General features: G+C 51.0%; 1 protein-coding gene across 1 annotated transcript; it reads left to right on the top strand.

Moving 5' to 3' along the window:
• The first annotated feature begins 23,172 nt into the window (after nt 1-23,172).
• Nucleotides 23,173-123,618, top strand: LOC135876083 (bifunctional epoxide hydrolase 2-like). The gene is made up of 19 exons (XM_065401243.1): nt 23,173-23,273; nt 46,593-46,677; nt 47,217-47,376; nt 48,159-48,349; nt 48,631-48,753; nt 54,653-54,727; nt 55,278-55,373; nt 58,806-58,884; nt 62,189-62,223; nt 62,973-62,999; nt 91,111-91,196; nt 92,876-92,987; nt 102,870-102,944; nt 105,183-105,228; nt 112,626-112,728; nt 113,147-113,216; nt 115,605-115,685; nt 116,204-116,262; nt 123,534-123,618. Exons 1-19 carry the CDS (start codon nt 23,173-23,175, stop codon nt 123,616-123,618), a joined length of 1,689 nt encoding a protein of 562 aa, XP_065257315.1.
• The last annotated feature ends 19,004 nt before the right edge of the window (nt 123,619-142,622 follow it).

Genomic DNA, 142,622 nt, shown 5'->3' with positions numbered 1-142,622 from the left:
GGGGAAGTTGCTCTGGGCGACAGTATTTATTTCTGTGTTGCAGCAAAAAGTACCATTCACGCAGAGATCTCGCCGTCGTCTCCACGCTCGAGGGCAATGGAATAGAAAGAGGTGCTGGGACTGCGCAAGAGAACTGTCACTCTGGATGATGGCTCTTGTTTCGGTGTGCAGGGAAAGTCGCTTGGACAGGAACCCCTGGGAAGTGCCCAAGGTTCTGATGGGGAGATCTAGCTAAGCTGCCTGCCTTCTTCCCACGAGCTCAGATGAATTGAACGGTTCCACTTTTCAAAGCAATGGGCTGGACCCTGGTCTGGATTACACTGGTGTAAATCTGGAGTAACCCCACTGATTTCCAGGGGGTTAGTCTGATTTTGCACCAGTGTAGCCGAGCTCAGACTACGACCCCGGGAGAATGTCTGGGAGGGTCCTGGAAGAGGGGAGTCAGGGTTTATTTATTTTTTTGTGCGGGGAACAAGGCAATTTCCTTCAAAATGGTTAAGATCAGGGCTGGTGGAAAGTTGTATTTCCATTTGGTGGGAAATTCCCACGTTTTGACATTCCCTTCACCCTGGATCAGAAGGGGAAGTTGAAATTTCTCAAGAAATGAAATTGCTAAAGAATTTCAAAACTATCTTTAGCAAGCCATTTCCATGAGGTCGACGTGCTTCATTTGAACATATAATATCCTGGTCCAAATGATAACGTGGCAACAAAGCACTTCCGCCTCAGCAAGATGAAATGTCGCGATCGTTTTTCATCCAAAATGGAGATGAAATGGATACGTTTCCACAAAATGGTTCGATTTTGTGGAGTTAGCTTTTTCCCGATGGAAAATGTTCCGTCAGAGTTTTTCAACCAGTTCCAGTTAATGTTTTAAGCGCAGCATTTCCCATGGATGGGCATTATAGGCTCAGAGAAGTGGCTTCGGTGTGTCACAGAGGCACATGTACCTGGATTCCATTCACATCACAGGAAATAGAAATGGAAGAAGTCTATTAATCAAGTCCAGTTCAGTTCCCCTGACAAGAGAATTGTTCCTTACAGCGTATTCCCCAGGATTCTGTGCAATCTGGCTTTCCATGTTGCAAACTTCCACCCTTTGGTTTGTGGGATTATTGATTCCACAGCCTAATGTCTGTCTTTGAGGGAGTTTTCCTGATATTCAGCCTCTACTTTCCTTTGCTTAATTGCATCCCAAATCATTGGAGCTGTCCTGATTTATACTAGCTGGGGGCAGAAACCGTAGAAATGTCAGGCTGGAAGGGACCTTGAGGAGTCCTCTAGTGCAGCCCCCTGCGCTGAGGCAGGGCCAAGTAAACCCAGCCCAGCCCTGACAGCTGTCTGTCCAACCTGGTCTTAAAACCTTCCAATGATGAAGATTCCACAATGTCCCTTGGAAGCCTGTTCCAGAGCTTAGCTACCCTTAGAGTTAGAAAGTGTTTCCTAATATCTAACGTAAATCTCCCTTGCTGCAGGTTAAGCCCATTGATTATCATCCTACTTTCAGTGGCTGTGGAGAACTAGTGATCTTTATATTCTAACAGAGCTTAACGTAGTTGAAGACTGTTATCAGATCCCCCCTCAGGCTTCTTTTCTCAAGACTAAACAGGCCCAGTTTTTTCCCTATAGATCAGGTTTTCTAAACCGTTGATCATCTTTGTTGCTCTCCTCTGGCGTCTCCCCAGTTTGTCCATCTTTCATATAGTGCGGTGCCCAGACCCGGACACTGTATTTCCACCGAGGCCTCACCAGGGCTGAGCAGAGTGTGACAATGACATCCCTCGTCTTACATACAACACTCCTGTTAATACACCCCACAAGGAGCTTAGCCTTTTTCGCAACTGCATCACATCGTTGACTCTTATTCAATTTGTGACCCACTATAACCCCCAGCCCCTTTGCAGCAGTATGACCCGCTAACTAGTTACTCCTTGTATTGTAATTGTGCATTTGACTTTTCCTTCCTAAGTGCAAAATAGTTCACTTATCTTCATTGAATTTCACCTTGTTGAATGCAGACCAATTCTCCAATTGGATCTGGCCCATTTGATGGAGGCGGAGCTGAGGATCAGACATGTGGATGGAAGACCTAACACATAGAAGCTTGGATAGCTCCTTGTTCTCTGTTCTCAAATTTGCAAGACAGTCCCAGGACGTTCTGCCTGAGGGATGGCTGATAACGACTGCAGGATCTGGTCCTTTGGAAACTGATTAAACTGCGGGCACCATGTTCTTTTACAGGCTAGATCCTGCGCCCATTGGCTTGATTTGATTCTGCATTACAGGGGTCACAAGTGTGGTCTGAAATCAGGGGTGAAGGTAACACAAAGGACTTACCAGAATGGGGCCGGCTCCGGCCCCCGGAAATGGTGGGGCCTCGGGAGGAAGGGGCGGGGCTCGGGGTCAGCGTCCCCCAGCCAGCCCGCCCATCCACGCTGCCTGGCCTGCGCCGCCCGGGGCTCCAGCGGCAGTTTAAAGGGCCTGTGTCTCCGGCCCCTAGCTACCCCCCTGCCTGCACTCAGCCCATGGCTACCTCTCCTCCCTGCATCCTGAGCTACCCCAGCCTGCACAGCCCCTAGCTACCCCCTGCCTGCACCCTGAGCTACCCCCCTGCCTGCACACAGCCCCTAGCTACCCCCTCCCTGCATCCTGAGCTATCCCTCTGCCTGTACACAGCCCATAGCTACCCCCCTCCCTGCACCCTGAGCTACCCCCTGCCCTCACACAGCCCCTAGCTACCCCCTCCCTGCACCCTGAGCGGTTTTCAAACTTCTTGACCTGAGTCCCCCCTTTGAGTTTTATTTTTGGTTGCGTCCCCCCACAGCCCAGACAGGCCGGGTGGCCTCCTGTGTGAGTCAGGGGGTGGAGGTGACGCTCCCTCCCTGGACCCTGCTGTGCGGAGCTGGCTCGACCCCTGACAGCTCTTGCCCCCCGCCATAGAAGTAAAAATGTCTGTGCTCAAGGGTCCCTCCACGGCCCAGAGCCCCAAGTTCCCCCCACTCCACCCCTGCTGGGCCCTGGCGTTTTTATAGCAAGTTGAGGGGGGGTCTCCGCAAGACAAAGGTTGAGACCCCCCCCACCCCCGCCTTAAACAATGTGATTTGACATCTCTCATCCTAGTGGGCGGCTCTCTCGAACAGGCGTGGTGTGCGATGCCTTATGTGCCGTGGCGAGCTCGTCTGTTGCTCCCCCGGCCGCCCGCGCCGTCTCATCTCTGACGGCAATTACAGCGCGATCCAGGCTAGCGCCGTTCCCTGCTTTGTATCTGACAATGACCTACGGTCTTGGCACTGGAGCCGAGCGCGTGAGACTGTTAATAACCCCGCAGCGGAGGAAAGCGTTAGGAGCGGAGAGGCCAGACAATCAATAACCCGGACAATGGGCTCTTTCAAGACCGGATTAAAAATAACTTGAGGCAGATATGAGTGGGGAGGCCGAAGGAAGGAAAGCACAGCTTGTGCCAGGGCTTTGAAATGGGGCACTCGCGTTTAAAGGGGCACAGTGGCTTCAAATTTGGCCCCGCCGTTCCGTTTAGTAATAAAAAAAGTATACAAAACCTGCGCCGCTGCTCAGCGGCCTGGCCAGCATTGCCTCATTGCATCCCTGTGCTCCTCTGTCTGCATCCACATGTTCTCTCTCCCATTATACTTAGAGTGTCAACTCTTTGAGGCTGTGTTTATACAGCGCCTAGCGCCATGGAGTCCCGGGCTGTAATTGCAGCCCTTAGGTGCTGCTGCAGTACAAATAATGACAATAATATCCTCAGGAATGTTTCTCCGGATTCCCCTGGATTATGTGTGTTCAATTCTCTCCCCTACTCTGAAAGCAAATTAAGTAGGGTCTGATGCACCAGTGCGTGACTCCAGTTTCACACTGGTATAAACCCACTGAAGCCACTGCTGTGAGGGGAGGCTGTGTATCCTGGTGGACAGAGTGCTGGACGGGGGACTGAGGAGACCTGGTTCTATCCCTAGCTCTGACCTGCTGGGTGACCTGATGCAAATTGCCTCACCGCTGTGTGCCTCGGTTTCCCCATCTGCAAATGGGGGAAGGGCGGGTAATGATGCTGACCTCCTTTGTAAAGCGCTTTGAGATCTACAAAAGCTGGGTCTTGTTACGGAACCAGAGTAAAACAGGAGTGATGCAGTGGTGCATCAGCCTACGGTTATCCGGTCTAGATCATTTATTTCAGATTAAGTTCAAGAGCAAGGAAAGAACAAACCAAAGCTCCGGCTTGGTGGCTCCCTTGGCGAAATGAACTTGTTGGTTCTGTGTCCTCAGCAGAGAGGCTACGGGCTCCATGGGAACGATCCTCTACCCCTCTTCCCTGAGGTGGTCGGCTGAGGGGGCAGCTTCTGCTACTGCCTGTGCCAGACCTCGTTTAGCTTCCAGCACTGACGAGCTCCTTTCGCCTGCGCTACGCTCACGTGAAACACTGGCTCTTCCTTACAGCTGTAAGAAACTCCGGTGTGCTAGGAATAGCTGGACCTTCCCTTCACAGCTTTGACAGGGCAGGGGTCGCCCGCCGGGCCATCCAATTGAAAACCAATTTTTGAAACTGATTCATTCAATGGTGCCCTGCAGTCTGCCTGAGTTCAGCCCCCAGGCGCCAGGGGGCAGAATAGGCTCATGTGATTCATCCCAGTTTGGACCGAGTAGCCATATACGATTTTTTCTCGTGAGACGGAACTTGAAATTCAATGTGCTAGAGAGAAAGGGGGTCATATAGGTGAAATTTAAAGAGAGGCAAGCCACCGTCTGGGGCCTCCTAGACTGCCTCTTCACTCAGAGGGGTTTGTTCCCCCTCCCCCCCTTCGGTTATTAGTGGAATGGAGTAAATCAAACCAGCTGTAAGAAATGGGCTATTGACAGGGTGAAGTTCAGCATGTGCAGAAAGACTGAAATGGGATGTAAGTGGTGCAGGCACCTTGTGTGATGGGCCAGCCGGAGGGGGCGTCCTTAAACCCTGAACATCTCATCTCTGAATAAACGAACAACCGGCGTTTCTCTAGCCCCTTTCGCCCGGAAAGTCCCAAGGCATTTTACAAACTGCCTGGACCTGATGACAGCTTGAGGTCCCTACATTTCTATGATTCTTTACCCGCCGCTGCTGGATCCAATGTAAACTGCAGGGGGCGCTTTATGCACCCTGGGATTCTCCATGGTCACAAGTGCTCAGGATCTTGGCTCTATTGTTAACCTGCACGCTCAAGGTGTAACCTCCCATCCTTTCCAGGTTCCCTGGGCTCTGGGTGAATCTCCTTCCTTAGAGGTTTTTAAGGTCAGGCTAGACAAAGCCCTGGCTGGGATGATTTAGTTGGGATTGGTCCTGCTTTGAGCAGGGGGTTGGACTAGATACCTCCTGAGCAGGGCCGGCTCCAGGCACCAGCTGACCAATCACGTGCTTGGGGCGGCACCTTGGGGCGGGGCGGCACTCGGGTTTTTATTTATTTATGTTTTGGTTGTCGGGGCAGCACTGGAGCGGTTTTTTTTTTGTTTCCGCGGCGCTGGGGGGGCGGAGCTTCGGGCAGCGTGGCGCTGGGGGGGTGGGGCTTCGGGCGGCGGGGCTTCGGGTGGCGCAGTGCTGGTGGGGTGGGGGCTGGCGCAGCACGGCACTCGGAGGGGGCGGGGGCTTCGGGCGGCGCGGCACTTGGAGGGGGGGGCAGGGGCTTCGGGCGGCGCGGTGCTCAGAGGGGGGGCGGGGGCTTCGGGCGGGGCGGCGCCGCGCTTGGAGGGGGCGGGGCTTTGGGCAGCGCTTGGAGTGGGCGGCGCTTCGGGCGGTGCTGGGGGGCGGGGTCTTGCACGGCGCTTCGGGGGCAGGGCTTCGGGCGGCGTGGTGCTCGGGGGGGCGGGGATTTCAGTGGCGCGGCGTGGCGCAGCGCTGGGGTGGGGGTGTTCGGCGGCGTGGCGCTGTGGGGGGGGGGGTACGGTGGGGCGGCGCTCTTCTTTTTTGCCTGGGGCGGCAAAAAAGTTTGAGCTGGCCCTGCTCCTGAGGTCCCATCCAACCCTGATATTCTATGATTCTATGAAAGGCACCTACCCTTACCAGTTCCTAGGGCTCATGGCCACCCACACCCAGTTCCTAGGGCTCAGGGTGTAACCTGGTTAATTTAATTACCCACCCTTACCCAGTTCCTAGATTTGCGGGGCCTTTTACCAGTGAAAGAGCCTTACACAGTAATATCCTTAACCTCGATTTATTAACAATCACCAACACAGAATGCGCACGCTACGCATACAATGCTCACCACTCCCCATAAGGCAGACAAACTTTTCCTGGTGGCCAGTCAGGATCGGCTCGTCTGGGGACTCCAGCTTCTGCACAGTCTGGTTGGCAGGGTGTTGAGCTCTGGCAACTCCGATCTTGGTCTGTGTCCTGGAGTTAGGGCTGCAGGAATCTGGGCTGATAATAAGCAGCCGACAAGCTGGGAGTGGGCTGCAGGAATCCAACTTGCTCCTCTTCCACCAAAGCTCTTCGGTCTGAGCCGTGCAGAGTGTAGGTCAGGGTTGGACTGGGTGGGTGTGGAATTTGGGTTTGAATGGGATGCCACGGCGGGAGGATTTATTGAGAGAGCTGGGAAGGGAAGGCATAGCTGATCTGTGCAAGGTGAACATAAGAACGGCCATACTGGGTCAGACCAAAGGTCCATCTAGCCCAGTATCCTGTCTTCCATCAGTGGTCAATGCCAGGTGCTTCAGAGGGAATGAACAGAACAGGTAATCATCAAGTGATCCATCCCCTGTCACCCATTCCCAGCTTCTGGCAAACAGAGGCTAGGGACACCATCCCTGCCCCTCCTGTCTAATAGCCATTGATGGACCTATCCTCCATGAACTTATCTAGTTCTTTTTTGAACCCTGTTATGGTCTTGGCCTTCACAACATTCTCTGGCAAAGGGTTCCACAGGTTGACTGTGCGTTGTGTGAAGAAATACTTCCTTTTGTTTGTTTTAAACCTGCTGCCTATTAATTTCATTGGGTGACCCCTAGTTCTTGTGTTATGAGAAGGAGTAAATAACACTTCCTCATTCCCTTTCTCCACACCAGTCATGATTTTATAGACGTCTATCATATCCCCCCTTAGTTGTCTCTTTTTCAAGCTTGAAGGAACCTGATGGTTTAACATCCAAGGGATAAGAGGCTCAGCTTAATTTTTAAAGTGAATTTCATGCTGGTGAAAGTTGCCAGACGGAGAGCCCTGGAGACTGAATCCAGTGAATAGGTGCAAGCTGGCAGTGGCCATGCAAGCTTCTCCTATTGTTGCCCCATCCAAAGTGTCTGAGCTGGATGTCCCACCACTCGGGGTGAGTGGGGAGTTCAATCTCCTTATGGTCCTTTGCTTCTCTGCTGGAGGCGTCATGAAGGTGTTGTTAGCAATACAGACCCTGGTCTGCTAGCTACTGGACTGAGTCCCACCAAACTCATTTCACCTAGTGACCACCTGCTCCATCTGCCGTCAGCAGCAGCTCCGAGGGAGTGACGAACAGGCTTGGTTATAAGTGTTATGGAGCAGAGAAAAGAAATGCTCCAAGCACCCGGAATTCCAGGGGTTTAACTTAACTCCACAATAAGAACCAACTCAGAGCTCCTCAGGACATGCAAACTAAATCCCACGTGAAACTTCCCATAGAAGTTTGGGTTGAGATGTTCGAACTTGGCTGCCTTTGGCAGGGCACCGGGGAAGTCCTATGGCCTGTGTGATACAGAGGGGCAGACGATCACAATGGTCCCTTCCGGCCTTGGAATCTATGAATCCATATTAATTTAGGCACCTAAATAAATGGCTAGATATTCAGAGCTGATGAGCAGCTGCAGCTCCCATTGTGGGAAGTTAACACCTCTGAAATCAAGTCACTTCATTAGGAGCCTAAACTAACATGGATTGTGATGCCCAACCCAAGTAGGAATATTTTGTCCTTAGTTAAGCTTCTTCTATCCCCTTGGTTTCAGCCACTGGTTCTGATCAGGACCAGGTGCCAAAATCTGAGAAGGGTCATCTTCTCGGAGCCTGATCCAATCCCCATTAAAGTCAATGGAAGAACATAGGAACGTAAGAACAGCCATACTGGATCAGACCAAAGGTCCATCTAGCCCAGTATTCTGTTTTCCAACAGTGGCCAATGCCAGGTGCCCCAGAGGGAATTAACAGAACAGGAAATCATCAAGTGATCCATCCCCTGTCGTCCACTCCCAGCTTCTGGCAAACAAAGGCTACGGACACCATCCCTGCCCATCCTGGCTAATAGCCATTGATGGACCTATCCTCCATGAACTTATCTAGTTCTTTTTTTACCCCTTGTAGTGAGGCGGTGTGGTTCCCCGCCGCCCTGGAGAGAGACAAGCCCCTCCGGACACCAGAGTGGGCGGAGCTAGGGAGCTCTGAGCCTGCCCCCCAGAGGGTCCGATGGTGCCCCAGAAGTATAAAGGCTCGACCTCAGAGCTCACTGGGAAATCAGCCACTGGAGAGGCCAGATGCCTCTGCCCTAGACTGCGACTGGGAAGCACCAGTGACCAGCGGTCCATGCAAGGACTGGCCCGACCTGCCTCGCGCCTGCTACCCAGAGGAGCTGCCGGCCTGCCCTGCACTTGCTACCCGAAGGACCCCCAGCGCGCAACCCAGAGGCCCCACTTCGAGCTACGCCGGGACCGTCTTTACCGGATCGACCGCGACTCCCGCACGAAGGAACCATGAACTCAGCTGCTGGTACCGCAGTGTCACCGACGAGCCGTGATGAAGCTCGCACACGACATCCCTGCTGCTGGGCATCTGGGCCATGAAAAGACCCTCGCCCGGATTTTGACGTGGTTCTTGTGGCCCGGTGTTCACCAGGAGGTGAGGAACTATTGTAACTCCTGCCCGGAGTGCCAGTTAGCCACTCCCCCACGAGTACCTAGGGCCCCTCTAGTGCCCATGCCCATAGTAGAGACGCCATTTGAGCGAGTGGCCATGGACCTGGTGGGCCCGCTCCCAAAAAGTGCTTCAGGGTTCCAGTATGTCTTGGTCATCGTTCACTACGCCACCCGTTTCCCAGAGGCCGTCCCATTGCAGAGCACCACTGCCTGGACCATCGCCGGGGAACTGCTCGGGTGGGCCTGCCCCGGGAAATCCTAACGGACCAAGGCACCAATTTCACCTCCTGGTTGTTGCCGCAGGTATGCGAGCTCCTAGGGGTTAAACAATTACGCACCTCCGTCTACCACCCGCAGATGGATGGGCTGGTGGAACGATTCAATCGGACCCTAAAGGAGATGCTGTGGAAGTTCCCCCCGGAGGAGCTATGCCAGTGGGACCAGCTGCTCCCTCCCTTGCTGCTAGCCATCCGTGAGGTACCCCAGTCATCGACAAAGTTCTCCCCGTTTGAGCTGCTATATGGACGCCGTCCACGGGGCCTGTTGGACTTAATGCGGGAAACATGGGAGCAGTCCCCCTCTCCAACCCAGGGCCTCCTGAAGTATGTCCTCCAGCTGCAGGAGTACCTCGCTCAGGCTGGAGCCCTGGCTCGCAAAAACTTAAAGGCCGCACAGGACACACAGGAACAAACTTATAACCAGGAAGCGCAGGTGCGTGCCTTTGAACCAGGGGATCGGGTCCTGCTCCTCCTGCCATCGAGCGAGTCGAAGCTACTGGCCCGTTGGCAGGGACCCTATGAGTGGCTCGGAAGGTCGGGCCCGTCACATACGAGATCCACCAGCCTGACCGGCGCAAGAAGACCCAACGGTACCACATGAATTTGTTGAAACCGTGGCGAGAGCGGGAGGGCCTGCTGATTAACTTTTACCCGCTAGAGCCAGAGTTGGGTTCCTGCGCGCCCCTGACCGAGGACCCTGCCATCCCCCTGCTCGGTGACAACCTCACGGAGGAACAGCGCAAGCAGGCCCAATATCTCCTACAGGCTTTCCGGAGAACCTTTACGGCCCTACCCGGTTATACGACCCTGGTCCATCACTCCATCCAGACCGAGCCGGGGAAGGTAATCCGGGAGACAACCAGGCAGCTGCTGTACCGAATGCGACAGGAGCTGGAGGAAGAAGTGCAGGCCATGCTGGCCTTAGGAGTCATCGAGCCGTCACAGAGCGAGTGGCGCAGTCCGGTGGTATTGGTGCCCAAGCTCAACGGCACCCGGCACTTTTGTATAGACTTCTGGGGGGTTAAAGCCATCTCACGGTTCGATGCTTATCCTATGCTTAGGGGAGGCCCGGTTCATTACCACCCTCGACCTCAGTAAAGGTTACTGGCAGATCCCGCTCGAACACACTTCTAAAGAAAAGACGGCGTTCGCCACCCCAACGGGGCTCTACCAGTTTACACGGATGCCTTTCGGCCTCCATGGGGCCCCGGCGACGTTCCAGCAACTAATGGATTGCCTTTTGCGGCCCCATCAAGACTATGCGGTGGCTTATTTGGATGATGTCATGATATATAGCCGCCACTGGGAGGACCACCTGGAACGCGTAGTGGCAGTCCTGAGATCCCTGCGACAGGCAGGACTGACAGCTAACCTGAAAAAGTGTCACGTCGGATGACAGGAGGCCACATACCTAGGATACACCATAGGGGGAGGACGAGTTAAACCCCTCATGGGGAAAGTTCAAGCCCTGGCAGCCTGTCCGCCACCCACTGCGAAACGCCAAGTACGACAGTTCCTGGGGCTCGCCAGATACCATCGGCGGTTCATCCCCCGGTTTGCTTCCATTGCAGCCCCCTTAACAAGACTTTTGACGAAGGACAGCCCCCGGTGGGAGCTGTGGTCCCAAGACTGTGAAGACGCCTTCTGGGCACTCCAGACGTGTCTCTGCCAGGAGCCGGTCCTATACAGCCCGGACTTCGACTGTATAGGAGTTCATCCTCCACACGGATGCCTCGGAGGTGGGGCTCGGGGCCGTCCTGTCCCAAGAAGTTGATGGAGACAATCACCCGGTCCTATTTCCCCACAAGAAGAACTACGCCATAATCGAGAAGGAAGCACTCGCCGTGAAGTGGGCCTGTGACACCCTACAGTACTACCTCCTCGGGGCTCCGTTTACACTAGTCACGGACCATGCCCCCCTCCAATGGTTAACGAGAATGAAAAATAACAACAATCGATTACTGCAGTGGTATCTGGCCTGACAGCCCTACGCTTTCACTATCCGGCATAGGGCTGGTAAGGACCATGCGAATGCAGACTTCCTGTCCCACCTAGGAGGGATGGAAGAGCCTGGCCCCGATGAGTGGGAGCCAGACTTGAGGGTGTGTGTGTGTGTAGTGAGGCGGTGTGGCTCCCCGCCGCCCCGGAGAGGGACGAGCCCATCCGGAGGCCGGGGTGGGCGGAGCTAGGGAGCTCTGAGCCCGCCCCTCAGAGGGTCAGGCAGCAACCCAGAAGTATAAAAGCTCGCCCTCAGAGCTCACTAGGGGGCCAGCTGCCGGGGAGGCCAGCCGCCTCCAGCCTAGCCTGCGACTGGGAAACCCCCGCGGCCCAAGGTGCCCGCCAGGACTGGCCCGACTTGCCCCGCGCCCGCTACCCCGAGGAGCTGCCGGGCCTGCCCCGCGCCCGCTACCCCGAGGAGCTGCCGGGCCTGCCCCGCGCCCGCTACCCCGAGGAGCTGCCGGGCCTGCCCCGCGCCCGCTACCCGGAGGAGCTGCCGGGCCTGCCCCGCGCCCGCTACCCGGAGGAGCTGCCGGGCCTGCCCCGCGCCCGCTACCCGGAGGAGCTGCCGGGCCTGCCCTGCGCTCGGTACCCCGAGGAACCCATGGTGCTGGACCCCCCGGAGGACACCACCCCGACCCAGGTACCACACGAGGGGGAGTCCAGAAGTAGCCCGGGGCAGCCGACCCTAGTCTGGCTGCAGCACTGCCAGAACCCATGTCAGTGTGTTGCGGCCAGGACTGACGCAGCAGCAGGTCTTCTGCCGCTGCTAGGGCCCCGGGCTGGGACGCAGTGGAGTGGGAGAGCCTGCGTCCGTCCCCCCCACCCCACTCGCGGGTGGCCGTCTTCCCCTCTCCCAGGCTGTTTAGAGGCTTGGGTCTACCGGCACTGCTCAGCCCTGCCGGAGGGCCTGAGCCCCTGACTCCTTATTGCCCTGCCCTGACCCAGGGCCTGGGCTCACTGCGCTTTGAACTGTTACTGCTCAGCCCTGCCTGAGGGCCTGAGCTCCTGACTCCTTATTGCCCTGCCCTGACCCAGGGCCTGGGCTCACTGCGCTTTGAACTGTTACTGTTCAGCCCTGCCTGAGGGCCTGAGCTCCTGACTCCTTATTGCCCTGCCCTGACCCAGGGCCTGGGCTCACTGCGCTTTGAACTGTTACTGTTCAGCCCTGCCTGAGGGCCTGAGCTCCTGACTCCTTATTGCCCTGCCCTGACCCAGGGCCTGGGCTCACTGCGCTTTGAACTGTTACTGCTCAGCCCTGCCTGAGGGCCTGAGCTCCTGACTCCTTATTGCCCTGCCCTGACCCAGGGCCTGGGCTCACTGCGCTTTGAACTGTTACTGCTCAGCCCTGCCTGAGGGCCTGAGCTCCTGACTCCTTATTGCCCTGCCCTGACCCAGGGCCTGGGCTCACTGCGCTTTGAACTGTTACTGTTCAGCCCTGCCTGAGGGCCTGAGCTCCTGACTCCTTATTGCCCTGCCCTGACCCAGGGCCTGGGCTCACTGCGCTTTGAACTGTTACTGTTCAGCCCTGCCTGAGGGCCTGAGCTCCTCACTTATTATTGCCCTGCCCTGCCCTAGATTGGTGAGGCATGATTTCCCTTTACAAAAACCATGTTGACTATTCCCCAGCAAATTATGTTCATCTATGTGTCTGACAATTTTGTTCTTTACTATAGTTTCAAACAGTTTGCCCAGTACTGAAGTCAGGCTTACCGGCCTATAATTGCCGGGATCACCTCTGGAGCCCTTTTTAAAAATTGGCATCATGTTAGCTATCCTCCAGTCATGTGGTACAGAAGCTGATTTAAATGATAAGTCACATACCACAGTTAGTAGTTCTGCAATTTCACATTTGAGTTCCTTCAGAACTCTTGGGTGAATACCATCTGGTCCTGGTGACTTATTACTTTTTAGTTTATCAATTTGTTCCCAAACCACATCTAATGACACCTCAATCTGGGACAGTTCCTCAGATCTGTCACCTAAAAAGAATGGCTCAGGTTTGGGAATCTCCCTCACATCCTCAGCCGTGAAGACCAATGCAACGAATTCATTTAGTTTCTCTGCAATGGCCGTATCATCCTTGAGTGCTCCTTTAGCATCTTGATCGTTCAGCAGCCCCACTGGTTGTTTAGCAGGCTTCCTGCTTCTGATGTACTTTTAATTTTTTTTTTGCTATTACTTTCTGAGTCTTTGGCCAGCTGTTCTTCAAATTCCTTTTTGGCCTTCCAATTCAAAAACATCTCCCTCAGGATAACACTGAATGTGTACAAAGCAGTTGTTATCACCATCACAACATATAGCAGTGAGACATGGCAACTTACCAAGAAAGATACGCAAAAGCTGGATGCATTTCATCACAAATGTCCAAGAAGAATATTGGGGATAACATATAGAGATATGAAGACGAAAGAAGAAGTCAGAAAAATGACTGGACAAGGCACCCGCTCACAAATAATCTACAAAAGAAGACCTCAGTGGCTGGGACGTGCTGAGAATGGAAGAAGAATGCTTACCAAATACCACCCTCGAATGGCAGCCAGAAAACGCAAGAAGAAAGAGAGGAAGACCTTGAATAGCATGGAAACGAACGGTTCTGAATGACATCAAGCATCTCAACATGAAATGGGATGATTTGGAGAGAAGGGCAGTTGACAGGCAAGGATGGTAATTATATTTTTACACTTCACTTGCCAGAGTTTATGCTCCTTTCTATTTTCCTCACTAGGATTTAACTTCCACTTTTTAAAGGATGCTTTTTTGCCTCTCACTGCTTCTTTTCCTTTGTTGTTTAGCCACGGTGGCTCTTTTTTGGTTCTCATACTATGTTTTTCAATTTGGGGGATACATTTAAGTTGAGCCTCTATTATGGTGTCTTTAAAAAGTTTCCACACAGTTTACAGGGATTTCACTTTTGGCGCTGTACCCTTTAATTTCTGTTTAACTAACCTCCTCATTTTTGTGTCGTTCCCCTTTCTGAAATTAAATGCTACAGTGTTGGGCCACTGTGGTGTTTTCCCCACCACAGGGATGTAAAATTTAATTATATTATGGTCATTGTTACCAAGTGGTCTAGCTATATTCACCTCTTGGACCAGATCCTGTGCTCCACTCAGGACTAAATCAAAAATTGCCTCTCCTCTGGCGGGTTCCAGGACTAGCTGCTCCAAGAAGCTGTCATTTAAGGTGTCAAGAAACTTTATCTCTGTATCCCGTCCTGAGGAGACATGTACCCAGTCAATATGGGGATAGATGAAATCCCCCATTATTACTGAGGTTTTTTTAATAGCCTCTCTCATCTCCCTGGACATTTCACAGTCACTATCAGCATCCTGGTCAGGTGGTCGGGTAATGTATCCCCATATGATTTTTCTGGCTGTTGGTTCCGCCCCATAGTACGTTCAAGTCTGGCTAGAAATACAAAGCACCATAACTCTCTTGAGACTTGGAGTCCAGCTTTGCAGACTCTAGAGACCTAGGGGAGGTGGGGACAGATATCTGAATCAACAGTCCGGCCTGTATCGGGCGGGGTTGCAAGTTCTTTGGATAGGATTAAAATTCAAAATGATCTGGACAAACTGGAGAAATGGTCTGAAGTAAATAGGATGAAATTCAATAAGGACAAATGCAAAGTACTCCACTTAGGAAGGAACAATCAGTTGCACACATAGAAAATGGGAAATGACTGCCTAGGAAAGAGTATTGCAGAAAGAGGTCTGGGGCTCATAGTGGATCACAAGCTAAAGATCGGTCAACATGTAATGCTGTTGCAAAAAAAGGAAACATCATTCTGGGATGTATTATCAGGAGTATTGTAAGCAAGACACGAGAAGTAATTCTTCCGCTCTACTCCGCGCTGGAGTATTGTGTCCAGTTCTGGGTGCCACATTTCAGGAAAGATGTGGAGAAATTGGAAAAAGTCCAGAGAAGAGCAACAAAAATGATTAAAGGTCTAGAAAACATGAGCCATGAGGGACGATTAAAAAAATTGGCTTTGTTTAGTCTGGAAAAAAGAAGACCGAGAGGGGACATGATAACAGTTTTCAAGTACATGAAAGGTGGTTACAAGGAGGAGGGAGAAAATTTTTTCTTGTTAACCTCTGATAGTACAAGAAGCAACGGGCTTACAGATATCTAAAAGGGTGTCATAAGGAGGAGGGAGAAAACTTGTTCACCTTAGCCTCTAAGGATAGAACAAGAAGCAATGGGCTCAAACTGCAGCAAGGGAGGTTTAGGTTGGACATTAGGAAAAAGTTCCTAACTGTCAGGGTGGTTAAACACTGGAATAAATTACCTAGGGAGGTTGTGGAATCTCCATCTCTGGAGATATTTAAGAGTAAGGTTAGATAAATGTCTATCAGGGATGGTCTAGACAGTATTTGGTCCCGCCATGAGGGCAGGGGACTGGACTCGATGACCTCTCGAGGTCCCTTCCAGTCCTAGAATCTATGAATCTACATTGCAGCAAGGGACATTTAGGTTGGCCATTAGGAAATACTTAAGCACTGGAATAAATGGTTAAGCACTGGAATAAATTGCCTAGGGAGGCTGTGGAGTCTCCATCATTGGAGATTTTTTAAGAGCAGGTTGGACAAACACCTGTCAGGGATGGTCTAGATAATACTTAGTTCTGGCTCAGTGCAGGGGCCTGGACTAGATGACCTCTTGAGATCCCTCCCAGTCCTACGATTCTATGATGTCACTTTCTAAAAAATGTGCTCTCACGCATCCAGAAGTTCTGGGCTCACTGCAGGAAGCACAGGCTGAAATTCTACAGCCTGCGTTCCGCAGGAGGTCTTACAATCTATGAACGTAGAGATACGTATGGGGCGGCGCAGGCTGGTGGGCTGTTTCAGCAGCCCAGGAAGGGAAGCAAACTCCACACCTGAGTCTTTTTAATGCCCTGGCCTTGGCCCAGTTTATTGTTTGATTTAATTATATTATGGTCATTATTACCAAGTGGTCCGGCTATATTCAGCTCTTGGACTAGATCCTGTGCTCCATTTAGGACTTAATCAAGAATTGCCTCTCCTCTGGTGGGTTCCAGGACCAGCTGCTCCAAGAAGCAGTCATTTAAGGTGTCATCAATAAGACATCAATAACATAAAATAAAGCAACTCGACATACAAATGCTGCTTACGTTCCCCGGAGGCTTTCCCCCAATCTCCAGCAGCCAGGAGAAAACAGGACATACCCTCCCCATCTGCCCCCTAGGTCCAGCCCCCTCTTCCATATATACCTTGCCCAGCCACGTGATAGACACAGCTCCCCTAACCCTTTCCAGGGTGCTGCTTCTCCTTGTCACATGAAGTTGCCCCTGAAATAGTCAGGCTGCCTTATATCCATGTCACAAGCCTAGAACTGCCTCCAACTAACGGCATGCTACCTCCACCTTCTCCTTCAGAGAAGACCCACCTGTTCCATGGGGCATTTGGACGTCAGTGTGTTCACATCACCTGTAAAAAGAACAGGAGTACTTGTGGCACCTTAGAGACTAACAAATTTATTAGAGCATAAGCTTTCGTGGGCTACAACCCACTTCTTCGGATGCATCTGAAGAAGTGGGTTGTAGCCCACGAAAGCTTATGCTCTAAATTTGTTAGTCTCTAAGGTGCCACAAGTACTCCTGTTCTTTTTGCGGATACAGACTAACATGGCTGCTACTCTGAAACACATCACCTGTGTTTATTTAGTCAGATATTGCACCTGCTGTGGCTTTTGATTCATCGGACATGCCCCCATTAGCTGGCTGGCAGAGAGCGAGCGCGTGGATAGGGACGGTGCCGTATGACAGTCAACCTGCTTACGTGGATTTGGAGTGTCCCTTACTCAGGTTCTCCAAATCCTCCCTTGTTCCTGCCAGATGTAACTCACCGCTTCGGAACAGGCCAGCTCCTAGAGGAAGCCCTTTTTGCATCCGTGCTCGCTTACATCCTGTTCTCCAAAGGTATTTAATTAGGTACTTCACTCCCATTGATTTTGGGAGTTAGGCACCTAAATACCTTTGTGAATCTGGGCCTTAGCCCCTCACAGCCTTCTCCAGCCTTAGATCTCTCTGTTGCGAATAGAGTCAGGGTTCCTGATGCCAAGCTGCAAGCGCTATGCCCTGGCAATCCTGCCTCTCTGTGTTGAGCAACGAATACCCGGGCTTCTGAACTGATGGAGGGTGGCGGGGAGTCAGCTTGTGAATGCATTTGCTCCTCTAATAATGAGACCTGAGGTTTCTGCCCACCTGGACCCCAATGGAAGGAAGAGGGGATGGCAGTCAAATCCACTCCTCTGATTCTCCCTCCTCCCCACCCTCAAGAAGAAGCCAAGCAGATCAAAGATTTCCGACTCACCATGGCAAGGGCCTCTGCGTCTGAGCTCACTCGCTGTTATCCTCCAGTGGATCCAAACACAGCCTTTCTCCCCAGGTCAGTTGCTCCAGAACCAAGATAGAAGGGAGACTGGACATAGCTCAACGAGCCCCCCTCCCCCCCTTCTGGTTTCCTTTCCATGCCATGCAGCCAAAGCACTCCCCCACCCCTGGGCTCACGCTGGGGGTTTTCCTGTCACTCGCCCTGGCCTTGGCATTGGAAAGGGGGTCAGTGAGTGTGTGCTGGAAGGCAGCACGTCAGTGTGAATAGCATCAGACTGAACGGGGGCTTTCTCCCCAGCACTGGCGCGTGCTTTAGATTTACTTCACATCTGAGGAACGCTAATACCTGACCCACAAAGCCTTCATTCGAAGGGAAAGAGGAAGCTGCAGATCCCTGGGAAGATATGGAGGGACAAATCGGTCTCTCTTCCACCAGTGTGAGTGAACCCGGCTTTTGAACAGGGAAGAGGAGCTGGTGATCTTCCCTGAATGGTCCTGACCTGCTGTCCAGCTCGGTGGATGTAAATAGCATTGTGCGTCAAAATGGCCCAGGCAGGGGAATAGCCGGGGGGAGCAAGACTTGGAAAAGCAGTATCCAGGATAGACTGGGCCACCATGCACCATGTCTTGTTTCTTCACGTCCGGACCGCTACTGGGGAGCTGCACGCAAGCTACAATTGCTCTAAAAGGCAGCTGCCCATCGCCACGGAAATGAAAACACGTCACCCCAGTGCTCTCTACACACTCCAATGGCTCAGCAGGTATAGACTAAATGGACACAAATCAGACGTCAAGAATTATAACATTCAAAAACCAGTCGGCGAACACTTCAACCTCCCTGGTCACTCAATTACAGACGTCAAAGTTGCAATACTCCAACAAAAAACCCTCAAAAACAGACTCCAACGAGAGACTGCTGAATTGGAATTTATTTGCAGACTGGACACCATTAAATTAGGCTTGAATAAAAACTGGGAGTGGATGGGTCATTACACAAAGTAAAAACTATTTCCCCATGCTAATTTCCCCCCCTACTCTTACTCACACCTTCTTGTCAACTGTTGGAAATGGGCCATCCAGATTATCACTACAAACATTTTTTTTTCTCCTGCTGATAATCGCCCACCTTAGGCTAGGTCTACACTACAGCGGGGGGTCGACCTAAGATACGCAACTTCAGCTACGTGAATAGCGTAGCTGAAGTGGCGTATTTTAGGTCAACTTACCTGGCTGTGAGGACGGCGGCAAGTCGACCACTGCCGCGCCGCCGTCGACTCCGCTACCGCCTCTTGCCGCGGTGGATTTCTGGAGTCGACGGCAGAGCCATCAGGGATCGATTTTATCGCGTCTTCACTAGACGCGATAAGTCGATCCCCGATAGACCGATTGCTACCCGCCGATCCGGCGAGTAGTGAAGACGTGCCCTTAATTGATTACTCTAGTTAGAGTTGGTAGGGCAACACCCATTTTTTCATGTTCTCTGAGTATATATATCTTCCTACGGTATATTTGCTGCTGCATGCATCCGATGAAGTGGGTTTTAGCCCATGAAAGCTTATGCCCAAATACATTTGTTAGTCTCTAAGGTGCCACAAGGACTCCTCGTTCTTTCAGCAGGTATTAGCTCCAATTCACTACGGGCTAGATCCTCAGCTGGTGTAAATCAGCCTGGCTGCATTGATTTCAATTGATGTCAATTTACTCCAGCTGGGAATCTGGCCCCTAGGTGCAGAGCCCCCTTAGTCTAAGATCAACCGTATTGTTGGAGGGCAGTATCCTGGGCTGCCTCGATCTAACAGGTCCTCTCCTTTGCTAACTCCCCCGATGCACAATAATAAATGGAGCTAGCTGGAAGTTTTCTAATGGAAGGTTTTTCCAAGGGAAGCCAGCCTGGTTTCCTTCTAGCTCATCTGCCTTGCCACCTACTGCAGAGCCTGAAGTCGGGGCTCCCAGGATTTCTGGCCCACCTGGCAGGCGGCCAGCAATTTGGGCAGCTCGGGGAGCCTTGTCAATTTCATTTAGAAGAGGTCACAAGGGCATGTCATTTCGATTTTTTGAAGTGAACATTTCACACCCACCCGCCCACTCCCCAGTTCTCCCGTTGGATGGGAAGTTTCACAATTGTGCGCTTTCTTGCCCATGAGTTTCATGTTTACTTTCTGAATTTCCCAAGGCACAGGAATTCCAGATTCCAGCCAGTACTAATAACAGGACTTAGCGCTGACTCAGGGTGTTTCTTCCACAAACCTCGAAGCCCTTCACAAAGGCAGGGGAACAACATAATCCCCGCTTTACAGCCAAAGAAGATGAAGCAAAGGGAGAGGGTGGGACTTGCACAAGAGAAGCAGGGCAGAGACGGGAATAGAGCCCAGGTCTCCTGGCTGCCCTGTTCATTGATCGTTAAGAGTCCAGTAGGAACAGCTGCTCGGCATGGAGTGCAGTGTGGAACTAGGGTTGTGTATTGTGCTGTTGCTCTTTAGATGCAGGTCGAAAGAGGTATTCTGGGGGGGGGGGTCTCTGTCCCTGTGGATGGGGGGCTGTGTGGGGACCCGGGTGTCCTAAGGGGAGTCACTGCCCCTGTGGTTGGGGCTCTGTGCTGTTTTATCTGGTGTCCTGGGGTGGCGTTGTGGCCCTGTGGATGGATGGGTGCTGTGTGTGGGGACCCTGGTGTCCTGGGGGGAGTCCCTGTCTTTATGGATTGGGGAGTGCTGTGTGGGGATCCCGGTGTCTGGGGGTGGGGGGGTAGCTGCTGCCCTTGTGGATGGAGAGGGCTGTGTAGAGGGGATCTCAGTGTCTTGGGGGGCTCATTGACTTGTGAATAGAGGAGTCCTGTGTGTGAGGGATCCCAGTGTCCTGGGTGATGACTGTGGCCCTGTGGAGGGGGGGGCAGTGTGGGGGACCCTGGTGTCCTGGAGAAGTCACTACCCATGTGGATGGGAGGGGGGGTCACCTCATGGGGCTCCCTGGTGGGGAGGGGCTATCATATCCTGCATCCCCGTGGGACTCATTCTTATCTCCCCCGGGACAGTGTGTGGCCCCGCCCCCAGGCCGGCACAGCCCGACGGAGGGGCAACTAGCCGCCTGTAACCTGAACAATTATTACACTTATAAGATTATGTATTGGCGTGCAACAGGCACTGTCAGCTAACAGCTTCTTTTCCTAGGGGGCTACTTAACTGAGAACATGGGATTTGCTGAAACAAACAGAGAAACATTATTTACTACAGACCCAACTAACTTTGGGGGAGGGAGAGCTCAGTGGTTTGAGCATTGGCCTCCTAAACTCAGGGTTATGAGTTCAATCCTTAAGAGGGCCATTTAGGGATCTGGGGCAAAAATCTGTCTGGGGACTGGTCTTGCTTTGAGCCAAGGGTTGGATTAGATGATTTTTCTGAGGTCCCTTCCAACCCTGATATTCTAACTGAAATCCTAGGAAAGGATCTAGTTGGCAGCCAGTTTCAAGCGGAGTGCCCCAAGGGTCGGTCCTGGGGCTGGTTTTGTTTAATATCTTTATTAATGATCTGGAGGATGGTGTGGACTGCACTCTCAGCAAGTTTGCAGATGACACTAAACTGGGAGGCGTGGTAGATACACTAGAGGGTAGGGATCGGATACAGAGGGACCTAGACAAATTAGAGGATTGGGCCAAAAAAAACCTGATGAGGTTCAACAAGGACAAGTGCAGAGTCCTGCACTTAGGACGGGAGAATCCCATGCACTGCTACAGACTAGAGACCGAATGGCTAGGTAGCAGTTCTGCAGAAAAGGACCTAGGGGTCACAGTGGACGAGAAGCTGGATATGAATCAACAGTGTGCTCTTGTTGCCAAGAAGGCTAACGGCATTTTGGGCTGTATAAGTAGGGGCATTGCCAGCAGATCGAGGAACGTGATCGTTCCCCTTTATTCGACATTGGTGAGGCCTCATCTGGAGTACTGTGTCCAGTTTTGGGCCCCACACTACAAGAAGGATGTGGAAAAATTGGAAAGAGTTCAGCGGAGGGCAACAAAAATGATTAGGGGGTCTGGAGCACATGACTTATGAGGAGAGGCTGAGGGAACTGGGATTATTTAGTCTCCAGAAGAGAAGAATGAGGGGGAATTTGATAGCTGCTTTCAACTACCTGAGGGGGGGTTCCAAAGAGGATGGAGCTCGACTGTTCTCAGTGGTGGCAGATGACAGAACAAGGAGCAATGGTTTCAAGTTGCAGTGGGGAGGTCTAGGTTGGATATTAGGAAACACTATTTCACTAGGAGGGTGGTGAAGCACTGGAATGCGTTACCTAGGGAGGTGGTGGAGTCTCCTTCCTTGGAGGTTTTTAAGGCCCGGCTTGACAAAGCCCTGGCTGGGATGATTTAGTTGGGAATTGGTCCTGCTTTGAGCAGGGGGTTGGACTAGATGACCTCCTGAGGTCCCTTCCAACCCTGATATTCTATGATTCTATGATCAATACACTTAGACAAGTGCAGTAAAGTAGATCCCTGCATTGTTCATACAAGTTGTGGAGACCATTGGAAACAACAATAGAAGGGGAAAGTAAGTGGAGCCCATCAGAAGAAAGGTCCTGATTCAGTTTAAACTGGCTCAAGGACCTGACAAACCCAGGAACTGGGCATGGTATTTTATACCCTTCCTTATGGCAATAGTATGGCTATACAACAGATCTGATCGTTTACCTTGATTATAATGAGGTCAATAGCTGCCTCTATCCATATGTGGCCTTGAGAGTGTCCATAATTAAGCATTAATATTCACGATTTACATTATTTTTTAATAATTCCTATGCATAAATGGGGTCCAGCTGCTTAGGGGCTGCATAGCAACCAAACTGCCAAAGCTCCCACAGTTCCCTTCTTGCAGAACTCTGAGGTACACTGGACCTGTGTGGTTATCAAACCACTCCCACAAGGCCTTGGGGTATCTGATGAGGCTTCTCTTCTTAGGCCGAATTAATGGGCAGCAGGTTTAAAACAAACAAAAGGAAGTATTTCTTCACACAACGCACAGGCAACCTGTGGAACTCCTTGCCAGGGGATGTTGTGAAGGCCAAAACTATAATGGGGTGAAAAAAAGAAGTAGATATGTCCATCGAGGATAGGTTCATCGAGGGCTATTAGCCAAGATGGTCAAGGATGCAGCTCCATGCTCTGGGTGTCCCCATGCTCTGGGACTGGACAACAGGGGATGGATCACTTGGCCATTGCACATTCTGTTCATTCTCTCTGGGGCAGCTGGCATTGGTCACTGCCGGAAGACAGGCTATTGGGCTAGATGGACCTTTGTTCTGACCCAGTACGGCCGGTCTTATGTTCTGCCTGCGCTGGCCTGGGCAGCTTAACCCCAGCCCTTCCCACCAACAGGCCTTTCAGCCCAGCAAGCCCCATCGCCCCTTACACGCCTCTGCCCCGTGTGCGCCCCCATGCACGTGCCCTGCTAAGGAGCCCCGCCCCCTGCCAGGGCTTATACTGCTGTGATGTCACTGCACCGAACCACCCACGGGGCAGGGTCTCAGCTCCTGAGACCAGGGCGCCTAAAACGAGCTCTAGAACCCAGAGGAGCCTGGCTCTCGAGGTGGGGCTGGAGTGCCAGAAGGGGCGTGGCCCGGCGGCGCTGATGGGCGTGGCCCGGCGCTCTATACCCCCCCATAGAGGGGCCGCGGCTCCCCAGAGCGGCTCAGGTGGCGGTCATGGCGAGGCGGCTGGTGCTGTTCGACCTGGGCGGGGTGCTCTTCACCCCCAGCCCGCTGGGCGCCTTCGGCCGCTACGAGGCGTCGCTGCACCTGCCCAGGTAGGCGCTAGTCCCCGCCCGCCCGAGCCTGCTTCTCGGGTTGCCGGGGGAGTGAAGCCCATAGGAATGATGGGTTAATTTTGTGTGTCTCGGGGTCGCCCGTACTGCGTTTTCAGAGCCCCAGCCTTTGCTCCACCTGCACGGCTCAGGGGCGGAGTGTGGTTGGGGGGTGCAGGGCGCCGGGGAGGGGGGTGCAGGGCACTGTGGCGGCGGGTACGTGCAGGGCATGGGGGGGTGCAGGGCAGCTTGTATGATGGGGGGGGTTGAAGGGTATGTGGAGGGATTCAAGGTCCCCTTGTATCTAGGGTGGGGGGTGATGGGCATTTGGGGGGAAGGTTCAGAGCATCATGGGGTAGCAGGGTTGTGCATTTGGGATGGTCCAGGGCAACTTTGTACCCTAGGGTGAGGGATAGAGGCCACCTTGGGGTGCGGGGGTTTGCAGGTGTGTGAGGGGAGGTTCAGGGCACCTGTGTACAGTGTTTTCCCCAGGAATTGAAATTAGGTGGTGTGTTTGAATTTATGGGCGGGGGGGGAGGCCGATGAGGGGTGAGACTGTGAGGGTGAAGGTGGGCTCTATGGCACCATAGTAAAAACTGAAAACTGTTTCATGATTGAAATCACACAAATTAAAGTGGGCTACTCAAGCCTTCTATGAAGCACTACATCTACATCCTTCTTGGTTTCTTGTTATAATTTTGCACAACTCTGTTAATGAACTTCTTGAATGCAACGTGTTCATCTTTGGTGGCTTCTCATGTGTCCAGTACTTCCATTCCTTCAATTGATATGCTCATTAGTTCATTCACATGATCAGGAAGAAGGCGACTTCTTTCAGAACACAAAATTCTATTCAATGATGAAAAAGAACGCTCAACTGTAGCTGTTGTGACTGGGAGTAGCAAGAGATGAATTCCTACTTCTTTCATCCCAGGACATATAGCATAAAGATTGGGTCGAGCCACTAGTGATGATAAAAAAGAAGTTGAAGTAAAATCTTCATTCATTCGTCGTATGATATTCCACTCTGTGTTCAAATTTTCTATTCTGTTCTGAGCATATGGCAGCCCCATTGCTGGTAGTGCCTCACTTCATTCAACTGTTAGTGTTTTATAGGACAGGGATCTGTAAAAGCTACGTAGAGGTTGAGTAGAATCTAGAAGTCTCTGTTGTAGATTTTTAAGAATCAAGTCTGTGTACTTTTTCAATTGTCTTAACAAATACTTCTTGTCCCCTTCACTTAAGGATTCAATATAAATGCCTTCATTAGTCTTTTTTTTTTAAATGGAGATATCCTATCTCCTAGAACTGGAAGGGACCTTGAAAGGTCATCGAGTCCAGCCCCCTGCCTTCACTAACAGGACCAAGTACTGATTTTGCCCCAGATCCCTAAGTGGCCCCTTCAAGGACTGAACTCACAACCCTGGGTTTAGCAGGCCAATGCGCAAACCACTGAGCTATCCCTCTCCCCTTCTGTCAACTTCTGGACTGAAGTCTTTGCTTCTTCCAGTACTTTTTCAATGGATATCTCTCTGATTGTCCAGCAAAACAAGTTTCAGAGTAGCAGCCGTGTTAGTCTGTATCCGCAAAAATAACAGGAGTACTTGTGGCACCTTAGAGACTAACAAATTTATTAGAGCATAAGCTTTCGTGGGCTATGCATCCGAAGAAGTGGGTTGTAGCCCACGAAAGCTTATGCTCTAATAAATTTGTTAGTCTCTAAGGTGCCACAAGTACTCCAGCAAAACAAGCTACTTTGATCTTTGGATCAAAGATCTACTAGTGTTGTAGCAGATACCTGGATGGCATTGTTTAATGACCCAAGTGGTTTCAACAGTAGACTTAGGCCTGGTCTACACTACGACTTTAATTCGGATTTAGCTGCCTTAATTCGAATTAATGCTTGACCCGTCCACACAACGAAGCCAGTTAATTCGAATTAAAGGGCCCTTTAATTCGATTTCTGTACTCCTCCTCGACGAGAGGAGTAGCGTCAAAATCGGTATTATTAATCCGAATTAAGGTTAGTGTGGCCGCAATTCGATGTTATTGGCCTCCAGGAGCTATCCCACAGTGCACCATTGTGACCGCTCTGGCCAGCAATCTGAACTCGCATGCACTGGCCAGGTGGACAGGAAAAGCCCTGGGAACATTTGAATTTCATTTCCTGTTTGCACAGCGTGGAGAGCACAGGTGACCACAGAGAGCTCATCAGCACAGGTAACCATGCAGGCTGATAATCGAAAAAGAGCACCAGCATGGACCGTACAGGAGGTACTGGATTTGATCTCTATATGGGGAGAGGATTCAGTGCTAGCAGAACTGCGTTCGAAAAGACGAAATGCCAAAACTTATGAAAAAATTTCCAAGGGCATGATGGAGAGAGGCCACAATAGGGACACAGATCAGTGCCGCGTGAAAGTCAAGGAGCTCAGACAAGCCTATCAAAAAGCAAAGGAGGCAAACGGTCGCTCCGGGTCAGAGCCGCGGACATGCCGCTTCTACGCTGAGCTAAATGCATTTCTAGGGGGGGCCGCCACCACTACCCCACCTCTGACTGTGGATTCCGAGCTGGGGATAATCTCATCAGGTACACCTGATGATTCCGTGGAAGGGGAAGAGGAGGAGGAGGAGGATGAGCTGGCAGAGAGCACCCAGCTCTCCGTTCTCCCCAACAGCCAGGATCTGTTTCTCACCCTGACTGAAGTACCCTCCCAAGCCTCCCAAGCCAGCACCCAAGACCATGACCCCATGGAAGGGACCTCAGGTGAGTTTACCTTTTAAAATATAAAACATGGTTTAAAAGCAAGCATTTTTAATGATTAATTTGCCCTGAGCACTTGGGATGCATTCGCAGCCAGTACAGCTACTGGAAAAGTCTGTTAACATGTCTGGGGATGGAGCGGAAATCCTCCAGGGACATCTCCATGAAGCTCTCCTGGAGGTACTCCAAAAGCCTTGCCACGAGGTTTCTGGGCAGTGCAGCCTTATTCCGTCCTCCATGGTAGGACACTTGACCACGCCATGCTAGTAGCAAGTAATCTGGTATCATTGCCTGACAGAGCCTGGCAGCGTATGGTCCCGGTGTTTGCTGGCATTCAAGCAACATCCGTTCTTTATCTTGCTGTGTAATCCTCAGGAGAGTGATATCGCTTAGGGTAACCTGGTTGAAATAAGGGAATTTAATTAAGGGGACAGAGGTGGCCGTTCCTACTGGGCTGTTTGCCTGTGGCTGAAAAGAAATCCTTCCCTGCATTTAGCCAAGTGCAAAGGGGGGCGGGGGAGGATTGGCCCAGAGCTTTTCGCGTTTTGCTAGCAGGGATCTTCCCTGATACCAGCCACGCGGTGGGGGGAGGGAGAAAGCACTCATCCCAGAGAATTCATGGCGGGTGGGGGGGGGGGTGTTAGTTTGGTTCCTGCAGGGATCTTCCCTGATACCAGCCACGCGGTGGGGGGAGGGAGAAAGCACTCATCCCAGAGAATTCATGGCGGGTGGGGGTGGGGGGGTTGTTAGTTTGGTTCCTGCAGGGATCTTCCCTGATACCAGCCACGCGGTGGGGGGAGGGAGAAAGCACTCATCCCAGAGAATTCATGGCGGGTGGTGGGGGGGTGTTGTTAGTTTGGTTCCTGCAGGGATCTTCCCTGATACCAGCCACGCGGTGGGGGGAGGGAGAAAGCACTCATCCCAGAGAATTCATGGCGGGGGGGGGGGGGGGGTTGTTAGTTTGGTTCCTGCAGGGATGTTCCCTGATACCAGCCACGCGGTGGGGGGAGGGAGAAAGCACTCATCCCAGAGAATTGGATGGGGGGGGGGGTGTGTTAACCTTCAGCAGCAGAAAACAAGCTAACAGGAAAACTGCAGCACAACGGGCTTTGCTTGGTATGTGGGAAAGCAGGGCGCAGAAGCCTAAAGACAGTGGCTTACCATGGCAGCATGCAAGGTGAATTCTGTTGCCCGGACCTGCGTCTGTGATCTCTAGCAGCAAAGCCACAGGCACTCAATATTAAGAGGCAAAATGCGACCTTGCACAGAAATCACATGTGCTATGTAATGTGAATAGTATACACCGTGAAAGAGTATAAGCATTGTTCTGAAAAATGTATCTTTTAAAAAAATTCTCTCCTTTTTTCACTCCCTCCAGCAGGTGCAAATGTTTCAAGCCTCCCTCCTCCTTGCCGAAGGCTATCCCAGATAAGGCGTCGTAAAAAAAAGACGAGAGAAGAGATGTTTTCCGAAATCATGCAATCCACCAGGAATGAAAGAGCTCATCTGAATGAGTGGAAGGAGACGGTTTGCAAGTATAGGAAAGAAGCCAGTGACCGTGAGGACATGAGGGACCAACGTGAGGACATGAGGGACCAACGTGAGGACAGAAGGGACCAACGTGAGGAGAGGAGAGACGCTCGAGATGAGAGGTGGCGGCAGGAAGATCAGAGGAGTCGGGAAGCAACGCTGGGGCTGCTGCGTGAGCAAACAGACATGCTCCGGCGTCTGGTGGAGCTTCAGGAACGGCTGCTGGAGAACAGAGTGCCGCTACAGCCCCTGTATAACCCCCCTACCTCCTCACCATGTTCCATAGCCTCCACACCCAGACGTGTAAGAACACGGGGGGGAGGCTCCGTACACCCTCCCATTCCACCCCAGTGGACAGCCCAAGCAAAAGGCTGCCATTTTTTTAACCTTTTTTTACTGGGCTTTTCCTTCCCGCAGATCCTCCTCCCAAACCCCACTCAGGTTCTGTGCCGCTACAGCCCCTGTATAACCCCCCTACCTCCTCACCATGTTCCATAGCCTCCTCACCCAGACGTTTAAGAACACGGGGGGGGGGGGGGGGAGGCTCCGTACACCCTCCCATTCCACCCCAGTGGACAGCCCAAGCAAAAGGCTGCCATTTTCTTAACCTTTTTTTACTGGGCTTTTCCTTCCCGCTGATCCTCCTCCCAAACCCCACTCAGGTTCTCTCCCTCTTTTTATAATCAATTAATAAAGAATAAATGATTTTTAAACAATGGTGACTTTATTTCCTTTGAAAGCAAGCTGGGGGAAGGGGGAGGGTGGGTTCCTTACAGAGAATGAGTCAATAAAGGGGGCGGGTTTTCAGGAAGGATAAACAAACATAAATTTCACACTGTAGCCTGGCCAGTCATGAAACTGGTTTTCAAAGCTTCCCTAATGCGCAGCGCTTCATCATGTGCTCTTCTAATTGCCCTGGTGTCTGGCTGCGAGTAATCAGCAGCCAGGCGATTTGCCTCAGCCTCCCACCCTGCCATAAAGGTCTCCCCCTTGCTCTCACAGAGATTGTGAAGCACACAGCAAGCAGTAATAACAATGGGGATATTGGTTTGGCTGAGGTCTGAGCGAGTCAATAAGGATCGCCAGCGACCTTTTAAACAGCCAAATGCACATTCTACCACCATTCTGCACTTGCTCAGCCTGTAGTTGAACAACTCCTGACTCCTGTCCAGGCTGCCTGTGTATGGCTTCATGAGCCATGGCATTAAGGGGTAGGCTGGGTCCCCAAGAATAACAATTGGCATTTCAACATCCCCCACGGTTATTTTCTGGTCCGGAAAGTAAGTCCCTTGCTGCAGCCGTTTAAACAGATTGGTGTTCCTGAAGACGCGAGCGTCATGAACCCTTCCCGGCCAGCCCACATGGATGTTGGTGAAACGTCCCTTGTGATCCACAAGTGCTTGCAGCACCATTGAGAAGTACCCCTTGCGGTTTATGTACTGGGTACCCTGGTGCTCCGGTGCCAAGATAGGAATATGGGTTCCATCTATTGCCCCACCACAGTTAGGGAATCCCATTGCAGCAAAGCCATCCACTATGACCTGCACATTTCCCAGAGTCACTACCTTTCGTAGCAGCACCTCCGTGATTGCTTTGGCTACTTGCATCACAGCAGCCCCCACAGTAGATTTGCCCACTCCAAATTGATTCCCGACTGACCGGTAGCTGTCTGGCGTTGCAAGCTTCCACAGGGCTATCGCCACTCGCTTCTCAACTGTGAGGGCTGCTCTCATCTTGGTATTCTGGCGCTTCAGGGCAGGGGAAAGCAAGTCACAAAGTTCCATGAAAGTGCCCTTACGCATGCGAAAGTTTCTCAGCCACTGGGAATCGTCCCACACCTGCAACACTATGCGGTCCCACCAGTCTGTGCTTGTTTCCCGGGCCCAGAATCGGCGTTCCAAGCCTATAACCTGGCCCATTAACATCATAATCTCCAAAGCACCGGGGCCCGCGGTCTCAGAGAATTCTGTGTCCGTGTCCATGTCCTCATCACGCTGGTCGCTGCGCTGCAATCGCCGCCTCCTCCTCCTCGCCTCTTTTTTCTGGTCCTGTGTAAGCATAAACTCCACGAGAAAGCGCGAGGTGTTTATAATGTTCAAGACTGCGTTCTGGAGCACAACGGGATCCATGCTTGATGCAGAATGGAGTCTGCAGAGTTCACTCAGGAAAAAAGGCGCGAAATGGTTGTCTGCCGTTGCTTTCAGGGAGGGAGGGGGAGGCTGTACCCAGAACTACCTGCGACAATGTTTTTTGCCCCATCATGCACTGGGGTCTCAACCCAGAATTCCAAGGGGGATGGAGACTGCGGGAACTATGGGATAGCTATGGAAAAGCTACCCACAATGCAACGCTCTGGAAATCGATGCTACTATGGTAGCTTGGACGCACACCACCGAATTAATGGTGCCTAGTGTGGCCGAATACATTCGAATTTATAAAATCGGTTTCCTAAATTCGAATTATATAAATTCGGATTAATCCTGTAGTGTAGACATACCCTTTCAAGAGAGAGAATGGTAATAGTCTTCTCTAAACATAGTAGCAAAAGTAATCCACCAGCCTCACTACTTAGATCCATCCCATCTTGGTAGATACTTTCCAAAGTCAGTAATAATGGCTGGAGTAATTTTAAGACAACAGCCAAGGATCGCTCATGAGAAAGCCAGAGGATTTTCCCAGGTTGGACTAATTTGAACTTCAGTCCCAGTGTATCTTTTATATTTTCCAAGATATTCAGTCTTTTTGGACTCTTGCTGAAAAAAGAATATAATGAAGACATAACATTTATAGCTTTTCAAATGTCTTTTGAAGAGTCTGCAGTTTGTACTAACGCTAGTTGGAGTAGATGGCCTCTGCAGTGTGTATAGGAGAGATTAGGGTTACTCTTTTTTCTGAGCAAAGTTTGTACTCCACCATGTCTTCCAGAGACGTTTGCAGCGCCATCAAATGCACAAGCAGCCATCTGTTTGGGGTCCAGTTGATAAGCATTTAACTCTTCTAAGATGTGGGTTGTCACAGATGCAGCCGATGTGTCTTCTATAACTTGAACACCGAGAAATGCATCTACTAGCCTACCACTGACATCAAGATAATGTACACAATGACTTAATACTTGATGCCCATTTGCATCGGTGCATTCATCAGCCATGTATGCAAATTTGTTGAATGGGGTGAGAGAGTTCTTCACTTTTTCAATTGTTAAGTCTTTCACTGTTGCACTGCATGCTTCTAGCCAGTCAGTTGAGTTTCTTGCAGAAAGATAGTGAGCATTTGCTGGTCTTGTTCAGAACTTCAGGATGAACAAGTGACAATGCACTTAACATTGGCCTCCAGTTTGCAGTGTGTGGTATCTCTTGCTTAAATAGAAAGTATGATGCTACAGCCATGTTTGTTTGGGGGAGAGGGATAGCTCAGTGATTTGAGCATTGGCTTGCTAAACCCAGGGTTGTGAGCTCAATTCTTGAGGGGGCCACTTAGGGATCTAGGGCAAAATCAGTACTTGGTCCTGCTAGTGAAGGCAGGGGGCTGTACTTGATGACCTTTCAAGGTCCCTTCTAGTTCTAGGCGATAGGATACCTCCATTTATTTATAAGGGTGTAGTGTCTCCAGCATTCTTAACAGCCTCATTAACACTCACCGGTGTTGTCCTTGGTCAGTGGAGACTCAGAGTTCAGAGGTGCTTTCACATGAGTTCACCTCCCAGGTGGGGGGCAAGAAGGCACCTTGCTCGTTCCTCCAGCTGCTCACTGTTTGGTCTGGCCACTGTTGTTCGTTGTGCCACTGTTCACTCCACCGCTTTGTTGCCAATGGCCCTGCGCCGTCACCTTCTGCTGTCCCTGCCACTGTGACCTCTGCGAGTTGGTCTCTTGAGGTTCCACCCAGCTCTCAGTGATTTCAGCTGAGCTCTCAGTGGGTGAACCTCTCTGCTAGTGCAGACTGGGCCGTCTCTTCCACAGAAACACTGTCCCCACAGCAGGTCTAAGTGCTTAGACCTGATTATCAGTGATTTCAGCTGTAGTGGTCACTTAAGAAAACAAAAGACTATCTATGGAGCCTAATCAGCTCTGTCTTTAAACAGTGGAGAGGGACAGGTCCCCACCCTTTCTCCTGATGCCCTCAATCAGCACAGGCTAAGTACAGTTCTACTGCCCTTTACTCATACAATACGAATAACAACACTTTATTCCCCCCATCCCCCCCTGGCATTCAAGTGATTGTAATCCAACCCCAGCAAAATCTATCACTTGGGCAACACAGCTCTGTTTGCTGGATACCTAGGTAGATTAGGTGTGACTGTAAATACAATCTGGTCCTGAAGCCTTTCCCCCCAGCCCCCAGCTCATCACTAGCTGTCAGTGAGAGCTCATTTAGACTTTGCTTACAAATCATAATTTGAAATTATTAGGTTGGCCAACATCACCGAAATGAATGCACTGACATTGCCATCAAAACAAGACTAGCTTCCTTATACAGCTTTATGTACATACTTTTCAAATCTATTATACTTTTTCAGATACACGTATTTTATCATACACTTTATATGCTTTTAAAGTACATCGCTACCTCAATATAACGCCACCCGATATAACACGAATTTGGATATAACGCGGTAAAGCAGTGCTCCGGGGGGGGCGGGGCTGCGCACTCCAGTGGATGAAAGCAAGTTCAATATAACACGGTTTCACCTATAACGCAGTAAGATATTTTGGCTCCCGAGGACAGCGTTATATCGAGGTAGAGGTGTATGTATTAATGTTTCAATTTCAATTCAAATGTCCAAACAATCGCTAAATTGGCAACACTGCATGTAGCTAGTTCACAAAACTGGGGGGGGGGGGGTGTTGGGGAAATCCCTGCCTGTGTACTTTGGGGTGCAGGAGATTGCAGGGTGTGTGTGGGGAGGTTCAGGGCACCTGTGTACTGTGGGGTGTGGGGGGTTGCAGGGCGTCTGGGGGGAGGTTCAGGGCACCTGTGTACTGTGGGGTGCGGGGGGTTGTAGGGCGTGTGGGGGGAGGTTCAGGGAACCCGTGTACCGTGGGGTGCGCGGGGTTGCAGGGTGTATATGGGGAGGTTCAGGGAACCAGTGTATTTTGGGGTGTGGGGGGAGGGTTCAGGGCACCTGTGTACTTTGGGGTGCAGGGGGTTGCAGGGCGTGTGGGGGGAGGTTCAGGGCACCTGTGTACTGTGGGGTGCGGGGGGTTGTAGGGTGTGTGGGGGGAGGTTCAGGGAACCCGTGTATTTTGGGGTGTGGGGGGGTTCAGGGCACCTGTGTACTTTGGGGTGTGGGGGGTTGCAGGGCGTGTGGGGAGGTTCAGGGCACCTGTGTACTTTGGGGCGTGGGGGGTTGAAGGGCGTGTGGGGGGAGGTTCAGGGCACCTGTGTATTTTGGGGTATGGGGGGTTGCAGGGAATATGGGGGGAGGTTCAGGGCACCTGTGTACCCTCGGGTGCGGGGGGTTGCAGGGCGTGTGGGGGGAGGTTCAGAATGACCTTGACAAATTGGAGCGTTGGTCTGAAGTCAACAAGATGAAATTCAGTAGAGACAAGAACTACGCTTAGGAAGTGTCGTCAGATGCTACTGGTATGGTGCTCTGCTCTGTTCAATGATAACAGTTGGCTGGGTGCGTGTTCCCTCCGTGTGCTGCTCCGGCTCTGCAGATCGCTGACACAGCAAACCCCGAGAGAACTCCCAATGACCACAGACTCCGATAAGGGACGAAGGCCCCCGGCCAGGTTGATTGTCAAACGAAGCACAGTAATAGTTCCCCACAGACTCTACAGGCCATACTACAAATATGTGCCCCCTGACAATGGACCGGCTCAGTCAGTGGCGGGACTCTCCACTGCCCCCTAAGCCAGACAAGGACATCCACTCAGAGGTGCATTCTTATACACAGGTACAAACAGGTTACACATCACTCCTGACGGATTGAGGTACAACCCCTCTACGCATTAGGGTGCTGCCTCTCCCCTGGTACAGGTTGGTTCGAACAAAGAAGTCTATTAATCACATTGTCCTTTTGACCCTGTCTTTTGGATGGGTCTGCCTGTTCCTTGTTATCAATATGGGATGTGTTTGTACCGGGATGTTCTGGTGCCATCCTGGCACATGTTCAACTTATTAGTGCTTATATGTGTCTACGTGCTTTAGCCGCCTTCTTCTTGCCAACTTCTCTGAGCAGGGCCTGCCCCCGGCCCACAGCATAACTTTTTTGCTTTAGGTTAGCAAGGACTTGACCATTCCTTTAGTTCAGGCCTCAGGCCTCATACCAGGCCTCTGATACAAGGGTTTATGTTTCAGGGACTCATCTTACTACAGGAAGGAAAAATCCAATGCGGAGCTACCAAATGGCGGGTAACTGGCTAGACAGGTCATACTGCTGAACAGAGTCTGGGGTTTTAGTGGGTCACAAGTTCCATGAGAATCCTAAACATGATGCAGTTGTAAAAAGGGCCAATATCATTCTGGAGGGCGTATTAACAGGAATGCCATAGGTAAGATACAGGAGGTAACGGTCCTGCTCAGTTTAGCGCGGGTGAGGCCTCAGCTGGGGTGTCCAGTTCTGGGCACCACCCTTTGGGAGAGATGTGAACACATGGGAGAGAGTCTAGAGGAGAGCAAATACCTGACCTGTGAGGAAACCTCAAAGCAACTGGGCATGTTTAGTCTGGAAGAAAAGAAAACTCGGGGGGGGGCTGATAAGCCTTCAAATATGTTAAGGGCTGTGATAAAGGGAAGAAGTGATTTTTTTTTTTTTTCTGCTGAAGGTAGGACAAGAAGGAATGGGCTTAATATGCAGCAAGGGAGATTAGGTTAGATATTGGGGGGGGGGGGGGGGGAGCTTTCTACCCCTGAGGGGAGTTAAGCTCTGGAACAGGCTTCCAAGGGAGATTGTGGAATCCCCATCATGGGAGGTTTGAGGAGGTTGGACAATCCCCTGTCAGGGATGGTCCAGGTTTACTTGGTCCTGCCTCGGCACCGGGGGCTGGACTAGATGACCTGTTGAGGTCCCTTCCAGCCTGACATTTCTGTGATCCTCTTCCTCCTGGATAGAGCAACGCAAGGTGCTTGGTGTGAGGCTCCAGATTTCCATATATCTTGTCCCAAAGGGCTTTTGTTAGGGAATCAGAATGCTTATATGTCCTGGATGGAGGAGTGCAGGGCACTTGCGGAAGATGGGAAGGGAGTGGTAACTGTTTCATGTTAGGGGCCATCTGGTGTTATATTGGGTCTCTTCCTTGGTGGGAGTCATGGTTTCTGGCTGGGGGCCAATGTGGGATCCTAGTTTGCAGGACTTCATTCCACATTCAGATTTAGTAATTTAGATTTGTGGCCTAAATCTGTAGCTTTCACGTGTCTGTCAGTGTCTGTGCTGCGAAGTGAGGCAGTTCTGAAGTTAGGGGGTTGATGTATATGTGCCTTATGCTTTTAAGAAAGCCAAATTAATTTACAATGATTGGGGGAAGTTCTAGTGCAGAAAAAGAGTGTATGGTTTGAACGAATTCATTCACCCCCATCCCCTTTTATTAGGGGGTAGCAAAGGGAGCCCTGGCTGTATTTGATAATAGACAAGAAGACTTAAACAAATAGGGGTGGGGGAAATCACACTTCAGTTTGGGAGCGATACTGTACTCAGGTTAAGGAGAAAAAGCTGGAAGAGAGGGGGAAAAAAAAACTATCATAAGGGAAACAGCTTTCCAATACAGTAACTCCTCACTTAATGTCCTCCCGCTTAATGTTGTTTTGAAGTTACGTCGCTGCTCCATTAGGGAACATGCTCGTTTAAAGTTGTGCAATGCTCCCTTATAATGTCATTTGGCTGACTTTATAAGGGAGCATTGCACAAGTCCCTCTTCTCCACCTCCTCCCCCTTCCTCCCTCCCAGCGCTTGGCCCACTGCCAAACAGCTGTTTGGTGGCGCTTAGGACTTTCTGGGAGGGAGCGAGCGAGCGGGGAAGCTGCCCCACCCACTTCCCCCCCACCCGCAGGCAGGGCCACTCGGAACTCAGGGGCTTTAGGGGCTGCAGGGCCCTGGGCTGAGGGGGCCCCGGGGCCCTGGCCTGCAGCTCTAAAGCCCCTTTTGGAATGCAGCCCTGCGAGCACGGGCCGGACGACTCAGGAGGAGCAGGGGCGGCCGCACAGCCAGCGGCTGGAGAGAAGCGGTGCTTTCCCCTTCAAAGCCGGCTGTGGGGCGAGCTGAGGCTGTGGGGGAGGGGGAACAGGAGGCTAGGGGCCGGGGGCGAGCCTCCCGGGGCAGGAGGGGCCCGCGGGCCATAGTTTGCCCACCTCTGCATTAGTAGATGTGCAGGTGAATAAGCCCCATATGGTGTGGCTGATGTGGTTGGGTCCTATGATGGTGTCGCTAGAGTAGATATGGGGGCAGAGTAGGCAACGAGGTTTGTTACAGGGATTGGTTCCTGGGTTAGTGTTTCTGTGGTGTGGTGTGTGTAGTTGCTGGTGAGTATTTGCTTCAGGTTGGGGGACTGAAGCAAAAATAATTTTCCCTCTCTTGGTATTGACACCTCCTCATCAATTATTGGGAGTGGACCACATCCACCCTGACTGGATTGGCCTTGTCATCACTGGTTCTTCACTTGTAAGGTAACTCCCTTCTCTTCTTGTGCCAATATATTTATGCCTGCATCTGTAATTTTCACTCCATGCATCTAAAGAAGTGGGGTTTTTACCCACGAAAGCTTATGCCCAAATAAATCTTAGTCTTTAAGGTGCCACCGGACTCCTCGTTGTTTTTGTGGATACAGACTAGCACGGCTACCCCTCTTATACAGAAATTTGGAGTGGTGACATCACAAACGAGGCCTTCATTTCACATAATTAGTTACTACACGGTACCTTCCATCCATGTTATAGGTTACCCTTACTGCTGGTTGTCACCATCTGGTAAACTTTGCTGAACAAGAGCGGCTAGCTTCTCCTACAAACAACTTATGTACCACATTACGTGTTTCATGACATCTGCTTGTTACCTCCCCTTGTATCTTGCTCCAGGTGCCTTGGGCAAAATATCCCTATTCATACCATCTGTAAAACCCTTTTTTCTTGCGATAGGTCAGGATGTACCTGTGTTAATCTTTTGGAGTGTGTTCACACACATCTCCAGGATCTGTTGCTTCTTAGGAGTGCCCGTGTTTTGCAACATTAGCAGTGCCCTTGCCAAGGTCGTGTATAGGACAGTAAATTTCTTAGCATCTGCTTTAAACCAATGGCTTGACTTTGCTGACTATGGTTTGGGCCTTAGGTCTTGCAGTAGGCCTAGTGGAGGGGAGGGATAACTCAGTGGTTTGAGCATTGGCTTGCTAAATCCAGGGTTGTGAGTTCAATCCTTGAGAGGGCCATTTAGGGAACTGGGGTTTAAAAAAAAAATGTCTGGGGATTTGTCCTGCTTTGAGTAGGGGGTTGGACTAGACCAGGGGTAGGCAACCTATGGTACGTGTGCCAAAGGCAGCACGTGAGCTGATTTTTATTGACACTCACACTGCCCGGGTCCTGGCCACCAGTCTGGGGGGCTCTGCATTTTAATTTAATTTTAAATGAAGCTTCTTAAACATTTTAAAAACCTTATTTACGTTACATACAACAATAGTTTAGTTATATATTATAGACTTGTAGAAAGAGACCTTCTAAAAATGTTAAAATGTATTACTGGCACGCGAAACCTTAAATTAGAGTGAATAAATGAAGACTCGGCACAGCACTTCTGAAAGGTTGCTGACCCCTGGACTAGATGATCTCCTGAGGTCCCTTCCAACCCTGATATTCTATGATTCTAGTGCTCCAGGGTGTGTGTGTCTCTCTCTCTCCCACACCTTTTATCCTAAAGCTGCCAGCTGTGTGTGTATTCATGCACAGCCGGTGAACACTTCATTCTCCGCTAAAATGTAGCCCAGCTCTTGGGATGAATTTGACAGCTGATTTACAGTGTGCAAACAATCAGCATAGAAGGAAGACTACTGGATCCAGATGCAACTGCAGGGGGATTTATGCAGTATGTAATTATATCTGGGTTGTGGTAACCAAACATCTCTTGCGGTTAAATTATCTGTCAGAAGGACAAGATAATGATCTTAACTCGGCTTTCTAAGTGAAAAGATTGATCTTCGCTGATTTGGCACCATTTCTTAAAGTAAGACTAAATTGGAAAACAGCATTGCCCTAGAAATAGTACATTTCATTTTGTTTCAAGATTGCCCGCAAGTGAATCTTTCTTCATTCAAGATAACAAAGATCTATCAGTAATGTAATTTTTTTTTTTTTGTGGTAGAGCTTTTAACATGGTACTTCAAGATTCTCTTTCCTTGGCAAAAAAAAAATCTTGCCGTGTGCATGTTAAGATGCATCCTTAAAAATAAGTGTGAGATGCCATTATGAAATAAATTAATAATGGAAGCAGGGGGCATGTTCTTTCCAGGCTTCTTTTGCCAGGTTACACACAGAACTCAAACTGTAAAAAGCACCCAGTATTTGTAGTCTGCTATTCAGCAAATGCGCCGTAAAGGCAAAAGGTGACGCATAGAAAAAGCAGATGAGAGAAGAGCTGACTGGAAATACAATCTTGTTAAATACCTGGGAGTACGTTCATCTTTGGGATTATCACCTGGGAGGAATTTTGCCCCAGCGTCCTAACGGTTAACATAGTCATGGCTGGCTTCATTATACATGTAACTATAGGCATCTTTTTCAAGGCTTGAAGGGTTAAATTCTCATTACCACTCTTCTATAGGCACCTATCTCTGAGGTATTGGAGGGCTCACAGAATTCAGCGGCGCTACCCTGGGGCCAGAATGTAGCCCTAAGGGGGTAGGATGCTGTGCTGAAGCAGCTGGGTTGGGCGTATCCATTCTCGGCGCAGTGTTTCCTCTCCTCACCTCAACAAGGCATCTGCATTTCGGGTGAGAAGAGAGCTCGTGGGGGTAGGAGCCTGCCTTGGGCCCAGCCAGGGAGAAGATGTTCATAAAACCTTTGCTCACTGTTACACTATCCAATTCAATGTGGTTTGGGGTTTCAGGAAAAGTTACTGCTAGCGACTCCCGTTGTAAAAACCACCATCAAAAATATTTTCTTCCAGATGCAGAAAAAGGGGGGGGGGAGGGCGGCAGTTAAAGCATTTGAAACATGAATTATTGAGACTTTTGTTGTAACGGTATTCCTTGTTCTCTTTCGCTGTGTCGAGTATGGTGGGGGGAACTCTGCTTGGCAATCTTTTAGATGGGATTAAAGATGCTATTAATTGTCCTCTTTTGGAGAAAAGTCTAGTTTTGATGGGCTGGAGTTGTTAGGCGTCAGAGCCGTTTGCTGTAAGACATAATGAAACCCACACAGCAGTAGCAAAGATAGAAAACGCAGCTTCTGTCTCTGGGCTGACTCTCGCTTGCAGCTTCGCTGCTGGAGAAATGCAGACCCAGCACGTGGTCCAGTCAGCCATCTAAAACCCGGCAAACGGTTCTGAGCGCTGGGCCCTTGGAGATGTTGCCTGTTGTGTCCGGTCAGTTCAGACTCAGTGCTGAGGCACAGACTGGCGTCTTGGTGGCTAAGCCAGGCTCTCATTATACAGAAGGCAAAAAGAGAGGAAAGAGGAGCAATAAGATGGGGAAGAAAAATGACTTTTTTTTTGTTTTGTTGTAGTGCGGGTGGGAGAGGGGGAAGGGGAACCATTAGAACCCAAGTCTCATATTCGAGATGTTCAGGGTTCAGCTGAATCGTCTGGAGGTGGTGATGTCATCTGGCTCCTCCTCTGTGGCCCGGCCCGGCCTGGTCTGGTCAGAATCCCTTTCAGGTCAGGACAATGAAGGCCCAGTGATGTGATGGTGGATTCTGGGGTCCCAGGAAGAGATAGGGGTGGCAGCCATGAAGATAAAGCTTGCTCCTTCCAGTCCAGTCATGTGTTGACTCCCAGATAAACACCCTCTAAGACAGGGGTCTCAAACTCAAATGACGTGGGGGCATGGGGAGCTTGGCGGGCTGCACGAAAGAACCCCACACTCACCCCTCCTGCAGCCCACACCCCAACTCCCTGCCCTGAGCCCCCTGCCGCACCCTGCACCCCAACCCCCGCCGCACCCCTCACCCCTCCTGCAGCCCACACCCCAACTCCCTGCCCTGAGCCCCCTGCCGCACCCTGCACACCTGCACCTCAACTCCCTGCCCTGAGCCCCCATCACACCCCGCACCCCTCCTGCACCCCCTGGGGGCAGGGAGGGGGAAGAGTTGGGGTGAGGACTTTGGGGAAGGGGTTGGAATGGGGGCAGGGGCGGGGCCTCATGGAAGGGGTGGAGTGGGGGCGGGGCCGGGGGCAGCAAGGGGTGGGTGTCAGTGATGCGGCCCTCGGGCCAATGCACTAGTCCTCATGCGGCCCTCGTGGTCATTTGAATTTGAGACCCCTGGTATACACCATTCAATGTTCTGTTAATACAGGGTTGATCAGATTGGTGGCAGGTGCATGGAAGAAGAATCTGTTAGCCCTGCGGTGAAGTAGAATCCATTGGCAGGAGTGTGAAACTTCAGCCCACCTACACCCTAGCAGCCTCTTTGGTTAGTACAGTTGGACATCGAAAAGCCAGTTTTCCAGTCAATATAATCACTGGTTAAAAACTGACGGATGCCAAATTAGGGGGCGGGGGGAGCTTAACTTTAACTTGTCCTCCTGCGCTGCCCCACGGTTCAGAAATCGCCACACGGGAGCTCTAAATGGAGATGGTAAGAAGATGATTTTGTTAACTTTACATTTTCGGACATGTTTTTTATATTTTTCATATTATGGTCGGACCCAGACACCCCAGGTGAGATCAGATCCCTGTTGTGCTGGGGAGCTGTACATACGCATAGTAATACAGTCCGTACCCTGACGCGCTCGCAAGCTAAGTAAATAAGACAAAGGGTGGGAGAAAAGAAGTATCCCCATTTCACAGATGAGGAACTGGCCACTGAGTGCTTGGCAGAGCCAGGATTCAATCCAGATCTCCTGAGCTCCAGTCTAGTTTCTAAGCTATGAGGACAAGCCATCTTGGTACAACAGCCCTGTCTTTCCTCTCACGGCGTGTCTATGATGAATGTCATCCACACACTCTCCTGCCCTGTCTGTTTTTCTTGCCCTACCTTCGGGGAAACGAATGAAGTTGAACGTGCTCTAACTTGGCTTCAGCCGTTACTGTGTCTTAAATCTAATCCCTGTTCTGATACCCCTGATCCTGGCAACTTGCACTCCCGAATGGCAGAACAGCATGTGGCCACAAGAGGCCCTGCCCCAGCACGTCTGCAAGAAAGGGAACTGATGCCAGATGGAGCTGACACTGTAACCTCAGAAATTTCAGAGAGCTTGGTTCTGAGTGGAGGAGACCCCTGAACACTGAGAATGTTGAGGTGCCATCACTCTAAACCTGTTGCCTCTTGGGTCAAACTTCAGGCAGGCCTAGCCCTCCTCCACTGCTGTTAACCTTTGCCCAGAAATCAAGAGCTGAATGTGCCAGGGGAGGTGTAATGACCTCCCAGTGTCTGGAGGGTGCAAGTGTAATGCTGACAGACCCTGGTCGCTGGCGGGCAGGATTGAACTGGAGGCCTCTGGAGCTTAGTGTATGAGCCTCTACCACATGAGCTAAAAGCCAACTGGCTCTTAGCTAAGGCTGTAGAGTAGACTCATTAATTTCTCTTTCTAAGTGGTCTCAGTGCTACTAGATGGGCCAGAACATCACACCCAGGAGGTGTGTGGGTTACACAAGCGCCGGGCTAAGGCTGTGCTGAGCCATGCGTCCCCACACAGGTTGTGCGTGCAGCCGCTGTCCGTGGAAACCCCTCAGCGCCAGGGCTGGAGTCTCCTAACGCTGGTGGGCAGCAGGGGGCTTGCTCCTGGCTTGGTACCTTGCACTGGGCAGCAGGGTGGATCCTGTGAACTCGCCCTTTCAAAGGGTGTTGCAGCAGCTGTGCAGCCTCCTCCCACCGGGAGGCGTTTGTTCTCCGTAGGCACAATGCGTCCGGGTGCTCTGGTGCTGCCGCTGCGTTGCAGCATTAGAGCCATTGCTATATGCTTGGCAGAATTCAATGTTAACCTTGATATCACTTCGATAACACTGATGGGTATTTTTAAGCATTTTTTTCAATTTAAATGTTCACAGTTGCAAGGAACTGAGGGCGGCTCAGACAATCGGGGAAGGGGGATCATAGAATCCTAGAATATCCGGGTTGGAAGGGTCCTCAGGAGGTCATCTAGTCCAACCCCCTGCTCAAAGCAGGACCAACCCCAACTAAATCATCCCAGCCAGGGCTTTGTCAAGCCTGACCTTAAAAAGCTCTAAGGAAGGAGATCCCACCACCTCCTTAGGTAACCTATTCCAGTGCTTCACCACCCTCCTAGTGAAATGGTTGGATATTAGGAAAAACTTAAACCTCCCTCACTGCAACTTGAGACCATTGCTCCTTGTTCCGTCATCTGCCACCACTGAGAACAGCCGAGCTCCATCCTCTTTGGAACCCCCCTTCAGGTAGTTGAAGGCTGCTATCAAATCCCCCCTCACTCTTCTCTTCTGCAGGCTAAACAATCCCAGTTCCCTCAGCCTCTCCTCATAAGTCATGTCATGTGCTCCAGCCCCCTAATCATTTTCGTTGCCCTCTGCTGGACTCTCTCCAATTTTTCCACATCCTTTCCGTAGTGGGGGGGCCCAAAACTGGAAGCAATACTCCAGATGTGGCCTCACCAGTGCCGAATAGAGGGGAATAATCACTTCCCTCGATGTGCTGGCAATGCTCCTATATGCAGCGTAATATGCCGTTAGTCTTCTTGGCAACAAGGGCACACTGCTGACTCATATCCAGCTTCTCGTCCACTGTAATCCCCAGGTCCTTTTCTGCAGATAGGGATAAGTGTGACCAGGTGTCTGGTTTTTGACCGGGCCATTAAAAGTCTGGTCAGCGGTGCTGGTTGGGGCTAAGGCAGGCTCATCCCTACCTGTCCTGGCACTGCTCTGTGCCCTGGCCAGCAGGTCTGGCTCCTAGGTGGGGGTGGGCATGGGGCTCCGCGTGCTGCCCCTGCCCCGAGCACCGGCTCCACACTCCCATTGGCTCAGAACTACACTCCCTCCCGCACCCCAACCCCCTGCCCCAGCCCAGTTAAAGTGAGTGAGGGTGGGGGAGAGCGAGCCACTGAGGGAGGGGGAATGGAGTGAGTGGGGGGGTGGGGCCTCAGGGAAGGAGTGGGGCTAGGGTGTTTGGTTTTGTGCGATTAGAAAGTTGGCAACCCTAGAGGGGGATCAGACGTTTATTTAACAAGAGTAGACAGAAATTCAAACTGTTAAAGCTTTATCATAGTTAAAACACCAAGTGTCAACATCACTAGTCAAAATATATAAAGTAAATATCCTTAAATCAAACTCCCAGGTCTCCACCAGCACTTTTTATACTACACTCAATGGAAATACTTTTCCTCGGTTTGTGCGTGTATGGTGAAATTGACACCGATTTAAAAAAAGGAATCAAATCTTTCCAAGCGTAGCCATCTTCAAGGATGTCTAAGAACTTAGTGTGGCACATGGAAGAAGAAGATGAAATGGAGCAGGGACCGGGGAAGGAAACATGTCAACAGAGCGGTGACTAGGGGAGAGTTGGAACCTACTTTGTTTGGGTTGCTGGCAACCAGAGTGGCTAATACACTAGAAAATGTGCGGGAGGGATTTAGCCTGCATTGTCAGGGAGCTGGACTGGCTGTGATCTGATTATTTAAACTGTCTTAATGTCAGCAACAAACTGGAGCGGCCCCACTTGATCTGGCCTTTGTCTTTTTAGCTCCTCCTGTCGCTTCTGATGTTTCTTTTGATGTGTCAGACTTTCCATTACCTGCTGGATCCTGGCGAGACGGGAGCCAGGTATCTGAGAAATTGTTGCTCAAACCTTTGATAGAACAAAGTCCTCCAAAATGGCTCGAGGGGCCGGAAGGATTAAGCTAATGAGGGAAGATTAAACGAACTAATGTAGTTTAAGCTGTGCATTTAGCTGCTAACGCAGATGGGATCATGGCACTTTCTTGAGGGGTTTGCAGGGCGTAATCGGGGGAGGGGAGGCATTAGGTTGGGTGGCACAAAACTATTGAGGTGGGGTAGCAGAGCCCTCTAGTTGCATGTCTGCTCTGTAGTCTGACCAGCAAGGTGTTGATGCTGGTGGGCAGCCAATGGGAGGCGAGGGCATCCAGCGTCTCACAGGATCGAGCCTTAAATAAGGGCATTTTTTTTAAAAAAGTTCCCTCTCGGTCCTTTGTTGTGGGGGCCGGGTTAGTCATTGATGTGGATGGGTGCCCTCTCTGAGGTCCTGCTGCCGGGGCGCCGCCTAGGGGAAGGCGCTTTGGAGCAGCGGCATTGCAAGCATCTTTCCTCTAGTGCAGGGGTGGGCAAACTTTTTGGCTCGAGGGCCACATCGGGGTTCTGAAGGCTGTGCCTCCCCAAACAGCCTGGCCTCCGCCCCCATCCATCCCCTGACTGCCCCCCTCAGAACCCCCAACCCATCCAACCCCCCTGCTCCTTGTCCCCTGATCGCCCCCTCCCAGGACCCCCTGCCCCTAACCACCCCCCCGGGGGACCCCACCCCCATCCAACCTCACCGCTCCCTGTCCTGACTGCCCTGCCCCCTAGCCACACCCCCGCCCCCTGGGACCCCACGCCTATCCAATCCCCCTGTCCCCTGACCGCGCCCCCCCCCGAACCTGCACCCCATTCAACTGCCCACTGCTCCCTGTCCCCTGACTGCGCCCCGGGGCCCCTGCCCCTTATCCAACCTCCCCGCCCCCTTACCATGCCGCTCCGAGCACCAGGACTGGCAGCGGTGCCGCTCAGCATGGGGCCAGCCACGCCGCCCGGCAGGAGCTCGCAGCCCCACTGCCCAGAGCGCTGGCGGCACGGCGAGCTGAGGCTGCGTGGAAGGGGGGACAGCAGGGGAGGGGCTGGGGGCTAGCCTCCCCGGCCGGGATCTGAAGGGCCGGGCAGGACGGTCCTGTGGGCCAGGTTTGCCTGCCTCTGAGCTAGAGGGTGAAAGAGCCACCCTGTGTGCTGCTGTGAGAGGTGCATAGAATTGGAGGAGAGCACATGGTCTAGAGCAGGGGTGGGCAAAATACGGCCTGTTGCTCGCATCCGACCCATCAGACCTTTTAATCCGGCCCTCGAACTTCAGCCGGAGAGCGGGGTTGGGGGCTTGGAAGCAGCGGCATGTCCCCCGGCTCCTACATGTAGGGACTGCCAGGGGGCTCCGCACACTACCTCCACCCCAAGCGCCGGCTCTGCAGCTCCCATTGGCCAGGAACCGCAGCCAATGGGAGCTGTAGGGGCGGCGCCTGCGGGCGGGGCAACACGCAGAGCCGCATGACTGGCGTCGTGCCTCCACGTAGGAGTTGGAGGGGAGACATGCTGCTGCTGCTTCCAGGACCGCTTGAGGTAAGCGGCGACTGGAGCCTGCAACCCGGAGCCTTTCATAGATTTCATAGAATATCAGGGTTGGAAGGGACCTCAGGAGGTATCTAGTCCAACCCCCTGCTCAAAGCAGGACCAATCCCCAGGCAGATTTTTACCCCAGTTCTTTAAATGGCCCCCTCAAGGATTGAACTCACAACCCTGGGTTTAGCAGGCCAATGCTCAAACCACTGAGCTCCCCACACCCCCAGCCCTGATCACCCTCCTGCTCTCCGAACCCCTTGGTCCCAGCCTGGAACACCCTCCTGCACCCCAAACCCCTCATCCCCAGTCCCACCCCAGAGTCTGCACCCCAAGCCAGAGCCCTCAACCCCCCCACATACCTCAACCCCCAATTTTGTGAGCATTCATGGTCCGCCATACAATTGCCATACCCAGATGTGGCCCTCAGGCCAAAAAGTTTGCCCACCCCTGGTCTAGAGGTTAGAGCACCAGCCTGGGCTGTGGGAGACCAGGAATTGATTCCTGGTCTGCCACAGACACCCGCTGTGTGACCTTGGCCCAGGTCACTTCATCTCTCTCCATTCCCCATCTGTACAATGGGGTGATAGCTCTTGGTGAGGTGCTGAGATACTAGGGTAATGGGGCCATAGAAGAACCTAAGATGGTCACAATGAGCAGAGTCCCGCAAATCTGCGGATATCCGCGGACCGTGTTTGCGGATCAGATGCAAATGGAAATTTTGTATCCGCACAGGGCTCTAACATTGAGGCCCCAATCCTGAAACAACTTCAATTAATACAAGATCTCAAAGCACTTTACAGAGGAGGTCACTATCATCCCAGTTAAGCAGATGGGGAAACTGAGGCACAGGGAGGTGAAGTGAATTTCCCAAGGTTGCCCAGCAGTCCCAGTCCTCTAGGCCACGCGCTGCCTCCCAATACAAATCAGTGATGGGATGAAACGAAGCAAAGGGAAAATCTGAGCTGAACATCACAAAAGCTTTCCTGACGTAAAATCTACTAGGCCACCAGTATCCTTTTAGCGGAAGTGATAGAAGCTTCAGCACTTGAACTCCAGTTCTGGACTGTACAAAGCATCGGAGAGTCTTGGGATCCACACTGCAGTGGCAAGGGATGAACCAAGCTTATTCTATGACTTAACTTGACTGGAATTGCACCAGGGATTAATTTAGCCCACTAGCTTAATAGGTCATTTTCATCTCTAATGTTTGACTTGGAGGCCTTCTGCTCTCAAGTAAGGTGACGTCTTTTCCGTAAGTGACTTTCCCTCCCATGCCACTGGTTTTTATTCTGAGGCTTGCAGGACCAATGGGTAGATGATGCGTAAGGAGAATAATATCCGGCGTTCTCGCTCAGCACTCTGCAGTGTCAACAGGAGACAAAGGAATAAACGTTTTCCCCACTCGATGAATCAAAGATCCCTGGGGAGTGAGAAGCTCTCTTGGCAGTCCCTCTTCGGAGTAGAACTGAACTGCCAAATGGGTTCCCGCCAGTGCATTGACAATGCTCGGTCCTTGCCTTGCAGGAAGTTGTAACTTGACAGCAGCATTCTGGAGCCAGTTGCTGCTTGTTTGTTCCTTACTGTAATGTATTCGTTGATTTTTAGGAACTTTTTGCAAAATGTCATCGTTGGAGCAGGCCCCGATGGTCCCTATGCCAGAGCGATGAGAGGAGAGATCACCTTATCTCAGGTAAGAGATCATCTCAGCTGAGCGCTGAGCAGATGGGCAGGGCACGACTTGTGTTGGACACAAGCTGTGCAGATGTCCTGCCAAGACAAGGTTTCTTCTTGGCTCACCTGGTGAAGCTATTGCCTTTGGGCCAAGAAGGGGCTAGGTTTGAATCTTGACAACGGTAACTTTGCGGCGTTCACACTTAGCTAGTCTGGCCTCAGGATGGGCTTAAGTCTGCTATAGCTTGGCAATTTCACCATGAGAAATAGCCTCCACCAGTGGTAGATTAATTACTTGGCTTATGTCCAATGCTATTTCATTAGATCTAAAACAAAATGTACTTGGTTCCTTTATACCTTCTGGCTAAATCCTTTCATTCCTGCTTTCTGGGGGAGAGGGGTCTTTAATACTAGCTTATTGGTAACCCTTAAACTTAGGAAATAGTTAGTGTGGAGCATGTGTATTGATGGGATTCAGAGATTTGAGTGACTTTTTCTCATTGTGTGTTGAGATGTAACTTGATCTCCTTTGGGTGATGGGAACTCTGTGTTTTTAAGCTGGTTTCGGAGCTGGAAGAGGACTGCAAGAAGTTTGCTGCCTCCTTGGGGGCTTCTCTCCCGGAGACGTTCTCCGTAGCACAGGTCTTTGAAGATATTATGACACAAGGAAAGCTCAATGCTGCTGTTCTGCAAGCTGCTGTAACTCTCAGGAACAATGGTAAGTGATGGCTACTTGCTGTTAGCATTCCTTCCCACCCAGCTATGCTACACCAGTAACCACGTTCAGGTGTGATCCTGGTCCATTCTTGTTACAATAGGGTTTCTCTTTGCCTATGTGGACTGGATTTATTGGAAACAAACAAACAAACAAAAAAATCCTCAGTTGGGATTAGGTCAAACAGACCTGAGCAACTGAACCACCGCCTTAGAAAGAGACGGCATCCAAATCCGCATGGAGTGGCTGCCTTAGAGGGACTGTTCAATCTCCCAAAATGAAGTCCTGCCAATTTCTTCAACCCAGTGATCAAAAGCAGAAACCTCTGCTGGTGGCCAGATTCCATTCTGCCTACCTACATTTCACCAACAGTCTCAATGGGACATGGGATTCTTCTTCACTTCCTGTCCCAAACTGTTGTATAACAGAAGCGGTGTGCTCTTCATCTAACAACCTACCTGACCTTAAGATGGAGCTTGGTAAATTTCTGAACAGGATTACGTGACCGGGTGGTGTTAGAAGGTCTTGATCGTGCACCCCTTGCTCAACAGGGAGTCCTCACTCGAGTGGTCCCTCCTGACTTCAGGAGTAAAGACACCTTGCATGAGTAGAGCCTTGCAAAGTTGGGCCCTTTGTTTGTAAAGATCCTCTGTGGTTAAAGTGGACATAGAGAGATGAGATGTGTAATTGCTGATAGACCGCTGGGTGGTGGAAAGGAGGATTCTCCTTAACCGCTCCCAGTCTGAATAGCCCCGCGACCCCATTTAGTCATCTGTCCGTTACAGGGTTCAGGACGTGTGTGCTCACAAATAACTGGATAGATGACGGCCCTCAGAGACACATCACGGCTCTCGCGCTCCCTCTGCTGAGGAGGCATTTTGATCTGGTGATCGAGTCTTGCCGCGTCGGTCTGAAGAAGCCGGACCCTCGAATTTACGAGTACGCGCTGGGCGCGCTGAAGGCGAAACCGCAGGAGGTGCAGGCACAACTTACTTCTAGTTACGGGACAATGGCAAAGACTGCCCAAAGCGACCCAACTAGACATACGAAAGAGGCCAGGCTTTCCGAAAGTGCTGGGCACACCTGTCGGCTGTGAACCAGGGCTTCTCAAGCTGGGCACCCAAAATCAGTAGACACTGACGCAAACTCTTGGCCCAAATCACTGGGGAATCACAGCAACGTCCCCTTCTCCCCGTTCTCCCCAACACTCTCCTCTCCCTTGACTGACCCCAGGTTCTGAATCTCTCCTGAATCCAGGTTATTTTCCTGGATGACATCGGAGCTAACTTAAAGCCAGCCCGAGAAATGGGAATAGCCACCATCCTTGTCAAGGACACCGATGCTGCCCTGAAGGAACTGCAGGACCTGTGTGGAATTCAGGTATCTAGTGGCTAAGTGCTTTCTGAATCTGTGCATTTACTGTCTCCTCCCTCTGGACAGAATACATAGTTCAGAGTTTAGATACCACAAAGCTGGGTGCTGTAGAAATATCCTAACCTATGGTAGATAGACTCCTGCTCTTGCCTAGCCTACTATCGTTTAGAGCGAAATTTCCATGGAGTGGCTCTCTTGACCCTGCACTGTACGGTGTTTTTCTGAGTGTGGTTGTGATGGTAATTTTATTCCAAGACCTGTTTTTGTTAGTGGCCTCAGAATCCCTCGCAAATTGCACCTTTAGGCTAAAATGCCGTGTGCTTGTCCTTTAAGGGTTCAGGTCAAATTCAGCCCAGGTCCAGATCACTCCTGGCTTTGCAAAACGAAACCCAGATAAGATGAGGCTAACCGACATTAAAAATGCCCTAATTTCGCCCATCTCTGTTAAAGACAGAGGGTCAAATTGTGCTGTAAGTAATGCCACTGTCAATCCAGAGTAACTCGGTTGTAGCAATGGCATTACTGACACTGCTGTCAATCCAGAGTGAGAGTAGAACTTGGTTCAGTTATGAAGTACCTGGTTGAATGTCATAAAACTGGAGCAAAGTAGTCTGGCTCTTAGAAGGGTTAATCCTGCCGCTTTAATCTGTTAGAAGAGGTAGCAAAATAGAGGAGGATGTTAAAAGATCTGGCAGATACAATTCATTTCAAAAGTCCCACACGTGGATCTGATAAGGAGGTAAAGCCCTATAATGGATTAAGAACTGTCAGGTAGGAACCAAAGTAAGACTTTAATGAGCATGGAAGGAGGTTAATAGTGTGGTGCCCTGAGGATCAGTACTAAGTGGTGGCTTCTCCTTGGCTAAGGTGCTAATGATTGTAATTCCACTCAGCCTTTCTCACCTTTTGCAGTGTTGGACTAATGTTAGCTTATTTAATCACAAGCAGATCATGTTACCACCTGCAGAGCCTGAGTGAAGCTTTCCACGCTTCCCTTGCTCATAGGTTAATACAGGGGTCGGCAACCTTTCAGAAGTGTTGTGCCGAGTCTTCATTTATTCACTCTAATTTAAGGTTTCACGTGCCAGTAATACATTTTAACATTTTTAGAAGGTCTCTTTCTATAAGGTCTATAATATATAACTAAACTATTGTTGTATGTAAAGTAAATAAGGTTTTTAAAATGTTTAAGAAGCTTCATTTAAAATTAAATTAAAGTGCAGAGCCCCCCGGACCGGTGGCCAGGACCCGGGCAGTGTGAGTGCCACTGAAAATCAGCTCGCCTACCCCTGGGTTAATACCTTGTGGTGCCTGCTGTCTGCCAAGGCTCCTTCTTCCTGACGCTTTGTAAAGTCGGCTCCTCTCCCATCTCCCTACAAGAGGGTTCCTTATAGCTTCTACCCTTTCTCTCACCCTTGGGAGAGTTGTCTGGTGTGATTAATAGTTCACCGAGCTATGTTAGCAGAGGCTGGACTTTGCTGTGCAGAAGTGCACTGTGACTTTGTCCTTTATTTTATCAGACACACAAGGTGGGTGGAGGTATATTTTATTGGGCCAACTTCTGTGGGTGAAAGAGACAAGCTTTTGAGCTCAAAAGTTTGTCTTTTTCACCTGCAGAAGTTGACCCAATAAAATATATATGACCTCACCCACCTTGTGTCTCTCAAATCCTTTAACCGACACGGCTACAGCAACACTGCACACAACGTTATTTTTAAGGCCGTTCTAGTTATGTGAACGTACTTATCACTTGTATGTGATGCTTTTCTTCCATAGATCTCAAAGCATCTGATAAGTGTTAGATGTTTGCGATTAGGTTGCTAATACCATGTTGTGGCAAAAATCCACATTGGGGGTGTAAATTCTTTGATCAAAACTTGCAGAATATTTTAAACCCCAGAAATTAGGCAGCGGGTGTGCTCTGACCACTGCTTGACCAGTGTTGTCTCATTGTTCCCTTGTGCTCCCCACTACCCGTTTGCTGCATCTGCCTGTTGTTTCGTGTCTTAAACTTGATCTCTGCCCCAGAGAGTTTACAGTATCTTTGTGTTTGTACAGCACCTAACGCAGGGGGGCGCTGATGCATGATTAGAGTTTCTAGGCACTACAATAGTACAAATAGTAGCAATTATGGTTTAAAAGATTTTTAGTCTGTCTTGTAATGTAGCGGAGAGCTGTGGAGGTGCCTGAGACGAGGTGGTAGGGGTGAGATTTTCAGCAGCATCCAAGTGACTTAGAAGTATCCCGCTGACAGTCATGGGACTTCTAAAGAAGCAATGTACCTTTGGAAAATCCCATCCCTGCTGCCTAAATATGACTCTAGGTGCCCAATGTCTTCCCATTTGGGTGCCTAGCTTTAGCCTACGCGCGTGAGTGGAAATGGATAGTTCAGAGGATTGGTGGTTGAGCACGAAGCCTTTTGCCTGTAGGTCACAAGCTCCAATCCAGGCCTAATCGGCAGCTACCACCATTGGGTAGGTGATTGGTAGCTTAGGTTACCAGAAAGAACAAACCAAGTGTTTCATTCTGTCTCCTACGTGGTAGGTGCCCATGTCATGCAAACTGCCACCAAAGTTAGTGCCTATTTGGCCCTCCTGATTGATGGTCTCCCCAAGAGACCGAGCACTGGAAGCAAGAGACCGAGCAGTATCCTTGGTGTACTAGAATGGCGTGTTTTATTGCTTGCTTTTACAGGTCTCCTCTCTCCATTCTCAGGGAATCCTCACTCTTCACAGGGGTTGGGGAGCTCTAACAGGTGTATCTTGTGTTCTCCAATGTGCATGTAACACCTAGATACATGCAATCTTCCTTCCCGGGCTTTTTCCCTTAGTGTAGGGTATTTACTTTGAAAGCCATGAATTAATTTAATCCCCTTAATCAGAGAGGACCTCCCGTCTGAGCCTGCCGGATTGCTTCTGGTGGTTATAGGTTGGGTTCTAGGAGTCAGGGCCGGATTAACTTTTTGTGGGCCCGGCGCCAAACATATTTGTGGGCCCCCATTGGGGAAATAGGGCATGTGATGGGGGGCGGTCCACAGAGCGAGGGGCCAGTTGGGGGCAATGAGACGCAGCGCAGCAGGAGTGGCCCCACTCAGCCCAGCACAAGGGCACTGTTTACAAACCCCAAACTGCTAGACGCACATTCATTGGTAATACATGCATCAATCAACACTGTATCATATGCATATGATCTATATTACACTCATGCACTCACATACACACACACAAACAGACTCCGTCTTGTTGTTGTTACCAACTAGTTACTCCCCTTAACTTCACTGGCCAGGTGAGTTAGATGGGGGAGGGGGTGGAGCCGGGCTTCTGCCGATCTGGATCAATGCTCCGATGTTGACAAGACCCAGGGTCCTCTGCAAGACACCTCACATTTATAGCAGCTTCCCTCTCATGCAAATCTATATCAGATTCAAAATCTGTGTCCGCTGGTCGTTTGTGCTGCTTCCTTCTGGGTGTTGTCCCAAGACTGTTCAAAGAGGTTGTTTCCAAAAAAAAGGTGCTTGATTCTAATTCCCCCCCCCCCCCCCGAGGCCATCAATATGTCTGCTCTTCTTTAGTGAGCCCACTTGACAAGTTTGATTGTCCTTGGGTCTGGCTTCCATCCCCTCTCCAACTAGCTGTCTGGAGGTGCTGCCTTCCACGCCTTGCTCATTCACACCTCATTCATTCAACATGCCAATTGATTAAAGGAGTGTGGGGAGGGGGAATCTTATTCTACTCCTAGCAAAAAGACATTTTTCTTCTACTTTAACTATCCTTAGGGGCTATAACATTATACCAAGGCTTAACACAAAGTTTTCTATAAGTTTTTCTACATAGGGATCTGATACAAAGTTCCTATATCAAAGGACTTGATACAAAGTTGTATGAAAATAGCTTAATACAGGGTTATATGAAGAGGCATAATACAAAGTCATATGAAAGTTATGTGAAGATGTTTAATACAGAGATTTATCTACAGGGTTCATTTGGATGGGGGTGTAGGTGGTTGGGGCTCAGTGGGGAGGGTGTGTGGGGGGGGCTCACCGGGGTGGTACAGATGCAGGGGAGGTGGGGCTTGCCAGGGTGAGGGTTTGATGGGCGTGCTTAACAGGGGAGCCCCAGCTGCTGCCGAAGGGATCCACATGCTGGGCCCCCGTTTCCCCTATCCCAGGGATTGGCAATCTTTGGCACGTGGCCCACTAGGGTAAGCCCCGTGGTGGGCCGGGCCAGTTTGTTTACTTGCCCCGTCCACAGGTTCGGCCGATTGCGGCTCCCACTGGCTGTGGTTTGCTGCTCCAGGCCAATGGGGGCTGCGAGAAGCCGCGGCCAGCACATCCCTTGTCCTGCAGCCCCCCATTTGCCTGGAGCCGCGATCGGCCGAACCTGCAGACGCGGCAGGTAAATAAACTGGCCCGGCCCACCAGGGGGCTTACCCTGGCGGGCCGCGGGCTGAAGGTTGCCGATCCCTGCCCTATCCCCTTCTCTTCCCCATCCCATGCCCCTTCCCCACCACTCCATCTCCTCTCCATCCCACCCCCTTCCTTCCCCACTACCTCTTTCTCCCTGCCCCCGCTTCCCCTATCCTCTTCTTTTCCCCATCCCATGCCCCTTCCTTCCCCACTGCCTCTGTCCCCCTGCCCTGCCTGCCCCACCACGGGCACTCACTGTTGTACAAGATGAAGGATGGCTCCCAGCACACAGAAGGGAGCTCAACCAGCACTCGGACCCAGAAGGTGGTGTCCAGCTGCAAAGTCCCGGAAGCTGAGCAGCACCTTCTTTTTTCAGCCTGGCTCTGCAGCTCTGCAGTCAGAGTAGGTTTGTTCCTTCCACCCCCCTCCCCAAGACCCCACCCCCGCCTCTTCTCTGCCTCCTCTCCCCAGGGGAGCATGCTGCGGCTGTGCTCCTCCCCCACCCTCCTGCCGGCAAACAGCTGATCGGAACAGCTGATCGGCGGCAGGGAGGGGGAGGGCGGGAAGGGAGCAAGCTGTGAGAAGAGGCAGGGGAGGGGGAGCTTGGCTGCCCTACTGCAGCAGGAGCCTCAGTGCCAGAAGCACCAAAGCTTCTGCCCCCCGCAGGAGAGAGCGGGGGGCGGAGAAGAGTGGCCCTGGTCGGGGGCCCCCCTGGAGTGTGGGCCCGGCTCCATGGCGCCAGTGGCTCCATGGTAAATCCGCTACTGCTAGGAGTGTCTGCTGCAGGCGAGGTGCTGTCCCAGCATGGCTGAAGACAGTTCTGGATCTGAAAGCTGCCTCCTGGCCCGTTTCCATTCAGACCTGCAAAGGAATAATGGCACTGGATGAGTAAGGCCTATTCCTCTTCCCTCAGCTGTGAGAGCACGGCAGTCCTGGACCCGGTCACGCAGCCCCACCAAGGGTTGTCTTAGCCAGTCCGGGTTCTCCCTTCTGCAGATGCTGCCAGTCTTGCCAAATCCCGTGGGGTTTTCATAATGTGGGCAAACAGCTAGACTTGCAGCGGTACTCAAACTGTGGGTTGGGACCCCAAAGTGGGTCGCCAGGGCTGGCCCGCTGGGGCCTGGGGCAGCAGGGCTCGGGCTTCGGTCCCCTCACTCGGGGCGGTGAGGCTCAGGCTTGGGCTTTGGCCCCCCACATGGGGTGGTGGGGCTCGAGTGGGCTCAGACTTCAGTCCTCCCTCCTGGGGTTGTGTAGTAATTGTTGTGGTCAGAAGGGGGGTGGGTGGTGCAAGGTAGTTTGAGAACTCCTGAGCTGGAGGCCTAATGAGCTACGACCATTTTGAATGAAGGAAGCTTCCCAAAGAGGGTGGGGCTGCTTTAGAAGGCTGGCTGAGCAGTAGAAAGGGGCAAATAGCCTGTGGCCGCTGTGTTGCTGGGCACCAACATTGGCAGTGGGGGGGGTCTGGTGTAGAACTGAGAACTTTCTTTATTCACCATGTAGCTTCTTGGCCATGAAGAGACTCTGCCAATTGCGTCTGACCCAGGGAACGTGACCCATGGTTATGTGCCAATCAAGGTAGGCTGTAACGAACGGTGTGTTAGGAAAGCCATCTTGATAGCTAAGTGTCCCAGTACTGTGGTGTTGAGGGCCATTAGTATCCAGTGATGGCCCTCTCCATGCATATGAAGGGTGTTAACGCCATGGAGGGAGAGAGGTGGCTATATCCATATATGAAGACTGGGAGCACACCGTGTGGTGTTTAACAGCAATGGGCTGAAATTCAAGCAAGGCAGATAGAGACTTTACACGGGGGAGATGTTTTCTGACCGTGTGAGACTGTTTACTGAGGGCCAGGCTGGAAGCCAAATCCTCTAAAACCGGACCGGAGAGAACACTGGTCTGGACTCTGCTGCAGAGTAGGCCGGGCTACGGGAAGGTGGGGAATGTTAACCTTAGCCCCTGGCTGTACTGGATGGCCGATGACCCGAGTGCCAGGCGCTGGGGCCAGCTTCCATATGCCAGCGCGCAGCAAGGGGGTGGAGCATAACTGCTGGGTGTAAAACGGAGGGGGAAGGACTGTGGGGTGGGGAATAAACTTGTGCTATTTGCCTGTTCTTCCCTCTAGCCTGGAGTCCAGCTGCATTTTGTCGAGATGGGGAATGGCCCAGTGGTGTGCCTCTGCCATGGCTTCCCTGAATCCTGGTTCTCCTGGAGGTACCAGGTAATGCCAGGCCGGGCCAATGGCTGGCAGCGGTGCTGTCTGTGCATCATCCACCTCTGTGCAGCGTGTTGTGGCCATTTGTTACACAACGGTGTGGCCTTCATGAGAAGAAAGGGGGGGGGGGGTCTCTCACTTGTGTGACTGTATGGCGAGGGGTGGAGGCCACTTCTGACTCTACCTTATTCCTGGTGTGTCTCCCATCACCCTTTTTCATCTGCAATCTAGAGCTCCTCCCTCCATCTTTGTTACCTCTTCCTTCCTTCTCTCCCAGCCCCTTCTGCTCTGCTGAAATGACTGATCGGCCGGGCCATGATGGCAGTCCCCCTCCTCCGGTCAGTTTGGAGGAGTGGGGAACTTGCCCTGGCAGACTCAGAGCAGTAACAGACTGTCCTGGCCCAGCAATGCTCCGGCAGGTGGTAGTTGCCGGGTGTTGGTGGGAGGTCCCCTGAGCGCATGGTTTGGGCTGAAGCCCCGATGAGATCTCTTGAGCGACAGTCTTGGCATGCAGCTCTAGGTGTTCAGTGACGTGCCTGCTTCCCGTGAGGGGCTGGGAGCAGCAAGCGAAGGCAAAGCGTTAGGTGCTGCGAGGCACCACCTTGTCCTCTCCGCTTGGCCCCTCGCTTCTGCCCTGCCTCCCCCCACTGCTATTCTAGCCTGGGGCCTGCACACAGCTCTGCTGGGCCACCTGTAGCAGCCCCTCGTGGCCAGCGGTCGCTTTGCAGGCACCCTGCTGCCTCTGAGCCCTCATGTTGAGCCCCTTAAACTCCACACAGTCTCTCTTGTGGCTGACAGCGCCCCACTTGGAGCTGGCTTAACCCAAGTGAGTCACACAGTCCTCGGGGGCCCAAGGCCACCATGGTAACCCAAGAGTTCAGACCTGGCCCTGGTTGATCTGCCACACAGGGAGCTCTCCCTCTGTCCCAGGCTGCTCCACCCGAAGCCGCCAGTCCCAGACTCTGGCATGGCTTCCTTCTCCTGTCAGCCACACCCTACTCCCACGTCTTCCTGCCTGGGGCCCTTCCTGCTTTGACAGGCCAGTCCCAGACCCTAACTGGCTGCAGTCTCAGGTTTCTGGCTCTGACTTCTAACCCGCCTGGTACTGGGGTCTTCCCTGCAGGAGCCTCTCTTACGTTCTGCAGCTTTCCTGAGCTTCCTCCTTCACTGCAGCCACCTGCTGCCTTTGATAGGGAACTACCCGGTCCGACCCAGCAGGGCCACTTTAGTGAGCAGGGTTGGCTAGCCCCAGGCCCTCCGGCCCAGAAGGGCCAAGCCACCCTGTTGCAGCACCTCAGTCCTGCTCTGCTGTAGCCTGGCTGGGCTCCGCACCTCTCACTGGTAGGGAAAAGAGGAAGTTAAAAATTACTTAGACAAGTTAGATGTCATCAAGTCACCAGGGTCTGACGAAATACATCTTAGAATACTCAAGGAGCTGACTGAGGAGGTATCTGAGCCATTAGCAATTATCTTTGAAAAGTTCAGGAAGATGGGAGAGATTCCAGAAGACTGGAAAAGGGCGAATATAGTGTCCATCTATAAAAAGGGAAATAAGGACAACCCGGGGAATTGCAGATCAGTCAGCTTAACTTTAGTACCCTGAAAGATAATAGAGCAAATAATTAAGCAATCAATTTGCAAACACCTAGAAGATAATAAGGTGATAAATAACAGTCACTGTGAATTTGTCAAGAATAAATATGTCAAACCAACCTAATAGTTTTCTTTGACAGGCCTTTGACAGGGGGGAAGCGGTAGATGTGGTATAACTTGACTTTAGTAAGGCTTTTGATACTATCTGGCATGACCATCTCATAAACTTGGGAAATACAGCCTAGATGGAGCTACTATAAGGTGGGTGCATAACTGGTTGGAAAACCGATCCCAGAGAGTAGTTATCAGTGGTTCACAATCAAGCTGGAAGGGCATAACGAGTGGGGTCCCACAGGAATCCGTTCCGGGTCCAGCTCTGTTCAATATCTTCATCAATGATTAGATAATGGCAGAGAGAGTACACTTATAAACTTTGCGGACGATACCAAGCTGGGAGGGGTTTCAAGTGCTTTGGAGTTTAGGAGTAAAATTCAAAATGATCTGAACAAATTGGAGAAATGGTCTGAAGTAAATAGGATGAAATTCAATAAGGACAAATGCAAAGTACTCCACTTAGGAAGGAACAATCAGCTGCACACGTACAAAATGGGAAATGACTACCTAGGAAGGAGTACTGTGGAAAGAGATCTCTGGTTCATAGTGGATCACAAGCTAAATATGAGTCAACCGTGTAACACTGTTGCAAAAAAGATCATTCTGGGATGTATTAGCAGGAGCGTTGTAAGCAAGACACGAAAAGTAATTCTTCCGCTCTACTCTGCATTGATTAGGCCTCAACTGGGGTATTGTGTCCAGTTCTGGCGCTACATTTCAGGAAAGATGTGGACAAATCGCAGAAAGTCCAGAGAAGAGCAGCAAAAATTATTAAAGGTCTAAAAAACATGACTTATGGGAGAGGATTGAAAAAATTGGGTTTGTTTAGACTGGAGAAGAGAAGACTGAAAGGAGACATAATAGTTTTCAAGTACATAAAAAGTTGTTTCAAGGAGGAGGGAGAAAAATTGTTCTCTAACCTCTCAGGATAGGACAAGAAGCAATGGGCTTAAATTGCAGCAAGGGCGGTTTAGGTTGGACATTAGGAAAAACTTCCTGTCAGGGTGATTAAGCACAGAAATAAATTTGCCTAGGGAGGTTGTGGAATCTTCATCATTGGAGGTTTTAAAGAGCAGGTTGGACAAACACCTGTCGGGAATGGTCTAGTTATTACTTAGCCCTGCGTTGAGTGTAGGGGACTGGACGCGATGAACTCTCGAGGTCCCTTCCAGTCCTACACTTCTGTGATTCTATGACCCAAAGCACGTTTTTGAACCCACAGCCAAGAAGTGATTGTGCACAAATGAACTCTGCTCCCCAGCCCTCTTTCCCTCTCGCTGATTGAATGTCTAGTGTGAAGTTCACGTCCCACCTCTAACCCCCGAGGAATCTCTGCACCGATCCAGGGTTTATTCTTTTGGTCTCTGCCTCTGGAATTTGCCTCGGCCTCAGTCTGAATGCCAATGCACCACGTAAGGCACCTTTACTCTTTAGTGGCTGACTCTCTCGTTCTGTGTGTGGTGCTAGCTGGCGTGGATTGTCTTGCCTGGTGTTTGGCTGGCTACAGTCATTTGCTAGAGCGCTGTCTGTTGTCATTCTTACGCCCCTTCCAGCGTGTGGAATTCACATGGTAGCTTCGCTTTCGTGACTGACGTGTCATAGTCGCTATAGTGCCGGATGCTAAAAGGGGACAGTTCAAATAAATGGAAGTCCACTTCCCAGCTGTGGTGAGCTACAGCAGACACAAGTCTGTTTCCCAAGGTCACATGTTTCTTTCTGTTTCTGCTCTAGATCCCTGCTTTGGCTGAGGCTGGCTTCCGGGTCCTGGCTTTGGATATGAAAGGCTACGGAGATTCCACTGCTCCCCCAGGTCAGTCGGGTTTCCCATCCTCTCCTCCTCCCTCCCTTAGAGGGGGCACGCAACGAAGGGCAGAGATAAATTGCTCAGCCTTCTTCTGCCGTGTCTGTGTGTCTGCTGGGTCCTAGCTAGGACTGTTGTGGTGGAGATGAGCCAGGAGAAATTGAGGCTGAATACTGGGTAGAATTCACTCTTGGTGAGAACTATTTAGGCTGTGGGAGTCTCCCAAGGGAAGTGGGGAAAGCCCTGATTCTTGGGAGAATGTCCCGTCCTTTGCTAAAGTTCCTGGGAATATAGGGACTGTAGGGAAGAATTGCACCCTTGCAGGGAGATGAACCGGATAGTCTGACACATCTCTTCCATTGCGCTAACGTCTAAATCTGTGGTGTGGCACAAACTGAACAGCAGCCAAAACCATCTTGACATGCGCTTGGTATCTGTATGTCTGCCGACCCCTCTCCTTGTCCTCCCCCATAACCTCCCACGGGTTCCTAGAATCTCCTGGTGTGATGTGAGCTCAGGCTGGCAATCTATTCCTTCTAGTGTTTGTCTGAGGAGTGGCTTGGATTTGAAATGCTCCTGAAGCAGGGAAAGTAAATACAAAAGGCTCCCAATGTTTACATGGTATCAAGGAGGAAACCACCTGGCGTGTCGGTTATAAAAGTGCTGCTCGCGACACTGGACTGTTTCAGGCAGTCTTATTTTAATTTCCTGTCTCTTTCCACCCCTGGCACAACCTTGATGTGAACTTGCCCACAGGATGCCGTGGGAGAATAGCTCAAGAAGAGGTGACTTGGCTGTAGATACCCAAGTTGTCTCTTTAGCTTCTAAGCTGAGCAGGGTCAGGCTTGGTTGATACTTGAATGGGAGACCTTCCAAGAAAACTCAAGGTGGTGATCCAACTGGTGGTGCTCTTCTTTGACCCATTCCATCCTTGGCCTTGGCTGCGGCTGCCAAGAAGTGGTGGCATTGGACAGGGAGAACGCCCTGGCTACCGGCAGCGAACACCCTCTTTCCTTATAAGGTGCTTTGCATGAACTACCCAACAGCTGCCGGATCTCAGTGACTTTCAGTCACTACCAGCCTGGGCTGGATTTGAACCAGCAAACTAGGAGCGAGAGGCTCTGTCACCCGTTAACGATCCCCTGAGCCATCTGGAAGCCTGGGGGATGAGGGGTCATTGCAGCCATCCATGCCTGATGACTAGCAATGACAGTGCGGCACGCACTCCTCTATCTCGAGGCAGCAGGAGCTGAGTGGTGTCGCTAGCTGGTTGAGGCGGTTCGTTATTGACACCTGCCCTACCCCGCTTGCCTGAGTCTTCCCCTGCATGGCTCTAATTCAGAGGTTGGGAGTCTGGCTGGGATCCCCAGAGTCCTCCGAACCAGCTGGTTCTAACCAGGTTTGGATCGAGGCTGTAACCACATTGTTATGCAATATCTGTGTCAAGCCAAATAGCTTTCTCTTGTACAGTGCATCTTCCTTTTCGCTTCAGGGCATTTGCGCACGACTGAGAGTGAACATCCAGGGGGGCTGGGAAGGAAAGGGCTGGGGAGTTGGGGGTACAAGGCCCTGGGAAATGCCATTGCTAATCTTGAGGGCTGATCAAAGCAGCAGCCCTCACTGCTTTGCACTCTGTTCATTTAATATCATTTCACTATGAATGTTGCTGTAGTGCCCACAATGGACCAGAGGCCAGATTGACACAGGTATTTAGGCACCTAAAGATGCAGAGAGGCACCTAACTCACTTAGGTACTTTTGTAAGTCCTGCTTGGCGCCTCTTTATAACTTCAGGCATCTAAATCTGGCCCTGGGTGCTTTCCAAACCTAGCGAAGCACAGAAGAACATCAGCCCAAGGAGTTTGCAGTCTAAAGAGACATGGGTGTGGGGGAAAAGGGATACTACATACAAGTGATCAGGAGGGTGATCGGCGTGTGCCATGTCCATTCCCTTTTCTGCAACTGCCTCCACCTAGGTACTGCCAGGGCCCGTTGTCCTCTTTAACGGCTACGCCGAGCTCATTCCCTTCCAACATGCCCCCTTTCCCAGCCCCCTCACCTCTGCTCACTGAGTTACACCCACTGCCGTGTTTATCGGCACGCTGGTAGATCTAAGGCCAGAAGGGACAATGCCGGTCCTCTAGCCTCTCCCCTACGCCAGCTGTAGACTCTCGCCGGCTGGCTGGTTCCCCCCTCAAGCCCAATCACCGGTGGTTGAACTGACGTGTTCCTTTTTAGTATGGTTGAAAATACTCATGTGCTTCCTGTTGTAAAGTGTCCCGTCACTCACAACATTATTTAAACCAGGCCAGCACATCTGAGCTGCTTGCCTAGGAACTGGTTGAGCACAGCAGGGGCATTTTTCCAGAGGGCTTTTGTGTCTGGACAGAGAGTGGCTGTGGGGGAATCAACCCCTGCTGGTGCATGGGGAGCAGCTCCTGTAAGGCCACTGCAGTTAATTTCCTTCCTGCGGTGGGTACAAAGGCCTTGGTTTTCCTAGGATCACAGTCAGCAGGGGTTGGGGGCCATAGTACACTCTTGATACATGTTGGTTTCTGCAAGGTCTGGTGCCGACATGTGACCTCTGCTCCTGTTGGTCTAGATTAGCCCTGACCCACTTGTCATTGGAGCCCCTTGACGCAAGACTTTCTAATCTTTGTTTTCATCTACCTAGTCCCTGATAGCACCGTTCATCGCTCCAGTCGCTGGGCGGCTCTGGCTGCTGGTGTCCTGGTCATATTCCAGCTTGGGAAGTGACCGTACCTGCTCTCTCCTTAAATCCCCCCGTCGTTACTCCTCACTCCTCCACAGCAGGGCTTATAGGAGGAGACTTCAGAGCTCGTTTCAGGAGGGCTTCTTGTTTTCCCTTGCAGGCAGAGACCCCTTTTTCATGATACCGCCTCCTGCCCTTGAATCTGAAATCAGATCAGCACAGCCTTCTGCTGTGCCGGGCCTTTAATCCTGAACCCCAAAGCACTTGACAACCTGCCATAGAAGGATCATTCCCCCACCCCGACCTGCTGCCACCACCGCTAAAATGCACCCACCTCTGGGGTTGAACCCGGCAGCCATACTTCATCAACGTCCCAGAGCAGACCTATGGAAAGCCTAGGGGAAATCCTATTTCTCCCCCCCATCCCCTTTAAAGATGGTGCAGTGGCTGATGCGATGAATCCTGGTGTGTACTGAACTGTTGTAGAGCTGGTGGGAGCCAGGGGGCCGCAGCCTGGTACATGGCAGATTTAGAATGTTAAAAAATTAAATGGAAGGACACTTAAGTGAGCTCAATAATTAATGTTTGTTGTTGTTTGCAGACATAGAAGAATATTCCCAGGAAGAGATATGCAAGGTAGGAGACGGTGTCCTGATTTCTGTTTGTGACCTAGGTCTGTCTGTATTATGGAACCACGGTCCGAGCTCCCTAGTTAAGGTTCTAACCCGCGTATCTCTATGGACGGTAGAAAAGGGTCCAGGATGGGGTGGGAAAACAAAGGCAGTCCCAGGGCTGCTGTTTCCAACTCAGGGGAACTGTGCTACTTGAGTGACTGAACTTAGTTCGGCAAGGAGTGCAGTATAAATCCGACTCTCTGGTTAGTGGTTTGCAGTACTGTACAGCGAAGCTTGCTCTTCGTCTGCGAGGCTGCATGCAACACCGCAGATCCCGCAAGGAAAGACTCCCTGATGCCAGGATGAGGTCTCCTTGTTGCATAATCTTCATTAGTAGTAACAGTAACACCGAGGGGCAAAGATCCTCCAGGGCCCGTCGTGCGAAGCACTGCACGGACATAGTGAGACAGTCCCTGCCCCAAAGAGTTCATGGTCTAAAAAGACAAAACGTTAGATGGGGAACTTCAGCACAATTGTGACCTCCCGTAGGCACACGGGGGCTCTGGCTGAGCTGGCAATTTGAATCCAAATCCCCTGAATCCCAGCCCGGTGCCCTGACCTTGTAGGGATGGGGAGGTGTATTGGATCTCCGGTGACTTTGGAGACCTCTTAGTGAAGGCAAACAGCCTTCAGAATCCTGTTGGCACTTAAGATAGTGGCATGTTCATGGCTAAGAAATCTGATTATCTGTTTCTTTTTCCCCCCTCACAGGAGCTTGTGGTTTTCCTGGACAAACTGGTGAGCAACCTCCTGTGATTTACGTTTTTCCTTTGTATCAGAGGGGTAGCCGTGTTAGTCTGAATCTGTAAAAAGCAACAAAGGGTCCTGTGGCACCTTTAAGACTAACAGAAGTATTGGGAGCATAAGCTTTCGTGGGTAAGAACCTCACTTCTTCAGATGCAAGTAATGGAAATCTCCAGAGGCAGGTATAAATCAGTGTGGAGATAACGAGGTTAGTTCAATCAGGGAGGGTGAGGTGCTCTGCTAGCAGTAGAGGTGTGAACACCAAGGGAGGAGAAACTGCTTCTGTAGTTGGATAGCCATTCACAGTCTTTGTTTAATCCTGATCTGATGGTGTCAAATTTGCAAATGAACTGGAGCTCAGCAGTTTCTCTTTGGAGTCTGGTCCTGAAGTTTTTTTGCTGTAAGATGGCTACCTTAACATCTGCTATTGTGTGGCCAGGGAGGTTAAAGTGTTCTCCTACAGGTTTTTGTATATTGCCATTCCTGATATCTGACTTGTGTCCATTTATCCTCTTGCGTAGTGACTGTCCAGTTTGGCCAATGTACATAGCAGAGGGGCATTGCTGGCACATGATGGCATATATAACATTGGTGGACGTGCAGGTGAATGAGCCGGTGATGTTGTAGCTGATCTGGTTAGGTCCTGTGATAGTGCTGCTGGTGTAGATATGTGGGCAGAGTTGGCATCGAGGTTTGTTGCATGGGTTGGTTCCTGAGTTAGAGTTGTTATGGTGCGGTGCGTGGTTGCTGGTGAGAATATGCTTAAGGTTGGCAGGTTGTCTGTGGGCGAGGACAGGCCTGCCTCCCAAGGTCTGTGAAAGTGAGGGGTCATTGTCCAGGATGGGTTTAAGCTGAGGGCTGTAGGTGATGGCCAGTGGAGTTCTGTTGGTTTCTTTTTTGGGCCTGTCTTGTAGCAGGAGGCTTCTGGGTACACGTCTGGCCATCACCTATATCCTTTCTTAGGATATAATGAGATAAACACACCCAAAGTGGGAGCAAAAGAAAAGGCAAGGAAAACTCAGCTGCTGTCTTCTGCTTGCAATTGACTTGCTGGAAGAACATGGGCCCAGCACGTGGCACACGGCCCAGTTAGCCATGTCAGGACCCCTGGCATCACTCGCCTGGCTCCAGAAAATGCTAGGCTGGAGTGCTCGGAGTGCCCTGACCATGTCCCCTCCACATCTTGTACAGTGCTGTACACTCTCAGGGCCAGATCTTCAACTGGAGTCAATCAGCAGAGCTTCAGGACAGCCAGTGGCGCTCTGCTCATTCACGCCAGTGGAGGATCTGTCCCCGAGTGCTCAGTAAATAGCAATGCTCTGGCACAAATCCCCTCGAGGGTTCAGGATCCATAAGTGGGATGCAGAACACTGCATAGCCATCTCCAAGAGGGCAGGACAGCATTCCCAATGCCATGCTAGGCCATTAGTCCAACCCTGAGCCAGACTGGATATGACTGTCTGTGTGACTTAGCTGTTCCCTTGAGGATTCCCATGCAGGTACTGGTCCAGCCCTCTCTCTCCATTTTGTGAGACGTGCTGCTTCTCGTGCTGTGGTCGAGTCACAGCTGCCGGCTAGCTCTCAAAAGCATTTGGCTTCCTCCAAACACATCTATTATTTCCAAAGAGCCTACGGGGAGCTGAAGGGATCTTATGCCGCAGGAGGCTGGGCCATTGCTGTAGGTGAAAGCAGTCATTTCCTTGCAGCGTGGGGAGTGCTGACTACTCAGAGGATTATAGTTTGCCCAGTTGCAGAGCTTCTCCGTCAGCTTATTTCTCTGCGGGGGAGAGCTGGCAATGCTGGCAGAGGTCACCGAGAAACCTGCTCTGCATCTTGGAAGAAGTTCTGGGTGGTTAGCTCCTGCCTTGTGGGCAAATGTGGCATTGGAAGAAACCTGCTGAGCTCTAAGCTCAGCAGATGTGAGGTCTATTTAATCTTTGATCAGGAATCTCATTAACGCTGGGGAAGAAATCGCTGACTTGGTTTCCCAAATCTGCGAGTGCAGCATTTCAGAAGACCTCTACCTTCGCTGCGGGGTGCTCTACAACCTATTTTTTCCGCTTCCACTGGAAAGCAAAAAATAAAACTTAAGGGGAAAGGACAGATCTTAAGAGCTGGCTTGAGCTTCAGGCGGCCAAGTAGCACTTTCCACCTGGTTGTGGGGGAAGACTCACTGTTGTGTGTGAAATTTCTTCCTGGCTAACTGGAAAAAGACATTAAAGGAGCGATCAAGGGGTTGGCACTAGAATAATGTAATTTTTTTTACCACCAAAGTCACTAGTTCAAAGCTTCCCCTGCTCCGCGGGAGATGAAAGTTGTCTGTTTGAAGGCCAATGGGTTGATGGTCTGTGTGTAGTCCTAGGCTGGACAAGTAGGTGCATTGCCAAAAATGTCCGTTGCAACTGATGCAAACTGGGCTTCCTTTCTCAGCACTGACCTAGGATTGAATGAGACTGAACTGCCACTCTTAGCCCTAATGGCAATATTACCGGGTCGGGATTTGGGCCTGGTATCTGGGGAGTGGGCGGTGGGGGTGGTGAGCCTGCCCTGTGAATGAAGGACTCCAAGGCTGGCAGGCTGGCATCTTCCATCAGTGAGAACTTCACCTTGTAATCAGACAGTGCCAAAAATAGTGAAGACTTCAGAACGAAGGGAATGGGCCTGGATCTTGGGGAGGAAGGTTGGCTTTGCGGTTAAGTTTTGGTTGGGACTCAGGAGCTCCTGGTTTCAATTTCCTGGTGTGACCTCGGACAGCTCACTAGGGTTCTGCCTACGTTGCAGTGGAAGGTGTGGTTGTAATGTGGGTTGGTACACTGGTGCTAGCGTTAATCGAGTAAACCCGGGTAACAATCGTGTCGATGTGGTGGCACGGTTTTCAGCATGGGCTAGCAACCAGAGTATGTACCCAGGGTCCTTGGAGGGCTTGTACTGTGCCAGCCACCTTGTCTTGAAGCCCATGCCACCACGTCTATGCTCCTATGGTTAGCCGTGGTAGCTGTAGGAGGAAGAGAGCCTTGTACCAGAGGCCTGGTCTGAGGCCTGAACTAAAGTAGTGGTCAAAGCTGTGGGGGTTTTCCTGTCGTCACGACAGCTGTTGGCTCAGAACAATCACACGCTGAATCAGAGAGTCATTCCATTATACAATGTAGGTCTTTGAGCTGCAGACCATGACTAAGTAATCAGCTAAGCAAGGGTCCCCCTCCTCAGGACGAAGCTTCAAAAGGTTGGGTCTTTGCATAACCGGAGGTGGTAATTTGCGGTCATCCCCCCTCCCCCCAGCTATTTCATAGGAACCCCACTTAACTCGGTTTGTCCGGCACATTGTTTACAATAATCCTTTGACGCTCCCAAGGTTTCCGTTGGCCACGTCTTCCCCCCCAGAGAAGTTACCTGCAACCCTCCAATAATACATACCCTTTGCATTTTTAATACAGTGGTCTTCAAAGATACTTAAACTTAATTCAATAAGATTTAACTCAGTAAGATCTGTCCAGGATATTGCAGGAAATTGCCACATCTGTCACAAAAGCCAGCACAGCTATGCCTACCTGTGCGACGATTGCTCCTTCCCTTGCAACGTAGACATAGCCTTCATCTTTCAGTGCTTCTGTTCTTCATCTGTGAAATGGGGATAATATGCCTTGCCTCACAGGGGCCGTGTTGCCAAATCTTGAGATTGGGTGTTTGTCTTAAAGCCCCAGCTTCTGGAGTCATGAGATTAGGTGAGATTCTCACCCATCATTTAATAAAGCAAGCTTTTAGCTCTCATGATATTGGAGAAAAGCTTGGAAATGTGACCTGCAAGACTTAGAAACTAAAAGGTAAATAAAAGGAAATCCAAACGTTTTAAGTCCTAAGGTTGTTTTTTGGCCTGGCTTATGATTTTGGAATACATGGGGTTGGCAACCCTGCAAGGATATAGAGGATGTGATTGTTTGAGGGGTCAATTGCTCTGGGCCTGGGGATGTATAAGTACCCACGTAGATTTTTCTGAAATAAACTGTTGCTAGAAAAAGAGGTGAAGGCCTTGTCTGCATTGGAAGGTTGTCCTAGCTTTATCTAAGGGGTGAATTTAACCGATGAAGCTAAATTTGTGGCAACTCCTGTGTGGACGCTCTTGTTTCAGTTTAAAAGTGGTTTATTTTGGTTTAGGTTAAACCAAAATAAGGGCTTGTCCACACTTGAAAGTTAATTTGGATTAAGGTAGAGTGTGAATTGGGCCTGGTCTACACTACGAGTTTAGGTCGACTTTAGCAGCATTAAATCGAATTAAGCCTGGACACGTTCACACGACGAAGCCCTTTCTTTCGACTTAAAGGGCCCTTTAAACCGGTTTCTTTACTCCACCTCCGACGAGGGGATTAGCGATAAAATCATCCTTAGGGGGTCGGAATTGGGGTAGTGTGGACGGAATTCGACGTTATTGGCCTCCGGGAGCTATCCCACAGTGCTTCATTGTGACCGCTCTGGACAGCACTCTCAACTCAGATGCACTGACCAGGTAGACAGGAAAAGCCCCGGGAACATTTGAATTTCATTTCCTGTTTGCTCAGCGTGGAGAGCACAGGTGACCACGCAGAGCTCATCAGCACAGGTAACCGTGATGGAGTCCTAGGATCGCAAAAGAGCTCCATCATGGACCGAACGGGAGGTACGGGATCTGCTCGCCATATGGGGAGATGAATCAGTGCTAGCTGAACTCCGAAGCAGTAAACGAAATGGCAAAATATTAGAAAAAGTCTCCAAGGCCATGAAGGACAGAGGCCATACCAGGGACGCACAGCAGTGCCGCGTGAAAATTAAGGAGCTAAGGCAAGCCTACCACAAAGCCAGAGAAGCAAACGGAAGGTCCGGGGCAGAGCTGCAAACATGCCGTTTCTACGCAGAGCTGCATGCCATTCTAGGGGGTGCAGCCACCACTGCCCCAACCGTGTGCTATGAGTCCCTCACTGGAGAAACACACACCCCGAACCCGCTTCCCTATGAGGAAGATGAGGATGGAGATAATGTAGATAGCTCACAGCAGCAAGGAAGCGGAGAAACTGGTTTCCCCAACAGCCAGGATATGTTTATCACCCTGGACCTGGAACCAGTAACCCCCGAACTCACCCAAGGCGTGCTCCCAGACCCTGAGGGCACACGGGACCTCTGGTGAGTGTACCTTTGTAAATATTACACATGGTTTAAAAGCAAGCGTGTTTAATGATTAATGATTAATTTGCCCTGGCAATCGCGGCCAGTACAGCTACTGGAAAAGTCTGTTAACGTGTATGGGGATGGAGCGGAAATCCTCCAGGGACATCTCCAGAAAACTCTTCTTCATGTACTCCCAAAGCCTTTGCAAAAGGTTTCTGGGGAGGGCTGCCTTATCCCGTCCGCCATGGTAGGACACTTTACCACGCCAGGCCAGTAGCACATAGTCTGGAATCATTGCATAACAAAGCATGGCAGCGTATGGTCCCGGTGTTTGCTGGCATGCAGACAACATCCATTCCTTATCGCTCTTTGTTATCCTCAGGAGAGTGATATCATTCACGGTCACCTGGTTGAAATGGGGCGATTTTATTAAGGGGACATTCAGAGGTGCACCTTCCTGCTCTGCTGAACAGAAATATTCCCCGCTGTTAGCCACGCGGTGGGGGGGGGAGGGGTGAAGTGATCATCCCAGAGAATTGGGTGGGGGGGGGGGGGGCGGGAGTTAGTTGGGTTTGTGCTACATGTTAACCCGGAAACCGCAGCCCCTCCTTTTACATTGCAAACCCATTTTAAATGGCCAACCCAACGGGTGCTTGGTATGGGAAATGATAGCGCTACTGTTTGAAACCATTCCCACATGTTAAGAAGGTTAAAAAAGCCAAAAGATTGTGTCTTACCATGGCTGCCTGCAAGCTGAAATCTGTTGCCTGGCACTGCGTGAGTGATCTCTCGCACCAAACCGGCAGGCCCTCAATATAAGAGGAAAAATGCGACCTTGTAACGAAAGCACATGTGCTGTGTAATGTGAACAGCAAAATTTAACGTGAAAGAGTGTACCCATTGTTCTCTAAAATGTGTCTTTTTTAACCACCTCTCCCTTCTCCTCCACCAGCTGCAAATGTTTCTCCTTCACAGAGGCTAGTGAAGATTAGAAGGAGAAAACGGAGGACGCGGGATGATATGTTCACGGAGCTCCAGATGTCCTCCCACGCTGAGAGAGCACAGCAGAATGCGTGGAGGCAGTCAATGTCAGACTACAGAAAAGCACAGTATGAACGAAAGGAGAGGTGGCGGGCTGAATCGCGGGATGAACAGAGCAAGTGGCGGGCTGAAGATGATAGGTGGCGTCAGCTTGCAGACAGAAGGCAAGAGTCGATGCTCCGGCTGCTGGAGCATCAAACTGATATGCTCCAACGTATGGTTGAGCTGCAGGAAAGGTAGCAGGAGCAGAGACCGCTGCTACAGCCCCTGTGTAACCAACAGCCCTTCTCCCCAAGTTCCATAGCCTCCTCACCCAGACGCCCAAGAACACGGTGGGGGGGCCTCCAGCCACCCTGTCACTCCACCCCAGATGATTGCCCGAGCATCAGAAGGCTGGCCTTCAATAAGAGTTAAAGTTTTAAACTGCAGTGTGTCCTTTTCCTTCCCTCCTCCCCCACCCATCCCGGGCTACCTTGGCAATTATCCCCCTAGTTGTGTGATGAATTAATAAAGAATGCATGAATGTGAAGTAACAATGACTTTATTGCCTCTGCAAGCGGTGCTCGAAGGGGGGAGGGGAGGGTGGGGTGGTTGGTTTACAGGGAAGTAGAGTGAACCGGGTGGGGGGGGGCGGCGGAGGGTTCATCAAGGAGAAACAAACAGAAGTTTCACACCGTAGCCTGGCCAGTCACAAAACTCGTTTTCAAAGCTTCTCTGATGTGCACCGCGCCCTGCTGTGCTCTTCTAACCGCCCTGGTGTCTGTCTGCGCGTAATCAGCGGCCAGGCGATTTGCCTCAACCTCCACCCCGCCATAAATGTCTCCCCTTTACTCTCACAGATATTGTGGAGCGCACAGCAAGCAGCAATAACAATGGGGATATTCTTTTCGCTGAGGTCTGAGCGAGTCAGTAAGCTGCGCCAGCGCGCTTTTAAACGTCCAAATGCACATTCCACCACCATTCGGCACTTGCTCAGCCTGTAGTTGAACAGGTCCTGACTCCTGTCCAGGCTGCCTGTGTACGGCTTCATGAGCCATGGCATTAAGGGGTAGGCTGGGTCCCCAAGGATCACGATAGGCATTTCAACATCCCCAACGGTTATTTTCTGGTCCGGGAAGAAAGTCCCTTCCTCCAGCTTTCGAAACAGAGCAGAGTGCCTGAAGACGCGAGCATCATGTACCTTTCCCGGCCATCCCACATTGATGTTGGTGAAACTTCCCTTGTGATCCACCAGGGCTTGCAGCAGCATTGAAAAGTACCCCTTGTGGTTTATGTACTCGGTGGCTTGGTGCTCCGGTGACAAGTTAGGGATATGGGTTCCGTCTATGGCCCCACCACAGTTTGGGAATCCCATTGCAGCAAAGCCATCCACTATGGCCTGCACGTTTCCCAGAGTCACTACCCTTGATATCACCAGGTCTTTCATTGCCCTGGCAACTTGGATCACAGCAGCCCCCACAGTAGATTTGCCCACTCCAAATTGATTCCCGACTGACCGGTAGCTGTCTGGCGTTGCAAGCTTCCACAGGGCTATCGCCACTCGCTTCTCAACTGTGAGGGCTGCTCTCATCCTGGTATTCTGGCGCTTCAGGGCAGGGGAAAGCAAGTCACAAAGTTCCATGAAAGTGCCCTTACGCATGCGAAAGTTTCGCAGCCACTGGGAATCGTCCCACACCTGCAGCACGATGCGGTCCCACCAGTCTGTGCTTGTTTCCCGGGCCCAGAATCGGCGTTCCACGGCATGAACCTGCCCCAGTAACACCATGATTTCCACATTGCTGGGGCCTGTGCCTTGTGAGAGGTCTATGTCCATGTCAATTTCCTCATCACTCTCGTCGCCGCGCTGCAATCGCCTCCTCGGCTGGTCCTGGTTTTGCTTTGGCATGTCCTGGCTCTGCATATACTCCAGGACAATGCACATGGTGTTCATAGTGCTCATAATTGCCGTGATGATCTGAGTGGGCTCCATGATCCCAGTGCTATGGCGTCTGGTCTGAAAAAAGGCGCGAAACTAGTATCTGACGGAGGGAGGGAAGGAGGGAGGGAGGGGCGAGTGACGACATGGCATACAGGTACAGGGAATTAAAATCAACAAAGGTGGCTGTGCATCAGGGAGAAACACAAACAACTGTCACACAGAATGGCCCCCCCAAAGATTGAACTCAAAACCCTGGGTTTAGCAGGCCGTTAATTTCACGGAGGGAGGGGGAAGCAAATGAATACAGAACAAATCTATTTTTTACATCTTAAGCTGGCAGACGACGGTGCAGCATGACTGATAGCCCTCGGCATCTTCTGGGTGCTTGGCAGAAAATACTGGGCGCTTGGCAGAAAATAGTGTACTAAGACTGATAGCCATCATCGTCAAGACAGTTCGATAGGACTGAGCATGTCTGCCCAGGTGCCCATGACTGACATGCAATATGACGACGATGGATATCAATCTTAATACACCATCTACTGCCAAAAGGCAAGGGGCTGCTGCTGTGTGCAATGCAGCCCCACATCTGCCAGACCCACGTCTGCCAGCACCCAGATCGCCGATGAAGGCTACCAGTCATACTGCACCGTCTACTGCCAAAAGGCAATTAGCTGCTGCTGTGTAGCAATGCAGTCCCACGTCTGCCGGCACCCAGAGGACATATGGTGACGCTGAGCTGAGCGGGCTCCATGTTTGGCGTGGTATGTTGTCTGCACAGGTAACCCAGGTAAAAAGGCGCGAATCTATTGTCTGCCGTTGCTCTGACGGAGGGGGAGGGGCCTGACGACATGTACCCAGAACTCCCCGCGACACTGTTTTGCATCATTCAGGCATTGGGATCTCAACCCAGAATTCCAATGGGCGGCGGAGACTGCGGGAACTGTGGGATAGCTACCCATAGTGCAATGCTCCGGAAGTCGACGCTAGCCTCGGTACTGTGGACGCGGTCTGCCGACTAGAGCACTTAGAGCATTTTATGTGGGGACACACACAATCGGCTGTATACAACCGATTTCTATAAAACCTGCTTCTATAAATTCGACCTAATTTCGTAGTGTAGACATACCCTTGAAAGCACAATAGCTATTCCGGAAGAGCTCCATGTGTAGACAAGCCCTATGCCCCTCTTAAACCAAAACCAGAGTGCCCCACAGGCGTCTGCACTGGTCTAACTAAACTGGGGCAAGTTTACATATAGCCAAGACCTGAGCAAAGAATTCCCATAGCTCGCAATGCAGGTGGGCAGGCTCCAGTTAGTGATGGAAGCAGCATGGGACTCTGGCCTGGTGTCTGTCTACCGCAGCAGGGAGCTAGGATGCCGTGTGTCTCTCTGAGCCTCCTGTCACAACAATTCCAAGCACCGGGACCCTCAGAGAGCAGGGTATTATCGCCGCCGCTTTGCAGACTGGGCAAGTGCTCTGTGAGTCTACACGTGTGAGCTGCTCCTGCAGCCACTGACGTAGATTGGCTCTGTCCACACTAGGGAAGGAGGCAAGCTAGCAAGCATTCCCGGGTTCCAATTAACAGTGGGTTAAACACCACTTAGCAGCTAACATTTGGCAGTTTAAATATGTAATAGCTGGTCTTTTTGTAACTGTGTGTGGGGGACCCTAATACTTTTTTTAAGCATGACTGGCCCCAGCCACAGTAAAGGCAAAATCATGTCCAACTCTGTATCAGGCCTGGTCGATGCTTAAAAAATTAGAGCTACAGCGCTTAGGGGTGTGAAAATCACACCTCTGGATTCTGTAGTTATGCTGACCTAGCCTCTGGTGTAGACACAGCTACAGGGTGTTTGGGGAGGTGAATTACCTCTGGTGACGGGAAAAACCTCTTCTGTCACTGCAGGAAGCGTCTACACTACAATGGCATAGCGTTGGTGCTGTAGCTATGCCGCTGTACCGCCTGTAGTGTAGACATGGCCTTAGTTTAAACCTAGGCTTGGTCTACACTGAAACTGGCATAGCTCTGTGTTGGTCGCGGTGTGAAAAAACCACACTTTCTCGTGATGTAGCTGTGCCCACCTGCCATAGATGATGAGGACAGAGTGCTGGTACATCTACACTGTAGCACCATAGTGTAGATGCTTCCTACCTCAATGGAAGGGTTTTTTTGTCACTGTAGGTAATCTACCTCCCTGAGTGGCAGTAGGCAGGCTGACCGAAGGAAGAATTCTTCTGTCCACCCTGCTGTGTCTACTCTGGGGGTTGGGTCAACTTAGCTGTGGTTCTTGGGGAGTGACGTAGCTAGGTCGATCTAAATTTTGTAGACCAGGGCTTAGTTCAAGGAGATGATGTTCCTACAGTGGATGCCGAGTCTACAGTAGGGGGTCATGCCAAGTTTGCCGACATAGACTCTGTAGACATAGCTGTAGCCTCTGTGGTTCTAAGTGGTATTTAATAGCTTAAACTAAGACAGGTGTTAACTAATTTCTAACACCTCATTTTCCTCAGCGTGGACAAGGCCTCAGCAGAACCCAGGGGCCTTCCATGGTGCCCGTCCGTTTTACCGACACTACAGCCGTGCTGCTGCGGCAGGGTGTGGGAGAGACTTGGGGGCCTGTGCCTTGCCCCAGCCCCAGTGATGGCCTTTCCTGTCCTGCAGCGCCTTCAGCTGGGAAAACTTGCCTTAATGTATCAGTCACAGCAAGATGCTGGTCTGAGAGCGCGAAGCCTCGTAGCCTTTGTGCGGAACCATTCAGGGCTGGCCTCTGAAGCTGCTCCCTCCCTCCCTCCTAGCAGGTGGCTCTGTGGCAGAAGAGGGAGCCCGTCCTTTGACTCCAGTCAGCCCACAAAGGCCGAACTCCTGATTGAGGGCCTCGCAGTGGAAAATTGCTCCAGCTTAATCATGGTGGTTGTCCCTGGCTGTGCGTCTTCTCTCTCAGGGCGCCTGCCCCTTGGTGTCCTCTGTGGAATGGAAACCCCCCCTCACCTCCCACCCCCTCCGTGCTGAGTCTGGGATTAATAAATCGCCGTGGCAATCGGTGAAGCAGCGGGCAGCACAGGAGGCGAGGAGGGGGAGGAAAGGCAGGCCGGTGGTTTTAGTGCTTCCTGCAAAAAAGTGATTGGGCTTTCTGCTCGCCTTAGCTACACAAGCGTGGCTTGTCACCTTCTGGGAGCACGGCGAGACTGTGTGTGTCCTAAACAAGGAGCTGCCGGCAGGGACCTGTTAAGAATTCAGGGCTTGGTGTGCTGTAACCGTGGGGCTCGCCCTGTCTGCTGGTGTCCTGTCAGCCGCTCATGACAGAGTGCTGGGATTGCTAGGGCCAGGATTTCTGATTTCTATTTAAGGACTGAAAGGACCATTGGGATCATCGGTGGGGGATACAACAGATGCGGGGCAGCTCACAGAGACGGTGATCAAATGCTTTCATTGACCTAGCTACCATCAAATGGGGAGATTAATTTCCAAGGGCAACACAACCTTCCCTGTGTCCACACTCGGGGCTTGTAGCAGCACAGGTACGGCCTAAGTCTTAGTGATGTCCCATTTACATCAATACCTGCTTAATACATGAAGGCCAGAAGGGACCAAAGATCATCTAGTCAGACTTTCTGTGTATCGCAGGCCGGAGAAGTTCATTGTTAATCCTGTATTGAGCCCAGAATCTCATAGAAATATTACTATTGCTCCAGATCTGAAAGTAGCATGGCACCTCTTTGTGATGGAGCATGTAAACCCTGCACAGCGATCCTGGCCTGGAGGAATGGAAAGAATGTTGGTAAGCGGGGTGGGTGAGTCTATATGCATCCGAAGAAGTGGGTTGTAGCCCACGAAAGCTTATGCTCTAATAAATTTGTTAGTCTCTAAGGTGCCACAAGTACTCCTGTTATTTTTAGACTCAAATACCAGATCTGGATCTAAACTTCAGTCCGTCTCTGTTCTTGGAGGACAGGATCAGAATTCAAAATGATCTTGACAAACTGGAGAAATGGTCTGAATTAAATGGGATGAAGTTCAGTAAGGATAAATGCAAAGCACTACCCTTAAGAAGGAGAAGAATCAATTAGAATCATAGGACTGGAAGGGACCTCGAGAGGTCATCTAGTCCAGTCCCCTGCACTCATGGCAGGACTAAGTATTATCTAGATCATCCCTGACAGGTGTTTGTCTAACGTTCTCTTAAAAATCTCCAATGATAGAGATTCCACAACCTCCCTAAGCAATTTATTCCAATGCTTAACCACCCTGACACTTTTTCCTAATGTCCAACCTAAACCTCTCTTGCTGCAATTTAAGCCCATTACTTCTTGTCCTATCCTCAGAGGTTAAGAAGAACATTTTTTTCTCCCTCCTCCTTGTAACAACCTTTTAAGTACTTGAAAACTGTTATGACCCCTCTCGGTCTTCTCTTCTCCAGACTAAACAAACCCAATTTTTTTCAATCTTCCCTCATAGGTCATAGGGAGGTTGTGGAAGCTCCATCATTGGAAATTAAGAGCAGGTTAGACAAACACCTGTCAGGGATGGTCTAGATAATACTTAGTCCTGCCATGAGTGCAGGGGACTGGACTAGATGACCTCTCGAGGTCTCTTCCAGCCCTACAATTCTGATTTTATGATTCTTGGAGACTAGATTCCAAAATCATTGCCACAGACACCAGTGGGGGGAATCAGTGATAATGGAACTGGAGAGAATAGAAACCAAAGAAGTGGGCTGACAACTGGTGACCAAGAGGGGAAAGAGAACCAGGAGACTTTCACCCTGTCAAAGTATCAGTTCTCAGATACTCTGCAAGGCAGCTACTGAGGTTCCTGTCTCTGACGGAATGGAACGGAAAGCTACAGTGGACCCACCTGATGGGCATCCTGGTGGTATGAAGCAAGCAGCTACCAAGAAAGATTCTTCAACCGTCCTAAGAAGCCAGTCATCATTGGTGGAGGAGAGCAGAAAGAATTCAGCGAAAGACACAAGGACAGCAGGACTGTGTGCGGTCTCCCTGGAGAGAAGACATGGGATTACGAAGTCGTGTGACAAGTCTCCAGTCATGGTGATACACTGGAGCCAATGACATGGCATCACGTGGAACTACACAGATTATTGAACATGTCAAGGATCTTGGAAGGGAGCTGAAGAGGAGGAAAATCCAAGTGATCTCTTGCTTGAGGGACTGAAAGGATCTCTGAGAAGAAGGCAGAAAATCCTGGAGATGAACTATTGGCTGCATGGCTGGTATGAAGTGAGAGGGTTGTTGGAGAGGGGTCACATTCCAGTGAAAGAAGGGGCTGTATGAATGGATGGCCTGTATCTCATGGGTGAGGGGATGCTAGTCTCAGTTGGAGACTAGCTGGAGCAGCCGGGAGTGTATTAAACTAACAGGGAGGGTGCTAAGGAAGCAAATGAGGTACACGCTCAAATTCAGTGTCACAAACAGATTGCACCAATGTGGCAAAGGATGTGAAGAGAATGTTTTTTCAATTGCTTTTCTACCAGTGGCAGGAGGCTGGCTAACAAGCAAGAAGAAGGGGAAAGTGTCATTAAGAAGAAATTTGATATTCGTGCTGTGATGGGACAATTAACATGCCATTTACAGCAGTTTCTAAGCCTCATGCTGCTGAATGTTTTCATCAAGGATCTGGAAGTAAATACAAAATCACAACTTGTACAATTTGCAGCTGACCTGAAGATTGATGGAAGGGTAGATGATCAGGACAGGGAAGTTAGCACAATCTCAATCGTTTGGGAAGCGGGGCCCATTCAAGGAAAATGTGACTTGAATTCAACCAAATGCAATATTATACATGTAGGAATAAAGAGTGTGTGTCGGGCGGGACTGTATCCTGGAAAGAAAAGATGCTGAGGAAGATTTCGGGATCCCAGTGGGATGCGGTGGCAGAAAAGGGCTAATGCAATCCTTGGATGTATACATGGGAGTGGCGAGTAGGAGCAGGGAGATGATTTTACCTCTGTCTGCTGCCCTGGTGAGACTGATGCTGGAATACTGCAGCTAGTTCTGGTGAGCGCATTTTAAAAAGGATGTTGAAATATTGGCCATGGTGCAGAGGAGAGCTACACAGAAACTGAATGGCTGGAGACCAGGCCTTCCAGTGAGAGGCTCAAAGAGCTGAATTTATTTAAAAAAAAAAATATTGAGAGGTGACTTGATTACACTGTAAAGTACTTTCATGGGGAGAAAATACCAGGCTCTGAGGGCTCTTTAACCTAGTGGAGAAAGGCAGAGCAAGAACCAATGGCTGGAAGCTGAAACCAGACCATTTCCAAGTGGAAATAGGGCAGATTTTTATCACTGCGGGTGATTAATGATTGGTACAAACTACCAAGGGACGTGGTGGATTCCCCATCTCTTGAACTGGCTGCCTTTCTGGGAGATTTGCTTTAGCCAAACACGAGAATATAAAACCTAATTCTTGTATAGCATTATTTTCAGCAGCAGCTCGCCAGGCGCTTTACCAAGGAGGTGTCGTTATCCGCACTCGACAGGTTATTGGGCTCAGTACAGGGGTGACTGGGTGAAATGTAATGGCCTGTGCTGCACAGGGGGACAGACTAGATGAGCGCATGGTCCCTCTTGGCCATCCAGTCTATGAATCTTACGGAACTTAAAGCTGGAAATGAACTCTTTGAGCAGATCTAGATTCAAATTCTTCTTCCTGGGTCTTCTCATAGAATATCAGGGTTGGAAGGGACCTCAGGAGGTTCTAGTCCAACCCCCTGCTCAAAGCAGGACCAATCCCCAACTAAATCATCCCAGCCAGGGCTTTGCATAAGCAGATCTGAGATAAAAAGGATCAGGACCCAAGCGTCCCCTTTATAGTTCTGTAGCAGCATGCAGTCCTTGGTGAACAATAGGCAATCGTTGTGGCTTGGAAGCAGACCTATTTCCCAAGCATCACTGGTAATTAGCTACATGGATTAACACAAGGCAATGCCTATCTTCATCATTTTACAGGTGATTTACCACAGACTTCAAAGAGAAATTAAGACAGTGATATCTTTTAAATGTGAAGATCTTCTTTTGATCTCTGAATTAACAAAATACAGCCATAGACAGGAACTATTGTGTTACATTGTTAACACACAAAACCCACAAACATTAACGACTTCTGCGTCTCTAAAGGTTGAATCTGGATCAGTTAGCCTGCAAGTTGCTTAACCCTTTTTGGCCCAGCCACACAAGCCCCCTAAGAGATCAAACCTGGTATCAGTAACTTGGGCATTTTGCATCCCAATTACAGGTAGAGTGGCTTGAATTCCATCCCGCCCAGTGCAAGCCGTCTGGAGAAGGCATGGGAGGGAAGCAGCATTTTCTCATACACTGCTACACACCCATGTTTTGAAGTATGCTGCATCGCATGGTGCTCTTCCCTACACTCAAAAGCCCATGGGTCATGTAGATGGACCCCTATAGACCTGGTGGGAACAAGCTCTATCGGCTCTGCTTGGTTGAGGTTCCACTCTAGTCCTCTTCCTCTCTCCATGTGTGGCTGCATGTATGTACTGTTCTGTATTCCACATGGAGACAACCTGACATGCTCCTCATTTCTAATTGCTATGGTCCTCTGTGGTCTTTACTGCTGAAGGAATTAGCTGTCTGGGATTTCACAATGCCCCAAAGGAGAGTAGCAAACAGTTGGCCAACTCTCTGCTAGCTCCTTGCTCTAATGCATTCCTTGGGAGGCCCATCATCCTGCTATGTAGGTTGCCAGCTTTCCCTCCGAGGACACGTGTGCTGCTGAAAGAGAATCCAGTGTAAAGGGACAGGATTAAAACTGCTTCGCCATCTGCAGGCTCTTCCAAGGAACGTGACGACTTTTTCACTTTGCTGTTTGAAAGGGAAGTTTAATTGCATCTTAAATACCAGCTGGCTAATTGGGAACCTTCTGCTACATAATTTTTAAACAATGCCTGAATCACTTGGTAAAGAGATGGGAAATGCATCTGCGTCTTTAGTGGAATCAACCCCGCTACAGCTTCCCCCTCTTCTCAGTGGCAGAAAGGTTACGTAGTTAACTCTTTACCTACCAGGGACTCTGTAGCTAGGCTGGGTCAGTGTGTGGATGGGCAGTTTTTAAGGAACCCCCATGTGCGGCAGGAGGTGGTGTTGATATTGAGCACTCTTTCCTTTCATTGGTATGGAAACAGTGCCCCAGCTTGGTGCTAGGGGGCACTGTTGTTGGGGGTGCTATCTGTTGGATGAGACGGAAACATGTTTGTTGTCCTGGCTACTGGTGGTTATTCAGGGCCCCAAGGCAGCCTCTCTAAGAGCTGGGCTTTGGCTAAAAAGCCATTGTTTGGGGCATACAGCTGCATTCTGCCAACCCTAAAACGTCCCCCTTGGAGAGGGAACGAGGCTGTTTATCACTTTGTTCTATAATTGTTTAGCATTGATGTGTGGTGTTAAGTGGCTGCCGTGTTTTACCCCATATGTTGCTGCATTTAGGTGAGGGGCAAAGTGGTCCCTTGTGTGGCTTGTAATCTTCCTTGGAGTCCTTCTGGATGAATATTCCCAGTTCCTACAACTGTCCCCATGCCATGAGACGGTCTCTTCCCAACCTCACTCCATTCGGTTTACAGACGCTGAGAGCCAGAGGTACTTTCATCTCTTTGCTGCTTCAGCATCAAGGGAGATCCCTTGAGTTAACTACCAACCCAGGTCAGATTTTGAAATGCAAGCTAGAGATGAAAGGCTCCATATCTCATCTCGAATCCCTTGAGAGTCCATCCCCCCTGCAGACATTGTATCAAATGCTCTGTAGTGCCCGGCAGCACTTGATGAACTGTTCAAAGCATCCTTACGTGAATGGTTCTTCCATTATTTTTCTTGCCCGATCCCCACTCTAAAAGCCCTTTCTCAGCTGCCCCTTTGTCACGGTCCAGATGGCAGTGGCAAGCATCTGAAATGTAATTAAACATGTGCGTGCCATATATGTGCTAACTGTTAAATCTGTGGGGCTGACTCATTTGTGGAGGTGTGTGCTCCGTGTTTCACTTAGTTCGCTTGCAGATGAAATGCTCTCTGCACCATCTGCTGCCCAGCTATAACTGTATGGGGATGGAGTTTAAGAGCCGTGCTACTGATCCCAGGAGGTAAGTAATCTAAAAAATGTTTGCAGGAGATCATATCAATCTACCTTTCTTGGGAGGCCTTAGGTACTTAAAGCAATTAATTGGGACAAAACAAACTTTGCTTGCTCCCCAGATAACACTCGCTTTTTGAAAAATCAAATATATTTATTGTTTGATCCTCCCCGAAAAAGAGACTCTCTATTCTTTCTCTTAATCAGTCTGATTGATGGGAATGCTGTGTGTGTGCTTAGCTCCTACAGTCGCCTGCCCAAATCCCAGCAGCCTGGCCTGGAGATTCTCTGCCACATTAGCTGTAGCTGGAAATGCATTTAGCAGGTTTAATTAATTGTGCATTGTGTGTCTGGGGATCTCTTCAGTGCAATGCTGGTGCTTTTATTAAACTATGTTTTGAGTGACTGTGATTGCTTGTGAAAGCACAGCTTTGAGCCAGGGTGTGTGTGTGTGTAAGGGGATCAGGAACCCTATAACAACAGCATGATTCAAGAAATGGAGGTGACTGATTGGGTCCATCTCCTACAACAAATGCAAGGTTGTTCCCTATAGTATAATTTCTAGGGTTTTTGCCAGTCTGTTATCTATATATAGAGTGCTTGGATCGCATTTGGGGCCTATTGTGTTAGGTGCTGTACATATACATAGATAGCCCGTCTCAAAGAGCTTACAATCTAAATAAGACTTGCCCAAGATTTCACAGCTGCTCAGTGACAGAGAGCCAGGAATAAAACTCAGGTCACCGGTATCCTATCCACTAGACCACGCTGCCTCTCTTAAATATCCTAAATGACAGATGCCCCTGACTTTCCTTTAAAGACTCTTCCCTGGTCCATCTTTGGAGGAGGGAAGGGAACTGACCTAAAAGGCCAATGGCATTGCATGAATCTGCCACATACAATCTTTTATGCCACCCTCGTCACTGGGGTCTCTCGACAGGTGGTACAATGGAGGGGCATGTGTCACTCACCTACCGACTATTTCTTCCTGCTCTTGCTATTTACCCCCCGAGTGTCTGAGTTGCCCTGCCCCTCCCACGAGTGCCCCCGTGACCCAGTGATATCTACCCACCTCTCCGTCTTCCTTCGTAACTCAGCCCCTCTGGCCTGCTGTTAGCCTCAGCGGCTCTTCGCCCAGCTCCGTTTGTTTGGCTCCTTTCTGGGGTCTGGCTTTCCTGGACTGAATGCAGGGTTCTAATTGCTGTGGCCCCAGGACTGTCACGCAACTTCCCAGCAAGTTACTCACCCACGCTGCCTCAGTTTCCCCAAACTGTGGCTGCCTGCCAAGGGTGTTAGGAGGGTTCACGTTTGCTCCTGTGGCCTGCAGATTGGCTGGCTGCAATGTGCTATGCCTGGGAAGGCGAGCCCTGCAAGGAAAGCTTCCACTGGTCCAGGGTGTGGCAGCCTGCCTGGTGAATAGCGTGGGTCTTCGTCTCCCCTGTGCTCCAGTCACGCTGTTGGCTTTTCCCCAGGGAAGCTCAGGGTATGAGCTTTACAGCTCTCTGGGTTCCATACAGCCTCCCCAAGCGACCGCCTCTCTCTATGGGTAGGACCTTCTGTAGCTGTAGAACAGTGGTTCCCAAAGTGGGGTTTGCAAACCCCTGGGGGTTTGCAGAACTTTACAGGGGGGTTGCCAGAAAAATTTCACTAATGGCGGCCAAAGGACCGCGGGCATTGGAGGCAGCAGGTGGGACCTGGTTGCAGGGCAGACAGCCCGAGCCCCAGGGAGAGCGGGGCAGGGCAGTTTGGGCTGGCAGCCCGAGCCCTGCCACAGTCAGCGGGGGAGCTGGCAGCTCGGACCCCAGCGCTCCGTTTTCCTCGTATGCACATCTGAAAACCAAATACAGAAACAGACTTGATGCTGAACCAGACCTGAGACTTTATCTTTCTCCAGTGGTTCCGGACTTCCAAGAACTATGCAGAGCAAAGCAAGCGTGTCCATCACACTGAGGAAATTTAAACTTAAATCCCTGGAAATATTCAGTTTTAGGAGGGGGTTCACGAGATTTCACAATGTAGTGAAAGGGGTTTGCGGGCTGTTAAAGTTTGGGAACCACTGCTGAAGAACCTTCCAGGACTGCTAGAGGGGCCCTACCACTCATGAGATCGGGGGGCAATACTTGCGTGGGGGCTGGCCCACTGCTCTAAGGGACTGCTTACCTCTAAGACTTCGGAGCGACCTCACTGCTTGTTGGAGAAGATTTGAGACCTAGCTAAGCCCAAGACCATGAATCATCTCTCAACTTCAAGGTAGTAGGTCAACTCTGTGACCTAAGGGTAAACTTTTTCATCTAGCGTGACCTTCAGTTCCTATATGGAAATTAAGCTCCTGCTGTTCCCTAGCTTTGTTAGTATCTGTGATGATCCATTTGATGCATTTGTCCGGGGCAGGGAATATGGCCAGGGTGAAAGAAAAATAATTAGGAAGATAAGATGGAGGAATTGAGTTTGTCATATAATTGATGTGGAGACTCAACTGCAGCACAAAGGTTCGTGGGCTGATAAGTCAGATCTTACATTTCAGCCCTTCTCTGACACTGCCGCAGTCTGCGAGAAATCCAATTAACATTTCCTGTCAGCAGCGGCTGTGAAAAACCATCCTGAAAGGCTTTTAAAAGTGAAATGTCACAAGAAGCCAGCTTCCCCGTCCTAGCCTTGATAAGCCCATTGTGGCAGGCCCTGCCGCTGTCTGTGGGGTTGATGTGTTCTCAGCGTGGGGTGGTCTTTTCTTGGTGGGTGGCTGCCCTGGGCTTGGACAGATCAACATCATTCATCTGGCGCTTTACAGAAGGGATTGTGTTGAGTATGGTATGGAGTTTGGGGACAGCTAGTCCCCAGCTGACTCCAGGAAGAGATGGGCGAGTCCCCAAATGATGGAACGCTCTCCATATTTGGAGTGGCAGATATTTCCGGCTGCTGATTGTGTGCCCATGGGCTGTGGAGTGCAGCGGAGCTAGGATTGCTGAGCCATGAACCTTCACCGCGTTGCAGGTTACATTGTCATTGGCACCTGTACATAGTTCTACTCCTGCTTTGGCCGGGCGTGTACAGGACTGTGCATGGAGTAGGGCCCTGGAGAATCAAGCCTGTCCAGTTCAATTCAGGATCTCTTACCAGGCTATAGAGTGTTCCCAGGGGACTGCAGTCAGAGATGCCCCAGCCTCTTCCATTGGGCACTCGTCCGTTCAAAGGCTGGGAATGGTTAGTGGGTTCTTAGGATGGCCTTTTCACACCGCGGTCCACGTGTCTCCTGTTATAACTGCTCAGCTGTTAATTTCACAACCCCATCCACTGCCAAGCCGATTTCAGAGGAGCTTGGTCTCAGTCCAAGACCATTGTTCATGTCCACTTCATTATTCTAATGCTGGTGAGAATCCAAGGTTCGTTACAGACTAGAACACTCCCTGATTCAACTCATTTGACTTGAGCAAGATATTGCTAATTGTTAAAAGCGCATCTTGCTCTACTCTTTTCTAGCCCCATAGAGCTCGGGGCTGTAACTGGGATGTGTCTCTTCGCTGTGTGTACCCAGACAGGTTCTTGGGCTCGCTCGCAGTTTGTGGTAGGGTTGTATGTGAGCACTGGGCTGCACATGCTGTTGGTTTGTTATGGTAGGGTTGCATGTGGGAGCTAGGTGATGCGCGCTGGTGGCTTGGTGTTGCAGGATTACTGTTGCAGTTCACCAGTAATCTGCACTCTCCCCAGTGCACCTGGTTACTCCTGGGGGAATTCGGTGCCAAAAAATTAAAAATTTTGCAATATTCTTTATATTTTATTGTCAAAATAACACATTATAATCAAGCCAGTTTCAATTTTATTGGTAATTTATTTCAAAACACCCGTGGGGAAGTATGTGTGTAATAATACAGACAACAAAAAAGATCTGGGAACTGTTTTTTGACAAATACATTCCTTACTAGGCATATTAATAGAGAGCTTTGAGTAATAATTTATTTAAACTACAATGCAGAAAAGTATTTCCCACACCCCTCAGAAGCAGTGCAAAGGCTTGGGGGAGTCAGGGGTAATGGAGGATCTCAGGGAGAGGAACGTAATTGCTGGGAAGGGGCCTGGGAGTGAACCTGGGGGTTGTTGGGTGTGGGTGGGAGAAGTATGGAACTTTTTGGGGCTGGGGGATTGTTACAGAGTTGGGGAGCCACCCCCATGCACACCCTGGCTGACCCCTAGCCTCTCCCATTCAGTCAGGCACATCTGCCCCTGTCCCCATGTGTCCCTGCACCCCACTTCCCCCATCCCCATGTGTCCCTGCACCCCCCCACTCAGCCACCTCTTCTCCTGTCCCTATGTGTCCCTGCATCCTCCTCTCCCATTCAGCCCCTGCCCCAGTCTGCCCCCCCCACTAGCCATTCTGAAGCCAAGTCTGTCATCCCCCAGCAGCCCCATGTGCCCTGCTCTGTCTGTCCCCCTCCATATCCTGTGCCTCCTCACCTGGCCCCATGGTCAAGATGCTGTGGGGAATGCAGCCTCTCCTCCCCCTATTGGCTGCTGGGCTGGTACGGCCGGTGAGCCGACTGCCCTCTGTTCTGGTGCCACAGCAGCCCCTGGTGGGCAAAAGGCATAACTGCAGCGCCTCTCCGCCAGAATGTATTTTCTGCAGAGAAAAAAATCTGCGGGGGGAGATGAATTCTGCATGTGCACACTGGCACAGAATTCCCCCAGGAGTAACCTGGTGGCCAGATAGACTGTGACTGTGTGTGGGTCCGTTCCGTGCTACTCCAGCCAAGATTCAAGCTGTGATTCTTGCAGGCTCCTCTGGGTGAGTCACAAATGGAGCCCTTTCTTTAGCTCAGTCTTAGCAGATGTGCTAACTTGGCATCAGTCAGCTGTCTTGATGCATTTTTTTGCAAATACTAGGTTTCACTTTGGGCTCCTACCTGGGACAGGACCCCTTCAGACTACCGATGGAATTGACTGCTCGTGAAAGTGATGGGTTGATAGGAGACGAAATATGGCCCAGCGGTTAGGGTGCTGGCCTGGGACTCAGGAGGTCTGCGTACAGTTCCTTGCTTTGCCAAGGAACCTTAGGCCCGTCATTTAGTCTCTGTAGAATGGGGTTAGTAGCACTTCTCTGCCTCACAGCAGTGTTCATAGAATCCTAGAATGTCAGGGTTGGAAGAGACCTCAGGAGGTCATCTAGTGCAACCCCCTGCTCAAAGCAGGACCAATCCCAATTAAATCATCCCAGCCAGGGCTTTGTCAAGCCGGGCCTTAAAAACCTCTAAGGCTGGAGATTCCACCATCTCCCTAGGTAACGCATTCCAGTGCTTCACCACCCTCCTAGTGAAATAGTGTTTCCTAATATCCAACCTAAACCTCCCCCACTGCAACTTGAGACCATTACTCCTTGTTCTGTCATCTGCCACCACTGAGAACAGCTGAGCTCCATCCTCTTTGGAACCCCCCACCAGGTAGTTGAAGGCTGCTATCAAATCCCGCCTCACTCTTCTCTTCTGCAAACTAAATATCCCCAGTTCCCTCGGCCTCTCCGCGTAAGTCATGTGCCCCAGCCCCCTAATCATTTTCGTTGCCCTTCGCTGGACTCTCTCCAATTTGTCCACATCCCTTCTGTAGTGAGGGGACCAAAACTGGATGCAATACTTCAGATGTGGCCTCACCAGTGCCGAATAGAGGGGAATAATCACTTCCCTCAATCTGCTAGCAATGCTCCTACTAATGCAGCCCAATATGCCGTTAGTCTTCTTGGCAACAAGAGCACACTGCTGATTCATATCCAGCTTCTTGTCCACTGTAATCCACAGGTCATTTTCTGCAGAACTGCCACTTAGCCAGTCGGTCCCCAGCCTGTAGCGGTGCATGGGATTCTTCCGTCCTAAGTGCAGGACTCTGTTGGGAGATAGTATGGGAGTGGGGAGAGCTCTGGCTAGAGCCAGGAACTGACTCTACATCTCCTGAGTTCCAGGCAAGTGCCTTTGCACTTGACCATCCTCTTCTCCTCCATTACACCCTCCCACCCCCATCTTCCCGCAGATCCAACCATATATCAGTGGGGAACCTGCTTTGGCGAAAACAGGCAGCGGAAGTAAGCCACGGGCTTGCTCTTAGTCATCTGCTCACGAAGGTGCAGCGAGAGCAGAACCGATATTCGTGGGCTTTTCAAAGTGCAGGTCTTGGCGCATCAATATCTGCTCCTGATTTCCCAGACTCCCCGCGAGGAGGTGCCAGTCTATTGGGCTGTTCCTCGGTGACTGCTACCTAGACTTCAGAGCTGGCCAATCCCTTTGGCTGTATAGGGAACAATCAGATTTTTGTGACAAGGTGGAATAAATCTCTCTGCAGCTCTGTGTGCATTGTAGGCTGGTTGAATTTAAGTCCGATATTGACGAGCCCAGTGTTCTCATCAGACATAAATCTGACACGGGGCAGAGCTGTGGGAAGATGTGATTGGTCCTAGGAGTGAGGCTGGCTATCAGGTTGCATTGCCCTTGGGAGAAGCATTAAACCAAATTGTTTAATATCCCATTCATGAATGCAAGCACGTATGTGGATGGATTCTGCAGTTCTAGCCCATGTTTTACACACCTGTCAGGTTGGGGGGGAGTTTGCTGAATGAATCAAGAAGGACCCTGACGCTTTAGGTAAATGTGACTCAAAAAAGATCTATTAGAATTGGAAAAGGTGCAAAGAAGGGCAACGATCAATCCTGATCTGTGGCATTTTCCAGGTCCAGGCTCCCCAGCCCCAGCTCGGTCAATGCCCCCAGCCCTAGCTCTACCCTATCCTAGCCCTGGCCCTTAGTCCACATACCCCTATTGGGTCCAGTCTTGGGCCACCCCCATGGGTAGCAGGTATCACAGGCCAGGGGAGGCTTGGCCTCCCCAAACAGCCGGGGCATGGCTCCACTCACGCTCCGCCCAGAGACCCCTCCTGCTTCTCGTTCTTCCCCTGTGGTTTGGGCTGGGCTGGGACTAGGGCAGGCCTGTGGCCCGGGACTCAGGGCGGCTGGGCCTGGTGCTCGGGCTGTGCCGCCCGGCACTCTGGGGCTGGGGGTGCTTGGGTGGCCCGGGGCTGGCAGCCATGTGAGTGTTTGGGGGCTCCAGCGGGGAAGGGGAGGTGCAGTGGCTGGCCAGCGTAACCCCTCTGTCAAGTACCCCTCGTGGCACTGGGGCCATGTGCTGGCAAACGGGACATACCATTTCTGCGCCAGAGGTGGATCCAGTGCTGTGCCAGGAGGGGAGACGACCTAGCATTAGGCATATAGTCCCCTCTATTCCAGTCCTCGCTGCCCGCACCGTGCACCCAGCGGGTTCCCCGAGCCTCCTACCCTTCCCTGCCTGGCTCCAGCGTGGCCCAGCCGGAGTGGCTGTATCTCTGCTGGATGTACCTAACCCGATGCAGTGAGCATGCCTGGGAGGGGCTAGAACCCGCAGAAGGGACTGGAAATCTGCTCCCCTTGCCCCTTCCCTCTGGCTCCTGCCCTGTGAGATGGGGACTGGGCGTCAATCGGCAATGGCTCTTCTGGGTCTGAAATGGCTGCTCTGTTTAAGCACCGTTCAATCCCCCTTGCGGCACGGGCCGCTGCCGTGAGCCAGCGGTTCCATATGGAGCAGCTCTGCTCAATAGCTCTGGGTAGCTACTCCCCTCTGGGCAGGGAATGTTAAGGATCATTTGCCTGGAAGGCCCCCGCAGTTTCCCCATTGATTTGCTTTTTTTTCTTTCTGCTGCCCCAACCCGATACATTTTCATTAAACCCTCCCGGCCCGGCGGCCGCTGCAGGTCGTAAAACCTTTTGACAAGCCCTTGATCTTTCTTTATTGCTGCAGCAGTAGCTGGTGCCTGAGCAGTTGCATAGCGTGGGGAAAAAGTGCTTAGCAAGGGAGCCTAGTTTTAAATCAAAATCTGCTCCGGGCGGGCCTGTTGGAACGCACGGTGCTGATGCGGCTCTGGCAGGGCCCAGCCGTAGCCGGATTGCTCTGTGGCCCTCCCTGGCTGGAGGGGTTAACCCAGCACTGGAGCTGATTAAAGGGGGCCATGCTGAGGGTCTTGAGTAGACACAGAACAGCAGCTTCCCTGCACCCCTGCCGTGAGGGTCCCCCCTTAGAGGTGGGAGGGGAAGTCTGTATCCACGACCCACCCAGAGCTGAGACTGCTAGTAAAGTGCCACTTCTGCTGGTGATTTTTGGTGTGCCTGTTCTCCGGGGAACTAGACTGAGTCCCACCAGTTCATGTCACACCAGCCCCTGGGCCCCAGCAGACAGGAAGACGGATGGTTAAGGCACAGACTTGGGAGACCTGGGATCAAGTCCCGGCTCTGCGTGTGATCTTGGGCAAGTCATTTTGGTGCCTAAATACCTATGAGCATCTGGGCTCAACTCCCATTGATTTCAGTAGGAGTGAAGCACCTAAATGCCGCTGGGCCTTAGTCCCTCCATGCCTCAGTTTCCCCTCTGTACTAATGGCTCTGCCCTACCTCACAGGGGGTTGTGAGGATAAACACATAGAAGATCGTGAGGCACTCAGGTACGATGGAAGTCGGGGCCATGCCAGTACCTTAGACTAGCAGAGATGAGGTGGGCAGAACAGTGGCCTGGGTTCATTTCAGTATCCAGTCCCCTTTGAAATAGGAGCAGTGTTGTCCAATGGCTAATGCACCTGAGTCTCTTCCCACCTCTGCCACTGATTGACTGTGACCTTGGGTGAGTCACTTTCCCCTCTCTCTGCCTCAGTTTCCCATCTGGGGATAATGGTGCCTGCATTTGTAAGTGCTGTGAGAGCGCCAGTGAAACGCAAAGTAGTCATATTTGTGAAATCCAGATGTGCCACCCTGTCCCCGCAAGGGGGCTCAGCTCCCCAGGGGGGTTCTGTGCCATCTGAAGAATCTCGGTACTGCAGCACGGCTGGACGTGCAAAGGAGGAGAGAGATTCTGGCCGGGCCCAGCCTCTATCAGGACACACAAATAAATAACATCTAAACAGGGAGCGCCATGGATTGAGCTGTATCTTGTTGAAACAGACACTGTTTCAATGCTGGCAGTGGTCCTTTCAAGGTAACGCAGGGCCTGGCCAATGGAAACTGGAACTAATTGCTTTCCTCTTCTCTCTGTCATGCTGCTGTTTTGCAGTTGGTTTAGTGGCATCTCCTGGGAGCCGGGTCCCCTTTCCCTCTGACCTTCTGCCTGGCAAGTGACAGCAGCTGAACCCTCACTGTGAAGCCATTGTTTTAAGAGGTGGTGGCTAACAGCAGTGCTCAGCTCTCCCGTAGCACTGTCCACCTGCAGCTCTTCAAAGAAAGGCAAATAGCGCTGTCCCCATTATACAGGGGGGAAACTGAGGCACAGGGCAGGATGATTTAGTTGGGGATTGGTCCTGCTTTGAGCGGGGGGTTGGACTAGATACCTCCTGAGGTCCCTTCCAACCCTGATATTCTATGAAGCGAGTTGCCCAGACCAGTAGCAGCGCTGGGACTAGAACCCATAATATCCCGACTTATTCCAGTGCCCTGTCTAAGTCTGTTCGGGATCTGTTCAGGCTAACCTGTAATAAGCCCCTCTCAGGCCCCAGTAAGAGTGCCCCTGTGCCCTTGTGAACTGCTTTAACTAAACTGGTTTAAATTCACACCTCTAGTTAGACTGTGAAACGCTGTGTGTAGACCAGGCCTGACTGAACTAAGCTTAAGAGCAGTTTAAATGAGTCCGAGTGTGGTTACGCTAAGGGTTTGCCCTGCTTAAATTGATCAGTTCGGCTGCTGCACATTTTCTTGCCCTGCCTTGGAGTTGTACCCACTCGCCTACACATAACTGACCCTGCTGCTTACCTCTCCGCTTCAACCGTGGCCGCCTGATGTGAATGTAAGGGAGGCTAATCCCTGTAAGCCACGTGCCGAGGGACCCAAGGAACGCAACGAGCAGGAGGTGGAAGAAGGCTTGAGTTAAAGCAGCCCCTGCGCTACTGGAAGAAACCCCTCCTCCCAGCTCCTTTGCAAGTTACATCAATAGAGGCTCCATTACACACTGGTACAGCAGTGTCAGGAGGTCTAAGGGAGTGAGAGCATCCCAGCCTCCAGCTGACACCACGTTCCACGTCCCCTTTGAATCCAGCCTTTGGCCTTAAACTTCCCAGCCAGCGGGAGGCAGGAGAGCAATTGATTTACCTGTAAAAGGCCCAGCAAAACTCCAGCCAGCAGCTCATTGAATTGCACTTGACAGCCCGCTTGTAGGTTGGCGGGAGGTTGGCTTTGGTTCCTGTGCTCGGCCCCCGGCGGGGCATTGGGAATGGAAATTTGTCCTGGGCGAGAACAGACTGGTACGCTGGATCGCGTGCCCAGGGGGTTGCGAGGTCACTAGGAGACTGGTTTTCACTCGGGGTGGGCTACCCAGCCTGCTGGATTAGGAGCCAAGGGCAAGCAAAGAACTCTGTGCTAGCAACGATTGCCGCGGGGCCAGGGGACGAAGCCGCTTTGCGGCTCAACTGGAGCCGTGCTGTCAGGGCTTCTGCAGCTAGTCCGTCCCCGCCCCAGAGGCTGGGCTGTGGAAATGCACCTCCTCGGGCTGTCTCTTTCCCCATCCTCCCAGGGCTGGGGAACAATGAACACTGGCCTGTTCCGCAGCCCCTGGCCCACCCCTCCCCGGGGGACAGACCCCTGGACTGGCGCAGAGCCCTCGGAATGCGTGGGGGAAGCGGGGGGGGGGGGGGGGGGGAGAAAGACGGTGCCACACACTCCGCTCTCGCTCTGGCTGGTGGAGAGCTTCCAAATGTCTCCTTGTCCCAAAGCCCCTTCGTGCCCACTGGTAAGTGCTGGGTCACCCTCCTGTGTTCCTAGCCAGAGTAACTTGAGTTCCTTCTGCCCTGGAAACCCCATTTGCTCCCCAAAATCACTAACCCATTGACACACTCGCAATGACGCCTTCCTTGTTTCCCGTACTCCCCTAGGGCATTTCGCAGGCAGTGTTCATCGGCCAAGACTGGGGTGGAGCTGTGGTGTGGAACATGTCCCTCTTTTACCCAGAGCGAGTGAGGTAAGTCACCGGCGGATGTCTCCCCTATCATTCAATCTCCAAAGGGGGCAGGGGGTACCACGCAATGAGCTTTCTGACTTAGTCGTGGATTTTGTTTTGTTTTTTCCAATCTGTCCTGAAATGAGATGATTTTGGGAAGAGAATGCTGAGAAAATGCTCCCGATTCCCACTAGTGTGACCAGAAGGTTTTTTGTTCACCATATAAATTATCACCACAATCACCAACTTGACTCTTGAAAATATTTGTTTGCTCAGAGCTTTGTTAGAAGCGAGGTTCTACTCTGAAAAGTGACCGTGGACAAAGAGGCCTCCGCCGACTCACCAGGTCTACTCCCTGTTGTGAGTGTCAGAGGCAGAACTGTTCATTTGAGGGGCAAAAGGTGATTTTTTACTGCTCTTGACTCTTGTTAGCCCTTGAGAGCCAACACAGCTGAGCGCAAGCGAGCTGGATTCTATTCCTCTGGGGGCATCGTCAATTGCACCATTAACAAGGTTCCGGTCAGTTACACCTGTTCAATCGGTGGCCTTGCTCAGGTGTTACTGAAGTCATAACCTGAAAGCACTGGGGCTGCGCAGGTGTCACCAAGCACCTGATTTTCCCTACAGGACCTTTAGAACTGGTGGCCCCATGTGAGAAGGAAGGATCCCAGCATGACTCTGAGCCCAGCTTGAGTTCCCAGTGCTGGCTAGTGGAGGAAAACCTCTGTACTCAAACTGAGCGTGCTTGATGGAGTCACTGAGGCGTAACAAACGTGACCTCTCACAAGACCATTTGTAGGGACACTTTTCAGAGTAGAGCCTCACTAGGTGAAGCTGGTGCTGGGAAAAGTTGCCAGGATGCCAGCCCGGGAGACAGAGTTGCTCTGTTTAGCCACTGAACAAGTACAGCCTGAGTAGCAGCCCAGTAAGTTTTCTCTGCGCATCGTCCTGCCAGGCTGCCCCAACCTCTCTAGTCTTAGACTCTGAGCTCTCAGTGTGGCCATAAGGCGTGTTGCCACGGTAAGAGTCCTGGAGCCTGAGCCAATTCCCGGTGAATTACTCAGCTGGATCTGAGACCAGCCTGCAGAACTGGGGTGCCGGTGGCTAGAACCTTAGTATATGGACCGAGTGGATCTGGGATTCAGTGACCTCGTTCGTTGGGCCCTTCCCCACTGACAAGTGATGCTTCACCGCGGGAGAAGGCTCTGGGCACTCGGGGCTCGATTCTTAGATGGTGTAAATTGATGATCTGTTTAGGCCAATATGATTATGGTGAATTATGCCTGCTGCGGACCTGGTCCTTCACATGATGTTACTCCCGGGGCCTGGGGTGTAATAGGAGTGACGGTCTCTGCTATCCATCTCCCCTGCCCCAGTTCACCATTTACTGCTCTCACTGCCCTCCCATCACAGAAACAACGGCTCTGCTTCCCCCAGACCCCTTCACGGTGGAGTTCTAGTGAAGGCGCTCCATGTGCTTGAAGCTCCGAGGGAGCACCTGAAAAGGTCCATATCTCACTTCTCTCCGAAGCCTGCTCGTGGGTGACTTCCTGTCCCGTGTAAATGCCCCTGTGTGTGCGCGCAGCCCAATGCCAGTGTGCGAAGTCGGAGTCTGCCGTTTGAATCCGAGCGTATCGCTCCTGGTTGTAAACTGGGTCTTTTGGTTTCTCCCTCTTTGATTCCTGCTGCTGGTGTCTTAGGGCAGTGGCTGGACTGAACACGCCCTACAGACCTGCGGACCCCAAAGTGGATGTCATGGAGACGATCAAAGCCCGTCCTGTGTTTGACTATCAGCTTTATTTCCAGGAGCCGGTGAGTACGAGCCAAAGCTGGGTACATGCGCTCCATGGGTTCTGGTCTCCTGCCTGCCAGTCCCGTGATGGAAGGCAGCAACAGAGAACTCGACCTGAAGAAATATAAAAGATGGCTCTGGCTAGAGGGCCAGATTCGGAGCTGCTGTAAATCCAGATAACTGGATTGACTTCAGTCTAGCTCTCATGGCTTCCACCAGATCTAGCCCCATAGTGCCATAAAGGGAGAGCTCGTAAGATCATAAAACAGCTGGAGCGGAGAAAGTTTGCCTGACAGAGATGGTTCCATTGGTAACGCTCTCCCTCCTTCTGATGGGACATCCGCCCTTGGTCGTATGCCTCACTGATGATGTAGTGTGTACCAGTGGGGGCGCTCTGTCCATCAGATGAGATGTTAAACTGAGACTGATTCTGCCTGTATTTGGTATCTGTCCAGGCAGGGGGTTAAAGATCCCCTAGCACTATTCCAAAAGCGTTAAGGGACATTCACAGACGCCTGGGCACTGCTCCCCGCATCTTACCACCCTTGGACATCTCAGCCGCTGTGGAAACCAGTTCCAACATCCAAGTGTCTAGAAAGGGTCATGGAATCGAGGAAGCCGCTGCGGGGTTTGCACAAGGATCTGCAACATTCATGAGCTCCCCTGCCCGCCTTTTTAAATAACCCTGAACAACAAATTCCTGCTCTTGCCTTCGGCGCCTCAGAGACTTTGTTCGAAGAGGCTTATCCGAGCATTAGAGGCGCTGGGCATGGGCAGTGCCAGCTTAAGGACGGTAGACGCATGCCACGCTAATGGGCGTGTGCAGTGCTCACGAGCAAAGGCCATTGGCCGGGACTAGGCAAGGCTCCCATTGGCCTTTCCAAGCACGGCCAAAGCATGGAAAATTTCACAAGCTGCCCCCAGCAAATGGGTCAGCAAAGGGCATGGCGGGATTGCCTTCATCTGGCCACTTGCCACCTATAGCTACCTTGACACTATCCAGCCATGACCAGCTGGTAAGTCCTAGGGGACATTGAGTCCAGTCCCCTGCTAGCACAGGCGACCCCAAGTCAGCAGAGTGCAGCGGGCCTCCTCAAAACAGCTCTGCCTCCCGTCCATGCGCGCTGTGGTGCCTGGCTATTCTGGCCGATAGCTGCACCCTGCGGCTTGAACTCTGCATCACAACCGGTGCACATGCATCAAGTCCCCCGCTGGGAATTGCATCCCAGCACGTACCTACCTGGACTAATGCAGCAGCGGGGGGCGTCCCAGTGTCTTCGCTGCACGGCTGGCTGGGTGAGTGGGGCTCATGCTCGAATCAGATGTAACCGAACTCTTCCTTGCTGTGTGCCCCCTGTTAGGGACGCAGCCCCGGCTGCTGGGTCAACGTGCCGCCAACAGCTGCTGAGCCAGGCTGGGGCAGCGGGATCATTCCTCCCCGAGCTATTGTGCAGTGCTGAGGTGACACGTCCGCACCGCAGCGACTCGCAGGGAGGCTGCCGAGGCCACATTAAAGCCCCTGGCTCGGCAGCGGCTGTGGAACCTGTGTCTGCTTCCTTATTATGTCCCCTGGGTGCCCCTTGTGTCCTTTGATCCCCCCAATTTTTCCACTGTCCCCACCAACCCTTGGTCAGGAGAAGAACGGACAGGACCGGGGCCCGTTCCTGGCGAGGGACGTTCCGCTCTCTCCCCACTGGGGCAGAACATCCTGCTTCCGTGTGGCTCTCCGACCCAACGGCTTATGGATCAAGGGTGGAGACTCGAGCTCACGTTTCTTGTGTGGTGCCCTCAAGGGCAATGGGTTAGTTCCAGGGCAGCCCAGTATCCCTCTGAGAGACGCCCACAGCCGCGTGGCTGCGGAACCCGCCACAGCTGGCAGATGTCTGCCTGAACCGAAACCCGTTCCAAATGGGCTCTTCCCAGAGAGCTCTAGAGCGGATCGAGATGGGGGGCGGGCCCTAATAAGTGTCGGGTGCTAGAGCCTGCTGGGAAAGTCTCTGGCGTTAAAGCCAGGCGTGTGAGTAATTACAGGCAGGGGTGGAGTGATTGCAGCGGATTGATGCTGGCAGGTGGATCCCGTTAGCTCGCCCCAGGTACGGGAGGGATTGGTGTGTCTCTTGGGGGCTGTGGGAATGAAGGGCTGAGGCAGAAGAGGTCCTGCAAGGACAGTCCAGGAGCAGATCCGTTTGGGGGAGAACTCAGGTTGAGGCTTTGATTTGAGTTACAAGCCCCGGGGAGGGAAAAGGGTGGAGTACAAGCGGTTTGGTTTTACTCTGGGCATGTCTACACTAGAAGCGCTACATTGGCGCAGCTGCACCGACGCAGCGCGTCTGGCGAAGACGCCGTATGCCACTGGGAGAGCGTCCCCCGCCGACAGAGCGCCAGTGTGGATAGCGCTTAGGTCGCTGGAACTTGCATCACTTTCCCCCCACCCCTGAGCGACGTAAGTTAGATCGACTTAAGCGGTCGTGGAGACCCGCCATCTGTCTGGAGCAGGGTGGGAACTCCACCTGCTCAGTCCCTGTTCTCTGTGCAAAATTAAATGTGGAACACAGCCTCTCTTGACAGAGGGCAGGTGGCTAATGAACCATGAGCATGCTCATCTCGTAGCTGGGGGCCGGGCCTCTGAGCTGCGCTGACGATGGCAAGTGTATTTCCGCCTGTCGGAGGCAGAAGGCCGAGCCATGCGTCCCTTAGAGCACGTTAGAAATCTGATTAGCTGACTCGAACTGGTGGTACATGGCGAGTTTTCCAGCGTGAATTCCGCCCTGGCCTCGCATATTCCCTTCGCACTTTGTCTTTGAAATGATAATTAGGCAGATGGCTCCTCCATGTGTTTTCAGCCCAAGAGGCAGAGCTGGGCTTTGCTTGTCAGGCTTGGCAGGCAGGTGAGGAGATAAAGAAAGAACAGAGGGACTTTCTGGTGCTTTCAAGATAGGAAGACGCTCCTGCCCTCTGAGCAAAGAGGCCTTGGCAGAGGGAATGAAAGGGGATGTTCTGAGCTCTGCTGCGTAGGGCCTTGAAGAGGAGAATAAGGAATTGAAGGGGCCAAGGAGCCAGGGATGGATTTTAAGAGGGGCTAGATGCAGGCATAGTATTGATTCTCACAGCAGAGCACGGTGGCTGGGTGGGGAGATTATAGTCCAACCTCCAGGAAAATGAGGAGTGAGGAGCTATTGGAAAACGTTGGGGAAGAAGGGGAGGCTCTGAATCCGAAGCGGAGTGATGGCTGGGCCTGGAAGTTCCCGTCCGGGGATGTGACTGACCTGTCATTAGTTTGAAGCTGCTTTGCTGACCAGGGGTTTTAAACTGGGTCTTTCTAGTGTGAGATCTACACAGAGCAGCAGCCAGGCTGCGTAGGCCCCCAGTTCGAACCGCCCCCCCGGAATCCTATTAAACGCTGTGGGGTTGAGTCGTCTTTCTGAGCTAGGCAAATGAAGCCGTGTGCTATACATGGTGGGTGTTTCCTTCCAGGTGAGCCCGGGAGCTTCTCTTCACTTTGCCCAAATGTCCGAGACCACATTCGCAAGCAGAGTGTGGAACTTGGAACAGCAGTGAACGGTATGGTCGTAAATACCCCAGGACGGCCGCGTGGCGCAATGAAACAGCCTTTAACCACACGCCCAAACAAGCGTTCCGTACCTGGCTCTAGGAGCCGCGTCAGGCATCCTCTGGCTTTATAATTCAAGACAAACCTTCATCTTTAAAGCTCACCCCTCTGGCAGGGAACAGCCCCCCGAGCCAGCTAGCAGGGTGTAATCTTTCTCAACGTGCGCTGTTCTAGCCCGACAAATCCCAGGTTTGAGCGGAAATCACAGCTTTGCCTAAACCGCCAGTTTATTAAACTCCATCAACACGCTGTCTTCATCTGGAAGTTAAGTCTCCATATCCCACTGAAACCCATTTATCTTCTCAGCTCCTTTCTCCGCCCTTTCACGTGCGTGACGCCAAATTGGATAGGGTGCCGCGGATCCGGACACAGCAGTATTTCTGTCATCTGCTTTTTTTCAAATGGTGGGGGGGAGCAGTCTGTTCAGCATCCCGTGGTGCAACGACCCCCTCCCCCACTACATGTCCTGATATTTTACTGTTAGGATCTGGTCACCCTAGGAGGGGGTGAGCAGGGACACCATGAAGGGCATGTCCTGAGAGCGAGTTGATGATCACCAGCTAATGGGAATTGCATTTACACTTCAGCCTCTGTATGTGGTTTCTGGGTGGGTGGATCAGAGCATCAATTTCTTCTGAAGGCAGTTTCCAATCTGGATGGGCAGAGAACATACTTTGAAGTCTGTTCCTGCCAGACAGTGACCGGAATTAATAGCGATGCAAGGAGGCTGGTGAACCAGCGCTTTCCCTTTGAGATGGTTGGGAGTGAATTTGTTTTATTAGTGTTCATGAAAAAGACAGATTGATGATGCTGGCCAGACTCAGGTGTAGCACAAACCTTTTACACAGCTCGGTTAGTGCACCCCAATCCTGTCCCCCCCCCCCTTTCCATTCCAGTCCTGAGCCTGGCACTGCATTCAGTCAGGCTACATACTGCAGTGTGTTTGAATGGGCATAGCTGGGGCCTGGGATGAGCTCCACCAAATCTTGATTTGCTGGGAGTTAAGCCCCGATTGCAGCTGGAGACGTTGAGAGGGAAGGGGTCGGTATGGGATCTGTTCTGAGGACGAAGGGAAGTTTGGGGGTTCGAGGGTGTTCAGCATGTCTCGCCCACTGCAAAACTTAGTTACAAAAGTGAGGACGGGGAGATCTGTCTTCACTGCAGTGAGTCCAGGCTCTTACCCGGGGGTGCCCCCTAACCACCTTCCCCTCCCCACACATATCCCTCTCCCGCGAGTGTCATGGTTCTTTCTGCTCGGGCTAGCTGGTCCCGTTGGGGGTGTGGGGTGGAACCTATGTCCCGCCTTCACTTGAGCTGGTAGCCCAGGGCGCAGGCTAAACCACTTGGTGCTGATAGTCCTCCAGGGCCTTCCCACAATTCCCCCTGTGTGCCCAGCAGGCCAGGCAAGCTCTCCCACAGTTCAGTGGGGTAGAATCATAGAGCGGCTCAGTTTGCTGCAGCACAGAAACACATGGGCTGCGCCCCCAGAAGTCCTAGCGACACACGGGGGGGAGCACAGCCCCAGTGGGTGGCAGGAACTTGAGCAGGGCTTTGCGGGGTGGCTGCATGCCCTGGGCTTGGCTGACTGCTGAGGGGGGGAGCGGGAGCAACTGGCATTTAACAAGAAAGCAAAACCTCAAAAGGGGCCTGATGCAGCCTCAGGAAATGCAGTGTCAGCTTCTCCGCTTCAAATGAATATGCGCATATGTTACTTGTTCCCCTCTGATAGGCTCATTTAGACTCGCCACGCTTGCAGTGAAGGACACATGGCAAAGTCACTGCAGAGTGAGGTTCTTTCTAGCTCTGTTCTTACTCGTAGCAAGGCCAGAAGGGGCCGTTGTGACCGTCTGGTCTGCCCTCCTGGCTGTCACAGGCCAGAGAACTCCCAGCGGTCTAGGAGCTGAACATCTGGATATTCAAGGAAATGCAGGATAGCCTGGCAGCGTGTGCTGCCGTTTCTGCCCGGTGGCTGTGGCTCATATCATAGAATCCTAGAAAAGACCTCAGGAGGTATCTAGTCCAACCCCTGCTCAAAGCAGGACCAACCCCCAACTAAATCATCCCAGCCAGGGCTTTATCGATATCCCAGTTCAACTAGTATCAGTCTCTGGGAGGTGAAAGGCACCTAGATACTAGGGGGCTGGGTAGCAGTACAAACCCCTAGAACAGCCCAAGGCTTCAGGGCCATTGAGATAATCCCTCCAGATCCAGGGTAAATAGAATTTCTGAATGCAGGTGCCATAATTACAGGGCTCGCTGTCCCTCTCCCCTCTCTGGTCTCTCCAAATGCACCTCCCCGCTGCCAGGCCTTGGGTCTTTACCTCTCCTGGGATGGAATCCTGCAGTTCTCCACTCTCAGACCAGGCCCTGGAGCACAGCGTCCCTGTGGTTCACTGTACTTAGCCAGCAGGTTCAGCCCCTGCACTTCTTCCCTGAGGGCATCTGTGACCAACAGCGAATGGAGTGACCAGACCCGGGATTAAACCAAAGTATCGTTTAATCTTAACAGGAGGAGCAAAGCTAATGGAAGTGTAAAAGGATTTTAAAGCACTGATGGTCTGTACCACCTGGAGGCTTATCATGCTGAGGTGTGCCTTGGAAGGCAGACCCCCAGTGGGTGTCTGTGTGGGTCTGTCTGTTCCCTCAAACAATAGAACCCCCTCCCCAGAGAGAGTAAGTTTTAGCCAACCAGTAATCCTTTGTCTTCTCCTCCGAGGCTCTTTTGCCCAAAGCTAGCTGTGCGCATTGTCCCCTGTAGGGGGCACTGCTGCACCAGCATCTGTAAGTACACCACACACCTGCCACGTATCCCTGTGTACTGCCCTGACACTTGGGGCGAGTTACATGGACTCTGGCCGCTAGGCCGCACTACCCCGCCTGCGAGGGGGGAGCTATATGGACTCTGGCCATTGGGCCGCACTGCTCCAACGCTGGGAGCAATTTATGTGGACTCTGGCCATTAGGTCACACTACCCCGACCAAGGGGTGATTGCATGGAGGGAGGCCATTAGGCTGCATCGGGCCATCCACAGAGAGGTGGGCACGTGAACTTGGAAGTGGCGAGGTTCCGACTCCCCATCCCACCCCTGCCACAAAGGGGCGGTGCGGTGCCAGGCCCATCAGAGGTTCATAGGAGATGTGGCTGTTGGCAGATGTAGCTGGGCTCCCGGTGGACAGGGCATGTCCGAGTTATGTGGGAAGAGGGATCCATCGGCGACGGCTGATACTGGCTCTGAGAAGAGCAATCCGTTCCAGGGTGCGGATGGCTTTCTTGCAGATGGGAACCGATAGCTGAGCGTTTCCGTGCGTGTAAACGGCGCCATGAGGCCCTGTTGGCAGAGGGACCGTCCCTCAGATTAGACGTAAACCCAAGGCACTTGTGGTTATCAAAGAACTCACGGTGCTTTTCCCAACAGCAAAGCAGTTAACCCGTTTGCCCTGGGCAAACTCCACTCTGGGTAATTGCGTTCTGCTCCCGGAATTGCCGGATTCTTCGTGTCCCACCACGATTCAGTGCATTGGTGCTGCCTCATTCCATCCCAGCGCTGGCTCCATTTCAGTGCGGGCCAAAATGATTCCGATCTAAGTGGCTTATACAACAGTAAAGTTCCTCTCGTGGGAATTCAGTGTAGTAGACAGCCTGTGGAGGATGCTCCAGGACTCCCCTGAATCTCTCACTAGAGAGAAGTACATAGTGGTGAGTAATACTTGTTTGGAGACACATGATGTAAAATTGTGAAGTGCTTTGAGATCTACTGATGAAAATCCCTTTATAAGAGCTGGTATTGCTATTTATTGTTGTTGTTAGCACTTAGATAGTGGCTCTCTTAGAATCGCAGAATGAACATCAATCCACGCCACCCCCATCCCCCCAGTGAGGTAGATGTTACTGTATTTTTTTACCCTATGGTCCATCCTGTGGGAGGTGTAATGAAACCTTGAGTCCCATTGAAATAATGTGACCCCGTCCAATCCGTTACATTGAGTCAGAAGAACATGACATCCAGAAACGCCAGGCTACAGGGTACCACAACCAGGGCTGGCTTTAGCAAGTGCGGGGTCTGATTCGTGGGGCTTGTACTCACTGGGCGGCGCTCCGAGTCTTTGGCGGCACTTCGGCGGCGGGTCCTTCACTCGCTCCGGGTCTTCGGCGGCACTGAAGGACCCGCCGCCGAAGACCTGGAGCGAGTGACGGACCCGCCGCCGAACTGCCGCCGAAGATCCGGTGCGCCGCCGGGTGAGTAAAAATTTAAAAGGCCACTGGGCGTGGGGCCCTCTTGGTCCCGGAGCTGGAATTGGGGGAATCGGGCTAAAGCCGGCCCTGACCACAACATCAAGAATTGAACCTGGCCGGTGTCTCCTGCAGCCTAAAAAAACCCTGACATGGTTAGCACGGCTCCGTACACAGCACAAAGAATCCAACACGTCGGTTGCTTCTCCAAACTGCCTGAGCCTCTTGGCAGGGGCGACGGATTCCTCCTAAAAATGTGGGTGGGGGGGAGGGGCATGAGGCCCCGGCCCCGCCTCTTCCCCTCCCTGAGGCCCTGCCCATTGGCCAAGCTGGAGCTGGGCTGGGGAGCCCGGGCCCCTCCATCTGCCCAGGGTGGGGAACCCGAGAGCAGCCCCCAGCCCCTGGGTCTGCGACTCCCCACAGCTGCTCGGGTTCCCCGGGCCGCTCGTACCTGGGCTAGGCTCCAGCTTCCTGCCTGGCCGGGGGGCAGGGCCTCAGGGGGAAGAGGAGGGGCAGAGGGCCGGGCCCATGGCGAAAAGTGGACGGGCCACACCTATACACTTTCAAAAGTGGGAGGGCCATGGCCCCTTGGCCCCCCTGTTCCAGCACCTCTGCCTCTCGGCTCTGCGAAATATGGTGAGAAATGTGGCGTGTGGCCTGCGCATGCAGCTTTCTCTCTTTCCCCCTCTCTCTGGGAGGCTTTAAAATTAGGGGGTTTTTTTGGTATGAAAAGCAACATTCTCGTCTTTTTCCGGGAGTTGTCACAACTGCAGTCTCCTCCTCCCCCCATCACAGCTTGTCCCTGCAGGGCAGGACAGAACCGAACCCCTCGGTGCGTTTAACCCTCTCCTCCCCTGTTCTCAGTGCATGCGAAGCCACTGCACATATGACTCTCCAAACTGGACTTGGTAGACAAGACGCCTGCCAGCCCGATGCATTATCGGCCCTGGTGGAGCTGTGGGGAACCTGCAAAAAAAATCACCCAGCCCCAAAGCTGATTAATCTTCCCCCTTCTCTCTTCTTCTAAGAGCATTTGGCTTTTCCCCAAATGAATTCTTCTTTTAATAGGTGCTTCATTTTAATTGACAGCTGGAGTGAGTGAAAGCAGAACTGAAATGCAAACAGGGCCATTCAATTCGTTCCGGCCGACAGCTCGGGCGCGTCAGCAAATAGCCAGCCCAGAAAGCCGGTGACCAGGACTATTGACTGGCTTCTGCACGGTCTTAAGATAAAGTGTCTTTAAATGTCACAGAGCCTCATACCTTTAGGGTGCCAGTTCACATCCCATCTGTGTTGGTGGCAGGAAGGGGATTGCTAATGTGTTATTGGAGCCTTTCACACTTTAGGTGGGTTGCAGTTCACCTGGATGGCTACCAGAAGTTTTCACACCTGACCTCTGCTCGATAGCCCCTATATTAAATGAGTTGGGGGGGGGGTCTCAGTCTAGTCCCCAGCGGCTGGGTGTGTATGTTACAAAACTGCTGTCATGTCTGGCACCGTTGCTGGCATTCTCGCTGATCTCCTCCAGTGGGCCAAGCAGAGGACTCGGAGCCAGGACTCCTGGGTGCTGTTTCCTACTTGACCTCTGATTTGCCGCGGGACTTCACTTCTCTCCCGATTCGTTCTCAGGAGAAGTCCCTGTGAAGTGGGCGCGTCGCCTATTTTGCTGGGGGGAGGAGGGGGTGAGACCGTTTGTAGGGAGCGGTGGAGGTCCCTGGACCAGCGACACTGTGGACTGTTGTGCTGCGCTGTGCCATGTACCCATTTCACATAGGTCACTGAACAGCTGTCTGGGCTGGGTTCCAGCTGGGGGACTAGAGATAAAAGGCCCCTGAGCTCTCCAGCCCCCTGACCATGGGAGATCCGGGTTCTCCTAACGTAGCGTTTTGTTGCCTTTTGAAATGTCACCATCTTAGCTGCGCTGATAACGAACGAAACGCCCCATTCCCGGGAAACCGGTGCCGTGTTACCCCGCAGGCCTCTTCCCGCCAAGCCGCCCGCCAGCACTCTGGGTCCTCTTTGGAGAGAGCTGTTGAAAGCGGCTGCTGCTGTTTCTTTCAGGGTGTTGCTGAGCTCGAGCTGGAGAAGGACCTGAGCAGGACGTTTAGGATCATGATCCGATCCATGAGGAAGGAGGTAGGGGCGGGGCATGCGGCTGGGTAGGGCGGGGCTTTGTGTGATCTTTATCCCATAGCTGGGGTCTGAAGGAGGAGAAGCAGAGGCTGATGATCCAGCCCCAGCCTGGGTTAACTCTCTGCTCCCATCTCTCTCACCTGGGGAGGCCGGAAATTCCGGGGGGAGGGGTTTGGCATCAAGACTCAGCTGGAAGTTTTGCCAACTGTTGCAACCCCCGACCCCGCTATCTGCCACTCCACCCAACAGTGATGGGCCCGCTGGATGTTTGGAGAAGAATGTTGGTATTTAGATCATCGGTAGGTTTCAGAGTTAACGTGCTCTGGTGAGATGAACGGGTTGTTAGTTCACACCTTTCTTGGAGACAATAATTTGGGCTGTCTGCAGTCTCTTAATCTCCTTCTTGGAGCACAATACAAATAGCATCATTAACCTAGAAGAGAGGCGGTAAATATTTATCAGCAGCTTCAGGGCAAAAACCCTTAAGAGAGCTTTGTAATTTAAACAAACTCAATGTCTGGAAGGCAGAAGATTCATAGTTAAGGCTTTTTTTAAAATCCCGGCTCAGCTGCAACTCACTGTGTAGCCTGGGGCGAGTCACCTGACTGCAGTTTGCCTTTTGCCATCATTAACGCAGGAATAATGATATTGACCTAATATCCAGTGTAAATCCAGGGGGGCCGAGGTGGAGCCACATGCTTGAAGCAGGGACGTCTGGCCCGTCGCTGCAGTTCTTTGGCTTGGCTTCCAGGCCTTTGCAGAGCCAATGAAGTAATAGTCCCGTCCCGGGAGAGTCCAGGGAGTGAGATCAGCCTGGGAATTGAACCAACTCTCTTGCATGTCCCTGGGGCATCGGGGTTTGTCTCGGAGTCCCCAGGCGATGCTCTGGAACTGCTCCCCACAAAGCCAGTCAGGACTTTGGGGAGCCTCCTCTCCCTTGGAGCAGACTATCTTCAGGGCAAGAAGCTCACACGGCGTCACCTTCTTGGGTCTCTCCTTGGAGCATTCAGCATATGCCCCTCCGTGTGCTTCCCACAGCGAGTCCACCCAGGCGGGATCCTGGGGAAGCCAGAGGGTCCTGCACCCCCACTTCGCAGTCAGACGTGACTCTTAGCCAGCCAGTAACACAGAGGTTTATTAGATGACAGGAACACGGTCTAAATCAGAGCTTGTAGGTACAGAGAACAGGACCCCTCAGCCGGGTCCATTCTTGGGGCCCAGCGAGCCAGACAACCCCGTCTGCACTCACTCCCCATCCCCAGCCAGCTCCAAACTGAAGCCCCCTCCAGCCCCTCCTTTCTGGCCTTTGTCTCTTTCCTGGGCCAGGAGGTAACCTGATCTCTTTGTTCACCTTTAGCTATTCCCTTGCAGGGGGGGAAGGGCCCCAGCCATTTGTTGCCAGGATACAGAGTGTCAGCCATTTATGCACACTGGAGACTTAAGAAATGCATAGGGGAAACTGAGGCACCCACACAGTATTCAGAGGAAACATTAAGAACAGTCCCACTTCGTCACAGGGTTCAGGCGTCAAGTAATGAGTGTTTGCTGTCCCCGCGGAGAGCGAGTGCTCCAGCAGCAGCGTGGGGCACTCGGGGCCCGTTCGCGAGTGACTGGGATCCTCCGTCGCCCCAAACGCAGCATCTCGCGCTGCTTGGGGCTGGCTGGGTTAGAGCTCTCTGCAGTGTCTGCTCCGAGCCAGCCGGGCGAGCGAAGCCCTGGGCAGGACTGGGCATGGTCTGGATAGGACTGGGCCAGGTCCTAAAATCCAAGCAGCCTCATTACATTGAGCACCAGCCCCCGTGTGCTCGGTGCAAATCCTGCGCTGCTTTGGTCTGTCGGCTCCTGGCTTTGGAAGGCCCCAACAAGCCCCTTCCCCGGGCGCTCTGGGGGCTGCGCTCGGTAGCAGAGCACAGAGGAGGCCCAGTGCTGCTGTGGGCCACAAAAGCGCCTTCCTATGGAGCTTTGGGGAACCATTCCACAGCCGGGCCTGCCCCTTCCCTGCAGCCGCCCTGCAACGCCGAGTCGGCCCGGGGGAGCCGTTCCCCGAACGGCTGGGCAGGTAACCAAGAACAGTACGTTTCCAGGCTCGTTAGCTAGATGCACGTCTGTTTTTTAAACCAACCCCCTACGTCAGTCCCCGGCGCCGCGTGATTGTTCCAATGGCTTTTCTCTGAGTTCCCCTCTGGCCGGCTGCCCTGGGAGTTAATCACGTCCCGTTAATTAGAGCTGCTTCCCTTGCAGGATGAGCTGCCTGTTCCACTCAACGCCACCAGCGTCCGGGAGCGAGGTAAGGGTGCGAAATGGCCCAGGTGGGAAGGGATTTGTCGCCCCGTTCCCCCGTTATCTCCCAGCCTTGTCGTTAGTGGCGCAGGCGGATCTCTCTCATTGACGATGTTTCAAATATTTGCCAGAGGGGGGTCCTGCCGAGCTACTCCGGGGGCTCCCTCCCCTTCCCTCCAAACGTGAACGGACCCGACTTCACAAGCAACCCTACAATAACAAAGGATTGGGTTGCTCGCGAGGGTTGGGCTGCGCACGCAGGTATGTTATTGTATGGTTGTTCATTGGACGTAAGGAAGTCCAGGGCCATGACAGAAGGGGATGGAGGAGAGAGAAAGGGTGTAAAAGGGATGGATAAAAAGAAGCATTGAATTGTCCCATAATAGTGCAACCCTACAATAACACCCCAGCGTGTGCAGCCCAAGGCTTGGGAGAGACCCTGCAATAACAAACTGGCCTGTGTGCTTGCAGGAAGGAGAGAGGCTGGTATTAAGAAAGAAATCGCTTTTCTTTGCAAGCTCCTCTGGGTAGATCATGCACTAGGCGAGGGTGGGTGTAGTGAAATATGAGTCATTCTGAGTGTCAGGGTTCCCTCCCCACTCTGAACTCTGGGGTACAGATGTGGGGACCCGCATGAAAGATCCCCTAAGCTTATTTCTACCAGCTTAGGCTAAAAACTTCCCCAAGGCACAAATCCTTTCCTTGTCCTTGAACGGTATCGCTGCCAACACCAAGTGAGTTAGACAAAGATTCAGGAAAAGGACCACTGGGAGTTCCTGTTTTCCCCCAAATATCTCCCCAAGCATCTTCACCCCCTTTCCTGGGGAGGCTTGAGAATAATATACCAACCAGATCGGTAACAAGGTGAGCACAGACCAGACCCTTGGGTTTTAGGACACTAAAACCCAATCAGATTCTAAAAAAACCAGACTTTATTATAAAGAAAGAAAAAGTAAAAGAAGATAACTTTACAGGGCAATCAGATTCAAAACACAGAGGATTTCCCCTCTAGGTAAAACTTTAAGGTTACAAAAACAGGCATAAACCTCCCTCTTAGCACAGGGAAAATTCACAAGCTAAAACAAAAGATAACTTAACGCATTTCCTTGCTATTACTTACAATTTTTGTAATCTAAGGCCTTGTCTACACTACGAGAGTACTTCGATTTTAGTTAATTCGACTATGTGGAATCGATATTACTAAGTCGAACGTGTGTGTCCACACTAAGGACAGTAATTCGACTTTGTGAGACTTTGTGAGTCCACACTAACGGGGCAAGCGTCGACATTGGAAGCGGTGCACTGTGGGCAGCTATCCCACAGTTCCCGCAGTCCCCCCTGCCCTTTGGAATTCTGGGTCGAGCCCCAAATGCCTTCTGGGTAAAAAAATGTGTCGAGGGTGCTTTTGGGCGCCTGTCGTCATCCGTCCGTCACTCAAGCCCTCCCTCCCTCCCTCCCTCCCTGAAAGCGCCGGCGGGAAATAATTTCGCGCGCTTTTCTGATTACTGACAGCGCGGACGCCACAGCAGTGCGAGCATGGATCCCGCTGCGACCATCGCTGCAGTTGTGGCAGTTCTCAACGCCTCGCAGCTTCTCCTCCACCTGTACCAGAGGCAGCTGCAGATCAATCATGAGAGGAGGCTACGGCACTACCGTGACGGCATGAAGTCGGACACTAGCTCCGACCTCTCTGAGAACATGAGACCCAGCGCCCAGGACATCTCGCTGTCACTGGGTCTTGTTGATACTGTTGAACGGCGATTCTGGGCCCGTGAAACCAGCACGGAATGGTGGGACCGCATAGTGCTGCAGGTCTGGGATGAATCCCAGTGGCTGCGCAACTTTCGCATGCGGAAGGGGACTTTCCTCGAACTGTGTGAGTTGCTGTCCCCTGCCCTGAAGCGAAAGGACACCCGGATGCGGGCAGCCCTGACTGTCCAGAAGCGAGTGGCCATAGCCCTCTGGAAGCTCGCAACGCCAGACAGCTACCGGTCCGTCGCTAACCAGTTTGGCGTGGGCAAGTCTACCGTGGGGGTTGCTGTTATGCAAGTAGCCAGGGCAATCGTCAAGCTACTGCTATCTAAGGTAGTGACCCTGGGAAACGTGGAGCTCATCAGAGATGGCTTTGCCGAGATGGGATTCCCAAACTGCGGTGGGGCTATAGATGGGACTCACATCCCTATCCTGGGACCGGACCACCAGGCCAGCCAGTACATCAACCGGAAGGGCTACTTTTCCATGGTGCTGCAAGCACTGGTGGACCATCGGGGACGTTTTACCAATATCTACGTTGGATGGCCGGGCAAGGTTCATGACGCTAGGGTGTTCAGGAACTCTGGTCTGTGTAGACGGCTGCAGGAAGGTATTTACTTCCCGGACCACAAAGTAACTGTTGGGGATGTGGAGATGCCTACAGTCATCCTCGGGGACCCTGCATACCCGCTAATGCCCTGGCTCATGAAGCCCTACACTGGCGCACTGGACTCAGGGAAAGAACTATTCAACTACCGGCTCAGCAAGTGCAGAATGGTGGTGGAGTGTGCTTTTGGCCGTCTCAAGGGCAGATGGAGAAGCCTACTCACTCGCTGTGATCTCAGCGAGACCAATATCCCCATTGTGATAGCTGCTTGCTGTGTGCTCCACAATTTGTGTGAGAGCAAGGGGGAGACCTATATGTCGGGGTGGGAGGTTGAGGCAAATAGCCTGGCTTCTGATTACGTCCAGCCAGACAGCAGGGCGATTAGAAGATCACAGCGGGACGCACTGTGCATCAGGGAGGCTTTGAAAGCCAGGTTCCTGACTGAACAGGGTCTCCAGTGACTTTTTACTTTGTGGACACAGATGCTGAACCTGCCCCCGTTTCTTTACCCAGTTACTGTTGACTATCCTTCCAAGTTACATACCCCCTTCCCCACCTTCCCAACAAATAAAATCTGTTCTGTTCTGTTAATGAACAAGGTTCTCTTTTTTACTGTTTTCGCGGGAATGTTTTAAACCGGGGACGCAGACTGTGGCGGGGGGCGGGCTTACTGTTTTGATGCAAATGATGCTTCTAAAGTAAGTCCGGGAATGACAGGCTCCGCAGTGCTGCATTGGTTGTTTCAACGCAGCCTGCCAGCAGTCCTGGGCGGGACTGGATGTATGTGTCGGCCAAGTGACTTTCTGGCAGGGGGCGGAGGGTAACAGATCCCCTGCTGCGTGGCTCTGTGATCCAGGATAAGGACCGCGGCATAGGATCTCTAACTGCCCTCCCCCGACACAAAGTCACAGATCAATCCCCCTCGCACCCCAGAACAAGAAAACCGCCTCCCAGACTGACCAGGGTAACTGGTGACTGTGCTGTGTATGTGTCCTGATGCTGGACCTGCCCCCGCCTCTGTAGCCTGCTACAGGTGACTGTCCTGTCCAAGTAACAAACCCCTTCCCCCCCTTCAGACAGAATCCCCTCCAAAAGACACTCTCGGAAACAGTACTTAACAGAAACCGATGTTTTATTACGAACCGCACATGAAAAGGGGGGGGGGGAAGGAAACTTGCACATGGGCTAGTGTGAGATGGGTAGGAAAGGACTTTTCAAACTTTGGAACGAGAGCCTTCCATTGCTGCAGCAGTGTGCAGTGGCCGACTGACAGTTTTAACGGACCTTGCCGCCCCTCCTTCTTTGTACTTTTGGTGAGGGGGGTGTGGGACTTGGTGGCGGGGGAGGGCGGTTAGAGATAGACAGCAGCAGTGCTCTGTCCTCCTGCCTCCGGTCTTGCAGAACATCCACTAGGCGCCGGAGCGTCTCCGTTTGCTCCCTCATTAGTCCAAGCAGGGTTTGAGTAGCCTGCTGGTCCTCCTGGCGCCACCTCTCCTCCCGTTCCATGACTGCTCTGTGCATTTGTGACAAGTTCTCCCTCCACTGTGTCGTCTGGGCTGCCTGCTCTCGTGAGCACTCCATAAGTTCATAAAACATGTCTTCACGAGTTTTTCTCTTCCTTCTTCTAATCTGCGCTAGCCTCTGGGAGTGTGATGCCAGGCTGGGTTGGGAGACAGTCGCAGATGTGTCTGTGGGAATGGGAAAAAGGGAGTAAATTCCTGAGACAGATAAATGAAGTTGCTAACAAAGAGCATAGTCTTTCTCTGTGAACAACACCATGCACTGCACCTTTCACATGCGCACTCAGGACAAGGTCGAATTTTCGGCCCTCGCCTTATGTGTCTGGGGTCCTGCAGTTGCGATCAGAGAAGCGTTGCAGGACACCTCTACTTCTGCTGCGGGCAAACATGGTAAGCCGTAGACTTGTGGCAGCTTAAACATGTAATAGTAGCACTGGGCTCCTTTCGCACTGAATGCAAGGCCACTCTCTGCTGGCAGCAATCAGGGAAGCATGAGCTCTGCCCCTGTCCCACCACCTCGCGGCTGTCCCCGGGAAAGATCCCTGTATGCTGCCCCTCTGCCGCCTCCACCGCGTGGCTGTAAAGCAGTCCAAATACTAACATTCCCCTCCCTAATTTAAAGCAGGGCGTCATGTGTGACATAACCCTCATGAGGATCTCGGAGACCGAGAGGGGAAGGATGCTGCGTGAATGCATGCAGAGGCCTGGGCCATATGCCGCCATGCTGTGCCGCGCACTGATCCCCGACTACCTCATGGACTCATGGCGTGGGAACGTGTGCTACCACGGGGGACCAAACAAGATTGCCCTGCCGTTGAACCTCGTGCGCATGCTGGAGCGGTACCTCCAGGAGAGCTATGCGGAGCTATCCCAGGAGGACTGTCTGTCCATTCCCGGGCACATTGACCGCCTTTTCCTTTAAGTTGAGCATAACGGACTACAGAGTGGAGGGGCCGTGTTGTGGACTAATCATGAATATCCGGACAGTACTTGATTTTCTATACATAGTTAGTAGTAAAAAGTTTACTAAGCCAAATAAATCATGAACAACAAATTACTGAAATCGTTATTATTCCTGTTTTGTTATAAATAAAAGTTTCTATGTTTAACTGAGTGACTGAAAAGCCCATTCTTAACAATATAAATATTCCACTTATGTTAAAATGAAATGTTTAGATGTTTAAAGCACTCACTGCTTGATCCTTCCCCTGATTCGGTGTCCGGGGTAAGGGCTGTGGACGGTTGGTAGGGGATCTCGGTAAGGGTGATGAAGAGCTCCTGGCTGTCGTTGAAATCAGCGGTGCAAGCGCTGTCGACTGCCTCGTCCTCCTCATCTCCTTCCTCATCTTCCCCGTCACCTAACATTTCCGAGGAGGAACCGGTCGTGGACAATATCCCATCCTCGGAGTCCACGGTCACTGGTGGGGTAGTGGTGGCGGCCGCACCTAGGATGGAATGCAGTGCCTCGTAGAAACGTGATGTGTGGGGCTGGGATCCGGAGCGTCGGTTTGCCTCTTTGGTTTTTTGGTAGCCTTGTCTCAGCTCCTTGATTTTCACGCGGCACTGCGTTGCATCCCGGCTGTATCCTCTCTCTGCCATGGCTTTAGAGATCTTCTCATAGATCTTTGCATTCCTTCTTTTGGAGCGCAGCTCTGAAAGCACGGACTCATCGCCCCAGACAGCGATGAGATCCAACACCTCCCGATCAGTCCATGCTGGGGCCCTCTTTCTATTAGATTGCACGGCCAACTCTGCTGGAGAGCTCTGCATCGTTGCTAGTGCTGCTGAGCTCTCCACGCTGTCCAAACAGAAAATGAGATTCAAACTGGCCAGACAGGAAAAGGAATTCAAATTTTCCCGGGGCTTTTCCTGTGTGGCTGGTCAGAGCATCCGAGCTCGAAGTGCTGTCCAGAGCGTCAACAGAGTGGTGCACTGTGGGATAGCTCCCGGAGCTATTACCGTCGATTTCCATCCACACCTAGCCTAATTCGATATTGCCATTTCGAATTTAGCGCTACTCCTCTCGTTTTCGAGGATTACAGAAGTCGAATTTAAAAGAGCTCTATTTCGAACTAAGTAGCTTCCTGGTGTGGACGGGTGCAGGGTTAATTCGATGTAACGGCGCTAAATTCGATATAAGCTCCTAGTGTAGACCAGGCCTTAGATGCTTATTTCAGGTACGGTTTTAGGAGATGTTTTTTCCTGCCCTAGTCCCTCTCTGTCCGAGAGAGACCACAACAAAGAGACCACAAACAAAAACTTCCCCCCACAGATTTGAAAGGCTCTTCTTCCCTTATTGGTCCTTTTGGTCAAGTGCCAACCAGGTTATTTGAGCTTCTTAACCCCGTACAGGTAAAGGAGGGATTTTATGCTCCCCTTAGCTGTATGTTTATGACACTGAGAAACACCCTTGATGCTGTCCCTTTCATTAGAAGCTGGGCAGCAGGAGGGACGCCTCGGCCAGTGGGATGGCGTGGAGCGTCTGCATGTTAACCAGAGCCCCTGAAGGCGTCGCTTTGAAACTCCTGTCTCCCTCCTTGGGTTTCTTCCCTTTCTTGCAAATCCACTTAGGCAGCGCGTTCTAATCAAATCCCCCACCGATGCACGCTGCAGAAAGGCGCTATCAATAGCAGCAGCGATAAGCATTGGTTGAGCAGCTCCAGCTGGAGGCGCGTACCCTGCAAAAACCTCCAGGAGAGCTGGAGGGGTGGCCTATGCCCAGGGCTGCAGGGTTCTACTCCGGGCACGAAGGGACGGTCCAAAGGAGAAAGATGCCCTGATAGGACTTGAAGTTGGCTTCGAAACCAGCCTAGAGCGAACCTTGGTGTGGATTTCAGTGTGAACAGCTAATCTGGGTTTAGCTGGACCAGTTTCACCGTATTGGTTTAACGTCACACTGTGAGTTCTACCAGTGCCGTGTTCTCATCTAGACACGCCCGGGCTGCATGTGACCCCGGGTACAGATACGTTCTATGAAAGCGGGGTGGTGGGTGTAGTGAGTTTGTCAGGCCTGTTAGGTGCTGCTGTTACAGACCAGGGAACCCTTTGCCAGCCGGCACCATTGGGCCTCTGTCCCACTGCCCCTGTAGCCATTGGGCTGAACATCACAAGCTCTGGTGCATAAAGTCGAGGCACCTAAATCCACATTTAAGTGCCTAAATAACCGGTGTTGCCGTCACGGGCACTGAGCACCCTCAGTGGGAGCTGCAGCTGCCAAGCGCCTCTGGAGAGGAGACCGCTCCCTATAGCTGCTTAAATGAGGAGCCTGAACTCCTGGGCCGGCATGAAACTCACACGCCATCCACCCGTCCCCACCGGGCTCCCCCGTCTCAGCCTCAATCCCATTCACAGAGCAGCACCCGGCTTTAAAACTGAGCCTGGGGAGAGAGGGTGGGTGCAGGGAGGCTGCAGAGGCCCTTTGCAAGCCCTTAGTCCTTTGTTGGAGCCACGGATTCGGGGTCATTTGCAGCTGATTATTCCCAGGACGTTGCCTATCAGATGTTCTCACCCTCTCTGTCTCGGCAGGAGGGGTTCTGGTTGGCATGCCAGAAGACCCACCTCCAAGCCAGATCCTAGCGGGAGCGGATCTCCAGTACTTCATCCAGCAGTTTAAAAAGTCTGGCTTCAGGTAAAAGCAAAGCTAAAGAACGAAGCAAGAGTCTGGTGCTGGAGGTAACGTCGGCTCTGCCTGGGATATTCCCAGAGACGTTGTTACAAGGCCTTCGGCTGTTTCATTTGCAAACAAACCACTCCCCTCCCCCCCTCCCCCCCCCGCCTGGGGCTCTTGAGACTCTCCCCACTGCTTGGAGGCAGGCGTGCGGTGCTGGTGCCCATGTGGAGCCTAAGATGAGCCACCATAGAAAGCCCAGCTAAGAGGGCGGGGGGGGGGGGTCTGCCCTGGGATCGCAAGGAAATACCAACTCAGCCAAAATCTTGGCCCCTGGTTCAGCTGCACCTCCCCAAGGAATGCAGCACCCGAGAACTTCTCGGGGATCCTAGTAACGATTTAAGCCCCTCCCCCCTTTCTCTCTCTGTCTCGCCCTTAGGAGACCATTGAACTGGTACCGGAACATGCGAGCCAACTGGCTGTGGAGCCTGTCGGCAAAAGACAGGAAGGTGAGAGCGGCTCCTGTCACTCGGCAGCTGTCTCTGGGCTCGGATCTCAGAGCAGGGGCAGGAGCTAGGTTAGCGTTCTCCGTTCTGGGCCACTCGCAGATGAGGGAACGTGCCGAGAGCAGCCCACGGTGCCTTCGTTCCCTGGAGCAGAATGAACAGTCGCTTGGAAACAGGCACTAGGCTCATCTGTTTGTCCTCCCCTAGGCTCGCGGACGCGTCGTGATCCGGCATCTGAAATGTCCGTTCTCTGCCAGAGGCAACATGTTGGCAAAGGGCAGGGTGCCCTTCGTGGTACCCCCATGTGGGAGCCTGGCCTGGGGACCCTGTGGGGCTGTGGGTTGTCCCGCAGTTGGGATTGACACACACCCACTCAGTACATCCCAGGGAGTGAACTGGCAACTGGTCCCTTCTCAGCCTCTAGTAACATTGTGCCTATTCCCCCAGGGCCTCCTTTCCATGCAAGAGAGGAAAAGTTTCCGGAGGGCGGAAGTATGGGGCTGTGGAGGGCTGAAATCCCTGTCACCCGGAGTCAACCACCCTCCGCTGGCCAGGGGCGGGGCGGGGTGATCTAATAGGTCTACCTCAGCTCTGTCTTCCGTGGTAGAACGGCACCTTTGGAAGGTTCCGGACTTAGGGCCAGTTTTGCAAGGGTATTGTGCAGCCTGCTTTAGGTACCTAAATCCCTTTAAGAGTCTGCCTGCCCACCCCAGCACGATTTGAACACGGTCCCACAACTTGCTTTCAGTGGTTGCCAAACTGCCCTGCCGCGCTACCCGGTGTTGTCCTGCCCCTTCTTGCTTTCCCTTATTCTCCACACCGGAACACGGGGTCAGCGCGGCTGTGCTCGGAAGAACAGGAATCGGCACTCATGCCGCCCTCTGCCTCCGGAGATCTCAAATGCGTTACAGAGCTGGGGAAACTGAGGCACGGAGAAGTGAGGTGGCATGACCAAGGTCACACTGCAGGCCAGTGGGCTGGACAGCAGTTCTGTGCTCTAACCACTGAACCATGCTGCCTTCGCAAGAGGGCAGCACCACGCCCCAAAGGGTATTGAGCGGTTAACCAACTGGCTGGAGCAATCAATGCGATGCTCAGACGTGCGTTGGCTCTGTGACCTCGCTTCTCTTTCAGTCTCAGCGAATATAAACGAGAACTCTTGGCGCGGTGGGTGGCCTCCAGCCTAGGGCACTTCCTCCGCTGCAGCTGAGCAGGGGGATTGATTGACTGGGCCGTGATTGATATCAGACAGTGGTCACGTTGCAGACGCTCTCTCTCGCTCCCAGGGCAGCGTGTGATGGGCATGTCCCTCTGGGGCTCTGGTCTCGCTTGCACTGTCCCTGCCCTACTCTCTTTGGGTCAGCGGCTACCCTGGGGAATTCAGAGAAGAGGGACAGAGAAGGCTCGTTAGATCCCATCTACTCCATCCATCCAGCTGTTTTCTCGGGGCTGGTTGACGCAGGAGGTCAGACTGGTTGGTCAGCCTGGGCTCAGATCTAGGAATGATCGTTTGGGGCCAGTGCAGAATTGCTCTCTACAGCCTGTTCGCTGGTGCTCTGGCTGGGACGGCCACAGTACTCGGACAGGCATAAATTGTCCTAACTGGGGCAGGTTGAAAGGGCTCCTCTCTAGTGCCCTTGTACCTCCGGATGGGCGAGCTTCCCCGAGTGATTTCCCGACCAGAAGAGCAGAAACGCCTGCCGAGGTCGCAAAACGTTGGGGCTTCAGCCTGTAGCTCTCCATCGTGGGCGGTGGGTATCGAAGGTCAGGGGAGGCTAAGCCTCCCCTAGCCCAGGCTGTGGCCCCACCCACGCTCCCCCTCTCCCCTGAAGCCAGTGAGGGCTCAGCTCCAGCTGGCGGCCCAGAGCTCGGGGCTTCGACCAGCCAGTAGCCTGGGGGTCGGGCCGGGGCTCGGTCTGGCCCAGGGGTCGGGGCGGGTGGGCCGGGGCTCCTCCATCCGCAGGGGTGGGGGCGGTTGGGGCTCTGGTAGGCGGGAGGCGGGGCCTCGGGCAGAAGGGGTGGGGCTGGGGGACTAGCCTCCCCGAAGGGGGGATCTCGCGCCGCCCATGCTCTCCATACACTGGATAAACCGGTTGAAATTCAAGTGTGGTTATCTGCCAAGGAGCAATTGCAACAAGCCCTGGGGCTCCCCGTCTGCAGGGGTGTCACATGCACTGTTGTGCGTGGCCTTTGGGCAGCGCATCATCACCTGGTGGGGTGTCTATGCAGCCTCCGCCCACCCCGCTCCCATGGATTCTACGTGAGTCTGCTCCACTCCGCACCGATGGGAACGGCTAGTGATCGCTACCCCGCTGGGCAAGGAGACTGTTTACAGAGCGGATTTGATCTGGGGGCGTCTCATTTCCTAGCCCTGTCTTTATCCCCCTGCAGATCCTGGTCCCGGCTTTGATGGTTACTGCCGGGAAGGACTTTGTTCTCCATCCTAATATGAGTAAGGGCATGGAGGAGTGGGTAAGTGATCAGCATTATCCACCCCATGGCGTCCCGGTTACCCGGTGGCCAGGGATATCCAGTGTCATTGGGCTGACGTTGGTTCCCTCGGACTCCATCCCAACTGAATGCATCCCTTGTAAGTGGCTCGTGCTTCACGTGTGAAGCAACTGTGGGGAGTTCCCAGTAGCAGAAGGGCCTCGAACCAGCCGCCTTGACTAACGAGCTACATAAATCCCACAAGCTGTGCCTGCCGAGAAGGGCGATCAAACCTCATGCTTCAGGCCACGTGCAGGGGTCAGGGCGAAATGCTCTTCTAGCCAGGTATAGCACCACACGCCTGGGCCGGGGAGTTGACCTTCCTCTCAAGCGTCAGGAATTGTCCAGCGCTGGGTTCATGGTGCCAGGCTCGATGGGGCTGATCCCATATGGCAGGTCCTAAGCAGCCTCCTTTTCTAAAAGCCTCTGTACCTTTGAGAGGCCCGGCAGCGTCTTTGGAGTGAAACAGGGTCTCACTGTTCTTGTGCATCTCTCTCCAGATTCCGCAGCTGACCCGGGGCCACATTGAAGAGTGCGGACACTGGACTCAGATGGAAAGGTACCGCATGCACCGCGGGGGCGGGTTGGCTGGCGTTTAAAGCCCTGTCGTCGTCAACCGCTGGGGGCCTGACTGTAAGCGCTGCTTGGCAGCCAGCTCTTGCTCCGGCGCCCTTGCTGCACGGAGTGAGCTTTTAGCGAATCTAAATATGCGCGGCGAGGGAGTGGGGCGCCGCGGCCGGCGTTTGCTAAAGGCTCGGCTGGGTCAGCACTGCAAGCCAAGCTGCTAAGGGCAGTGAGCTCTTGTGCCTGTCCGTGAACTGATTTGCCCACAGGGATCACCACGGATTGTCTCCCCCACAGCCCCCGCCCGATGCTGAAGCCTTGTGCAATTAGCTAAATGGCTTAAAGAACAGGAGTACTTGTGGCACCTTAGAGACTAACAAATTTATTTGAGCATAAGCTTATGCTCAAATAAATTTGTTAGTCTCTAAGGTGCCACAAGTACTCCTGTTCTTTTTGCGGATACTGACTAACACGGCTGCTACTCTGAAACCTGTCTAAATGGCTTAGTGACTTTTAACACTTCCTCTGAAGCCTCCAGTATTGGCCTGTGCTGGAGGGACCAGACCAAATGGTTCATGGCAGATCACTGCACATTTGGCTCTGATTTTCAGTGGGCCGAGCGCCCCCAGCTCCCATTGACTTCAGAGGGAGCCAGGGTGGCTCAGCACCTCCCTGAATTAGGCCAATACATATACGCATAACCCAGCCTACCTGGATGGCAGCATTACCACCCGGGGCCACGACGCAGCTCCTGATTTGTCTTCATCCCATAGCCCAGCCCAAGAATTCGGAGGGGCTACCCCAGTGGCTCTCAAACTGGTGCCCCCTTTCACACAGCAAGACTCTGAGAGCGACCCCCCCCCTTTATAAATTAAAAACACTTTTTATATATTTAGCACCATTATATATCGTCTCATGAGAACAGAGTAGAACTGCTAAGTGTGCGCGGCTCGCATACACGCCAGCTGAGAGGCCATTACCGTCAGCACCTCCAGGGCACTGGAGGGGGAAGGGAACTGTGGATGGTGAGGCAAGCGGGCCTGAGCCGGAGTCATGGGAGGTAGTTAGGAAAAGGCAAAGTTAGTCAAAATTCAACCTATATGGTCCTTATAGGGCCTCTTTTGCCAGAGTGTCTGAGCGCCCCAGTCGGGAGCATTGTGAACTGGTGGATGCTCTCCGGCCCCAGGGAGTTCAGACAGTCATTGAAGTACTAATGCTTATCAAAAGGGCTGTGTCACTATTTAATGTATCCTCGTCTACACCCAGGGTCTCTAGTTCTCTTCCCTCTATGGCAAGGCCTCAGTTTCCAGGGGAGGCAGGTCCTAGCCTGCGCCCCAAACCCAGGACATTTTCCCCAGCAGGTGCTGGTCTTTTCTTCTGCCCCTGCCCGTTTCTGGCCCTCTTTTCCCCTAGGCTCTGCTTCAGAGTGCATCCTTCCTCATCCTTCTCCCCCCCGTGCAAGGGACTGGGTCTGATTTATGTAGGCCCAGACACCCCCCACCCTGATATATACACACACACACATACACACACACACACACACACACACACACCCTTCCAGCAGTCTCTGAGAGGACTGGATAATTTGAGACAGCTGCTTTTTTTTCTTCTCTCCCTCCCTCCATGTGACACTTCACTCTGTCACAAACATGTTTATCTTCACACACCCCTGGGAGGGAGGGAGTCACTAGTATCTCCATTTTACAGATGGGGAAACCGAGGCACAGCGAGGCTAAGTGACTTGCCCAAGGTCACACACGCAGTCAGAGTTGAGCTGAACTGTAAGAAGTGCTAACCTTATCGCCACCTCTCCCTTCCCCTTCCACAAGAGCAGCGAGTTCTTTCTTCCCCTTTGCTGTCGCTGACTTCTAGCAGGACAGTGCAGGTATTTGAAAGGGCCTGGCCCAAGCAAATAGAGACCCACAATGGGGTGGGGAGGAGGGGTAAATGAAAGAAGGCTCTGCCCTTTCTTTAAATTAAACCTTCTTCATATCAGTGGAAAGGAAACAACACAGCTGAGATTCCTTTACACTTGCCCATCAGCCAGGGGGTGAAACCACCCCCCCAGGTCTCTGTAAGTCTCCGTTCTATTTCGCTCCTATAGGTCAGCCCCACAGAATGAATCCATCCTCCCAAATTACCCACATATCCCTTCTTCATGCCCCAAAACCTCCTCTGAGAGAGAGAGAGAGCACTTCATCATCTCCATAGAGGCTTCTTGGGAAATAACCCCCCACTGACTGCTCATCCATGACTCCTGGAATTAACTCACGGGTCTGCCTGAATGTCAGAGAAGCTGTAAAACAGCAGATAGACTGAAAGGCTGTTAAGTCAGCAGGAGCAATTGGATTTCTGCAAAGTGCATGTGTAATATGATAAATACTAACGGCTGATGGATGAATCTCTCTGCAGCGCTGCTTGAATCAGACTCGATTTCTGCTGGTTTACAAGATATATAAAATCTCATCAACTAAATTGCAAGGCGGAATATTCTCCTGGCTTTACAGGGTCTGAATGCCAGTGTTAAGAGTGCTGAGTGCGGTAAAGGACGGAGTCGTTACACTCCAAAGGCTGGAGAGAGATCAGTGCTGAATAATGTTACGGGTGCTAAGAGAACGTAACAGAACAGACTCGCATCTCTCTCGGCGTGCCCCGGCTGCCTGCGGAGCGGGTTTGTAATGGAAACGGCTCCTCAGCCAGAACTAGACTGTAGCATTTTGTATTAAACCGCGTAATCATTTGTATGTGAGGTTAGAGGGCCTGATCCAAAGCCGAATGGAGCGCCTCCCATTGACAGGCCCAGAGAGCACTGGTGGTGCAGGGGAAGGATGTTAAGCAGAGATCACCTTGAAAAGAACCAGCAGAGGGTTTGTAAGTTGCCTGCATGGCTGTTGGAACGGCTTGAAGAGCTTCTTCCGTTTCCCTTTCCCTCTCCCTCCCGGCGGTTTGAATTATTGTGCCAGGGGATCTAAACGCTCCCTAAATTTTGGGAGAGTTTGGATCCCATCTGATTTTCCCAGCTGGTCTCACTGGGCCTGATTTGTCTTCTCAGCCCTGTTTGGTGTAAAGCTGGGGTAACTCCATTCAAGTCAAGGCAGTTCCACTGGGATACAGGAGAGAATTGGGCCCATAAGTATTATGTGATGGTGCATCGTTAAAGAGTTACAGCATCACCCAGCATTTTTCTCTTTCAAAAACTAATTAGTCTCTGCTCCCAACACCCCGGGTGATAGACATTATCATCTTCATTCCACAGAGAAGGCAGCGGAAGCAAAGAGATTAATTGGCTTGCGTCGAGCCCCACACGGGTCACTGGCAGAGGTCTAGTCATGTTAGAACTCAAGGTTTCCTGGCTCCTTCTCCTATGCTCAGACCAATGGATTTCAGTTCTATATGCTCTCCTGCACCCATGTGGAGTATCACACCTCGGTGTGCTTGTATAGTTCACCAAAGCCCAAGCACTGCACTGGAACGTGATTTTTTTTCAAGTGTTCAGGTTGATTGCAAAACCAGGTTTCCTCAGATAAGACAAAGTTTGAGTTCTTCGTTCAGGATGACACACCGATCCTGATGAACTTCTGAAACAAAGCTGGGTTTGAGTCATTCACTGGCCAACCAGCATCTGCTCCATCTCCTTGGGTGAAAACTCGCTTCTTCCTCAGTGGTCGAATAACTCAGAATGGATGTTTTCAAAACTTAAATGGTTCCATGGCTGTTTAATGTGACTACATCTGATTTATTTTGTCTCTTTCTCTCATGTTCCTCATGTTGCACACTCACCACCTGTTTGCAGTTTAGTGGCTTCTGCCGGTCTCAACTTCAGGGTCCCAACATGTAATTCTTGGGAAATCCCTTGAAAACTGCCTTGTGTATGAACCAGACTTCACATAAACTACGCTCACTGGCACCATCTGAGGATTTGGCTCTAAAAGCTGAATTAAATAGAGAACTCCAGGATGTCGGCTGCGTGCAAAATACAATCTTCAAGGGATTTCCCAAGGGTTCCAGACATTGTGACAGGTTGAGGCTACGAAAGCACAAATTGTTGGTGAGCTTGCAACAGGAGCTTGCAAAACCAGCAATCTGTACTCTTAGTATTCCCTATGTTGGTTTTTAACTGCATGAAAGGGCAATGCTGACCTTGCTAGATCCTAGTAGAGTAGATCAAAACATCACCTTAAAAATAACATTTATTTCTTGCTCGTTGCTCTTTTTGTGGGCTTTGTTCTCACCCAATGCCAGTCAGATCTGTTGGGCTATAGAATAATTGACCAACGGAAACTTAAAACTCTACCAGACGAGGCACTGGAGAAGATCGGAGAAGGACCAGTTCTGCATTGATCAATGGTCAACATGACTTAGGAAAAGCTTTAGGTGCAGGAACTGGGGAGCTCAGGTGTTAGTGATAGACCCCAGTGTAAGGACCTGGATGTATAGAAAGATCTGGTGTCTATTCCCAGTTCCTCGGGTGTGATTTGGGGCAAGTCTGTTAATGTCCATGTGCCACAGTTGCTTCATTGGTCGAATGAAGATCAGCATTGATGCTTAACTTGGGAGTGTCTGTAGAACACTTGGAGATCCTCAGCTGGAAGGTGCTAGACAAGTGACTGTTAATAACAGGTCTTTTCCATTTTTAATGTCTCTGAGAAACCCTAACGCCGTTCAGTCCAAAAGCATTTGTTGCGAGGAACATTGACTCTTTGCTGAGCTAGCAGCTCTCACCATTTTTACTAGAAAGAGCTTTTTTTTAAATGCAATTAGAAACGTGATTTAAAGGCCAAGGTTCCATGCCGACATGTCTCTAACCGTATTAAATGCAACCTCTGTTCACCACTCCGTCACTGGCCCCACCAGCCATCCTCAAGCCAACATGCATGAACTAGTTACAACACATGTCAAAAAGCACTTGTATGAGAGAGCTATTGTGTGATTGGCTAACGTAGAAGACAAGTGATCCTCTGAGCCAATCAACACGCAGCCTTTTGATCATGGTCCAGTGAGTAACTCTAACATACCAGCATCCATCAGACAAAGGGATGACATTATCCAGCACTGTCACCCTCTAAGCCTGGAGTCAGCAGAAGGGATGTCTGTCAACATCAGTGTCTGTCACTGGAAATAAATATTTGGGGTTCACTCCATCTGGAGGCGATGCCCTGTCACTTTCCCAGTGACCTTGTCTCTTGGATGGTTCTTTTACTGACTGCTGTCAAGATGTGCCCGGGATGTGGAAGATCATTCATGTCCCGGGGGGGAAAAAAGGGCTGCTCGTTGAATTGTGGATGTAGCAGATACACCTGACCCTCGCTAGAATGAACGTCCGTATAGCACGACTTCGCATATAACGCGGTCACGGCCATGGATCTCAAATTTAATTACTTTAATTGCAATTCATTTTAATGCGGTCCCCGCTATAACGCGGTCTCCGCGTTAACGCAGTACCGCGCATGGATCCCAAATCCTGCGTTCTAGCGAGGGTCCGGTGTTATTAGACACCTTCTTTCTCTTGTTCTTAATCCTGCTACTGAACTTGGCACCTTTCTCCCAAAGACTTCTGTGTGCTTTACAACACTAGCTCGTCAACCCTCACTTGCACCTTCTTTGCCATCCCCTGTTGATTACGCCCCCCCGGGGTGGGGTGGGCTGCTGTAGCTGCTTAGCAGCGCTGCTATACCAGGCAGCATTGTAGGGTGGGAAATGAAGAATCCCGTATCCAAGGGGAATTTCAGGGAGGCAGAAGGGAATCACCCACACTGGAACGTGTTGCTTTCCTCTGATGTTGGCCACGGCTGGACAAGGTGGGCTGATTTGATCTGTCTCGGGTGTTTCCGCAGCACCTCTCACCATGGTATCTGGGCACCAACCCATTCATGCAAATCTTCTGCTTCTCTTTGCGTGAATCCTGGGTGTCCCCAAATGGGGGTGTTCAGAACCTAGGAGCTAAAGGAGCCTTCAACACCCAGTCCAGCAGTAACTCAGGAGGATGTTAAACAGCAGCCCCTAATATTAGACATTTTAAATTAGCAGCTCCAGATAACTTGCGTCCAGGAGTTTTAGAAGAGCTGGCCAAGGAGCGCTCTGGTGTCACAACGGGGATATGGGTGGCCTACCTAGCGGGTAGAACCAGGAGTCAGGGCTAGTGGTCGGAGCAGAAGTAGGGCCTAATAGTTTGAACAGGAGTCAGGGGTCAAGCCAAGGGGTCAGAGCTGGCGTCGGAAACCGAAAGTCAAGCTGAAGATTGGAACCAGAGTCAGGGATCAGGAGTCTAGCTGGAGATCGTAGCTGGCGGCGGGGATCAGGAATGAAGCCAAGGTTTAGAGCCAGGTCCAATGCAGGGAATAAGAGAGGACTATGTTGTAGCAGAAGACTGGGTACCACCAACTTGCACGGGCAGCTTCCTGGAACTCCCTCCATGCTTAAATGGTGCACCTGGACCAATCAGAAGTCAGTCAGAGGTGCTACCAATCAGGTCATCTGTGGGTGGCACTTCCTGTGGGCCTTAGTCTCCCAGGGTTTATAGTGCATTGATTGCAGCTCTGTCATGTGGGGGCATAGCTGCTTTGGTTACCCAGAGCCCGGCAGATCTGGGTACTAGCCCGAGTCCCTCCAGTCTGGGCCATTAGTGTTGATTTTTTTAACAAGTTGTCATAACTCCCCGGGTATTTAAAAAGGGTGAACGGGATGACCCAGGGAGTCTCAGACTTGTCAGCCTGACATCGATCCTGGGCAAAACAGTGGAGTGACTGATACAGGACTCTAATAACAAAGAAGTAAAGGAGGGTAATAATTAATGCCAGTAAACATGGATTTGTGGAGAATAGATTTTGTCCAACTCATTTTTTGACGAGATTACAAGTTTGGTTGATACACGTGGGAATGTTGATGTAATTGACTTCATAGGGCATGGAACTTGGGACAATGTTTTGATTGAAAAATTAGAACAATAAAACAATTAACATTCTATTTAGTCAAAAAGGCATTTTGGGGTCAAATTCTCAGCTTCTTCTAATTGACAGCCTGCATTTTCCCCATGTTAATGCCACCTCGTTACCACCAGTTAATAATAAAATGTATCATTTTCTTCTAAACTTTTCATGGGAAATAACATTTCCCAACAGCAAAGCAGCACAGGCTGTGGAGCAGTCTCCCGAGGAAATGGATGGAAGCCTAATTCCTTGGGACGGGAAAGCTGGGCCGGAGAAAGCCCAGTAAGGAGCAGTCCGACCTTAATGGAGTGTGTTGTTGTTTTGTTTTGTTTTGTTTCAGGCCAGCTGCTCTGAATAAGATCCTCATCAAGTGGCTGGAGGATGTTCACGACAATTCTTTGCTGCAGAAGATTTCAAAACTCTGAGTTTGCCCTTGGAAGATTTCAGCCTCCAACTTCCTGCTTGCTGCTTGTGTGTCGGTGTGGGCCCTGCCAGTATCACACTCCTGATAAGCTGGGTTTTGCCTCTGGGTTTTGGTTTTCAAGCTAGCCAGTGGGAAAGGTGGGGTAGCCAGGGCTCAGCTAGCCACATCAAGCCGGATGCAAGCGTCTCAGCGAGGGATTGTAGCATCACGCTCTGATTTGGGGCAGTTCTCCTGCATGTGTTGTGATGCAAGACTAGGGTGACCAGATGTCCCGATTTTATAGGGACAGTCCCGATTTTTGGGTCTTTTTCTTATATAGGCGCCTATTACCCCGCACCTCTTGTCCTGACTTTTCACACTTGCTGTCTGGTCACCCTATGCAAGACACCGACGTTTCCTAGCAAATGAGGAGGCCAAATCGAAGTCTCAGAGCTGCAGGGAGCAGTAAACCGAGCGTCGTCGTCTACTTAGCAAATAATGTAAACTGCAGAAAAATAGAATGGAGGGGAAATTCCCTGGCTAGGAAGCGGCTGAACATTTCAAGCTAGGATACAGAGTTTAGAGGGGACGGGTGACTTCCCAAGTGCCTCCTGCATCTACAGCTGATTCAGTTATTAATGATACTGAGCCACTAATCTGAAATCCTGTAAATATTTTGTAGGGTTAGGCTTCCACCTCTGGCATTCAAACTCGCCGCTCTGGGTTTGGTTTGGCTCGGCCCCCAAACCAGAAAGGCCTGTTTTCTAGTTCAGACAGGGCCAATAGCTTTGCGATAAGAGATGAGTGGAGGAGTTTTTGTCCCATGAAATCAGCTAGCGCCCCCTGATGTCCACTGTTCAGATTGGAGACCAGTGATGTCAGTTCTGACCTGGCCTCGTGCCCAAATCTTGAACCCTGGCCAGCAGCTAGTCAAGCCCTAAGCACTACCTTGCTTGTGACCAGTGTTTATTTTCATTGCGATTGAGGCTTTTGTTGTCAGTTTAAGCTGTACATTGAGGGTTTAATACGGGGTTTGCTGGATACTAATAGCTCTTTTATGCTGCTTTGAAAACTTGCTTCTGCTTTTGTTATTTCAAGCATCTTTTGTAAACCAGCAACCGAAATAAATCCCAGAATTGATCTCATGGCATCCAGTGTTCTTCCAGGTGGCGCCTGGTTATGTTCATGCTGGTGGAGATTCTTTGTAAGGCGTGTTTGCGATACATTGTCGCCCCTGAGTGTTTTTGGAAGTGGGGTTAACAGTGGAACCAGATGGATAACCCCACAGATCCTGAGACATCCTTTTTAGAAGGGAGTCTAGCTGCAAGCCAAAAATGGGGTGGGGTGTTCTCTTGAGGTGAGTAAGTGTTGTGCTCTGAAAAGGAGGGACTAATAACACAAAGCTTTCAACTAGAATCTAGATCTCAGCTCTCCTTCCCAGAACATAAGAGCGGCCATATTGGTCAGACCAATGGTCCATCTAGCCCAGTATCCTGTCTGCCGACAGTGGCCAATGCCAGGTGCCCCAGAGGGAATGAACAGAACAGGGAATCATCAAGTGATCCATCCCCTGTTGCCCATTCACAGCTTCTGGCAAACAGAGGCTAGGGACACCCTCCCTGGCCATCCTGGCTAATAGACCATTGATGGACCCATCCTCCATGAACTTATCTAGTTCCTTTTTGAACCCTGTTATGGTCTTGGCCTTCACAACATCCTCTAGCAAGGAGTTCCACAGGCTGACTGTGAGCTGTGTGAAGAAATTCGTCCATTTGTTTGTTTCCATCTGCAGCCTGCCCCATGAACACCCCGACACCTCTGGTCACCTGCTCCACACTCACCGCTGTGCTTCCGCACCTGAGTCCTGACTGTAGCCCCCTGCTATTCCTGTACGTGTCTGCGCCGCACAGTCGCAGCGGGTGTGTCTACACTGCAGCTGCCAGTGAGCCGTCCAGCCTGGCTGGCAGACTTGCACTAGCGTGTTAAAGATAGCAGTGGGGACAGGTTAGCCAGCCGAGCTCAGCCCAACGGGGCTGGGTGGGGTGGGCTTGGACTTGGGGCAGGGGCTAGCCCAAGCCTCTGCCAGAGCCGCTACATCCACTCTGCCATATCTTAGCATGCTAGCTCGAGCAAAGCTAATGCAGGTCTGTCTCGCCGCTCTAGCAGGCACATGACTAACTGCAGTGTAGACGTACCCAGAGACCTCCATCTTCAGTAGGATAGAAGAGCAAAACAAATTCACTGTCCACCTCTGCAGTAGCTCTCCGTCAGCATTACTGATCACCAGCTCTGTCCCCTATTGACTGGTACATTCCACCAGGTAGAGACATTTCTCTCTTTTCTGCCCAGGCTCCTAAGTGCTCTCGGCGTCTCTGTCGTGTGAATGCCTGCGCCGGTATTAACTGTGCTGTGTTTTGCAGCATGTGCAAACTTCATTACTGTGCTTTTCACTTCCACTTGCAGCTCGTTAGCGAAGGCAAACCCAGCAATCATTTAGCCTGCAGTCCGCTAGCCTCGGTGCAATGGGATATTAAGGAGGCGAAAGGACAGCGTTTTCATGGTAAGCTGGAGATAAGTGACCCGGTATGTAAAGAGTCAGCGGCGCAGAGCCGTGGGGCTGCGTTTGCTGATGGCCTCTCCTCAAGGGGAAGTAATTTTTTCCATTCCATGGTGCCAACTCCTAAAGGGTCCCTGGAGTTTGATCTTAGTTCTTTCTCTCTTCCCTTCCCTTCCCCCTCCCTTTTCTCTTCCAACCCACTTGCTGTTGAATGCCACATGCTCAATAACTGACTGCAAAACTGCTCCACACACACTTTCTACTCTCTCCATCACCGGAGTATTTAGGCGCGTTCCAGCAAACATTGTGATTGACAGCCGGCGGGCGGTGGTCTCTCTGGTCCAGCTAGAGACCTCAGTAGTAGTAGTCTGGGGGTGAAAACTGTCAGATTGGGTCGCTTCAGGATGGCTTTAGATGTCGAGGCTCAAATCCTCAAAGATATTTAGGCTCCTAATTTCCATTGATTTCACTGCAAGTTCGGAACCTAAATACACTGGAGGTGATAGGCCCCAAGTGCCTGCCCAAAGAAAGTCAGACGAGATACAGCATAATAACGGCCATACTGGGTCAGACCAAAGGTCCATCCAGCCCCGTATCCTGTCCACCGACAGTGGCCAATGCCAGGTGCCCCAGAGGGAGTGAACCTAACAGGTAATGATCAAGTGATCTCTCTCCTGCCATCCGTCTCCACCCTCTGACAAACAGAGGCGAGGGACACCAGTGTCAAGCGGGGGCGAGACAGAGAGCGGCTCCTTTCCGACGTTCCTGTGCCACGACAAAGCCCTGCGATGTGCCGCCCCAAATGGAGACGGCCAACACCATGACTGTGCCACATTGTAGGTACTAGTCAGCGAAGGGCACCTGGGATTTGAATAAGGGGATTTTCCCTGCTGAGCTGACACTTCCAGGCTGCCCCGAATGGCAGCGGCCCGCTCAGCTTTCATTCAAACCACCTGTTGGAGCTGGAAGACGTGGAAATTGCTCCTCGCTGCCATGTCACTGGCGAGGTAGATGGGTAACACCCTGCCTGCCATCCGAGAGGCCAGCGCCGCTCTCCCCAAGGGGAGAATAGCTTTGGAGATGAGCTCCCTTTCCATGGCTTCTGCTGTGGCTGCCACGCAGTGCCAGATGCAGCCCTGTGGGTTTGTACAATGGGCTCGCCCAGCCACAGCGACTGGATAAAAAGCCACCAGCCCATTTCGGAGAAGCCACCGGATGTTACTGAGTTTCAGGCATTTCTAACCTGGTTTGGATCTGGGGCAGACGTATGAAAGCCAAGAGCTTTATACTGCACCTTTGGAACTACACGGACAAGAGACAGGTGTGGCGTCGCTGCCCCAAGGAGAAAACATGCGCCTGTCTCCCAAGGTCCCAGGACTCCCCCAGCCCAATGACTATGGCCTTGAGTTGAATCCTCAAAGGAGCAGGCGCTGGGGACGCATCTTTCCTGGGCACTCGACAGCAACTCCCGTGCTGCAGCATCCGAACTCTTAAGCGCAGACAAGGAGTCAGAGCTAGACAGATGAACGCTGCTCATACGTCCCCCCCCGAGTCATTTATCCCTAATGCAGATGTCAATAGCTACCTCTGGAGATGCTTGTCTGATGGATTAGCCTGGCCCAGTTACCAGGGAAAGAGCTGTCAGGGCTCCATTTATAAGGTGAGTCCAATGCAAGCTGCAGTCTGTGCTGGAGAAATGCAGCATCCAAGGCTGGTGTTTAATAAGCTTTCGACGTCCCCTCGAACCAGCCATGGGGTTCATGCTAGGGACACAGCTGGGCTCAAGGTTCCACAGCAAGGCTGTGCGGAGCAAGGAAGCCTTTCCTTTCACATACACCAGTGTTCCTCTGCACGATGCTGATCCTCCCTCTCTTCTGGAGGAGCCCCAGACAGAGGCAGGTGTAATACAGAGCTGATTCCTGCCAGCTGGCTGCCGCTTGGGAGGAAGATCAATAAATGAAGCTTAGGAAAATGACAAGAGTCCATCCAGGAGGAAGATCCCATCCTTGTCTGGGGTGGAGAGTAGAAAATGTTTGGCAAGGAGTTCCCAGTCTGATTTAGCCACAACCCACCCCTCCCCCTCCCAATACCACAGTTGAGGAAGAAGGCCATACTGGTTAAAACACTGACCTGTTTAGAAGGGAAGGGAAGGCTATAAACAATTTTAAAATTATATGTAGCACATGGAAGAAAGGGGAAGTTGATGATAAAAATTAATATCAATCAGAAGCTAGGAATTGTAGAAAGTTGATAAGGGAAGCAAAGGGACATAAGGAAAAATCTATGGCCTGCAGAGTTAAGGACAAGAAGAAGGAGTTTAAGTATATTAAGAACAAAAACAACCTTAACAATGGTATTGGTCCATTACTAGATGGCAATGATAGAATTTTCAGTAATAATACAAAAAAAGCAGATGATATATTCATATCATATGATGATGATCCCACTCTTCCTATTCCACTATTGCCTCAGATGGATGTTAAACCACAAATACTAAAGTTAGAAATTTTAAATTAGCAGGTCCAGATAATGTGCATTCAAGAGTTTTAAAAGAGCTGGTTCAGGAACTCATTGAAAACCAGCTTTTGGGGAGTCCCTAAAATAACCTACTTACTGCCCCCTTAATCTCTTTTTCCTAAGGTATGGGTCACCAGGGTTGTTAAGGAAATACTTGAAGGACACAGATAAGGCCTTCCAATAAGTGATTGACACAGGCAATATTCTTTTCCAAAGCAAGAAACCTTTTTATTGATCTGAATAATAATCCCTAATACACTAATGATCTAAAACCATAAATCAGACCCAAATCCCGTACTGACGTTATAAAAGCACAAACCCTTAAATGCAAGTCAAAGAGCATTCACACCGCAATATCCTACAGTTGAAACGATTCCAAGTGCTGCGATCTGTTACAGACGGCCCGTCTGTAAGCGATCACTGGCAGTCGTTCTTAAAGTTATAGTTTAAATTTGAAACGTGTAAATTGCAATGAAACGTCACACACAGCTCCAGCATGCACATGCTAACACTGCGCTGCACTATCCTATGCTGTGTTCCACCTGTAATTATAAGGGACACGCTTACTCCCTGCCTAGAGTGGTTGTGTCCCACACAGCCACCCAGGGCTCAGTTGGCTAGTACAAGACGAGCTGCGGGGTGTGAGATTAGCTCCTTGCTGGAGCTGGCCGAGCGGGCATGGTGTGCCTGGCTGGCTGACGGAGCTACAGGACTCTGGACAGAGCAGGGCTGGCAGAGACCCCAGGGGTGGGGGAATGCAAAGGAGCTCCAGGCTGGCTGCTGGGACTCAACCAGGACAAGGCCAGAGGGTGAAGAATGTGCTGGGGCCATGGGGAAGTGGCCCAGGGAATTGTAGCAGTGACACAGTTTATTTAAAGGGCTGTGGCACGGCTGCTAGCTGTAGGGTCTCTGGGTTAGGACCTGGAGCAGAGGGTGTCCCCACACCCCCGCCAATGGGAAAGTAGCCTGGACTTTGATACATCCGAGAAGGGGAACTGAACTCTTAGTGGCCACAGCTCTTCAGGCTCTAAAGCGGTGAAGGGTTTCTGGGGAGGGAGCTGTTGGTGAGATGAGTCACTTTGCTGTCCCTGTCTTTGATAACCACCAGCTAAGGAAAAACCTGTGCCGAGTTCAGCCGGAGGGTTGTTCTCCTAAGGAGAGGGGCTCCCAGGGAACTCCTAGGCAAGGAACTCAGGGAGGGATCTCCCAGATAGCTGCAGGAGGCCTGGCTGGGAGAAGGGTTGCAGTTATCAGGAAAGTCTTGGCTCCAGGGAAGGGAATTGAGGTTGAGTGTGGCTGTGGGTAAAGGCCCTGGGTGTCAGACTGATACACTCAGATGGAGTTTGCCTCCCAGATAAGCAGTCTGGGTGAACATCTTGCTTGTCTTTCTTTTTCATTAAACAGAGTCTCAGACAGGGGATGCTGTTTGATACCTAAAAACCTTGGTGAAGTTTACTAATTCCCCAATTGGGGAAGTTAAGGTAGCACCTGGATGCAAGGGGGCATGCGGAGATGTCATGCACCTTTTACAGTATTCAAATCCCCTGCTCCATGGGATGTGCACCTTAAAAATGAAATAAATTAATATATCCCATCTCCTAGAACTGGAAGGGACCTTGAAAGGTCATTGAGTCCAGCCCCCTGCCTTCACTAGCAGGACCATGTACTAATTTTGCCCCAGATCCCTAAGTGGCCCCCTCAAGGACTGAACTCACAATCCTGGGTTTAGCAAGCCAATGCTCAAGCCACTGAGCTATCCCTCCCCCCACCTTAAAGAAATTAGATGGCACTGACATGTCTGAGAAATACCGGCAACCGGGGAAATCTGAAAAGATTGGAGAACAATGAATCTAGTACCAGCCTTCCACTAAGTAAATAAGAACAATCCTTGCAATTGTGGCTCTATAAATCTACCTCCTCCCCCATTACCCACGGTTTGCAGAACCCACAGCCGTGGTAACTTAAAACTGTTTTACTCCAGCCGGTGTCCAGAATAAATCAGTGGGAACACAGCACTTCTGGCTGATGACAGATTGATGAAAGTAAGCGTGCTCTTATCTAAAACTACTAATTATTAGATGTAAGCACACACAGACATAAGCAATAGGTTTAGAATATCCCAAATAATTATCTAATATTGGAGCTGGTATTGAGTAATTAGCTGCAGGTCAGCGATGGCTGGTCACATCCCTGCCGGGGAGTATGATGCAGGAAAAGACTCTCAGGCGAGCTTCAGAGAACTGCTCCAAAGTGCACTCTATTATCTAGTCTTTTTATAACTCACTTTTACAAAGCACACAGCTCACAGTGACCCCTGCTGGGTCATCACTTCTCCTAACTTCAATAAACTACTATCAACAAACATTCCTAACAGTCTTAGACATCATAAACTTCTGTATCAAAGACACCCCAAACTCCAGGTCTCTATCCACTTATCTTCTGTCAGTCTCCAATTGTTGACTCTTCTCCCCTCCTCCCATTAGCAGAGCCTGCCAGTCTGCAGCTAGTATTTGACCTTGTTGTCCTGCTTGTTCAAAGGACCCTTAACAAGTGGTGTTCTATTTTATTAATTCACGGTGACTGAATGCACCCAGTATGATTGCAATTAGCTTGCTGCAATTCTAGGGTAATACACCCTCCATTCTGGGGAAACACCCCCCCTAAAAGATGTAGTTAATATGAAGAGGAAAAATTGCTGAACAGCTCTGGGATAATAGAAACCCAGAAGCAATAAACTGCACAGGATTTATAAAGAATAAATCGTACTAGACAAACCTGATTGCTTTTTTGATAGGATTATAAAATAAGTGGCTGGAAAGGCATGCAGATGCTGTAATGAATTTTGAATTTATTAAAGCATTTGATACTGCATCGCGTGAAATCTTCCTTGAAAAACTATTTCAAATTGGCTTGGGAAGGGACGTGGTCACGCCAACTGAAAGCTGTCGTCAAGAGCATAAAAATAAACAGCAACGGTTTGAGTTGCGGGGTGGGGTCTAGTGAATTGCTAGAGGGATCAGTGTTAGCCAGGGTCCTATGTAACATTAATGACCTGGAAAAGGGTTAATGAAATGCACAGCTGATACTGCTGTAAACTGGGAAGGGTTGCAGATAACCCGGAAGACAAGGGGATAGTGAAGTGGACTCGGATAGCTAAGAAACGTGGGCAGCAAAGAAATGAAATGAGATTCAGTTTGGAGGGAAATAATCTAAAACACAATTACCCAAAGGGAGCATGAAAACTGGAAGGCAGGAATGGTACAGGCAACCGTACTGTACCATGGGCAGCAAGTAGACACGTAGTGTGATGTGGAAGCTTGAATATTGCCTTCATTATCCCATAAGAACATAAGAACATAAGAAAGGCCGTACTGGGTCAGACCAAAGGTCCATCTAGCCCAGTATCTGTCTACCGACAGTGGCCAATGCCAGGTGCCCCAGAGGGAGTGAACCTAACAGGCAATGATCAAGTGATCTCTCTCCTGCCATCCATCTCCATCCTCTGACGAACAGAGGCTAGGGACACCATTCTTACCCATCCTGGCTAATAGCCATTTATGGACTTAGCCACCATGAATTTATCCAGTCCCCTTTTAAACATTGTTATAGTCCTAGCCTTCACAACCTCCTCAGGTAAGGAGTTCCACAAGTTGACTGTGCGCTGCGTGAAGAAGAACTTCCTTTTATTTGTTTTAAACCTGCTGCCTATTAATTTCTTTTGGTGACCCCTAGTTCTTGTATTATGGGAATAAGTAAATAACTTTTCCTTATCCACTTTCTCAACATCACTCATGATTTTATATACCTCTATCATGTCCCCCCTTAGTCTTCTCTTTTCCAAACTGAAGAGTCCTAGCCTCTTTAATCTTTCCTCATATGGGACCCTCTCTAAACCCTTAATCATTTTAGTTGCTCTTTTCTGAACCTTTTCTAGTGCTAGAATATCTTTTTTGAGGTGAGGAGACCACATCTGTACACAGTATTCGAGATGTGGGCGAACCATGGATTTATATAAGGGCAATAATATATTCTCAGTCTTATTCTCTATCCCCTTTTTAATGATTCCTAACATCCTGTTTGCTTTTTTGACCGCCTCTGCACACTGCGTGGACATCTTTAGAGAACTATCCACGATGACGCCAAGATCTTTTTCCTGACTCGTTGTAGCTAAATTAGCCCCCATCATGTTGTATGTATAGTTGGGGTTATTTTTTCCAATGTGCATTACTTTACATTTATCCACATTAAATTTCATTTGCCATTTTGTTGCCCAATCACTTAGTTTTGTGAGATCTTTTTGAAGTTCTTCACAATCTGCTTTGGTCTTAACTATCTTGAGTAGTTTAGTATCATCTGCAAACTTTGCCACCTCACTGTTTACCCCTTTCTCCAGATCATTTATGAATAAATTGAATAGGATAGGTCCTAGGACTGACCCTTGGGGAACACCACTAGTTACCCCTCTCCATTCTGAGAATTTACCATTAATTCCTACCCTTTGTTCCCTGTCCTTTAACCAGTTCTCAATCCATGAAAGGACCTTCCCTTTTATCCCATGACAGCTTAATTTACGTAAGAGCCTTTGGTGAGGGACCTTGTCAAAGGCTTTCTGGAAATCTAAGTACACTATGTCCACCATCCCCCTTGTCCACATGTTTGTTGACCCCTTCAAAGAACTCTAATAGATTAGTAAGACACGATTTCCCTTTACAGAAACCATGTTGACTATTGCTCAAGAGTTTATGTTTTTCTATGTGTCTGACAATTTTGTTCTTTACTATTGTTTCAACTAATTTGCCCGGTACCGACGTTAGACTTACCAGTCTGTAATTGCCGGGATCACCCCTAGAGCCCTTTTTAAATATTGGCGTTACATTAGCTAACTTCCAGTCATTGGGTACCGAAGCCGATTTAAAGGACAGGTTACAAACCTTAGTTAATAGTTCCGCAACTTCACATTTGAGTTCTTTCAGAACTCTTGGGTGAATGCCATCTGGTCCCGGTGACTTGTTAATGTTGAGTTTATCAATTAATTCCAAAACCTCCTCTAGTGATACGTCAATCTGTGACAGTTCCTCAGATTTGTCACCTACAAAAGCCAGCTCAGGTTTGGGAATCTCCCTAACATCCTCAGCCGTGAAGACTGAAGCAAAGAATCCATTTAGTTTCTCCGCAATGACTTTATCATCTTTAAGCGCTCCTTTTGTATTTTCATCGTCAAGGGGCCCCACTGGTTGTTTAGCAGGCTTCCTGCTTCTGATGTACTTAAAAAACATTTTGTTATTACCTTTGGAGTTTTTGGCTAGCCGTTCTTCAAACTCCTCTTTGGCTTTTCTTATTACACTCTTGCACTTAAGTTGGCAGTGTTTGTGCTCCTTTCTATTTGCCTCACTAGGATTTGACTTCCACTTTTTAAAGGAAGTCTTTTTATCTCTCACTGCTTCTTTTACATGGTTGTTAAGCCACGGTGGCTCTTTTTTAGTTCTTTTACTGTTTTTCTTAATTTGGGGTATACATTGAAGTTGAGCCTCTATTATGGTGTCTTTAAAAAGGGCCCACGCAACTTGCAGGGATTTCACTTTAGTCACTGAACCTTTTAACTTTTGTCTAACTAACCCCCTCATTTTTGTATAGTTCCCCCTTTTGAAATTAAAGGCCACAGTGTTGGGCAGTTGAGGTGTTCTTCCCACCACAGGGATGTTGAATGCTATTGTATTATGGTCACTATTTCCAAGCGGTCCCGCTATAGTTACCTCTTGGACCAGCTCCTGCGCTCCACTCAGGATTAAATCTAGAGTCGCCTCTCCCCTTGTGGGTTCCCGTACCAGCTGCTCCATGAAGCAGTCATTTAAAGTATCGAGAAATTTTATCTCTGCATTTCGTCCTGAAGTGAAATGTTCCCAGTCAATATGGGGATAATTGAAATCCCCCACTATTATTGGGTTCTTAATTTTGATAGCCTCTCTAATTTCCCTTAGCATTTCATCATCACTATTACTGTCCTGGTCAGGTGGTCAATAATAGATCCCTAATGTTATATTTTTACTAGAGCATGAAATTTCTATCCATAGAGACTCTATGGAACCTGTGGATTCGCTTAAGATTTTTACTTCATTTGAATCTACACTTTCTTTAACATATAGTGCCACTCCTCCCCCTGCATGGCCTGTTCTGTCCTTCCGATATATTTTGTACCCCGGAATGATTGTGTCCCATTGATTGCTCTCAGTCCACCAGGTTTCTGTGATGCCTATTATATCTATATCCTCCTTTATCACAAGGCACTCTAGTTCACCCATCTTATTATTTAGACTTCTGGCATTTGTGTACAAGCACTTTAAAAACTTGTCCCTGTTTATTAGCCTGCCTTTTTCTGATGTGCCAGATTCTTTTTTATGTGGCTGTTTATCATCTGATCCGGCCCTTACATTATACTTTTCAGTCCTCTGCTCCTGACTATAACCTGGAGATTCTCTATCATCAGACTCTCCCCTAAGGGAAGTCTGTGTCCGATCCACACGCTCCTCTGCAGCAGTCGGCTTTCCCCCATCTCCTAGTTTAAAAACTGCTCTACAACCTTTTTAATGTTTAGTGCCAGCAGTCTGGTTCCACTTTGGTTTAGGTGGAGCCCATCTCTCCTGTATAGGCTCCCCCCATCCCAGAAGTTTCCCCAGTTCCTAATGAACGTGAACCCCTCCTCTCTACACCATCGTCTCATCCACGCATTGAGACTCTGAAGCTCTGCCTGCCTACCTGGCCCTGCGCGTGGAACTGGGAGCATTTCTGAAAATGCCACCATAGAGGTCCTGGATTTCAGTCTCTTCCCTAGCAGCCTAAATTTGGCTTCCAGGACATCTCTCCTACCCTTCCCTATGTCATTGGTACCTACATGTACCACGACCACCGGCTCCTCCCCAGCACTACACATAAGTCTGTCTAGATGCCTCGAGAGATCCGCAACCTTCGCACCAGGCAGGCAAGTCACCATACGGTTCTCCCGGTCATCACAGACCCAGCTATCTACATTTCTAATAATCGAATCTCCCATTACTAACACCTGCCTTTTCCTAGAAACTGGAGTTCCCTCCCCCGGAGAGGCAACCTCAGTGCGAGAGGCAACCACAGAACCATCTGGAAGGAGGGTCCCAACTACGGGAAAGTTTCCCTCTGCTCCCATTGACTGCTCTACTTCCCTGGGCCCTTCTTTCTCCTTAACAGCACAGGTGCTGTCTAAGCGGAGGTGGGACAATTCTACAGTGTCCCGGAAAGCCTCATCAACATACCTCTCTGCCTCTCTCAGCTCCTCCAGTTCCGCCACCCTGGCCTCCAAAGTCCGTACATGGTCTCTGAGGGCCAGGAGCTCCTTGCACCGACTGCACACATACGCCACCCGCCCACAGGGCAGGTAATCATACATGCAACAGTCGGTGCAATAAACTGGATAGCCCCCACTCTGCTGCTGGGCTTCTGCCTGCATTGTATCCTAGTTAGTGAAAGGGTGGTTTACAGAAGGGAGTTTTGGAATGTGGTTTGGTTTATAGGTTTTAGGGGGGGGCCACGGGGATGGGGTTACGGCTGGCGAGGGACTCCCACTCCCTTCCCACTCCCCTTCCAAACTCCCTTGCGAAACTCCCTGTTAGCAGCCCCTGTTCGCAAAGTGTCTGATCACCAGAATGAAACTGACAGATTGGAGGGAGTTCAGAGGAGAGCAACAAAAATGATCAAGGGGCTGAATTCCAAGGTAGGAGTTAAAGGGCTAAAGAGTAGATAGGTTGGTGAGGAGATGACTGAGTTGGACATGAGTCTGCAAATATCTGGAGGGAGAAGAACTCTGTAGTGTGGCACCAGTGGCTATTTTAGAGCCGCATTAGCTGCTGCAGAGTTAAGGCTGAAGTCAGATTCCCACCATGAACCTATCCGTAAGTTACCCACGGGACTGATTTATTTGGGGAATTTCCCATCTCATCCTAGAGGAGAATTGTCCTAGGAAGCTTTCAAGAGGTTGGAAAAGAAACATATGTTGAGAAGGCTTAAACTGTGACTATTTGTAAGGCCGTGACATCCTTGGGTCAGAGGTACCAGAGAAGGGCGAAGGCTTGTTGTTTGTTTTGTATGGCGTTTGTTCTCTTGTCTGTTTGTCAAAGGAGAACGATAGGTATTGTACACTACGATCTAAATAATACCCAACAACCAAGAGACCCCAAACCAGCTCCCATGCACTTTTCAGCTGTAGATCGCCCTGCACTTCACAAAGGAGGCGAGGGTTGCCATTTTCCAAATGGGGAAACTGAGGCACAGGCCGGGGGAAGGGAATTGTCCAACTTTACCTAGCAATGGCAGAGCCCAATACAGTAGCCAGGTTTCCTGACACCCAGTCCAATGCCCTGGAGCCATTCTGGTTATAGATTGAGGAAGAGATGGCCTTGTTAAATCTGGCTACATACCTGTCACTGTTGTACTGAGAGCCTCCCCACAGCTCAGTGTCTCCATGGTACTTATATGGCCAGGGCCCCCATTACCAGGAGATCTGAGCCCCTCACCACAGACTCTATCCTTACGCACCCCAGGGCTACGTTTCCCATTGTACAGATAGGAAACTGAGGCACAGAGCGACAAAGTGAATTGCCCAAGGGCTCACAGGGAGTCTGTGAGGAACACGGAATTGGCCCCAGATCTTCTGAGTCCCGGGATAGTGCGCTAACCACTGGGCTATCCTTCCTGTCTTTCTCCTTTGCCAGACGGTGAGAGAACTAGCTTGATGACTTTGTCGTTTTTGCAGGGGTGGGGTGGGGATGTGTGAAAGAGCGTACGGAGTGAAAGCGAAGTCCATGGGATGAATTTTGCAATTGGCTCTGAACGCGATGAGGTCACTCTTACCTCATGTGTCAGTGAGTTCCGGCCCCTGTGAAAGCTCCGTCTCCTGCAGGCTCAAACGCCCCCTTATTGGATTCCCTTTGGGGGCAGTGTGCATGGTCATCCTTTAACATATGGCGGCTTTATCTCCACGGCTGACTCACGCTCAAGATGGGAATTCGACGACTTATCCCAAGCGAATCATAAAGCCTCACTGGAGCATGTGCATTCTATGGTCTTAGAAAGCGAGCTCTTCCCCAGAGTACTGTGCTGTAGCCTCCCGTGCGGGGTGAGGTGGCAATGCCTTTGGGGCCCCAGGTGCTACCATAAGCCAAATAAATAAGCTTTACATTGTACCCAAAGGCTGATTATCACCACCCAGCTGTGCGTCAGCCGACTCCCCTATGGGGCAGCCTGTGCACGCACGGACCCACAGTGAGTTTTATTCTGTGGTAGCAGCAGCATCTGCCGTCTCCATCCACTGCAAACAGGCCTTCGTTTGGTTCATTCTGCTGCTTCTTCATCAGCTGCAAATTAAACAAACCATGAAAAGTTAATTTCATAGCCTGGCACAAAGCGGGCGAGAGTGGCGGGGTCAGCTTGAAGCCTGTCAGAGCCTATTAAACCCCTTTCTAGGCCGAGCCGGGGAGCCATCTGCCATGGCATACTTGGGAGGGTCTCAGTACAGCGAGGACGCTCGCGATGAAACCTCTGCCAGCGAACGATCAGAGTTGCCTGGCTGGGTAGGGGAAAGATTCGCCGCGCGCACAAAGTGGCTTTCAAACCTTTTGGGCTGTTCCCACTGCTCAGAGCCCAAGGGGACAGCAACGAGCAGGGCAGAGTAATTGACGGGCCTCTGCTCACCGAACGATGCCTCCCACATGGGAGACCAAGGAGAGGTCTTGCACCTCCACCCCCACACTGCTGTAATAACTGTCTCCTTGCTTACCTCTGGGGACTGGAGCCAGGACTTTCAGTGCTAAAGCAGCTGTTGCCCGGCTGGAGCTAGGTCTGTCCATTCCATTCCCTCCCATAGGCGTTAGTGCCACAATGGACCATGATGATCACCGTGTAGCCAATTACTTCATTCTATCATTCATTTATTGTGTGATGTCAAGATTAACTAAAAATAACAGGAGTACTTGTGGCACCTTAGAGACTAACAAATTTATTAGAGCATAAGCTTTCGTGGGCTACAACCCACTTCTTCGGATGCATATAGAGTGAAACATATATTGAGGAGATATATATACACACATACAGAGAGCATGAACAGGTGGGAGTTGTCTTACCAAGTCTGAGAGGCCAATTAAGTAAGAGAAAAAAGAAAAAAGAAAAAAAAGAAAAAAACTTTTGAAATGATAATCAAGATAGCCCAGTACAGACAGTTTGATAAGAAGCAAGTGTGAGAATACTTACAAGGGGAGATAGATTCAATGTTTGTAATGGCTCAGCCATTCCCAATCCCTATTTAGCCCTGAGTTGATTGTGTCTAGTTTGCATATCAATTCCAGCTCAGCAGTCTCTCGTTGGAGTCTGTTTTTGAAGTTTTTCTGTTTTAAGATAGCCACCCGCAGATCTGTCATTGAATGGCCAGACAGGTTAAAGTGTTCTCCCACTGGTTTTTGAGTATTATGATTCCTGATGTCAGATTTGTGTCCATTAATTCTTTTGCGTAGAGACTGTCCGGTTTGGCCAATGTACATGGCAGAGGGGCATTGCTGGCACATGATGGCATATATCACATTGGTAGATGTGCAGGTGAACGAGCCCCTGATGGTATAGCTGATGTGATTAGGCCCTATGATGGTGTCACTTGAATAGATATGTGGACAGAGTTGGCATCAGGCTTTGTTACAAGGATAGGTTCCTGGGTCAGTGTTTTTGTTCAGTGATGTGTGGTTGCTGGTGAGTATTTGCTTTAGGTTGGGGGGTTGTCTGTAAGCGAGGACAGGTCTGTCTCCCAAGATCTGTGAGAGTAAAGGATCATCTTTCAGGATAGGTTGTAGATCTCTGATGATGCGCTGGAGAGGTTTTAGTTGGGGGCTGAAGGTGACAGCTAGTGATTAACTAACATGATTAACTAACATGCTATTATCATTGTCTGGTAAATAGATTTAAATTGTAGGATTATAGAAGGATAGGATTGATCGGTAGTCAGCAGTGATAAGTATATATTAGATATCTAAGTAAGTAGGGCTGAAACACAAGGCCTACAGGGTGAGGCCTGTAAGATTTTAGCTTGGCCATACTAGACCTTAGAGTTAAGAAATGCTTGACATAAGCAAGTGACCAAAGACTGACCCTGTGCTACAAGATTATAGGAAAAGCTATGCCAATGGGTGAGATTTCAAAAAAATAACATTAAGAGTAATTTTTTGCATACAAGATACCCGGTAGTCACATTTTTCTAACATGTGCCCTAACCGCAGGATGCACTATGTGCAGAAATGCTAATGAGGTATAGTCAGAATCACATTCTTTTGTTAGTAATTTATGTTTAACTCTATACTGTACTGGTTTTTTGCTGCTCCCGGATTGTGTACTTCCGGTTCCAAATGAGGGATGTGGCTGACCGGTCAGTTCATAACTCTGAGGTTCTACTGTACTAAAAAAATAAAGGGAAAGTTTCAGAGAGCTTTGACAAGGTAAGGAAACTGTTTCTGTGCTTGTTTCATTTAAATTAAGATGGTTAAAAGCAGCATTTTTCTTCTGCACGGTAACATTTCAAAGCAGTATTAAGTCAATGTTCAGTTGTAAACTTTTGAAAGAACCGTAACATTTTGTTCAGAGTTACGAACGTTTCAGCGTTATGAACAACCTCCATTCCTGAGGTGTTCGTAATGCTGAGGTTCTATTGTACCCCCATAGCTTGAAATCCTGGCCCCCACTGAAGTTAATAGCAAAGGGCCCGTTGATTTCAGCAGAACAGGATTCCACCCTATGTGTTTTTCCTTAGGTGGTGGGGGAGAAAAAAAGCTGGGTTAAAATTGACAAGGGGAAAAGTTCCCCCAATTCAAAGCTGCCTTGCAAACACCAAATATATTTCAATGGGTTTGCAGAACCCCTGACTCCCGGAGGGTCCATCACCCCCACTATCAATCACATTTAAAAAACTACTTCCACCACTTGCTGTCGTTCTCAGGGGGCTGGCGAGTATCCTTGGGTCTTTGACAAATCATTGTGGAATGGTTTCCCCCCTGTATCTCCTGCAATGAGCTATTCTATTGTTATAACAGCTCAGGCCGGAGCACTAGACAGCCATTTATCAGGCTATACCTGGCACCCAGGGGTTATACCATATCTATATTAATTCAGTTGGTGGCTCTTTCCTAGTAGTTACCATTGCACTTGCTTGTTCAATGATGACCTACAAGTGAGGGGGAGGGGCCTTTCTTTTTCCTGCTCCTTTATGATGATTAAAGGACAAGTAGAGGGTGAGTGTGTGAGGGGGGAAGGGGTTGTTTTTGTCTTGACATTGTGTGTGTTTTGTTTTGGCAAACATTGGGAATTCAGAGTTTGCCTTCCGTGTTTTCCCTAGAAGACCGTAAGGAAAACGTGAGAGCTGAGATATACATGAACTAAGAAATTCCCTGCAAAGAAAACCTGGTTAATTGAGAATAGAAGCAATTTTTTAAAATCTGTTTAACTCAAATGTCTAAAACACTTGAATGAAAAGATGTCTGTCAAGGCTGATTCCCCACTCTGGCACTTCGAGTGCAGAAGTGGGGCCCGCAAGGACTCTAAAAATTAATACTGGCTACTCCAGACTTGTATTAAACTCCCAAGGTGACAGCTTCTCTCTGACCTTGGATGGGTAGATGCTGCCATCACCCAAGTGCAGAACCCCTTTGAGAGCCCAGGAAGGCACACTTGGGAATTCCTTCTTGTGGGGCGCCCTCAAGCCCTTTCACCCCCAATCCAGGGAAGAGCTGAGAAAGGAAAAGAAAAAAAAAGAAATCAGCCGTTGCCACCAGCTACCTAAACAACATGTGCACAACCTCTTAGGACACAGAAATCCAATCCTGTTCTTAAAAAAGATAAGTTTTATTAAAAAAAAAAAGGAAAGAAAATACATCTGGAAACTCAAGTTATTGCTAGATTTTAAAAGAGTAACTACAAGGATTAAGCACCAAGAATAGCTTTCTTGAGGTCCCGCTTAAAGGTTACTAGCAAAACAAAAGCACCTGGGGTTAGCACAGAGGAATCCACAAGCCATAAAGAAATAAAAGGGATAAACCTAACCACGTCTTCCTAGACATTCCTGATCTACTTACATAGCTGGGGTTTCAAATGAGTAGTTTCTAGGTATGATACTGAGGATTTTTCATACCTGGCCCAAGCTTCTTACAGCTTAGCTCTGCCCTGTCCACCTCTCCCCGGGAGAACAACAGACAGACAGACAAAAGGGGAGTCTTTTCTCAATTTTAAAAAGATCTAGCCTTCCCATTGGCTCTTTTGGCCAGTGCCCACTCACTTCCTTTTACCTATGCAGAGCAGTGAGTCTTTTTAACCCTTTACAAGTAAAGCCAGTAGAGAACAGCTACTAAGAGGGTTTTTATAGCTACTGGCTGGCTGGGTGTCCATAAAAGGGAGCTCCCCCCCCTTCATTTATCACAATGTCCTTGTTAAATGTTCATAACTCCTGCCCCTTCAAGTAAGGCCTGAGATCTTAGTCAGATCACTGAGACCTCCAGGGAGTTCTCGTAATAAAATCAGAGTGGACAAGACTTGACACTGCTGATCTTTCTAATGCTAAAGAGAAGCAGAAGCTGCTCTTTAAAGGAAAAAGATCTTCCAGGCCACCTTTATACATTAGAAAGAAGCATAAATGGGCACAAACCCAATCCCCCCACCGCTCCCCAGGTCTATCACCTTCAAGGGAACACGCTGCTACTGCAAATCTTTCAGATGAAACATAAAATCAAGACCCTGACAAGTCCCCAGCGCTTGAGCAAGAGTTGGGTCATTTAAATTAAGATGGTTAAAAGCAGCATTTTTCTTCTGCATCATAAAGTTTCAAAGCTGTATGAAGTCAGTGTTCAGTTGTAAACTTTTTTCAAAGAACAACCATAAGCCCCAACTCACGTCAGTGGGCT

Source organism: Emys orbicularis, chromosome 3, assembly GCF_028017835.1.
Source record: "Emys orbicularis isolate rEmyOrb1 chromosome 3, rEmyOrb1.hap1, whole genome shotgun sequence".
Lineage (NCBI taxonomy): Eukaryota > Metazoa > Chordata > Testudines > Emydidae > Emys > Emys orbicularis.
This window is presented reverse-complemented; position numbering and strand designations above follow the sequence as displayed.

What these genes read in the sequence shown, in the direction of transcription:
- LOC135876083 (XM_065401243.1), top strand. Translation starts at nt 23,173, where the DNA reads ATGGCGAGGCGGCTGGTGCTGTTCGACCTGGGCGGGGTGCTCTTCACC. An exon ending in GAGAGATCACCTTATCTCAG is followed by an intron (nt 46,678 to 47,216) that starts GTAAGAGATCAT and finishes TGTGTTTTTAAG; the next exon opens with CTGGTTTCGGAGCTGGAAGA. An exon ending in CACCAGCGTCCGGGAGCGAG is followed by an intron (nt 105,229 to 112,625) that starts GTAAGGGTGCGA and finishes CTGTCTCGGCAG; the next exon opens with GAGGGGTTCTGGTTGGCATG.